Source organism: Lygodium microphyllum, chromosome 3 (genome assembly GCF_053477565.2).
Source record: "Lygodium microphyllum isolate KBCC chromosome 3, Lygodium_microphyllum_v1.1.10, whole genome shotgun sequence".
Lineage (NCBI taxonomy): Eukaryota > Viridiplantae > Streptophyta > Polypodiopsida > Schizaeales > Lygodiaceae > Lygodium > Lygodium microphyllum.
Genome location: NC_141137.1, coordinates 174,082,805 through 174,226,983, shown reverse-complemented (window position 1 = coordinate 174,226,983; position 144,179 = coordinate 174,082,805). Strand labels below are relative to the sequence as shown.

Sequence of the window (144,179 nt, the reverse complement as noted above, 5' to 3'; positions counted from 1 at the left end):
CCCTGGCGTATCACGAGTGGAGCTCGATATCTCAACATTCATGGCCTATTTATAAATATCCTAATCTATGAATTTTTCTTGAACAAAACATAACCCTTTTCTATTCAATTTGTAAATAACCCCTTTATATTATAGCCTTCTAAATATAAAAAATGTATAAAAATGTTATTTTAAAAATACCTTATTTTGAACCCATGTGATGCACACATATATTCACGAGTAACTTACTCGAGGGATAAATAAGCCCATGACTATATTTAGATATGGCCTTGTGACTAAAACTAAAGAGGCTTGCATGTGTGTGTATCTATCATGTGCACATGTAAGCATGTACACTTGTGTTTCTGTGTGTATGTGTGCACATGTAAATGTAGGCACGTGTGTATGCAACATGTTCATATGTGTCTAGGGGGGTTAGAAAATCTAGGATCACCTTCATATGGCTACTTCCGATTTCATTAATTTTGATTTGTGTTTACGAGCTAGATCAAAGCTTGAATTTCTTATAATCTCCCATATAGAGATTTTTGAGAGAAGGTAGGAAATTTTCTATGTACTTATAGTTTCCTACTATTACAATTAGAAAATGGCACTCTTTCAAAATTCTGTTATATAGGGAATTTAGAGATAACATAGGAAATCTTCATAGTGACCTATGATTCCCTACAAGGAGAAGTAGGGAATAACATTCATGTGTACTCTTACATAGGGAATTTTAAAAGAATGTAGGAAATAGTCTATATTGACCTTTAATTCCCTACTATTAGATGTGGGAAATGTGATTTCCTAGTTGTACATAGGGAATACATGCGTACACACATAGGAAATATTGCAACATTTCCTACATTTCACAAGATTTCCTATATAGGGATTGATTAAAAGTCCCTTGTGACAGATGTTGGCCATGAGGCCGGAGTTGAGCCGCAACAACATCATAGTTCGATTGACCAGGTAGCAGATAATGGCCAGTTATATACAACAGCAGCATGCATTATGGAGGACGATGAACTTTTTGAGCTTGGGAGCTGCAACAGAGTCACCATCAAGCAAGGTGAACTCATCAAGCACCAGGTTTTAATGGTGGGCCTTTAGAGTTAACAACGCATGATCCAGCAGCAGATGATCAAGGTCTTATCACTAATTTGATCCAGGCAATATGTATTCCTATTCATTCATAAGGCTTTTCTGATGATGAGTTCATGATAAACGGCACTAAACTTCATTGATGTGCATATGAAAAATATGTAAATAATTATGAAAGCGTCATGCTACGGGACCTCGTTGGAAAGGTATCTGCTCACACCCGCTGCAGCCGCCCCCCGCCCTTCCGCCCGCCCAAAATAGGGATCATGCTATATATTAGTACTCCAGTAGAAAGTGTTGCTTACCTTCGTCAGCTATATTTGAATATTATTAACACATACTTAGAGCCTCGTCGCGTTTGTCTAAAGCTCCTCCTCTCCAGCTTTATGCAGCCGATAACTGCCGGCTACAGCTACTCTCTCTTTACATCAAATCAATGTATTGATTATCCTTAATTGCTCTCAAAAACAACACTTTTTTGTTTGTTTCTCCAAAATTCAGGATTGGATCCTGCTCCACTAAAGTCAACGAAAGGGTGTCTTTTAATTAGGGCAAAAAATTGCTCTAATTCTATCTAATCAAAGCCATCAAATCATCTTTTTTCAAGCTCAAAGTACCAACAATCACCGATTGAATAAAGTTGGAAAGCTGAAAAATGTCTTAAACGCGACTAGGCTCTTAGTTTTTGGCTTGTCAAGGTAGGCCTTAGCGTGTCTGCAAAAAAATTTGGCAAAAAACAAATGATGGCAAATATTGCTTTGGGATACGTTGATGCTCACTCATTTTTAAAACTTTTATTGATTTGAGCAAAAGTTGATAAGTGAAAAGAGTGGCTTTTAAATGCTGGTTACATCACCTTCATCCCTTATACATTAAGTTACACTTAATATTCTTCCTCTCCTTGGTAGGCCTTCGTGGACCTTGTCCACTACTTACCTTGTTCAAATATTATTGACACATACTTAGTTTTCTCTTCTTGATAAAAGTCAAGAAGAGAAACTCTTAACGTATACAATTGATTCAAGTGGAACTGCAAGTGCATTGAGCTAGGAAATGTGTTCAATAGTTGTTATGATTTCATTCTGTGCCTCCAAGCCTTGCCTTTCAACTCTTAATGAATTACGACTGTGTTAGTGGCTAGATATGGATATGGATATGGATATGTATGCCAATTACATAGTCACCAGCCAACCCCTCATATGTGCATATGAAGAGGCACCAGCAGACCCTGTTGAGACACCAGCATAATCATTAGGTGTAAAGATGCACCTGCAGACCGTACAATGCACCAACAAACACTCAACTATAGTCTGAATATTATGTTCTACAATTTGTAAGATATTTTAATGCAGAGGTCTCTCCATAATTTTAAGTACAATTGTGTTAATCACTGGATGTATTGGGTATATTTTATGTTGCATTGAAATTCTAATTTCATTTTTGTTTTCCAAGATGTATTTAGGAGGCCTCTACGTAATGGTGTTTTTTTGCTAGTATGTGAGCAGACTCTTCCAGACCAGTTGATAGCTATGACCTTCCTACATACCGCCGATGTCTACCCAATACAGAATGAGAGACAATTTTTCCAATAAGAGATCTTTTACACAATCTAGTATGCAAACTAAATAGGGGTCTAAGAGGACAAGGGACCGGGATCCTCCGTCCTACCACCCTTATATAGGAGCCTAGCCCGCTATATTTAGGATCCCCTGTCCACACTAAATAGTTTAAGTCCGCGACTCAGATCCTTGACCCCCTAGCCTTATGCCCGGATACCGTCTGTCCCTAGGACCCTTGTCCTGACATTACTCCCTCCTTGACAAGAGTTTTTGTCCTTGAAAACTGTCAGAGTATGCAGCGGAAGATGGATTTTTGACAAAACTTGCTAGTGGGTAAATGGTGGGTAGATGAGAGTAGAAGTGGGTAAACACAGACAGTAGAGAAAGAGAGTCGAGATACCAAAAGTAAAAACTAGTCACTTGGACCTCTTTGCTTATGTCTGCACTTGACCTTTACAAGCTTGAACTGCTGAGGACTGCTGGATGGATATTACATGGGGGGGTGCCAGTCTTTAATTAGATGCAACTGATGCAGGCCGATTTGCATCATGTATTTTTTACTGAGAAAATATGCCAAACTCACCCATACACACCTCTTGGCCATAATCTGGTCCAGGCAACCCATGTACAAATATAGAGCAAAGATGTACTACACCAAGTGATCTCATACAGGGCTTCTACAGGTTCCAAGAAGAGTAGTACGTCCCGAACAAGCCTCCAGGACTCCGGAATCACCAACCTCCACAATTGGTCTGGAACCTTCACACGCCCCAAACATACTCCCTGACCCCTGGGAGATACCGAAGATGAACTATCGGAGACATATACTGCTAACACCCCCTCTCAACTCCAGGATCGGAACGGAGACCAAGGGAGTTGGCATGGGCGCTGAGAGGCTTCTGATGTAGAGGCTTCGTGAAGATATCCGCTGGGTTGTGTGCCATAGGACAGTACTGAAGATCAACTATGCCATCCACCACCTTCTACCGGGTGAAGTGATACTGTATCTCAATATGCTTGGTCCTTGCATGGAACACTAGATTTCGAGCTATTGCAATACAACTTTGATTGTCGGTTAACAAGGGAGTCGTCTGCTGTAGATTTGCCTAACAAGCGCCGTAACCAAATGATCTCACATGTCACCAAACATGCAGTCATGTACTCTTCCTCTGTGGATGAGAGGGCAACTGTAGGCTGCTTCTTGCTGATCCAAGAGATTATGCCTGATCCAAGAGAGAAGGCATATCCTGTGGTAGATGTTCGTGTGTCTGGTTCACCGCCCCAATCTGAATCAGACCACCCAATCAGCACCAAGGTGGAACCGGGGACTCTTACCATAAACCACAAGCCGAAGTTAGCGGTATGTCGCAAATATCGTAGTACACGCAGAGCATGCCTGAAGTGCGACTGTAGAGGCTTCTACATGAATCCACTGAGAATGCCCATTGCATAGCTCACATAGGGTCGAGTAATCAACACCCAGCTCAATGAGCCCATCAAGTGTCTGTGAAAACTAGCATCTGCATATCCAAAATTGTCATATGCCAAAAATCATGACATTGGGATCCATTGGTGTGGATATTGGCTTGCAGTCCATCATCCAAAATTTCTCCAGCAACTCTTGTATGTACCTCTATTGGGAAACAAACATTCCTTCATGTGATTGTTGTACTTCGAGACCAAGGAAGAAGTGCAGCAAACCAAGGTCTGTCATTCTGAAGCGCTCCCGCAAAGCAGCTTTTGTCTTCTCAACCAACTGCGGGGAACTGCCGGTGATGATGAGATTGTCGACGTAGAGGATAAGTAATACGATGTCATTCCCTTCTTTGTAGTAGTACAGGTTGTAATCTGCAAGCGATCCGAAAAACTTGATCTCCTTGAGGAAGGCGTCGGTCTTGTCATTCCATGCTCTTGGTGCTTGCTTAAGCCCGTACAAAGCTTTCTTCGACCTATATACATGTTCCTCTTTTCCATGTATCTCAAAGCCTGGGTGTTGAGACACATATACCTCTTCCTTCAACTCGTCATTGAGAAATGCTGATTGGACATCCATTTGGTACACTGGCCACTACTCATGAGCCGCAATTGCAAGCAGGGTCCTAATTGCAGCAGCTGGAGTAGGAACTCGGGCTGAAGAGGCTCTTCGATCAAGTGGTACAATTGATGTTAAAGATGTAGTGTGAAAATCCTCCAAAGGAATGCCGTCGTAAGGAACATCACCTGTTGGTACTTATTCTTCTGGTTGATCATCTGCTGAAAGTGGTACATATGCTGAAGCCCCCTCTGAAAGATCAAGAGCCCCCTCTAGCATCGAGGACTCGTCAAAAATTACATCTCTACTGTGCTCCAACTTCTTGTCTCCAAATTGTAGAGTCGATAGGAGGTTGAAACTGAGTTGTATCCCACATGGATCAACTTGTGGGATTTTGGAGAAAACTTGGTTTTGTCCTTCTTTGAAATGTATGCATGGGCATCACATCCAAAGATCCTCAGATGGGCAATTGATGGCTTGCATCCCATGCAGGCCTCGTATGGTGTCTTTTGGGGAGCTGCAGAAGTTGGGGCACCGTTGAGGATGTGCACCGCAGTGGCTATAGCTTCTGCCCAAAGGAACTTTGGCAAGACTCGGTACTCCAACATAGTGTGTGCCATCTCCATCATTGTCCTATTCTTCCGCTCCACTACCCTGTTCTCAGACGGAGTGCCCACATTTACAAGTTCTCTTCGGATGCCTTGCTTCTTGAGGTAGGCCACGAACTCCCGTGCTGTGTAATCAGATCGCTGATCACTCTGCAAAGCACGGAGAGGTACTCCGGACTCCTTGTCCACATGATCCTTCTAGCATATGAATATTGAGAACATATCTGACTTGTGAGTCAAGAAGTAGACCCACATGAATCTGTTGTAGTCATCCACAAACAGAAGAAAATACTTATACTCTCCAAGAGAGTCAACTGACATAGGCCCACATATGTCGGTGTGAACTAGCTCCAAAGGTTGTGAGACTCTCTGGGTAGCCTTCTTTGGAAATGCCTCCCTGTGCTGCTTTCCACATACACATGGAATGCAGGTACCTGTAGGAGATGCAACATCCAAAAAATCGTCCACCATCTGCAGTGTATAGGCTTGCCAAAATGCTTTTGAATGCAAGTGTCCATAGTGGTAGTGCCATAGTTGCTCGCATCGCTTCACGAGGTCATGAAAGCTTGGAACTTGTAGAGTCCACGTGAGGCATAGCCCCCTCTCACCTCAGTACCTGTGGCTTTCTCCCTGATGACCACTGAGTGTTCATCAAATATCACCTCCTTGCCTAGCTTGCAAATCTCCGAGACAGACAAGAGATGATAAGCAAGTTTAGGACAATATACCACTGAAGAAGTATACACACCTCCTTTTCCATCTAGGATAAGCTGCATCATCCCTTCTCCAAATATGGGCAACTCTGCATTATCACCCACACAAATGGTACCTTTCGTGGGAGTGAAGTCCATTACATCGTGAAGCGATGGAGTTATGTTGAATACTACGCCACTGTCAATGATCCATTCCCGTTGTGTAGGAATGGTGTCTCCCAGAAATACTGGTACTAGCATCTCGTCCTTGGGTGCCATGGCATCATCTACAAGAAATGTGACAAAAGCAGGACTAGATGAAGTTACCATATTGGTCGGTGCTCTTTCTTGTTGACGCAGATGAGGGCACTTTCTCCAATAATGTCCCTTTTGCCCACAATTGTTGCATGTCCTCTAAGCCATAATTGCGTCATGCTCTTATCGAGTCCTTTGATGTCTGGCCTGTGGAGCTTTTGCCTGGGCCCTAGGCACCACCGCCTGGCTAGCTGCAAATGTCCTTGGTTGACTTGGACCGCTTCCCTTGCGAGCTTTATTCTTGGAGGTACTTGCCGTGACTGCTAGTGCCTCCTCATTGTGTGTGGCTGCTCGCCCCTGCAGATGGGCGTGGTTTGGTTGATAATCTTCTTGATCATAAACCTGTGGGACTAGCTCATCCCAAGTGATGACTGAAGTTCTCCCTAATGTGATCAAAGAGGTATACAACTGAGAATAGCTTGCCAGTAATTGAGAAAGAAGAATCATTGCCATCTCCTCCTCTAAGAGTGAGCCTCCTGCCGAGTGGATGTGGTCACGTAGCATCTCCATTTGGGATATGTGCTCCTTCATCCCATTTGACTTGGCTGGATCTAGTAGGCGAAGCTGGATCTCCCAAGACACCCGCTTCATTGGAGTGATTCGGTCAAACTTGGCCGCTAACCGGTCCCACATCATCTTGGCATTCTTTATGTTGAGCACTTGGGAAACAATATCATCCTTTACATTGTGTATGATAAAGGACCGTACCTTTCCATTGACTCGCTTCCATATGTAATGCTTGTTGTGATCCTCCTCTGGTGGCTCATCAATCAGTGACAATATGAATTCTTTGAGGTCGTATGCTTCCAACACCGTGAGTATGCGCTCCTTCCATATGTGTTAGTTGCTTGTTCCCGCAAGGTGCACCTCCTTTGGAATATACGGTAAGGTTGGGAGCTTGCCATCCGTCTTCTCCTTGAAGAGCTTCATAAACTCCTTTGCCTCTTCTAGCTGTACTCGAGGAGCTGCAGCAACTTGGGGATCTTCATCTGGAACCAATCCACCTGTTGATGATGATGACATTGTAGCCGCCACTTGTAACTGCTCTTGAATACTTCATCAAAGCCTCAACTTCAACAGAAATGTGAGCCCAGGTTCTTTCTACCACGTGAGCGCTAATACCATGTCAGAGTATACAGCGGAATATGGATTTCTGACAAAACTTACTGGTGGGTAAATGGTGGGTAGACGAGAGTAGAAGTGGGTAAACATAGACAGTAGAGAAAGAGAGTCAAGACACCAAAAGTGGAAACCGGTCACTTGGACCTCTTTGCTTATGTCTGCACTTGATCTTTACAAGCTTGAACTGCTAAGGACTGCTGGATGGATATTACATGGGGGGGTGCCAGTCTTTAAATAGATGCAATTGATGCACGCTAACTTGCATCATGTATTTTTGACTAAGAAAATATGCCAAACTCACCCATATAACACACCTCTTGGCCATAATCTGGTCCAGGCAACCCATGTACAAATATAGAGCAAAGATGTACTACACCAAGTGACCTCATACAGGGCTTCTATAGGTTCCAGGAAGAGTACTACATCCCGAACAAACCTCCAAGACTTTGGAATCACCAACCTCCGCAACTAGTCTGGAACCTCTACACGGCCCGAACATACTCCCCGACTCCTGGGAGATACTAGAGATGAACTATCGGAGACATATACTGCTAAAAAAAACTAACATCAAGATTACTTATGCAAGGTGAAGACATTCTTGTCCTTGACCATAAGCAATGCACTCATGACTCTTATCTATGCATGAAACGTCGTAAGCTCACCGTCTCTGATCTTAGCTCATAGCTAGAAATCATATAGAGTTCATAACTCTTAGTCTTGACATAAGTGAATAGTCAAAGATATGTATAAGCTCATAGCTTACACACATAAGCTCGTAACTTATTGAAATTAAGCTCATAGCTTACAACTCATTGCTTACTGGAATTATTCACTATCTCATTACTCCCCTCTGGGAGAAGAGGTTTCGTCCATGAAAACTATCATCAAGGCTATTGATGCGCAAGATGAAAGCATGCTTTAAGCATCGTATTTACGACTTGTAGGAGTACTAACCTTCATAAGATCATTGTCTATAAACATTGCTCGTAGCCATGCTATCCTTCATAAGAATATTGCTCGTAGCACATCTATTCTTCATAACAACACTATCTCTTATTGTAGCCCATAGCCTAAATAGTGTGAGACTTTGTCACATAAGTATATAGTCAGTGACACATAAGAGTTCATAACTCATCATACTTAGGACTCATAGATGTGCTAATCAGCATGAAAGCACTATCTCTGATCTAGCTCTTTGCCTTAGATCACTTTTGACTTGAGACTATATCCTAATAAAATTGTAAAGTCAATGATAACTTAAGCTCGTAGCTTACTAGATGTATCAACCATTCATGTGAGCATCGTATACTCTGCCATTCGTATGAGTATCTTATACTCTGGCATTATCGCTTCTCCATAGAGAACATATTTGTGTCCTCAAAAGCAACCAGAAAGATTGCTGATGCACAAGTGAAGACATTCTTCTGAATATCTAACAACTTTGGAAAGATGTTTCTTGATCATAATCTTAGAGGCTCTTATGCTCCGGCTAGCCAAGTCATAAAAGAAAGAACAAAGTCTTTAAGATCAGTGTTCAAGTGGTCAATATGTCATGAATTCTCATGCTACCTCAGATATCTCCTTATTGAACACTAGGGTCCCATTCCACCTAGTGTGCATGCCTCAGCAAGAAGACATCCTAGCCTCGTAGAATTCCTTGTATTAATCTAGATCCTCTAAGAGTGGACGTCTTGATCTAGGATCGATACATATAGCCATCATATATCGAGATATGAAATAGCTAATGCCCATTAGTAGACTTCCTCCGTAAGATGGCCGTTTTCTTCCTCATGTCTGCTGAGTGGACGTATCCTCGTATGCCACGCCTGTGAGTTATCCTCGTACGCCATGCCTGTGAGTTATCCTCATAGGAAACTTCTCGCAGATTTCCTCGTAGGATTCTTCTATACAAGCTTTCAATATCGGAGAGTGAGGAAATCACTCCATTTGTAGGAATCTATAGGCAGATAACAAGGCTAAGCAACATCATATATGTCACTTCCCTAATGACTTAGCAACAAAGTACCATGTACTTCCTGTGCCCATATGAAAACTTATCACTGCAATAAAAGGAGAGATTCATAAAACAATCATAAATCTCATTTAAATGATCATGTGACCATCTTATAGAGATACCATCATATGGCATCAAGAAGCATATCAGTGAAAGTAGACTCCTGACTCATAGTCATGATAAGAAACAGCAGAATCAATGAGATTGATGTCCCAAATACAAGAGGAACTGGTAAAATATAATTATAAAAGTCCTTGGCTCGTAGCCATCAATATAAGAGAGGTACTTGCATATAGTCGTGCCATACAGAAGTTGTTTATAGTTGACTCGTCAAGACTAAGTGGATACATATCGTGCATCAAATCAGAATTATCCACAGCTTGGACATCTTATAGAGACCAAGTGCATGATAATCATAGCTTTCCACAGATAAAATTGATGAGCAGAGCACATAGGAAGTGTTTGATTCAAACCATAGCATTGTACTACTATGAAACAAGATAAAAGATAGGGCTCGTAGCTTGTATCATAATCACCAGCTAAACATAACTGCGATGGTTCATACCCACACGTAAGAAAAATAGAACTTCTCCATATAAGCATAATAAACTAGGAGAACTCCATAATTAGGAAGTGCTCGCTAGAAATTGTCCATAATAACTGAAGAATGCCATCATAATGGAGACATTGCATCATAAATCATTACTCATAACATCATAAGTTCAAGATTCTATCATAATAGAAGACATGGTATGAATGATAGAGTCATAAATCTCCCTCAGATGCCGCGTATCCATATTTCTAATATATGCATATCATATATGTGAGCATCGGATATGTGCTTGTCATATAAAATGGATTTCCATGAGATCTCCTCATAAGCAACAATATGCATGCTTGCATCGTATGCATTCATGCCATGCAAAGACATAACAAGATGGCCTAACTTGTAGCCATAACCATAAACAAACACTGAAAACCATAGAAATATCCATGATTTGTGGCTTGTAGCCATGATAAAGATATGTAACACCATAACTTGAATGCAAAACTCCCGTGGAGATTGCATAGAAGATCCATCAGAATTCCAATATAGGAGATTCATCGAGAACATAAATTCATATTTAATAATGAATGCTGCTTGCAAATCGTATTTGCATTAGCATATTCATGCCATAACTGTGGTGTACATACCATGCATGTCATTTATAATCATTTTGTAACCAAATGCTCATCCAAGAAATCACCCAAATGATATATGGAATCATAACTCTGCTTGCAAGTTGGTATCTTATTGTAAAGTTTTTTCCTCCAACAAGAGGTCTTGCAAATCCGTGAAAAAGTGATCGTATCACTTGCTGGCACCTGCACGTACAAAAATAGCTTCAATATTGATGATGACCACTATAGGACTCATGTGATGAACCGCACTTCCGTGGAGCTTGAAAATTCATCGAACATGAAAAGCTTCATGTATACTACAGAGGAAAGTTTTCTACAGACGGAGGTGAAAATAGCTCGCAAAATCTCCAAGCACGCACGTAGGTGTTGAAGAGCAGTAGACAAGATGTAGATGGAAGCCCCCCCTTTTTTTTTCCTTGGGCTTAGGTTATCTTATAACCTAAGCATGACTTCAAAAAAAATTTCACAAAAAGCTTTGAATTAGGAAATGGCAATGATGAAGATGGAGGAGAGATTGTGATGTGGCTCTGGGGGCTGCATAGGGACAATAGAAGCACATAGTCTACTATTTCATGCCATGGCGACCTCAAAGAACCTTCTCTCTCGTCGTTCCGTGCACCACATAGACCTTTCCATTTTAGGAAACTTTTTCCCAAAGAGGAAAGCGTCCGTTCAAAATAGGCAATTTTGCTTTTTAGTGCCAAAAATAGCCTGTTTGGAGGATGCCAAGACATGTCTAGCTCTGATACCAATGAGAGGACAAGGCAACTGTCATGTGGGATCCTTCGCCCTGCCACCCTTATATAGGAGCCTAGCCCGCTATATTTAGAATCCCCTGTCCACATTGGACAGTTTAAGTCCGTGACTTAGGTCCGTGATCCCCTAGCCTTATGCCCGAACACCGTGTGTCCCTAGGACCCTTGTCCTAATAAGGTCTTGTATCTTGAACCTAGACGTTTCAAATAACACAACTCAAACTTCAAACGCAAAGCCATGCCCAAGTTGTAGATCAACTGATCACCATATTGGAACTTGTTTTGCAAAATGTTTTTGAATGAGCCATTTTGTGTCTACGGAAGTGTCTCCACAATCATTCAAGAACACAACAGGCCTCCTACTTCAATGAAGACACTGCAATTGCCACCAATTTCAGTGCCAATATCCTAGAAAAGGAACTGTCCACTAAGAGCAATTTGATGGTTGCCAATATAATTTTTATTCAATTCATTCGTGGTCGTGACACAAAATTTTAGCACCTTGACCATGGCATGGAGCACAATATTGCATAAATGTTCAAAAGATTTCTTTACAGAAAGCTATTTTCCTTTGAAGTTGTTTTTTTCAAAGGTCATACCATAAATTTTTTTAGTTGACCAGCTTTCCAAATGACATCCCCAAACACCAATACTTCTACTACGCATGTGTACAAGATGCAATGGATCCAATTTATCAGAGCTCTTCAAAGACCAAACTTTGTCATGCATTAATGTCCAACTCCCAATGTACACAAGGAACCTAGGTGCAAAAAACAGGCATGGGGGTCTCCGTGATATTGGAGTACACTTAGTGGAAGGTGAGGTTATCATGTCACATATATCATAGGTATTACGAGTGAGGTTGTGTGTAGTCAAGGGCACACATGGTGTGTCATAGATTTTGAAATTGTGTCACACTACAAAACTAAAAATTAACAAAATGGACTTCTTGTCCACACTATTATTTGTTCTTTTGCTCCTTGAGAGTTGTATCAAAAGTAGTACAAAGTTGTTTGGCACACATCTTATGTTATAATTTTGTGTTACATATTAATGTTTACCCCACACACTACAATATGAAATGGTAGTGTCAGATTGGTGTATGTATGAACATATGATTAATGTATGGTTATTGTTTCTTCTTCTATGTTTCAATTGCTTCTCTTAAATGTGCGATTAAGAGAGGGGCCAATCTTTGAAAATCAATTACATAAGAAAATTACTTTTCTGTACAGATTTTGTACTTTTTGTGGAGTTATATCCAAGGCTTACATTTCAAGTTTGTGCTCGACTTAAATATATATATAGTTGTGTCCAGTTTGAGTCTTGAGATAGTGTTGGTTCTCTCTCTCTCTCTCTCTCTCTCTCTCTCTCTCTCTCTCTCTCTCTCTCTCTCTCTCTCTCTCTCTCTCTCTCTCTCTCTCTCTCTCTCTCTCTATAAGGCAATGCCATGTGTCTACCCATGCACTCTTCCTTTTTACCTTGATTGTTTTACACCCAAAAAACCAATGCTACAAGAAGACACAATCACTTGGCAGCTCCACATTGGTCCCAAAACAACTCCAAAAAAGAAAATTAAGAATATTAAGAATATTACTTTTCTGTATAGATTTTGTAATTTTTTGTGGACATCTATTCAAGGCTTACATTTCAAGTTTGTGCTCGACTTATATATATATATAGTTTTGTTCAATTTGAGTCTCGAGATAGTGTTGATTCTCTCTCTCTCTCTCTCTCTCTCTCTCTCTCTCTCTCTCTCTCTCTCTCTCTCTCTCTCTCTCTCTCTCTCTCTCTCTCTCTCTCTCTCTCTCTCTCTCTCTCTCTAAGATAGTGCCATGCATCTACCCATACGCTCTTCTTTTTACCTTGATTGTTTTATGCCAAAAAAACCAATGCTACAAGGAGAGACGGCCACTTGACAGCTTCTCATTGGTCCCAAAACAACTCCAAAAAGGTCAGAAAAGAAAGACATCGAGAGTGCTGCATCAGAGGGAGGGACAAACCATGAGATCATGGCAAAAAAGAGTAGGTCAAAATTGCAAAACTAGGCTGGCAAAAAAAACTAGGATTGTCTAAAAGTGATGGGACCCCTCCACGTTCCGACTGTTTGCCAGCCGACATCTATGGGGTGCGAGAATTTGAACTGTGCCCTTCCTCCTCTTCCCCTCCTTCCAATGCGTGCGTCTTTGAGCAAGATGCAGAAATACGCTCTTTTTTTCTCAACCCACAAATCATTGCTCCAAGTGCTTCCTAGAGCTCACCCTGCAAAGGCAGGTAGGTCATGTACCCTCTGATAAAGTCAGCTGAGAAGACCTTGATCTCAGCCGGGAAACATGAAGCTTCTGGCATGCACGAGTCTTCATCTACAGGTCCAATAATAGCAACCTCCTCCCCTGTCGAGGAAGGTGGTGTCTTTCAAGCATTAAACACTTTATCACCTCATCCAATGTCTTCTTCACCTGCCACACTGCAAAGCCCAGTCTTGTCATTATCGGATTTGCAAGCCAGTTTCTGCTCTTTTTGCCACTGATGTGAAAGAGCAAGATCAACCTGTGTCCCACAGGCAAGGTGTAAACCGATGGTTCAACTACCAGAAGAGGACGGGGCTGCTGGGGTTCAAGTGCCGCTGTGGCTATTTGTTTTTGTGCACAGCACCGGTACTCTGACAGGCATGGCTGCCCCTTTGACTACAAGTCTATAGGGAGAGAGGCCATAGCGAAGGCCAATCCTATTGTAAAAGCACAGAAAGCAAAGAAGATCTGAGTTTTCATGTCATGATTTATTGCAAATCTGTAGTCGGATGGAGAGGTCAAGCTATGGCGCATCTGCTCTCTTGCGTGGGGGAGTGTGATATGTGTATAAAGTCAACCATGCCCAACAACACGTGGATTACTTATCATAAAGTTTATACATATATGTGTATAAAGTAAACCATGCCCAACAACACGTGGATTACTTATCATAAAGTTTATACATATATGTGGTAGGGGAGCCACATACACACTAAAACTAATGTATGAGTTTATCTCGGCTATTCGTTTTTTTTGCACACGTCTCGCTTGTTGTTTTTTTTTTGTGTTTTTTTGCTGCACACCATATTCCATTGCTCTGCATGTGCACACACACATAGCTTCCACACAAGCACTCTGATAACTGGTATCAGAGCTCAAGGCTTGGTGGTGATCTTTGGCGTGTGAGGAGGACGTTGGCCTGGCTGCATTCTTGCGTCAAGAGCAAGAGGAGCATATCAAGATCAACTTGTGAAGGGGGCAGTACAACCCTGAGATAGCGCCCAAGCAAGGGTAGGATCAGCACTGGTGCTGAAAGGACATTGGAGCTGTAGCTGACACACCCATCTCGCCATCATCGCGCTCAGCTGTAAGCCGGTCAACAGCTCCAGGGCCGTAGTTGCCATCGCTCAATTATCGCTGACCAGTGACAGCAAATTTGGGCCGTATATGGGCACCAATTGAGAAAATTGTGGTGTGGCACAAATTGATAGTTGATGTGGCAGGCAGGGGCAGCAGGTCACGCAGCACTAGAAGGGGCCAGTGAACACCAGCCGGCTAGGAGCTAGCATGTATACATGCCGTAGAGAGTCGCACAATAGTGGCAATGGATTGGTGAGTATCACGTCCAGGTTGGGACCGTGATCAGTCGGCTTGTTTAGAGTAGACATAGTTGCTGACGTGGACACGTCATGTGAAGGCAGCAAGTCGCGCAATATTGCCTTTTGTTGTCTGCTGACGACCAATACTAGCTGAAGCTGCTGCTGGTATCTTGGCCTCTATAGCAAGATCAGCTTCACCTAACAGTATCAACGGTGCAAGGACTCTAAGAGGGTGATGAGGGCGGAGATGTTTGGCTGAGAGAGTAAGACCTTCCAAAGGACTGGCAAAAGAGAGAAGCTGACCCGGCTTGTTGAAGTTTCTCATCTTGAAAATCAAGAGGATTGTGGTATAGTGTATGGTTGATTTTGAGCACAGTGACTTATTCATTTCATACAAGTTTCGAGCATGGACAATCACATCGTAGGTTGAGATTGATGCTTGTGTCGAGAGTAGGTTTACTCTCGGATTCAACCACAGGCATTGTGTTTCGTTCTCTTTGTGCTTCTCAGATTTCGGACACATAGGTGACATATGTATTTACATGTGGAGCTCTATTTGAACACTTGACAACAGCTTTGTAGCTTGTGTTTGGGGAATTAAAGAGCATGTGCAAGTACATTGTGAGCAGGTGCAGGTGCAATTTGAGCTCCTTTTTTGAGCTATTGGTAGGTGCATGTCTCACATTGTATATTGGTTTGTCTGGATTGAGCGCTAATTTGCTATCTCTTACTTGAGATCTAGCTCTCTATCTCTTTCTCTACGTTGGGATATCTATGGATTGAGCGCTAGTTTACTATCTCTTCATTGAGCTCTAGCTCTCTATCTCTTTCTCTCTCTTAGGTCATCTACACAGGTTACATCGAGACAACAAGTCACCTAGTCCATGGTATTCACAGAAAGATTGAACGCTAGTTGACTATCTCTTAATTGAGCTCTAGTTCACTATCTCTTTTCCACACAATTTGATTGAGCGCTAGTTTACTATCTCTTAATTGAGCTCTAGTACTCTTTCGCACAGTTTTCTCTTTAAATTTGATTTCAGAATCAATTTCCTACTGAAACTCTGGTGAAATTTTCATAGATTTGCAAAGTCTTACTATCAAAACTCTAGCAAAAATTTTTTACGTTAGTTTTATATGATCTAGGTAGAGATTGCAATTACACTCACAAGTTGTGTGTGGTGTTCTTTGTAAGTGGGAGATCGGTGTTGAGACAGCTAGTTCTCTTATAGTTTTAGAACTTGGATTGCAACTTTGCATCTAGCAGTTTCTTCGTGAAACAGTTGTATCCAACTATCTATCATAGCATCTAGCAGTGACAGCACTTTGTTGTTTCACATCAAGAAGCTTGAAGGGGCAGCAAACTATGACATTTGGAAGATTTTGAAGACCTAGTGCTACAGTGTGTTGCCTCCAGAAAAAGCAGCACAAGCCATCAAAGACAAGGGCGTCAAGCCCACTTCTCTTGATGCTAAGGAATGGAAAGAAGTGGATGAGCTTGTAAGATTCACTATCATGTTGTCTTTGATAGACTCGTTACTTTTCAGCATACAAGAAGAGAGGACATCTTGGGGAATGTGGTAGAGGTTAGCAGACTTGTATGCCCAAAAGAGTGCGTCAAGAAAGGTGTATTGGCTAAAAAAGCTTATCGTCCTTTACATGAAGGAAGGGACTCCTATGACAACTCATCTCAATGATTTTAATGGAGTGATCAACTAGGTCATCAATCAAGGACTGCAAATGGATGAAAAATTCAAAAAAAATTTCTTGCTTTGTACATTGCCAGATAGTTGGAATACATTTAGAACTACTACAAGTAACTCCAATGTCATATTGACATATACAAATATAGAGGGAGCTCTTCTTCAAGAGAAGATGAATAAAAAAAATAATGCAATTGGAAGGTCTAATGCCTTGAATTTCTGTGGAGGATCCCAGCAATGGGACAAAAGTCAAGAATCGGGAAGGAGCAAGTCCCACTCCAAAAAGGACTTGGAGTGCCATTATTGTGGCATGAAGGGACACTTCAAGAGGCAATGTCATAAGTGGAAGAAGGATCAGAAAGAGAAAGGCAAGGACAAAACCAAAGAGGATGCCAATGACGCAAAGTTGAAAAGAAAAAGTGGTGTCACAATTAAGGAGGTCAATGTGTTACATGCAGTTGACAATGCGGATGAGGTCCTCTTTATGTCTCCTCATGATGGATAGTCACTACATGCAGAAACCAGTCAAGAGCATTCATGTGTTATTGATTCAGGTGCTTCTTTTCATGTCACATGATGCAGAGACTTGTTTGTCATGTATTATGAGAGCAGTGAAGGAGATGTTTATCATGGTGATAATCATGCATGTTAGATTCTTGGTAGAGGTGATATAATGCTTATGCTTGCAAATGGCTCACAATTTATGCGCTATGATGTTAGGTATGTGTTTGAGATCAAGAAGGATCTACTTTCTACTGGTTGTTGCTAGAGGCTCTAAGGTGGATACTCTTTACTTCTTGTATGCTAGTGTTGGGGTCACTATGCTGATATCAATGCAACTAAGCTATCGAAAATCTCTAAGTGGCATAGCTAGTTGGGATGTATGAGTATTAAAGGAGTGGAGCTGTTATCTCTTTATAGTTACTTGCCGTCTCTCAAGTTTTCATATTTCAAGTTTTGTGAACGTTGTGTCTATGGTAGGCAACTACAATGTCCTCACAAGAAAGCTCTTGGTCTAAAAGATGCTCATTTAGAGCTTGTGCATTCGAATGTATGTGAGATGCCTCAGCTTTCATTAGGTGGGGCAAAATATTTTGTATCATTCATTGATGATGCAACATGTAAGGTGTGGGTTTATTCTATTCGTCAAAAGAGTAGCACATTCTCAGTGTTTCAAAAGTTTGTTGCTCTTATTGAGAATCAAATTGGCAAAACATTGAAGGCTTTACATTTCGATAATTATGGAGAGTACATGTCCAAATACATCCAAGACTTTTGTGATGCTAAAGGCATGAAGAGGGAGCTATCTACTCCTTTTGATCCTCCACAAGACGGGACAGCAAGAAGGATGAACAGGACCATTCAAGAAAAGATCCAAGACATTTGTGATACTAAAGGAATAAAGAGGGAGCTCTCTACTCCTTTTGATCCTCCATAGAATGGGACAACAAAAAGGATGAATAGGACCATTCAAGAAAAGATCTATTCTATGTTGTCATATGCTCCGTTACCCCATGGTTTTTGCATTGAAGCTGTTATGATAGTTGTTCACCTAATAAATAGGTCACCTAATAAGAGGCTTGGTGGAAAAGTGTTTGAAGAAGTATGGACAAGGAAGCCTCTATCCTACAAGCACTTGAGAGTGTTTGGTTGTGTTGCGTATGTGCACATATGCAAGGAACTCCACACCAAATTGGATCCTAAGTCTCATAAATGTGTATTCCTAGGATATGGTGACAATGGTGAAATGGGATACAGACTTGGGGATCCCGTGCATCAAAAGATAATATGCAACAATGATGTCATTTTTTATGAAACATACATGTATAAGGAACTTGCAAGGCCACAGGAGCCTTGTAGAGTCATTTTTGAAGATGATAGACATCATAGAGACAACAAGAAGCCAGGGCTATAAATCGACTAGTTTAGTAGCAAAATCAGTCCTTAAATGATGCTGCTGATGGTCCAAATGGCCAACCTAATGTAGTTGAAGATTTGCCAATTGATGTACCATAGTTGGATGAAGACACGAATGTTGTACCGCAACCACATGATGTGGAACAAGAGCCAAATCATGGTGATAAGCAAGTAGAACAACCAGCTAAAAATTATGGTTTGCGGAGATCAACACAAATCAGGAGACCTCCTATCAGATTCAATGATTATGTCATGCTTACTGACTCTAGTGAACCCTCATGTTACAAAGAGACTTCACAGAGGGATGACAAGGTCAAGTGGGAGCTTGCAATGGAATTCAAGATGGATTCACTTTACAAAGTGACAAAAATATTTTATTATGCAAATGGGTTTATAAACTCAAACAGACACATGGTACTGCAAAACCCAAATACAAGGCCAGATTGATAGCAAAGGGTTTTAAGTAGGAACATGGTGTTGATTTTGATGAAATCTTATCTCCAGTGGTCAAAATGACTACAGTGACGACTGTACTAGCTTTAGTTACTCATGAAGATACGGATTTGGATGTGAAGATAGCTTTTCTTCATGATGATCTTCAGGAGGAGATTTACATGCAACAACCAAAGGGATATATAGTAAAAGGAAAAGAGAATCATGTCTATAAACTCAAGAGTCTATATGGCTTGAAGCAGGCACCAAGGGCATGGTATCATAAATTTGATGCTTCCATGAAATCCCAAGGCTTCAAAAGAAGTAATATGGATCATTGCCTATACATTCAAAAGGCTAAGGATGGCATTTTTCTCATTTTTATCCTATATGTGGATGATATGCTACTTGCCAGAAAATCTCATAAAGAGATGGATGCCTTGAAAAAGGATTTGAATCAAAACTTTGACATGAAGGATTTGGGTGATGCAAATCACATTTTGGGAATGCATATTAACAAGGACAAATCCAAGCATTTGTTGTATTTGTCTCAAGAAGGATACATTGGCAAAGTGTTGCAGTATTTCAATATGCAAGGGGAAAAGAGTAGTAATACTCCGTTGCCTAGATATGTGAAACTCAAAAACAAAGATAGTCCAAAGACTGATGAAGAAAAGGGTGCCATGGCCAAAATTTCATATTTCTCTACTTGTGGTTGTCTCATGTATACTATGGTTGCTACACGTTTTGATATTGCGTTTGCAATGGGAATGGTTAGTAGATACATGGCAAATCTAGGAAAAAGGCATTGGGAAGCATTGAAGGGTATTATGAGATACTTGAAGGGCACAAAATTTGTGCATATATTTTGGCAAACATGATGCTTTAGTGCATGGGTATACAGGCTTTGACTATGCAAGTCATGCAGATAATCAAAAAACCACTATTGGTTATGTGTTTACTTTCATCGGAGGTGTAGTGTCATGGATGTCTCGCTTGCAAAAATGCACTACTCAATCAAATACAAAAGCAGAGTATGTTGTAGTGCCAATAAGGCATGCAAGGAATCTTTATGGCTTGCTCAGCTAGTGGAAGACTTGAGTGTTTCAGGAGATGTTCCATTGTTGCATTGTGACAATCAGAGTGCTATTCAATTGGCATGCAAATCTTGTTTTTCATGCAAAGACAAAGCACATTGATGTGAAGTATCATTTCATTCCGGATGTGATTGAGAACAAGTTGATTCACCTAGTCAAGGTTCACACCAATGACAATGACAAGGTTCACGCCTAGTCAAGGTTCACACCAATGACAATGTTGCAGATTTGCTAACAAAGAGTTTGTCTGTTGCTCGATTTGCCCATTGCAAACACTTGATGGGCGTCGAATGATCTAGTTCATCCTGTACATATCTCTCTTAACGGTATGCTGCCTTTAAGTACATTAGGAACTCATTGAGGTCTTCATGGTCCCTTTTATTTGGACGTTTAGCAAAATGCTTAAAATTCTAATCTTGCTTTGACCAAACTAAGAAAATAGGCTTGAAATTTTTTTTCTCTTTTTGCAAAAAATAGAATAGCTGAAAAAGTTAGTAATGATTAGATATAGAAAGGAACCCATTCCACTTTTTCCCATGCAGATCTATTCAAATTTTTGTCACTTTCCTCCCCCTCTTTTAGTGTGTCCTGCATATCTCTTTGTCTCACTACACTTTCTCTCTAAAATGCCCTAGGGTTGTTTCACTTGGTTAAGGACTTCGTTTCTCTCACTACACTTGCTGCACCTCCCTCATCTCTTGCTTTTCACTCTCTCTCTCCCAAGCATGATTTTCCCTCCCACTATATCTCTCCATGGCACCTTTGCTGCAGATCTGCACACCTGTTGTAGTTCCCCCATCTCTCCTATAGCTTTCTCCCTACCAAGGATGCTTTTCTCTACCACCAAAGCTCTCCATAGCACCTCTACTACAGATCTGCACCTTCTATAGCTTCCCCATCTCTCTCCCTTCGCTCTCTCTTTTTCAAGGATGCATCTTCCTCCTACTAAGCTCTCCATAGATCTCGTTGTCTCTACTATGTAGTAGTGCAGGTGTCCAATCTACTTTTTGCAAGTTCACTATTTGCATATTCAACCCTAACACCGACATCTCCAGTGCCTTCTACATCATGGCATTGCGAGAGATAACCAATCAACCGCCTAAGTTTTGCCTTCATGTAGATCTTGAAGCAAAGTATGCGACTCTCCACAAGTCCCATTATAAAGGGGCTGTTGATCATCATCTACTTCGTTTACAGGGCATCAAAGCCATTGATCTATGGACAGATGGTACTTTGTATCCACTTGATTCATTGATCCATGCTGTACCACCATTCACCAAATCACACAACTTGTATGTTTTATTGGTGATGGAATGAATGGCTTACTAGGGTACTGTGGGCGACTTCATGGAGCTTTGATGCATGAGGTTGTAAGGAGAGGTTGTAAGGAAGAGGTTCAATGCATGAGGAGCTTTGATGCATGAGGTTGTAAGGAAAGAAGAGGTTCAATGCACCCATAGAAAGCTACAAGCATCATGGAATCTCATGGTCTTGTCAGCTCAATTCCTTTTTTTTTCTCTGTATGTAGGGAATCTGTCGTAGAACTTTTGGGTTGCAATGCATCAAAGGAGTCGATGCAAGCCTCCATTCTTCAAAACATAATGCATGAGAGGGATATCATTAAATTGGTATCTGATAGTATAAATGAAGGTTGCGCCAAGCCCTTTGACGACATCTATTACATGATTTACACAATATTGTCACTTCCACACAAGTGCTTGAAGTATGTGACTCATCAGGGATCAGTGTGACAGGGGATACAAGGCAGTATATCAGTGTGTGATAAGTGCATTTCATGCAAAGGGATTCATTCATTCATTGCTTCTAACACCCTACAACATGGTAATGGCTCGCTAATCTGTTAACAAAGATGTTAGCACTATGCTGGGTGGGTACAAGTGGGTGGACGACGTGATGCCTATCTCACAATGAAAAAGTTCTACCTACAATACATTCAACAATGTCTATGTTGATGTGGATGCCCTACAAAGGGCAATGATTAGATATTACGACCTCACTCTTGAGAAATGTAGTAGAAAGGTCATTTTTGTTCTCAAGCTTGATGAATGTCAAGTAGTGAAGGGCCAAAAGGTGGAGTTAACAAGTCTTACATTAATGAGTAGAGCACTTGTAGGGAAGGGACTTGATTACAATGAAGAAGAAGGGGATGTGAAAGGATTTAAACATATCAAAAAGCAAAAGAAAGACTATTTTGGAGTGCAAACTGAGAAGAACATATGGTAGTAGGCTACATGGATACTCCCACATAAAGATTATGATACCTTAAGGTGGTATTTTAGTTATATAGGCGTTCAGGAAATAGTTCATCGCCAAGCCAATGGTCAAAAGCCTCATATACCTAGTGTGGGTGATTTTCACATTGAGTGGCACCTTGGTGGTGATTTAAAGACACTAAAATGCATGTTGGACACTAAGATGGGTGCAAACACATTGTTCCCATGCATATATTGTTGCCATCCTAAAATGCCAAAGGAAATATTAGCCATGGAGAAAAAACAACCAAGGCAAAGGGGTCGTAAGAAGCAAATTGTTAAAGGCTCGGCACAAATTGAAAGAGGAAAAGGAACACATGTTGGTACAATAGAATTCTAAGTGCAACCAGAGAGTTCTGCCCTCCCGCGATATTGAAGACAAAAATTGGAATCCCATCCTTGTCATACCACTGACTCGTGTGTATGTGTGTACCTTACATGCAAGGCTAAGACTACTGGGTAAGTTGTTGATGCTCCACATGAACTATGTGTGGAACATAGAGCCTGAGACACAAAGGGAGGAGTGTATCAAAGCACTTGAAGAGGCATTGTCTTCAGTGGGACTCCATGCCGGGGCTATGACCCTTAGAAAAGATCATAAAAAATCCTAAAACAACACAAGAAAATCCCAACAAGATTTGTATGGGTGGAGCAAAATCTAGACACCTTCTTTCAAATCACACTGAGGCTATGAGCTATACAAGGTTTGAAATTTGGAAGCTTGTGTATGACATAACCACTTATTGGGGGAATGAAGCCTCACTTGGTCTAAAACGGGCATGTGTGTGGGAAGCTTGCAATAAGATGATCATACTTTTGGAGAGGCCCCATCTAAATGAGGACGACATAATAGCATTCAAGGCTTCTCTTTGTAAATTTATTGAACACATGGTCGATGCTTGGGGTGAAACCCATATCACACACTATATGGTGCGCTTCGTAGACCCTAATGCACCTTCTTAAATATTGGTTTTGAGGTCTAACTTTGTTCTATTGCTTGTAGCATATTTTGTACACACATGCACCATATTTTTTGGATGAGTATGGATCCCTTGCTCTATGGAGCAATCAAGGCATGGAAAGGTCACACTACCAAGCAAAGTTTGCATACTTTAAAAATACAGAACATGGTGGCGGGAAAAATCGTAGCAATGCATTTCATGAGATGTTTAATTGGTTGTATTGAACCTTAACTGGCAGGAAAGAGAAAAGGGCCACCGGCAATTTATCATTATAGCAGCATATTATGAAGGTTGTTAGCGATCGTCACAAACAAGGCTACAACTCCTCCTATGCATCTGAGAGATCCCGTCAATGGAGGAACAGTCATCGTAGATGTGGCCGTGCATGGTTGTCGGCACTATAATTTTGTATTCCACACTTTTGGTCCTAACCTGTAAAAATGAAAGTTTTTATATTCTAATATCAATCGTGGTAGATTTGTTTTTTCAAGCCTCCCAGTACTATAAATGTTGTAATTGTCACTTATTGCCTTCAACTATTGATTATGGTAATTAGGTTTTTTTGGCCTTGATATAAGTCATTTTCAACTTCATTTTGTCATTCTTACATGTGAGTCTAGGAGAGCAATTTTCATCATTTTTTTCAATCGCTATGTTCGGATCCTAACTTTACCACAATATCAAATGGAGCCCATAGATAAACCTGTCAGTTTAGCGAAATAATAAATAACCTTCAACTTGGAGAATTTCATGGATATAGGTAGGCCCCTCCCAATTGTGGAGATAGAGGCACCCATGGAAGCCGATCTACAAGGCCAACATGTTTTTGAGAATCAAGAGACAGAGGCACCCATGGAAAACCCTGCAACCCAAGGAGACTAGGAAGCAGAGGATGAAGAAGCCCAACAAAGGCTGCAAGAAGAACTATAAAAGAAACAAGCAGATTTTGACCACCAACTCTGCATAGCTCGAGAAGCAAAGATGAGGTTGGCCATGGAAATACATGCCAAGCAAAGAGCACGCATTCAAACCAGGTCGAAATCACAACCTAAGAAGGCGCAATACAGAGCCATGGCTGGGTAGAGTAGCGGGGTTGCTCAGGCAAAAATGCCAACTCCACGCCTATCTGAGTAATAGAGATTTGAGGCTGAGCAGACTGGTCATGCTCCTTCCACAAGTGCTAGCAAACCCAAGGCAGGGCAGAGTAGTCGTGCGCCTCAAAAGAGAGCACCATCACAATGAAAGGGCAAGACAATCAAGAGAAGAAGACACCCTCCCGCCCGCATAGAGGAGGAGACACGTCAGCATGAAGAGAGACGAAAGAAATTCAAGAGCGATGGACCAAGGTGGACTTGGACAAAAAGCCTCGCACCACCACCCCCACCAGTCCAAAAGAAGTGTCAATGGAGGCCCGGCACCTGTGCTTTGCGAGAGGTTTGCAAATATCAACAAAGCACAAAGTTAATAATACCAAAGGCCCCATTCACACGCCTGGTGAAGGAAATTTTGTTTCAGTATACAGACAGAATCGAACAGGTCCAGGCAGTTGCCATGGAGGCACTATAGCAGGGTGTGGAGAACCTCCTTATGGAATTATTTCAAGACACTTTCTTGACTATGGTACATGCAAAATGTGTAACCAATCAAGGCAAGGACATGCGCCTGGCCCTTCGTCTCCGTGGGAACAGATCTCTAAATCCCTAATAGATAGGAAAGCCATTGTACGCCCCATAGCCATAACCCAACTTTGTATTTGTAAACACTTATTTTTCAATGAAAACATTTTATGGTATTTCTCTTTCTTTGCTTCCAATGTTTGTAATATATTGACACGTGTGGTGTACTATTTTTGATGAGTTTGAACACTTTTTGTAACATATGCTTCGCTCACAAGCCATGCAGGGGCTTCGGAATTGGAATTTGAATTTGAAAACACATCTGAGCTGAAAACAAAGTTTTGACATTTGGAATTGAAATTTTGCAAAGCGAAAGCCGTGCAAGGCCTCGAAAAGGCCATACCGGGCATTGTGTGGACGTAGGGGTAACAACCTGACAAAAAAAATGTGATCGAGGGGTGTGTGCCACGAAGCAACTTGGGGGGGTCCCCACGGAGTACGCCACAAAGTGACCTGGGTGTGTGCGCCACGAAGCGACCCACATGGGGACCCCCCAAGTCGGTTTCTGGCACACACCCCCCCGATCGCTTTTTTTTTTTGGTCAGGTTGCGACACGTATAGCCTTGCAATGCCCGTTATGGCATTTTCAAGGCCTTGCATGGCTTTCGCTTCATCAAATTTGAATTTGAAATTAGATCTAAGAAAAAAATAGAATTTTGACCTTCGAAGTTGAAATTTTGCAAAGTGAAAGCCGTGCAAAGCCTCGAAAAGGCCATACCGGGCATTGTGGGGGCAATCAAGTCCCAACTTGACAAAAAATAAGGGGGTGCACTATGAATCGACTTGGGGTATCCCCGCATACAAAAAAAAAAAGTGATCGGGGGGGTGTGCGCCACGAAGCAACCTGGGGGGGTCCCTGTGCGGGGACCCCTCCCAAGTCGCTTGGGGGGTGTGCGCCACGAAGCAACCTGGGGGGGTCCCCGTGCGGGGACCCCTCCCAAGTCGCTTCGTGGCGCACACCGCGCGGGGACCCCCCAGGTCGCTCCGTGTGCACACCCCCCGATCGCATTTTTTTTTGTCAAGTTGGCACCCGATTAGCCCTGCAATGCCCGATATGGCTTTTTCGAGACTTTGCATCGCTTTGGCTTCCCAAAATTCCAATTTCAAAGACAAAATACACTTTGGGACACTCAATTTCACGCCATCTTGCTTAGAGTGACCCACATATTATAATGTGGCATCTTACAGTTTTCGTAGCTATATATGGACAAAATAAATAGTTATAATGAAGAAAAACTAAAAAAAATTCAAAAATAAAATTGTTTTATTTATTGAATGCTAATTACAAGTGCCTAGCCAAGCCGTTTTACAAAATCATCTATCACATTGCTACTAAGGGCTCTCAGAGACGGTTTATCACCTAGGCGAGTGACAATTTCAGCGTGGTTTGAAATTCCCTACCCTAGGCTTAGACCACAATATCCTAAAAATGCACCAGCTCCCTTGGAGCAGAAACTATGCACCACACCTTCTTTATTTACAAGGATACATTTATGCGCATTGGAAGCTATTGGGTTCTCAGCTAAGACCGTACTAAGTGTCCTACACTTGTATAACTCGACTTGAGAATTGTCGCTATAGTCATTGTGGCAAAATGTTGTCATTGAAGTGTTGGAGGTAATACCACAAGGATACATCTTTCCATTTGCCTTCCTTTCGCGATCTGCCTTTGCGTGAAGCAAAACTGTCCATCTCTAGGGCAATCTACAAATAAAAAAATTGCAATTTAAATGATTGAATAATCATTAAAAAAGAGAGCACACCTCTAGAAAAAGCACTACCTCCATTGCGTTGTCCACTTCACACAAAGTTGGGTTGGATATGTGTATTGAATCGACACCCACACGATCAAAAACCACGAGGGGTTGTTGAGGTGCAAAGCTACTTTCTGGCACGCTCTTGTAAAAACTTTTGTTTTCACTGATGGATGCAAGCGTTGTAGAAACCACCGAGGCAATTGAGCTGTGCTCCTCCAAGTAGGCAAGCAACACTGTTAGGGTTGCGGAAGAATAATCAAGTTGCACACCCTCCTCTTTACCTGGATTAGTAGTGTCACCAATTTTGGCATGTCTGGAAAGAACAGAGAGTGCTTCATCTTGATGCAATCCTAGAAAATGCATAATGTCATCAAGAAAAATGAACTCGATTCCATCAACGACAATAGCATGAATACTTCTGATGAGCAAGTCTGGGAGTTCTATCATAACCTCCTCTCCTTCAATATCTTCATTAGTCTCCTCAATAGGAGGCTGGTCCCCAAGAAGGAGAAGAGCCATAGAGGCCTCTTCTTGTTCAGACATCTTCTCCTCCTTGGGCTCTACTTCTCTTATGAGTAAGGGGGCGGAAGGCTTTGTGCTAGCACCTTCCTTGGACTTTCCCTTGTTTGCAGTTGCTGCTTCAAATACCATAATAGCAAGGGCCATGTCCCATCTTAGAAACGAAGTGTCGATGTTCCCCATGTCCAGATCCATGAGGTCATCTTCATTCTCCTCTTTGTAATAATCCACATCAAGCCTTTGGTTAGCCTACCAAGTCTGTACTTGAAGTTTTTGTCTTCTATGAATGTGTGCCTAAGTAGATCTATATGCATCCATAGTGCTGTTTTGCCTTCAAAATCCACATAGTACTCTGCTATATACATTTCCATGTACCTATTTAGTGGACCGAACATGTTCTCATAGCGTAACATTGTAGCCTCAATGTCAATTGAACCTCTAAAAATCGCACTGAGCTTTTTGGCCTTGTCACCAAGTCCACTGGCAAGAAGTTGATTTGAGAGGGTTGCAGCAGCAAAAGCCATTAAAAGTGATGTAGATGTCATAGAGGGTGTCAAGAACTTGGTGAATGTATTTGTGAAAAAAGATAAATTTGTCAAAAGATCTCCTATTGCACAAGTGAGAAATGAACCTGAAATCGACTCCACTGGCTTATATATACCCAAAAGAGAAAATCCAAAAATTACTCTATTTCTATTCTCAATTTGATTGTACCAGTCTACCAAATACAATACAAGTTCCAACACATTGTAGGAAAAAAATTGAGATAATATTCAAGTACTCAGCATGCACACGAGTCTAGGAACAAATATAGAAAACCATCGAACACCGTACAAACAAATTCAAAGACCCAGAGATGAAGATAACATCTTTCCTCATTGATGATTTTGTATTACATAGAGGTCACCAGTTTGATGTGGATGCACCGAGGGAATGGGATATTCTTACATAGATAAGTTTTCTCCTTCCTCTTGCATACAAGACTATCAGATACAACAAATTGATAGTCTGTATTGAACAAAAACTTGAGGGCCAAATATTCCTTCAAATTATCCAAGTGCCAGTCGTTTCTTTCTAATATATCCCAAACATCAACCCGAACGCAAACATGGACATTAACCTGCTCCACATCTATTAACTCTGAGTCCAAAGGTTCCCATTCACCCTTGGTTCCCTTGAATCTCCTATAAGAAAAGATGATTGACAGTTGTTGTTTCACAATGTGATAGCAAATAACTACTTTCTCTACTGAGACTATGCACTTGATGAGGTCACCATTGTGGAGGACAACCTTAGACTCCCATGATGGCAGAAGAAATCGATGTAGAACTGTTCCTCCCTTCAGAATCCACATGATTGGTGTCCAGTGCACTTCATCTACTTTGAACCAAAAAGCAAACAGATGTATAGGCATAAAGAATGTCAGAGTTGCACAATGTGACCCATAGGTGCACTTCATTGCATTGAGGATGTCATTCTCAATGCATCGTGTGGTTAGTGCTACCAAGGTATTGTCTAGAACTGGCCAGTTCTGATCAAAAAGTGTTAGTGAATGAATTGGTTACATCCATCCATAAGCATTAGAAGAGGTTGGCACAACATAAGTTGCCTCGTAAAAGAAGATGTTGCGCTGAAACAATAGCTTTCCCATATCGCCATGGTATGCGTCAAATGTCCCTGTGAGCACCTCCAGGGGTTCCCATTCCTCAAATGTTGAAGGAAAAATATCTGCACCAACAACATAACAAGCACATATGAAAATATACAGTTGTTGGCATATACAAAAATGAGAGTTACAATGAAGATATACAGCTTTGGGTATAGTGCTTTGAATACTCCTCCTTGACTTTAAGTTGAGAGGCTTTGTACACATGTTAAACCTTCACCATATTTCGTCCCTTCTTGCAGAGTGCTTGAGATCTATTATGCGATCCTTCCAATGATAACAACGATCGCCAATGTGTCTATGAGAGTCTTTGCGGGCTGCTCGCATGCTAGGACGCATGGTAACCCACATCCCCTTGGTGTAGATTGTCATCTCCCACATTCCTTCATCATCTTGACCATTGCCTGAGGAGAATGAGTGTATGGTTGAGCATGGTCTACGAGCCATTGACTACCAAAGGGGGCACAAGAAAAAGACCTGCAGCAAAAATCATCGCTATTCTAATCTAAGTACTAAGTTTAGGAGTTGTGCTCAGGAGAGTAAGAGAAGATAGATGAGAGAGAGAGAGAGAGAGAGAGAGAGAGAGAGAGAAAGGGAAAGCTTTTCATTGCCATAAGTTCTGCAAGTACACATGCTGCAGATAGATGGACTGGGTAGAGGAAGAGAAGATGAATGAGAGAGAATAAGCTTTCCAAAAATACTGTAGGTATTTTCAGAGATAGGCTTGGAAGATGAAGAGAAGATGGATAAGAGAAAAGGAAAGCTTTCCATAGCTATATACGTTGCAGAGAAAGCTTTCCATGGCTAGAATGCTGCAAATGGTTAGATCTAGGCTTGGGAGAGGGGGGAAAGATGAGAGAGAGGAAAAATGAAGAAGAAAATACATTTTTCATGTAGAGAGAGTGTGAATTATGAAATTTTTTAGATCTGGAGAGAGAATGGGCTAGATGTGATGTGTGGAGAGAGAGGGCGTTTTTAGGCCAAGCCCACTTTTTGAGAGTGGGTCATTTATAGCTGCACCTAGATCTGACATTAAAAAAGTGGAGGGAATTTCATATTATTAACTTTTTTTATTTTTTTGAGAAAAAAACTCATTTTAAGCCTAAATAAATAAGTTTGACCACTACTTTTTAAGGGCCGATAAACCCAACATTTTTTTACACTTGGCACAACCCTATTTGCCTATCCCTTAATCCCTTGATTAGGCCATGGGCAAATAAAAGGGCCTAAGAAAACCTCGATAAGTTCCTAATGGGAGGTTGTTGGTGTATATGTGTGTAAAATTATCCATGCCCAACAACACGTGTATTACTTTTCATAAAGTTTATACATACATGTGGTAGGGAAGCCATATACATGCTAATGTGTGAGCTTATCCCTACTACTCGTTTCTTTGCACACGTCTTGCTTGCTATTTTCTCTATGTTTTTATGCTGCAGAGCACATTCAATTGCTCTTTGCTCTCTTGTGGTCTACCTGCTTACATCTGTAAACGGTGGGGCACATGAATGAATAGCGATCCTTGATGTCTGATTATGTAATCTAAGTTTTTGTGAAGCCATGAGATGCACATGTTCTCTCTTTGAAAATGCCCATATCGTTGTAGTGCAATCGTAGGCTTTGATTTGTATGCTTAATCTATTACAAGCAAAATATTTTTGACTTATCCACTCTACCCTTGGCTAGTAGCTTTTAGGAATATAGCCTGGTTTAAGCATAATTGTTGTGGAAGTACATCAGTATTGACTTAATTATGATTTCTCGTGAAGTTCTGGCCATACAGGGAAAGGGGATCGAGTTTCCTTTTTTGGGCCGAGTCTTTTTTGTCTGGACTGAATTCCTTTTTTGGGCCGAGTTTTTTTCTTGGACCAAATTCCCTTTCTCAAGAGTCGTGGTCTTTCTTTGTGGATTATGTACACTAGCATATAGAATCAGTCATGATGTGTTGTATTCTTTTGTAAGCAAGATTAGGGCAATTCTAATATCCTTTTATCAGTGCAATCACAAGCACTTGGATTAGTATTATCGATTTCATTTCACTGAGATGCATTAGGACTTAAGAGTAAAGCTACAAGGTGAAAAAGCTTTGGGCTATTTCAAAAGCGTGCAAACTGAGGGCCTTTCTCACAATGTACTTATGCTTGCATCTTGAAGGCTTGTGGTATAACACAAGAGGTGGATAACACTGGCCAAAAATACATGACAAGGTTGTTAGTCAAGGCAATGTTGTGCTTGGCAATACTTTGGTGGACATGTATGCCAAATGTGGTATACTAGATGAAGTGCAAAGGTGTTTGACAAGATCCCTATTTGGGACGCAATATCATGGAAGGCACTTATTTTAGGGTATGTCCAACAAGGGCAAGGTGAGGAAGTTCTAGTGTGCTTTTGACGGATGCAAACACTAGAAACACATCAAAATGAAAACCCTCTCTCCTTGCATTTGCATGCAATTCCCGACCAGTCTCCAAGCATATTCTTGACACCCGCTCCCCCAAATACTAACAAGGGTGCTCCCTACTGCAAGTCTTGAAAAAATCTTTGGGAGGATACCAGGGGGCTTAATAGGAGGAAATGCATGACAAATACAAATAACGCTTACAGGCCGTAGCTAATTTGGCACTCAATAGGTTTCTTTAAAGAGCATTCTTTACAAAGCTTTCTATTGGAGAGGAGAGGACCTGCCTCCCTTCTAACTATGCCTAAACTCCCATCTAAAAGCACCAAAATTGTAGCAAAGCTTAACCATAATCATTAAATACTCATTCCTTCTCTTGATTCACCCACTCGAACACTCAATGGCTCCCACACAATCTCACACACTGATAGATACATATAGCACTTATAAAAGAGAAAAGCACTAAACTTTGAAGATATCAGGTCATTCATAGATATCATTCATCCTAATGAACCTCAAAACTTCAAAGAAAAAGGTCAAAGCACATAAAACCTATCCCCCAGATACAAAACCATATGTATACATGTGCACACAAACACCCCAAACATATGTACACATCCAGGAGCCTGCACGTACCTAAGTACACACATACATATGTACCTACATATGTAGGTACATACCATGCATGCCTGCACATACATACATACATACTATATATATATATATATATATATATATATATATATATATATATATATATGTATACACACACACATACATATACATACATACATACATACATACATACTATATATATACACACACATACATATACATACATACATACATACATACATACTATATATATATATATATATATATACATACACACACACACACACACACACACATACACACACACACATATATATATTGGTTCCAACTTCCAATACTGAGATCAATAATTCACGAATCATGGTCCAACATAAAATGCAAGACAACACATAATAAGAAAGACATTTACAACAAAACCTACACTCACATGCCCTAAGAAAATAGAGATTTATGGAACTTTTAGTGAACAAGCAATGTGACAGCCTAAAATAGATGTCCTTTGGCAACCAATAAGCAATAATTTGGGTCCCAAATTCACATGCTAAATACTATGCAAACGATACAATGTCGTTCTCCTACCAACGTATGATACTAAGCAATGAGCTGGCTCCCAAATTTCAAATACTAAACACTATGCTTGATATGAACACTTTTTACACTTGAATAATCCAATTCAAAATAAGATGAGGTATGCACATGCATGAAAGGACATATAAGCGAATACCAAACAACTATAGTTCCCACTATACTGAGAGGATTGCAAAAAATAGCACTAGCATACTAAAGTTCATAGTGTCCTTTCTTATCGAGCTGCATTTTCAGTAATGAGATCATATACAGCTTGTGCGCGGAATCGGTCCCACCAAGCTCCACGATGGTATTCCACAAGAAAGAAACCACACAAATGGTTAGTTTTTGCTAAACCAAACTCTAACAAATGCTAAAGATTGGGATCAAAGCAAACATACACTCAAACCTACATAACTCAATCAAAACACAATATCTTCAAGAGTCATGAGTACTCTACCTTGGATCCAAGTGTTAACACACTCAAGCTCTCCATAAAAGCTCCAAAATAAGTCCACACAAGAATGATTCACATTTTAGGATTTTCTTGTTTATATAGCTCCACCCCCACCCACACTTGGGCGGTCAAAACAGTCTAAATTTGGTCCTAAACCTATATATAATCCTAAAATATCATTTTTTGACATCTAAATTACCATAAAGATACTACAAAGATCCTAAAATCGCTGCCATATCTCCTTTGCATCCCCATAGCTTCAAGCATCCTTGTATCACTAGCACATCCCATACGTATGTCCACCTTGCACATTGGTCCTAAACCTGTATGTAACCTAATCATTTTCTGACATCTAAACTACCCTAAAGACACTACAAAGCTCCTGAAATCACTGCCATATCTTCTCTGCATCCCCACAGCTTTAAACATTCTCGTATCACTGGCACATCCCCTACATGTGTCCACTTTGCACACCGCACAATTCCCCCCTATCGAACCGGTTCTCCATCCATGGAAACCATCTAGTAGTTCTTGGAAAATAAGATATAAAAGATCAAATGTGCCATGGAAAAGTTTTAACAGGCAGGCATGCAAACAATTGCAAATAGTGCAACAAACATATGGTTGAAAAGTTTCTCAAGTGGTGAAATGTTCCTTAGTTCACAAGGTACTTGGTACCAAATCATGTTAGTACCAGAATACAGTAAACTAATACACTAAAGATCCTAGATCTTGAACTTAATATAAGCTATTATCTCATTAGTCCACTAAGCCTAGAATGTCTTAGGTTATAAATAGTTTAGACACCTAGCAACCTAGCCTAAAAACCTTTATGGTGTCACTATGATAAATCATGCTTTAAAGCTCTTATTATGGAATTAGTGACTTTCCAATGCCACTATCCTTTCCCTTTACAGGATCAACTGTGTTTTCTTCATTTATCTTTTCTTTTTTTTTACTTTTTCTTTTGTTTTGTTTCTTTTTTTTTCTTCCTAAAAATTGAGATTGTCAAGTCAGAATTCCCTTTTTATGCCTTGCAATTTCACCCTATACAAGACTAAGCTACGGCTCATGGCTCTAACAACAAGGGATAGAGTAACTCCACCTGCCTACTCATCTTGCATAGTAATGAATGCTGCTAGCCCCCAACCTATCCTAGTAATCCCATAACAAGAGAATGGATTCATAGACGCATGCTGTGGATGCATAAATTGTTTTTTGTATTTATTTGTGTATTTATTCATGTGTTTAAACTCATGTATATATATGTGTCTATACATGCATTTATTTTACTTAAATGAAAAAATAGATGCATACAAAGATGCGTAAATAGATGCAAAAGTGAAATTAAAAATGGACGCTCAGAATTTTCTGAGACTCATTTTACTGTGCGCGTTGACGAAATTCAGCAAGGTATGCTCTTGCACTTGCACTCCCTGATTTCTCCTCTTGCTCTTGGACTCCCTTGCCCACCACCTCTTCGCCCTTCACTTCTTTGCTTCTGATTTAGGATTTTTTGTGCATGAATGCATATTATAGGGATGAATGTATCAATGTAGGTACTCTTTTCTACTTCAAGGCATCTTCTACATCTAAGGTAAGCTCTCTAATTCTTTTCCCTTTGTAATGTAAACCTAATCATGCTAATTGCTTTGATGTAATATATTTTTTGTTCATATATAGGTTTCAATGGTTCAAGCATTTCAAATAAGCTCTCCAAGTAAGCTCTAGCTCTTCGCTTGCGCTGCATCTCCTTTCAAGTCCATGATTGTGTGTAATTTTTTAACTTATGGATGTCTAATTTAAATTTTAATTCATGTTTAATATTATTATTTTAATTGAACATGAATATAGTACATATGTATATATTCAATGTATAAGTTTATATACCTAGTTTATATATCTAGTATATATATATATATATATATATGTATGTATGTATGTATGTATGTATGTATGTATGTATGTATGTATGTATGTATGTATGTATGTATGTATGTATGTATGTATGTATGTATCTAGTATATATATATGAAATGTATAAGTATATATGTACATATCTAGTATATATAGTATGTGTGTGTGTGTGTGTGTATATGTGTGTGTGTGTGTGTGTGTGTGTGTGTGTGTGTGTAAGTTTATATGTATATATCTAGTATATATATGTATGAAATGTATAAGTATATATGTACATATCTAGTATATATAGTATATATATATATATATATATATATATATATATATATATATATATATATATATATATGTATCTAAGTATATATATAGTTTATATGTATATATCTAGTATATATATGTATGAAATGTATAAGTATATATGCATATATCTAGTATATATATAGTATAAGTATACATATATTAGATATATACATATACATATAGTAGTATATAGATATAGCTATCTAGTATATAGTATGTATAAGTATATTTGTATATATCTATAGATATAGACATAGGTATATATCTCTAGATACTTATATAGTATAGTTACATAGTAGTACATATATATTTGTATAGTATAGATATATATATATATATATATATATATATATATATATATATATTTATTTATTTATTTATTTATTTATTTATTTATTTATACATATATTTGTATATATATGTATATAGATATAGATACATATATAGCATAGATATATATATTTATATTTATACATATATTTGTATATATGTATATAGATATAGACACAGGTATATATCTCTAGTACGTAGGTATATAGTATGTAGTACATTGGTATGTACTATATAGTTATAGGTATCTAGTATATAGTATGTATATATATATATATATATGTATGTATATATATGTATGTACGTGTGTGTGTGTGTGTGTGTGTGTGTGTGTGTGTGTGTGTGTAAATGCGTGTGTATACACACACACACATACATACATACATACATACATACATACATACATACATACATACATACATACATATATATATATATATATATATATATATATATATATATATATATATATAATACATACATACATACACACACACACACACACACACACACACACACACACACACACATTGGTTCCAACTTCCAAGACTGAGATCAATAATTCATGAATCATGTTCTAGCATAAAATGCAAGACAACACATAATAAGAAAGACATTTACAACAAAACCTACACTCACATGCCCTAAGAAAAGAGAGATTTATGGAACCTTTAGTGAACAAGCCATGTGACAGCCTAAAATAGATGTCCTTTGGCAACCAATAAGCAATAATTTGGGTCCCAAATTCACATGCTAAATACTATGCAAATGATACAATGCCGTTCCCCTACCAACGTATGATACTAAGCAATGAGCTGGCTCCCAAATTTCAAATACTAAACACTATGCTTGATATGAACACTTTTTACACTTGAATAATCCAATTCAAAATAAGATGAGGTTTGCACATGCATGAAAGGTCATATAAGCGAATACCAAACAACTATAGTTCCCACTATACTGAGAGGATTGCAAAAAATAGCACTAGCATACTAAAGTTCATAGTTTCCTTTCTTACCGGGCTGCATTTTCAGTAATGGATTCATATACAGCTTGTGCGCGGAATCGGTCCGACCAAGCTCCACAATCGTATTCCACAAGAAAGAAACCACACAAATGGTTAGTTGTTGCTAAACCAAACTCTAACAAATGCTAAATATTGGGATCAAAGCAAACATACACTCAAACCTACATAACTCAATCAAAACACAATAGCTTCAAGAGTCATGAGTACTCTACCTTGGATCCAAGTGTTAACACACTCAAGCTCTCCATAAAAGCTCCAAAATGAGTCCACACAAGAATGATTCACGTTTTAGGGTTTTTTGGTTTATATAGCTCCATCCCCACCCACACTTGGGCACTCAAAACAGTCTAAAATTAGTCCTAAACCTATATATAATCCTAAAATATCATTTTCTGACATCTAAATTGCCATAAAGATACTACAAAGCTCTTGAAATCACTACCATATCTTCTGTGCATCCCCACAGCTTCAAGCATCCTTGTATCAGTGGCACATCCCATATGTATATCCACTTTGCACATCGGTCCTAAACCTGTATGTAACCTAATCATTTTTTGACATCTAAACTACCCTAAAGACACTACAAAGCTCCTGAAATCACTGCCATATCTTCTCTACATCCCCACAGCTTTAAACATTCTTGTATCATTGGCATATCCCCTACATGTGTCCACTTTGCACACCGCACAATTCCCCCCTACGGAACAGGCTCTCCGTCCATGGAAAGCATCTAGTGGTTCTTGGAAAATAAGACATAAAAGATCAAATGTGCCATGGAAAAGTTTTAACAGGCAGGCATGCAAACAATTGCAAATAGTGCAACTAACATATGGTTGAAAAGTTTCTCGAGTGGTGAAATGTTCCTTAGTTCACAAGATACTTGGGACCAAATCATGTTAGTACCAGAATACAATAAACTAATACACTAAAGATCCTAGATCCTGAACTTAATATAAGGTATTATCTCGTTAGTCCACTAAGCCTAGAATGTCTTAGGTTTAAATAGTTCAGACAGCTAGCAATCTAGCCTATAAACCTTTAGGGTGTCATTATGATAAATCATGCTTTAAAGCCCTTACTATGGAATTAGTGACTTTCCAATGCCACTATCCTTTCCCTTTACAGGATCAAGTGTGCTTTCTTTATTTATCTTTTCTTTATTTTCTTTTTCTTTTGTTTTTTTTTTCTTTTTTTTTTCTAAAAATTGAGATTGTCAAGTCAAAATTCCCTTTTTATGCCTTGCAATTTCACCCTATACAAGACTAAGCTATGGCTCATGGCTCTAACAACAAGGGACAGAGTAACTCCACCTGCCTACTCATCTTGCATAGTAATGAATGCTGCTAGCCCCCAACCTATCCTAGTAATCCCACAACAAGAGAATGGCTTCATAGATGCGTGCTGTGGACGCATAAATTGTTTTTTGCGTTTATTTGTGCATTTATTCATGCGTTTAAAATTGCGTTTAAACTCACGTCTATATATGTGTCTATACATGCATTTATTTTACTTAAACGCAAAAATAGATGCATACATAGACGCGTAAATAGATGCAAAAGTGAAATTAAAAACGGGCGCTCAAAATTTTCTGAGACTCATTTTACTGCGCGCGTCGACGAAATTCAGCAAGGTATGCTCTTGCACTTGCACTCCCTGATTTCTCCTCTTGCTCTTGCACTCCCTTGCTTTCCCCTTGCCCACCACCTCTTCGTCCTTTACTTCTTTGCTTCTGATTTAGGGTTTTTTGTGCATGAATGCATGTTATAGGGATGAATGCATCAACGTAGGTACTCTTTTCTACTTCAAGGCATCTTCTACATCTAAGGTAAGCTCTCTACTTCTTTCCCCTTTGTAATGTAAACCTAATCATGCTAATTTCTTTGATGTAATATATTTTTTGTTCATATATAGGTTTCATTGGTTCAAGCATTTCAAATAAGCTCTCCAAGTAAGCTCTAGCTCTCCGCTTGCGCTGCATCTCCTTTCAAGTTCATGATTGTGTGTAATTTTTTAACTTGTGGATGTCTAATTTAAATTTTAATTCATGTTTAATATTATTATTTTAATTGAATATGAATATAGTACATATATATATATTCAATGTATAAGTTTATATGTATATATAAGTATATATACATATATTCAATGTATAAGTATATATGTATATACCTAGTACATATAGTATAAGTTTATATACCTAGTTTATATATCTAGTATATGTAGTTATGTTTTTTTATGTTTTTTATTTCTTTGAAATATACGTATTCTATTTTTTTAATTTATATATATACATAACCTTTGTTATGTATAAAAAAACATATTCACATACTTATATATATATATATATATATATATGTATGTCTTGGTTAATAGAAAAACGCAAGGCGTATGCATGAAAAGTACATTTTTTTATGTTTTTTATTTTTTTTAAGATGTGTATTGTATTTTTTCTATATGTACATATACATTACCTTTGTTATATATATTAAAATATATTCATGTACTTTTATGTAGATATATGTATTGTTTGATTAAAAAATGCAAGGCGTATGTATAAAAATTTTATTTTTTTATGTTTTTTATGTCTAAATGATATATACATAGTATTTTTTCAATATACTCATATACATAACCTTTGTTATATAAAAAAACGTACTCATATACTTATGTAGTTATATATGTCTTGTTTATTATAAAAACGCAAGGCGTATGTACATAAAAAGTAGATTTTTTAAAGTTTTTTTATGTTTTTTCAATATATGTACTATATTTTTCGATATGTACGTTGACATGACCTTTGTTATATATATTAAAATATATTTATATACTTTTATGTAGATATATGTATTGTTTGATAAAAAACGCAAGACGTATGCATTAAAATTTTATTTTTTTTACATTTTTATGTCTAAATGATATATATATAGTATTTTTTCAATATACTCATATACATAATCTTTATTGTATATAAAAAAACATACTCATATACTTTATAGCTATATATGTCTTGTCTAATATAAAAACGCAAGGCATATGCATGAAAACTATGTTTTTTTATATTTTTTTAATATTTTTTTATTATATGTATTGTATTTTTCTATATGTATATATACATAACCTTTGGTATATACATTAAGATGTATTCATATACTTTTATGTAGATATATATATTATTTGATAAAAAACGCAAGGCGTATGCATAAAAATTTCACTTTTTTTACGTTTTTTATATCTGAATAATATATATATTGTATTTTTTCAATATAGTCATTTATATAACCTTTATTATATATAAAAAATGTACTCGAATACTTATGTAGCTAAATATGTCTTGTTTAATATAAAAACGCAAAGTGTATGCATGAAAAGTATGTTTTTTAGTTATATGTACTGTATTTGTCTATATGTACATGTACATAACCTTTGTTATATATATTAAAATATATTCATTTACTTTTATATAGATATATGTATTGTTTGATTAAAAAACGCAAGGCATATGTAAATTTTTTTTAAAACATTTTTTATGTCTAAATTATATATATATATATATAGTATTTTTTTAATATATTCATATACATAACCTTTATTGTATATAACCTTTATTGTATATAAAAAATGTACTCATATACCTATGTAGCTATATATGTCTAAATGATATATATATATAGTATTTTTGTAATATACTCATATACATAACCTTTATTGTATATAAAAAAACGTACTCATATACTTATGTAGTTATATATGTCTTGTTTAATATAAAAACACAAGGCGTATGCATGAAAATTACTTTTTTTAATGTTTTTTTATGTTTTTTAGCAATATGTATTGTATTTTTCTATATGTACATATACATAACCTTTGTTATATATATTAAAATATATTCATTTACTCTTATGTAGATATATGTATTGTTTGATAAAAAAACACAAGGTGTATGCAAAAAATTTTCATTTTTTTTACGTTTTTTATGTCTAAATGATATATATATAGTATTTTTTAATATACTCATATACATAACCTTTGTTGTAGATAAAAAAACGTACTCATTTACTTATGTAGCTATATATATCTTGTTTAATATAAAAATGCAAGGCATATACATGAAAAGTATGTATTTTTACGTTTTTTAATGTTTTTTTGTTATATGTACTGTATTTTTCTATATGTATATATACATAACCATTGTTATATATATTAAAATATATTCATTTACTTTTATGTAGATATATGTATTGTTTGATAAAAAAACGCAAGGCGTATGCAAAAAAATTTCGTTTTTTTATGTCTAAATGATATATATATAGTAATTTTTCAATATACTCATATACTAGCCATTGCCATTGGTCAATGTGCATCAAGGAATGTACGTGAGACTATTGCAGTTTATACTACCCATTGACATTGGTCAATGTGCATCAAGGAATGTACGTGAGACTATTTACAAGCTAGGCAAGCTTGCAAGATTTGTGAGCTCAAAGGAAATAGATCCCAGTATGATTGATGAGGCAAGAGTTATGGCGGTGGAGGCAGTCTGCTATAGATCCCAGGTAGACTCGTCTCTCCCACGGCTATGGAATAATGACGAGGACTTAAGAATGACATCCATTGTGCCTCAAGGAAAAGGGCGACCCAAAGTGATGGACAAAGATAGATAGAGCAAGTTGAACACATTTTGTATTCTAAATAGTGAGTCATGATTAAATGGGTAGAAATTTATGAGAAAGCAAAGGCAAGAAGAAATAGTGAAAGGGTAGCCTTTCGATCAAGCCATGCACATGCCGTACCATACCCTCGCGATCTACGATCACTCCCAAAGGATATTCACACAAATTGGTTGTATGAGAAGATGGAGAGATTGGAAAGAGATGAGGGAATGCATATCAGTCCAGAGGAATGGGAGTATGCTCGTGGATGTTTGCCAAAGGTACCCTTAACCCTAAATCTTAATGCAATTCTCAGAGTGTTGTGCTTGATACCTCTCTTGGTATTTTCTGTGATAAACTCTTGTACCAAGACTTCAAAGTCAGTAAGCATTGAGTTTTGTAGGTTTTGGAACTAGGATAAAGCTTTCCCCTCAAGATCAAACCAAAACCTTGGACCATTATGGTATGCACATCGTCAACTTCTTTAGCATAGATTACTTGCTTGAACAATGCTATATGATCATATGGATCACTTGATCCTTCAAAAGCTTTGCAAAGCTTTCTAAGTTGAGAGGGTCTAACTCTCTTTCTATCAATTCTTTCGATCCTAGGAGATCTATCTAAAATAAGATCTTGTCCATAGCCTAGGAACTCATCATCTTGTGAGCTCTCTACCTATCTAGGCATTAAAAATCTCACATTAGGCTCGCCTAGAGGTTATGGCAACCTGTGGCTTGGATGTCTCTCTTTAGTCCTTGGTTCTGGAAGTATATGCGCTCTCATGCGAGCGTGGATATCTGTGGCTTCCTCTAGGGGTTGTTGGGATATTTCACCTGAATTTCTATGGCTCAAATGGCCATCTTTCTGATCCCTCTAGCTCTTATGCATGTGGGCATAACGGGGTTCAGCTTGTAGCCCATGCATCCTAGCTACCGTACGGTCCGTAAGATGAACTAATCCCTGTCTGGGTGTCAGCTATCAGATGTGATCCTGACTGCTCATGCTCCAGCTTAGATGTTGAAACCATAGGATTGTTACATTTCTGGTTGATTCCTAGTGTTGAAGGAGGTGGATAAGGCCTATGCCCTCCATCCCAAGGTCGCGTTGGAAATCCCAGTGGAGGTCCTAAAGTTGATACGCTATTTGATCTGGGTCCCCACCACCCATTGTCATGTCCGTTCATTGCATTTAGCCCGTTGATTGTGAAATGTCTGGGCCCCTCCTCATTTGTGTAATGGACTTGGTTTTGTATGTCTAGCAAGCCCATGGTCATTTTATCTTTCCAATGGGTTGAGAGCAAAGTGGACTTGGTTGTGAAATGTCTGGATAAGGCCTATGCCTTCCATCCCAAGGTCGGGCTGGGAATCCCAGTGGAGGTCCTAAAGTTGATACGCTATTTGATCTGGGTCCCCACCACCCATTGTCCTGTCCGTTCATTGCATTTAGCCCGTTGATTCTGAAATGTCTGGGCCCCTCCTCATTTGTGTAATGGACTTGGTTTTGCATGTCTAGCAAGCCCATGGTCATTTTATCTTTCCAATGGGTTGAGAGCAAAGTGGTTTGAACCCTTTTCTCCCTCGGTTTGCTTCGGAGGGTTCAGAAGAAGAGGCTCGTCTATAGTCTGGAACACTTTCTAGTCGGGTCCCATTTAACTCAATGGGAGTGCGTTTAAGACAAGGTGGCACGGTTGTTGAGTTGGCTCGCAAAATTATGTTGTCTAGTTTTTCCTTTTCTGCTTTTTAAATCTCCGAGGGCTATGAGAAGCTAGGTGACCACACACACACAAACTAGTGTTTGCGGAAAACTTTTTCTTTGGTCAATGCGAAGGACAGCAAAGCCCCAAATCAACGCGATTTTTCTTCTACGAACAAATAAATATTTTCCGATTTTTACCCCCACTGGAGATTTGATTTTGAAAAATGCAATTTTGCACCAGTTGAGGATACACTATAGCCGATCTCTGCGAGCATTGACACTTCACACAATTGCCTCTTTTTTTCTTGGCTTTTCCCTTCTGCTTTACACTTTTACATTCCCATATGTGTGCGCACTAAAGCGTGTGTGAGTGCGTGTACACATGTGTCTGGGTGCATGTGCGGATGAATGTAGGTGAGTGTGAGTGTGTGTATGTACGTGTGTGTGTTAATGTGCCTGTGGGTGTAGGCCAGTTGTGTTTGTTTGTTTTGTTTTGTGTTTTGTTTTAATAATTGTTTTTTTGTTTTAAATCAAATTTTTAATTAATTAATTAAGTAATTAATTAGTTTAATTAATTAATAATTTTTTTTGTTTTTAAACCTTAGGTTTAAGTTTTCGTTTTTCTTTATAAAAGGTTTCTCGTTGGCCGACGGCGGCGTGTGTGCGGGTTTATGTGTGTGCGTGCTTGTGTTCAAGTGAGTGTGTGCGCGCGCGCTCCCGCTGCTGATATGGGGTAGTGTGTCGTGTATGCAGAGTTTTTACCACCTCGGCTTCGCATTTCTAGCTCTCACCTGCACCTTACCTGGCGATCGTCACTCCTTCCTGCGCTGGTGCTTCCGCGCTCTCTCACCGACACTCCCTAGCTAGGTCCTAGACCATGGCCCTGACAATAGCCTTGCTTGCTGGCTAAAGCCCTAGGGTAGCTTCTAAGAACTGTCTTTACTCTCTCGGCTTCTCTACACCTAAGCCGTCAAGCTGCGTTTCCCTCTTCATCTCTGGCACCCTGTCCTGCACCTCCTTTCTCGACCAGTGGGCCAGTCCTGGCCCTTGCTCCTGCACCACCCGAGTTGGCTTTTCTTGATCCTAAGCCGCTTACCTCGTGCCCGAACTACTCTCTCTTTTTCTCAGCAACCTCGGCTATTCCTCCTCCTGGCCTTGCTCTCGGCGGCGTTGTGCTCCTAGCATCGGCTCGGCTCACTAAGCTCTCTTCATTGCTTCTACTATAGCTCCTACTGACCGTGCTTGTGTGCTCTAGAGCAACCCTTTTGCTTAAGCCACAACATTCCCAAGGCCACCTGCAACTGGCATGCAGCTCAAATCCGCCCTCTCTTGGCCTCAACGAGCGCTCTCCGGTCGCTACTCCAAACACTAAATGGCTGACACAAAGTGCCACCAAGTGACTTCTCTCCACCACTCTAGCATTTTACCTTCTCTCTATAACGGCCTCCTTGGCTAAGCTCTCCTTCCCTCCCTCCTTGCTCTTGTGGTGGCTTTGGCCGCTCTCCGATGGCAGTTTCTTCCCACAAAATGCCCTAAGGCCGGCTACAACACCCAAGCTCCTCAACAATTCTCACAATGGCAGAGACCGCTCTTCTCTATCCGGTGTTTGTGTCACTCAAGTGCGACCTTGTGCTCATGGTTCTTTTGCAACTCTAATAAGACCTAAAAATACAAACCCTAATGCCCAAGAAAAACCCTAATGAATCCCTAAATCCTTCACTGAAAATGACCCCTAAGCTAATCTTAAAAACACTAAAAAATGCTAACCCTAAAATAACTCAAAGAACACTAATCCTATTACTAATCCTCAAAACACAACTTAAAAAAACGCAACTTAAAAAAATACAACTTGAAAAAATGTTATCGAGAGCTTCGCTCAACCGGCATGGGGAGTTTTCCTACTCTACTTTTTCTTAATCTTTGCAAAAACACAAAAAATGCAAGATAAACAAAGGAATACCGACAAATGCGTGTAAGTCTGGTTCCACTACAAGGGAAATAGGTATCAGGCGCATAGGTAGACGCATAAGTTGAATGTCGTCAAAATTTGTGTTGATGCGTCTATACTGGCGTTTATTCATGCATCTTTGGACATGCGTCTATATATGTGTTTATATTTGCGTCTATAAACGCATTTATTTCTGTGTCTATTTGCCTAGACATAAATATAGACGCAAAGATAAACGCAAATATAGACGCAAACAGCCGAAAAACACAGAAAAAAACCAAAGAGTTGCAAGATGGAAATTGTAGCTCCTATTTTAAAGCTACAATTCCCATCCTGCAGCTCTCTGGTTTTTTCTGTTATCCATGCCCACCCGCATAATGCAAGTACTCCATATATAATCCATGCTCACCCACATTAACATACATCCTGAAGTTTCAGATTAATATAAGTACTCCACATATAATCCATGCCCACCCGCATTAACATTCATCCTGAAGTTTCAGATTAATACAAGTACTCCACATAAAGACAACTTAGTTCCAAACTTAAGGACAACCATACATTTGCAAGATTAATTGCGTAGCTTACAAAAAAGAGTGGACAATATAGGCCAATGTACAATAAATTTTCCAAAAAGAGAGGCGTTACTGGCGTAGCTTATATCAAAAGAGAGGACTACGCCTCAAAAGAAGGTAGTCTAAGACAAACATGCTAATCATACCATACAAAAAGAGAGAACTACGTTCTAAAGAGCCATGTCTGAGATGAACATGCTAATCATCAAGGTCATCGTCTTCTTCGTGCTCTTCTTCATCTTCTTCGCCTTCTTCGCCTTCTTCATCATCCTATACAAGGCCACACACCACGTATTAGTATTATCAAAAAAATATCCATGTGATACAAGATGTATGATTCTTACCTGCTGCTTGGGCCTCTCTGTCACTCGGAGGAACTGCTCGTACGTAATAATATCCTGATCGTAGAAGAACTGCCATGTCTACTGTCTGTTGTGTCCATGGTGATATGCTATCTCCGCAACAGTGGGTTCTCTACCCACGACCTCTAATTGCACAAGACCAATTATCATACATTCCATAGGTTAGAACTGCTATGTCCACAGCAGTGGGTTCTCTACCCATGATCTCTAACTGCACAAGACTAATTATCATACATTCCATAGAGAACCCACTGCTATCTCCGCAACAGTGGGTTCTCTACCCACGACCTCTAACTGCACAAGACCAATTATCATACATTCCATAGGTTAGAACTGATTTACATGCATTTATCGAGTCTCATTAACAAACATGGTTTAGAGTACTTACAAACTCAGCCTGCCAAGATGCGACACCTCTAGAGCCATAGTGAGACGATCTATATCTCTCCATCTGGATCCGTCGCGCCCATTGGTGTCGTACACTCCCGCCCGCATGAGCTCTCTACATCGCCTCCTCCCACTCACGAGCATGTGCACTGCCTGGAATGCCATGTCCTAGCTCTCCTCGATCCAACTGATCTTTCTAAGCCCTAGATTACCTCATAAGGAGAGCCTTTTTGTTAGCCAGGATCTCGCCTACTTTTCTCTTCGCCCAGACTTCATCAAAATGGCTATTTTTGGGATTTGAGTAGGCCGCATGCATCGCTCTAAGGACTTCATTGAAGTGGGATTTCTTTTGCTTGGGCTAAGACTTGAAATAATTTTTGTAGTTTGAAGCAACTACTTGCCGCAAGTACTGTAAAACCTCACGTCCCCTCCTATCATCTAAAATCCCTCCCGCAGCAATAGTTAAAGAGTAATATGTCTCATGCCCATCTCCCTCACCATCCGAACTAGAGGAACCCCCAAAGCACGCCCCCATGCATCCCCTCCCTCTATTCCCTCTCCTTCCCCTACTCCCTCCAATCTCCCTACTCTCCCTACGGCCACTCTCCGTGCTCTCCCTATGTCCACTCTCCCTACTCCCCCTATAGCTACCCTCCCTACTCTCCCTACTCTCCCTCTCTCCACTCTCCCTGCTCTTCCTATATCGACTCTCTCTACTCTCCCTCCCTTCACTCTCCCTACTCTCCCTATGTCCACTCTCTCTACTCTCCCTCCCTCTACTCACCCTCCCTCCACTCTCCCTACTCTCCCTATGTCCACTCTCCCTACTACTATGATGTGAACCATGAGGAAGAGTCGCAGGAGGTGTGGGGTCTATACCGGCTCAGGGACATGCGAATGGACTGAATGGAGGAGTAGTAATAGGGGAAGGCATGACTGAAGAGCCCCCCGCTGGAGTGACTGCAATTGAAGGAGAAAGAGTAGTGAATGAGAAAGAAGGAGAGGGGAGGGGAGTGGGTCTAGTTGTGGGCAAAGCAGAGCCTTTAGTGTATGTCCACAACTCCTCTGGGATGGGCGGATGACCAAAGAAAGCTTCCACCGCCTGTATAAACTGCTCTTGATTCCTGGCGAGGGCATCCTTCTCAGGATCAAGAACTGGATGATAATATCCCCCAGACTCTGATCCCCTTGCTCCTGATCCCCACATACTGCACCAAGCCAACATTCACTTCACAAATTAGAATACACAAGAAAAACCCAAACGTGGAACTTGAAGCATACTTAATACTGAATAATTAATACATAACAACAATGTCCACAAACTTGAAACATACTTAATGCTTAATGCTTAATACATAACATCATCCACAACAAAACAAGAAATGACAACAAAACAAGACATGAGAAATGAGAGAGACATTGCATAAAGATTATCATGAACAAACTTGAGGAATCTAGGATTCAGCCTCATCTTCAATAAGGTCAAGCCTTGCTAAACTGTCTATTTCAACGTCTACACTAATATCTAAGCCTATAAAAAAATCGATTCCACTACTTGAGGAGCTACTATCCTCAATATACTCATCATCACCAATGGCAGTATCTCCAACATGCTCATCCTCCACTCTCATCTTAGAGTCACAATATTCATTTTTGTTGTCGACCACATCATCCTCCACCGTTGCCATGAAAGTACTGTATACTACTTTAGAATGTGGCAAGATGGGGATGGCATGCCACCATCTATTATTTTCCACGCTAGGTGCATAAATGACCTACACAAGCAAGAATGAAAGAATGCAAAAACGACGGTTTTCAATCAAGTACTAAGCAATGTTTACGTGAGCAACGCATTCAAACTTGCATTGCTCCATCCATACATTGTTTGTAGGTTGAGCAACTCCAATGAAACTCATAGAACAAAGAAGGTGCATCCCTCAAACAATGGGATCGATGTTGCTAAAAAAAGCTCGTCATTCTCTGCGCATTGATCTCCCTCAATCCGATGATGCGTAAAGAAATCGCGAACCATATCATCCAACACTTCCTCCTCCACTACCTCATGAGGCAATGGTGAAGGGCTGCTATTTATGAATATATATCTATATAAAAGTATATGAATATATTTTAATATATATAACAAAGGTAATGTATATGTACATATAAAAAAAATACAACACACATATTAAAAAAATATAAAAAACGTAAAAAAACGTACTTTTAATGCATACATCTTGCGTTTTTCTATTAACCAAGACATACATATATATATATATATATATATAAGTATATGAATATGTTTTTTATACATGACAAAGGTTATATATATGTATAAATTTGAAAAACAGAATATATATATCCCAAATAAATAAAAAACGTAAAAAAAAAATTTTTTTTGGCATATGCCTTGCATTTTCATATAAAACAGGAGACACACACACACACACACACACACACACACACACACACACACACACACACACACACACACACACACATATAAGTATATGCGTACGTTTCTTTGTATATAAAAAAGATTATGTATATGAGTATATTGAAAAAACACAATATATATATCAAAACAATTTTAAAAATGTAAAAAAAATGTAATATTTATGAATATGCCTTGCGTTTTTAAATCAAATAAGATATATATCTACATAAAAATATATGAACACATTGTATTGTATATAATAAAGGTTATGTATATGTACATATATAAAAAAAACAATACATATATCCAAAAACATAAAAAACATACAAAAACGGAATTTTCATGCATACGTCTTGCGGTTTTTTGTTATACATATATACGTCTCTTCCAAAATCTACAAGATTTGGTGGGCACAAAGAAGGCAACGTATGCTCTAGAAAAGGAATGCTGACTACATAGTCTGACTAGTGTTATATAGTCTATTTCACCTGTTTTTTGTAATCAGAAATGTGAGCAATTTTCTACATTTTTAGTCTTCTACTTGTGGGCACATAAGCACCTAGGTCTTAGCTGGATAAATAAATATGACACTATCTAACGGTAAATAGACTGTAGGTTATAAATTACAATATATAATTATATGTTATCAGGTCTTTATATGCTTTGTATGGTGAGTGCATGGTAATATTATTATGTGTGAACATACTACATACTATATACTATAAATGTATCTAGATACAAATATATATATATACCTATATATATATCTATACTATATATGTACTACTATATATATACATATACTATATATGTATGTAGAGATATATATATACCTATACTATATATGTATGTAAAGATATATATATCTATGTCTATATCTATATATTATATAGATATATACTTCTACATACTATATACTAGATACCTATAACTATATAGTACATACCAATGTACTACGTACTATATACCTATACTATATACCTACGTACTACAGATATATACCTATGTCTATATCTATATATATGTATATATCTAGTATATATAGAATATATATATATATATATATATATATATATGTACATACATACATACATACATACATACATACATACATACATACATACATATATATATATATATATATATATATATATATATATATATATATATATATATATATATATATATATATTCTATATATACTAGATATATACATATATATAAACTAGATATACTACATATACTAGATATATAAACTTATACATATGTATATATACTATATATACTAGGTATATACATATATACTTATACATTGAATATATGTATAAATACTTATATATACATATAAACTTATACATTGAACATATATATATGTACTATATTCATGTTTAATTAAAATAATAACATTAAACATGAATTAAAATTTAAATTAGACATCCACAAGTTAAAAAATTACATACAATCATGAACTTGAAAGGAGATGTAGTACAAGCGGAGAGCTAAAGCTTTCTTGGAGAGCTTATTTGAAATGCTTGAACCATTGAAACCTATATATGAACAAAAAATATATTACATCAAAGCAATTAGCATGATTAGGTTTACATTACAAAGGGGAAAGAAATAGAGAGCTTACCTTAGATGTAGAAGATGCCTTGAAGTAGAAAAGAGTACCTACATTGATGCATTCATCCCCATAACATACATTCATGCACAAAAAACCCTAGATCAGAAGCAAAGAAGTGAAGGGCAGAGGTGGTGGGCAAGGGGAGGGCAAGGGAGTGCAAGAGTAAGAGGAGAAATCAAGGAGATGGAAGCATACCTTGCTGAATTTCATCGACGCGCACAGTAAAACGAGTCTCGAAAAATTCTGAGCGCCCATTTTTAATTTTTAGTTTTGCGTCTATTTACGCCGTCTATTTTTGCGTCTAAGTGAAATAAACGCATGTATAAACACATGTATAGACGCAATTTTAAATGTATTAATAAACATAAAAATAAACGCAAAAAATAATTTATGTGTCTACAGCACGCGTCTATGAATCCGTTCTCTTGTTGTGTTCCTCATTTGCGAAGGTCATCCTTCCCGGTAACAGTGCCAAAATGTATGTGGAATCGGTCCCACTAAGCTCCACGGTCGTATTCCACAAGAAAGAAACCACACAAACGGTTAGTTGTTGCTAAACCAAACTCTAACAAATGCTAAAGATTGGGATCAAAGAAAATATACACTTAAACCTACATAACTTAATCAAAACACAATAACTTCAAGAGTTATGAGTACTCTACCTTGGATCCAAGTGTTAACACGCTCAAGCTCTCCATGAGAGCTCCAAAATGAGTCCACATAAAAATGATTCACGTTTTAGGATTTTTAAGCTTATATAGCCCCACCTCCACCCACACTTGGGCGATCAAAATAGTATTAAATTGGTCCTAAACCTATATATAATCCTAAAATATCATTTTCTGACATCTAAACTATCCTAAAGACATTACAAAGCTCTTGAAATCATTGCTATATCTTCTCTGCATCCCCACAGCTTCAAACATCCTTGTATCACTGGCACATCCCATACGTATGTCCACTTTGTACACTGCACATAGCTTTATATACACGAGTCTTATCATAGCTATTAACAATGCTCCATTAAATCCCAAATGTGTGTTTATTTATTACTCTTTGTGGCTATTACTAAGGGCAAGGTTTCCACAAGCTAGCTGCTAGTCACTACTTTGTTTTGTCTCCTTTGTAGTTATTCCCACGTTGCCCAATGTAAATGAAAGTGTGTTCATATTCATTGTCATCTTCATAGAAGCATGATAAAGTCAATGCCACCTTGAGTTTGTCTATGCACTAATAATCAGCATCTCTATCCAAAAACGGAACTGATTTCTTACTTCTATACCAGGGATGTCCCCAACATTTTCAAATCCTTGCAATTTCTCCACCCATCGTTGCTTTTTAAAATAGAGGCTGCATCCAGATCCAATCTTGAATGCCAACTATGCTTGCTTATCAAGCTCCTGCAGATGCAATTAAACTCCTGAAGAGTCCTCTTTACCAAAGCCCAGGCACTTTGTTTACTGTTCCCCTAAGAAATGGGAAGTGTCCATGAAGTATTTGGCATTTTCCCTGGACAATTCGAAGTGATCGTCCAATTGCCTCCCTATCTTGCCTATATCAGTGCCCTAGCATATACTCCACGGCCATATGTGGTGAGGCCTCTCTTAGCTATATTGTCTTTCAAGAAAGCAGAATAGTTTCATTCTCTCTAGCTTTTCACTTCCCATCTTGCAAGAAATTTGCCAAAGCTCATCATTAAGAAGCCACTAGTTTTTGCCAATAGTGGGGTGCTAATCTTTGTAGAAGTATAGCTGATTGTTTCTTCAAACCATACCTCTTTGCAGTCGACACTTGTCCTTGCGAGCATTCATGATCACCATCCATCCTTGCCTCCACCAGTTTCACCAACATTGTGATGCCATCAATGGAAGGAATCCTAGCATCTTGTCTCCAGTCACCATTTCTTTTGACATTCTTACCACAACCTTCCGAGTAGTCCCGCACTGTAGAAGGCCTTGGCCTCTTACTGCCAGCACCCAAAATTGCGACTATTGAACTATGAAAGGTGAAGCAACTAGAGAATACATAGATGGAGGCTTTATGGAGAGCCTGAGAATGAGTCGATGTATCTCTATCCAGCCCAGCACTTCTCTTGGACATAAATGCCCTAGGCAGGAGCAATGTTGGTTTCTACTTATAAGTGATGTGCAAGTGTTGATCCCCTGCACCTGCCAGGTTCCATTGAGGGGAAACAAAGGGTAGCGATGTAGGTGGTGTGGGAGCTTCATATGCCATGTCCAAGTCATGCTATTCCTGGCCAATTTCCTATTGCAATCTTGAAGTAGGGCAGGACAATGGGCAAATGATAGATTTGAGTGTACTTACCAGATTGGAATGCATGGTAGGTGTGTTGAGCTGGGTTTCTTGCAGAATATTGAGTTGCTCAAGCACACTTTCTCCACCGCCATCATCGTGTCCCCCATATACACTTGCATGCCTAGCAGGCGACATGGTGGCTAGCATGTCCAATGGACTAAGATTGAGTGCAGTGGGCGACCTGTGGGTTGAGATTAGAAGAAGGTATCTCTGCATCTTGCTCAAAGATGTGTGCATTGGAAGCAGGGGAAAAAGAGGAAGGGGGAAGTTTAAATTCTCGTGCGCCAGAGATGTCGACCGACACCAGCAATCAAAGCTTGGAGGGGTCCCATCACTTTTAGATGGTCCAAGTTTTTTTCGTCGGCCTAGTTTCACAAATTTGACCCTAGTTTTTTTTGCCATGATCAGACGGTTCAAATCGCATTAAAAATCGTGCATGGAGTCCTTACCCGTGGATCCCACCTCTTTAGCGTCGACCAAAATCCGTCGAGAGTGGTATGTGTTTCTTCCTTACACTTAGGCCGTATTCAGACTGCGAATGGCACAATGAAGGGCATAAGACTAAATGCTTCACACTGGCTAACCCTCGGCGTCAAATCTGCACCTCACCTAGATTAACGAAGGACTGTGAGCCATGTGATCTAGATTCAAGTTCCCGATCCGCATGTGCAGGGAGTATTTTTCCCGTGCTTGCCGGAAAAGGTCGGTACTCATTCTCCTCCTTCGTCCATGGAGTCCACCAATTAGATTTCGCCAACTCCAAGTTCCACCATTCACTTTTGGTAGTGACAATGACGGGTAGGAGAGTTAATGATTCACACTGGCTAACCCCCGTCATCAAGATTAACGGATGGTTGTGAGCCATGTGATGTGGGTTCAACTTTCCGACCCGCATGTGTAGGGAGTATTTTTCCGTGCTTGCTGGACAGGCAGCCTTTAGAGGCCGATACTCATTCTCCTCCTATGGGGTCCACCAATTAGATTTTGCCAATTCGGAAAGCCACCATTTAGTTCCGGTAGTGTGAACCCAGCCTTAGTGTGTAATTCCGTATCAGTGCATAATTAACGAGTAGAGAGAGAGAGAGAGAGAGAGAGAGAGAGGGGCAAAAACCTGCTGGAGACGCGTCTCGCGGACGTGGAGAAAGCAAATCTAGCTTCACATCATCAGCGATGTGAAATCCTAGCTCAAAATCCTTAACTTTGAGAAAATCTCCCCAGTTCACGGCGCCAAGTTTGTACACGTCAGTCATGACAACTCCTACGGACAACCCATCATCACAGTTGTTGGGCTCGTCCGATTCCGCAGTTTTGGCAGCAACAGCAGCAGCTATGGAGGTCTTCCCGAACGCCCTCTACGGCGGTGCCCATATCCACAAGAGCCTCCAAGCTTACCGTCTCCGTCTCCAAGAATACTCCCATCTTGAAGAAGAGGTGCTTGCCTGCCTCAATTACTGTGGATTTGGTCTGCAGAGGAAGAGGGCTTTTCCTTGTCCTTCTCTCTTTTGGCGTCTCTGTCCCATAACCCCTTCACCATGGAATGTGCCATCTGCAACTGCATCATGGAGTTTCCTGGTCCTTCTCTCTTTTGGCGTCTCTGTCCCATAACCTCTTCACCATGGAATGTGCCATCTGCAACTGCATCATGGAGTTTCTCAACATCTCTAGTGCTAAGTATAACATTGTCTTCACTGCCAGTCGTGGAGCTACCTTCAAGCTGTTTGCGTATGCATATCCATGGGATACTAGTCCCGACTTGTCACTATATATGACTATGAGAGAAATCTGTGGGTTGGATGGAGCAAAGAGCTTTGGATTGTGGAGCTAGGGTATACAGGGACAAGTTTAGGTGGCCTTCCTTGAGGGTTTACTCAACTGAGCTGAAAAGAAGCTCACTAGTGGCACTGGTAGGAAGACAAAAAACAAGCTCAAGAGGCTGCTGGGTGCGAATCCAGGTCTCCTCACCAGCTCTTCTCGCCTCACTGTTGCATCATGGCTGGATCGTATCTGGATAAAGTAACAGCACATCTAGAAAGGGCAGAAGAAAGGACTTTTTGTTTTCCCAGTTCAGTCTCGTGTTTCATATCAATGGATGTCCCTTGCGCAGCAAAATCAGTTGCATGTTCTGGTCGATGCCTCTTGTCTGGGCCCAAAAGGCATGGACTCGTTGGGTCTCTCTCCCTTTTTCGCCCATCAAGCTTTTTATAAGAGGCATCGCCCATCAAGTCTCTTTTTATAAGCTTTTCGGTAGTGACCCTTCAAGCTTTGGCTGTCTGCTAATAAGATGCTCTGTGGCCCAAAGCATTCAGGATGGATTGGGAGGACTTGTATCATGCATGGTTCGCATCACTCCTACGCCATCTAACTGGTTATAAGCTCCTTTTCGACATTAGAAGATAGTGAAGGTTTTGAAGCAAAGAATATGTTCCATGTGTTTTCTGGGCCAATGCCAGCTATTGATGAGATAGACATCCCAGCCCATTGCATCTGCATCTCCTAGTCTATATGTGATGATAATTATAGCTCTGCCTGTGAAGATGCAGAGCTTGAATCTCTAAGCCATAGTCCTGTTTTTAGTGAAGATGGCCATGGCATTTCCTTTCCAGTTGATGTCAGTTCGAGTCCTATTAGCATTGGCAATTGTGCCTCTTTCTCTCTTAGTGATCCCCTCCGTGATGAACCCATCCCATCCCTAAGAACCCTTTTGCAGCTAGCTGGTAAGGTGATCAATGTCACGAGACAAATCAAGGGTCTATGTTCCGGGCTGCTGCACCTTCACACTGGATGTGTTGGAAATAGTGAAGACAGCAATGGAGAAGATTTCTTTGTCTTCAAAGATGCACTCGAGGAGTTTCTTGAGGATGAAAATAATGATCTTAAGGTAAGTTGATCGTAAATGCCGCTTATGTCTCTAAAGTGCAAGCCAGGAACAGCTAGCTTTGGGCAATGGGGAAGAACTGTCTTTGGGCCCAAAATCTAGTGAGAAAAACTTTGACACTTGTTGCAAGCATCGTGGCAGTCCTCAGTACGCATATTATAAGCGGTGATGGCATGACATGTGAAGCATGGATACATGCACAACATAAAGACCAAGACCTCTTCCTCTTAACTGAAGTATGTGATCATTTCCAGGCAACTCTCAGCTCTTCAGAACTTCCAAAATGGAATGAAGAGAAGTGTGAGCTGTTCTTAGAGGAAGGTGTGAATAAGCTGGAGCATGTGTGAGTCACTGCTTCTTTTGTGTGTAGACGAGGTAGGAGAGCTAGGTGAGAGGTTTTCGAAGTTCAGGAGGTCGCTAAGAAGTATCCCAAGCTGCAGAAACTTTTTCAGTCTTGTATTCGGCACTGATTGGAAAGTGGTGGACCTAGCAACACAGCTGCAGAGGAAGATCCCAGTCCGTGTGAGATTGGCTCTCACCCTTTCACTTTTTACCGTCCCATTTATTTGATTGGAAATAGTGATATTCTTACCCAGGTGTGAGATTGGCTCACACTTTCATTTTTTACCGCCCCATTTTTTTGATTGGAAATAGTGATATTCTTACCCAGGCTAGCAGCACTGAGACCAGCAGCAGTGAGTGATGTAAACACAAATCCAAAACATGTAATACGATATTGGAGGCCACTCGGGGCAGCATACTACGATTTCATCGACACAAAAGACAAGCTAGCTGCAACCATTCTATTGGCACAGATGAAGTTTGTTGATCCCACAGAACTGAGCTGGGTGACTCGGGATTTAGCTAGCTGTTTTTGCTTGTATTGCGGGATTTGATGTGGCTGCATGGGGGTCTCTTCCACAGCAACTTGTGGCAAAGCACATGAGGACCATTGTCAAGATAGGAAAGGCCAGGGAGCCACTGTGGAGCGGCTCTTGCTGCTGGTGTTGCTATGTTGTTGCATGTTGAGGACAACAAATTGCTGGGTGATTTTCTAGACAAGCTGATGGAGGTTTGCGTCGATGGTGGTGCATAAAGGTATTAGGGGGAAGATGGTGACCCCGGATTGTTATCATGCTAGCTATGCATGAGTGTACGAAGAGTAGACACTACTACATCGAACCTGTGACGATGGCCACCTTCTTGAGTACTATGTTTGGGAGCGATATCGTGGAGAAGTTGAAAGCTAATCTTGTGAACATGGAAGCAACTCTTTTCTTCAATTCTTTCACCCCAACATCTCTGGAATTTTCTCACCAACTATTGGGAAGGGCCTACGCTACAATGGTTGCAAGGAGGAACGAGTGCATTCTTTTACTTCTCTTCCTGCTTGTCATGGACCTTCATCAGTTGGCCCTCGTGAGTGTTATGTGCTGCCAAGAGCTGCAAAGGTTCTGAAGGTCCACAGCTAGGTAGTAGGACAAGTCAAAGCTAGTGGAATAAGCAATCCTTTGGGAAAGCCATAGAAGATCTTCAGAACGAGAGTAGGGTGGATTCCTCTGCAAAACGTTTTTTTCCAATTGGCCACACAAGGGAGTGTGATCCTGAAGTTCGTTATAACACTGTAGTGGGGTGTGGCCTTTCTTGCTTCAAGCACCTTTGAGCAGCATATATTCTTCCTAAGTTGCTGCAGCTGTCTAGGACTTGTGGACATCTTTAAGGATGCTGATGTTTGATGACTGTGAAAAGGTTTTGTTACATGACATGATCCCTATGGTTTACCTCGCACACCTTGTGGGCCACTTTGTGGTCTATACTGATGACGGCTTTGCCTATATGCAGAACGATTATCCCAATTAGAATTGGTTCCCACGAGTTCTTCATTCACATGCGACCTCACATGCAACTGCCTTTCTATCAAACATCTCCCTAGAATTTGCATGGATACTGATCCTGGTGGCGGCGTGGAGAATCCAGGCAGCTGCTCAGCTGACCATTGATGATGGGCTAACTCGGTCAAATCTTGGTTGGACGAGTGTGGTGAAATAGGGGGATGTCTACAGTTCACGGTTCCATCCGCCCTCTCACAGGTCAAATTTGATGATTTTTATTTTGCAAGTAGTATAGCTATCTTCTATTTGCATATATGCACATACATTGTCATAAACACAATATGCATGCACATGTCAAATAAGCCATATACAAACGTATAGATATGTATACCATGATGCATCTGTGCATGCATCCATGTGTATCTGGTGCCCTTACCTGCTGTTTGTTGGATGACTTCCACCTCTAATCGAACATGTTGAGCCACTTGAAGCACCACTATTCTCTGGCCTGCTGACCAAACTTGTTGAGCCAACACTATTTTCTTACCAGACGCCAAGTTCTGATGCCTGCACAGGAAACAAATCTTACAAAACAGCACAATGTGCATGAGTTATGTAGTTCACAAGGTGTTGATTATAGCAAACCAAGGAAAAGACGAAAACACACCCCCTTCTTCTCCTCACAATTGTAAGAGTTTAGCAAGGATCATTGTTTGGGTGTGCCTTAGCTATCGATATGGAGATTGTGTATTCACTTGAGACATGTAGGGTTAGAATTCGATGTCTTTGTGTTGACTAATTTGTTGAGTATGAATGGGAAATGCATTATGGTGAATATATCAAATGTTATCCGTTACCTAGGTGTGAACACACTAGGTGCATATAGAACAAGGTGAGGGCTAGTGGAGGAGCTTCACTACGGCCTGCCAAGTAGTTGGAGAGTGTAAACGTGGAACCCAAAGAATCTTGCAGTAAGTATATATATATAGTTATCATAACCTTAATCTGTGCGCCATTGTGTGGCTCCCTTTGACATGCAGTATATTTTTAATAGCTTAAAATTACAAAACTAAAGCAAGTGGGCCGTGGCCTTTGATGGTAGTTTGCAAAGGCGTAGAATAAACGGTGCAGGCGGCAGTGTTGAATTGAATAAATATAATACTATATATATAGATAGAGAGAGAGAGAATAGTGTACAGACGGCGCAGACTACTATATATATATATATATGGCGATGGGCGGCAGTTTTTTAAAGGAGATATATATATCGCCAATTGACTCGTAATATTTGGGAATGGCAGAGCCTGCAGAGGTTCAATTTGGTGATCGCGTGTGTGTGAGCGTGTAAATATTTGGGAATGGCAGAGCCAGCGGAGGTTCAATTCGGTGATCGCGTGTGTGTGTGTGTATATATATATAGAGAGAGAATATTGTAAAGGCGGCGCAGAATAGTATATAGTGTAATATATATAACAAGTTAATGGCCTGAGCCAAAGCACTCATTGTTTTTCCTTATTCACAAAAGCTAGAGCAACGCTAAGGCCTTCCAAAAGGCATGAACTTAAATTAGAGAGCTCTTTAATTGTAAATAGCCTATTTAAAGGCTATCCCTAAAAGGGAAGTAAGAGTTGCATTCTTATCGCTCACGTCCTCCTCTCTCTCTCTCGCGCCGTGCAACAGTGGTATCAGAGCGAGGTTGCTCAACCTTCTTCATTGGGAGTAGCCGAGTTTCAAGCAAGTGAGCAGTCTTTAGTAGCTATGTGATGCTTGGGTCAGGCAACATGAAATTGCACAGAGCTGATTCTACATGAGGTCACCTTGACACGATGCTGAAAACTTCATTTTCTATGCGGGTGCTAAAATCTCTCTCTCTCACACACACACACACATATATATATAATTTTATTTATTTATTTATAAACAAAAGATAAAAAGGTATTTTTTTAAAAGAAAGAAGATCAAATAATAATAATAATAACAAAATAAAAATTAAAATTAAAAAACAAAAAACAAAAAACAAATGCATGTGTGTAGAGTGTGTCAATGTGTGTGTGTGAGAGAGTGTGTGTAAGCGTGTGTTGGGATTGTGTGTGCGCACATGAGTGTGCACCAAGGAGAGAGAGAGTGTGTGGTGTGTGAGAAAGACGAGAGAGAGAGGGTGTGTGTGTGTGTGAGCGTGTGTTGGGGTTGTGTGTGTGCACCAAGGAGAGAGTGAGTGTGTCTGTGTGGTGTGTGTGAGAGAGAGAGTGTGTGTATGTTGGGGGGTGGGGTGTGTGTGTACACATGAGGGTGCACCAAGGAGAGAGTGTGTGTGTGGTGTGCGAGAGACACGAGAGAGAGAGAGAGAGAGAGAGAGAGAGAGAGAGAGAGAGAGTGTGTGTGTGTGTGTGTACACACATGCACACATAGTAATGTGGTGCGAGAGGAGTATAAGGCAAACAACGCGGTGCAGTGGGTGATGCGGGATGACTTATAAGCCAAGCACACAGCCCACTACTACGAGGGTGAGAGTGGGTAGGGTGTGAAGGGGGAGAGAGCATGGGAGGGAAGGTGTGAGGGGTGTGCAAGGAGGTTGGGGGGGTGCAAGGTGGAGATGAGAGCAAGGGGGATGTGAGGAGGAGGGAGGTGTGAGGAGTGCGAGGAGGGGTGTATGGCGTAGGGGGGTGCAAGGGAAGTGTGTGTGGTTATATATATATATATATATATATATATATATATGGAGGGAAGGTGTGAGGGTGCGCGGGGAAGGGGTGTGCAAGGAGGCTGGGGGGTGCAAGGTGGAGATGAGAGCAGGGGGGATGTGAGGAGGAGGGAGGTGTGAGGAGTGCGAGGAGGGGTGTATGGCGTAGGGGGGTGCAAGGGAAGTGTGTGTGGTTATACATACATACATACATACATACATGCATGCATGCATGCATGCATACATACATGAGAGAATAAGAAGGAATAAAGGAAGGGGAGAGAGAGAGAAGGAAAAGAAGAGTAAAAAATAAAATAAAGAAATTAAAGAAAGATAAAAAATAAATTATTTAGTTAAAAAAGATATAATAAAAACGAGGGTGTGCGTATCGGCATCTTGTTGAGTTGGTATGAGACATGGGCATGGCACACACTCCGAGAAGAGAGAGGGGAGAGCGTGAAGAGATCGCACAGGAGACGGGAGAAAGTGCCCACTTTAATTATATTATTCTCCTTTCTTATATAGGTTTTCATATACAACACTTTCTCTATTTTTACCATGTAACTTTTTTACTTTACCTTTAGTGTGGATAAAGCTTGATGTATCCAACAATTGTCCCTATCAAGTGTTATCCACTCTTCTAAGTAACTTTCAGGGTCTAGACTTCGGCAAGTATTCGCACTTTCGGGGTCCCTTCTATGTAATATGGTTCCCATAGAAATTGTCAAATAGAATCAAATCCATGAATATTATGTAGAAGGACTAACTTATCAGATGTGATGAAGTCTATGAATAGAGTCTTCAAGCAAGAGTGGAAGACGTAAGGTAAAAAGAAACTTATCTTCTAAACTTTGTTGATTTAAACTCAAGACTTCATGGATGACATCTTGAAAGGATTATGTTAGCCACACAACCAAAGGCTTGATGTTGTCTTAGATTTGCAAATATATGCTATAGAAACAACGAGTATCCCTTATCATAAGTTTCAAAATATTCTTTCTCCAAGGAACAAGATTTGAACTCAGGTATGCAAGTCTATAAACAACTTAAGCAAGGTAGGCTAGCCAAGCAGCACAATAGGTTCTTGTGTTATGTTCCTCAATACTGCCAATTAAGCTGTGTGCTTGATAACAGCAGCACCCTTTGATGGTGGTGCAAAACCTGCACTGATGCTTGATGGCTGGCATGTAGAAGTGTGCTGAGTATACGATCGTGGCTAAGACACCCTTCGCAATTGCCACCAGTGCTTGCGCCAGCCTAAATGTTTCATTGAAGTGGCCTTTTGCTCGATGCATAGCACTAGCAGCATGTGTACTATCTTTTTCAGCAATTGCAAAATTGCTATAGTAGATCTTGTTGGTTTGGCACAACCTAGCATCTATGTTTGGTTGGAGGAACTCCCAATCTCTAGATGTAAACTTTTGCACAAGCTTTGTTTGCAGAGCAGCCTCCTCGTGGGCAACCTTGCTCTTGCCATGTAGACTTCTGCTTCTCCTCCTCCTCCTTGGTGGTGATAATTCGGAGCAAGGGCATATAGGAGTCCAATGATCTTTTGCTACAGGGTTTCAGCAAGGGACTCATGCTTTGGACAGATGCGGCATTCTAGCTTAATAAACTATTGTAGCACAATGACCTCTTCTTCGTTGGATGAAAAAGGACCAAGCTCTAATACTAATGTTGAGTTGGTGCGAGACATGCACGTGGCACACAGTCTGAGAAGAGAGAGAGAGAGGAGAGCGTGAAGAGATCACACAGGATATAGGAGAAAGCACCCACTTGAATTAGATTAGCCTTCTTTCTTAAATAGGCTTTCATATAGAACACTTTCTCTATTTTTACTATGTAACTTTTTGGCCTGCCATAGTAGGCCTTAGCATTGGGTAACATGTTTTTGGCAAAAAAAAAAAATGATGGATAAGATTACAAAGATTGTGTGAGATGACTTATACAAAAGTGAAATATATTAAATGTTTAGATTTTTTGTTTATTAGTGGGACAGCCTAACCTTAGGTTCTAATTAAATTTGAAGGTCACAGTTACCTTTTGCCTTTATATTTTTTCTTACTTACCTTTATATTTTCTCTTACCTTATCTTTGCCTTTATTCTTTCTCTAACCTTAGTTTCTAATTAATTAAGTTTGGTTTTTTCATTTTTTACTCTTTCTTTCTCTAGGCAGGCCATCGTGGAAAGCTTCCACTATTTTACACTTGTTTGCTTTATCTTTACTGTGGATAAAGCTTCATATATCCAACACATCTAGGGACAGAAAGAGAGAACATATGTGCAAAGTTAGCATATATGTGTGGGTGCATGAAAGTGGAAGAGAGAGTAGAAAAAAATAAAGATAAAATAATAAAATTAATAAATAAATAAGATTAGGTATAGGAAATAAGGCCCTGGGTGTGTAGCACATGCCATCATAATTAGAGGTCTAGGCTTGACTCCCACTCCCAGCAGGGCCACTGCGGAAGTAAAATTAAATAATGAATAAAAATAATCATTAAAAAAGATTTAAAAAATAATAAAAAATAAAAATAAGAGAGGAAATGTATGGAAGAGGGTAAATGTACATTCTTGTGTGGTACAAGGCACACATGGTGACTCTTTGGAGTGACCATGGTGAGCCCTTAAATATATAGGAATGGTGCACTATTGGGCATGTTGGCACACATGAGGGAAGAGGTGCAAGCACGGCAGCAAGAAAGGCGCACATGTGGAAGGTATTCATTGGTGGATGGTGTGCCACATGGAAAGTGAGCTTGGTGAACCAAGGCAAGCTACCATGAACATGCATTTTTTCTAATGGTCATGGAGTGTAACCAGGCTAATTGCATGGTAGCTGTCACATTAGCAAAAAGTGCAAAATGAGGTACCATGATAACTACTACACTCTTCATGTGTGCATGGTATGAGAAGAGAGCATGGGACAAGCATGCGCAATGAAAAATTTATTGTGAGCATGCAATGGAGTATCTGGGTTATATTTCCTAAGTTACGGGTAGGCGCTCGGAGTGGGTTTTTCATCGCTTAATACTAGGTTTGTATTTGAGCCACTTAAGTGGCTTGAGCCACAATAGTGGCTTACTACCTCATTCTATATTATTAGTTTTACAACACATTACTTTTTGACAAACCCACAAAATAATATATCATGGAGACCTTCTGATATAGAAGAAAATTTGGATATACCACTTGCCCTTAGAAAATGCAAAATAAAAAATATGCTTTGCTAAAAATAGTAAACAGTCACAAAAAAGGCTTTTAAATTTGGAAGTATAAACATATTTGAGGCCCAAAATGAGTTAACAGATTTTTTCCTAAAAATAATAAACAGTCACAAAAAAGGTTTTCAAATTTGAAAGTATAAACATATTTGAGGCCCAAAATGAGTTGATAGATTTTTTCCTAAAAGTAGCACATGCATAAAATCATGTTATATACATATCCAAATATTTTTCAAAAAAGTTTCAGGATGCTCTAACGAATTTTAAGGGTATTATATGCAATATCATGAGTAATAAGCACTTTTTGGTTAATTGTGTACAAATGGCGACCCTTGAAAAGTAGCATAAGCATTCAAAATATTCTATTTCTTTTTTTTATTAACTCTCTATATGTATTGGGAACAAATCCCTAAAAGGGTCTCTTGACGTTCTACATGGTTAAAGAGAAAATGAATTTACATAGAGATTGCTTATACCTACAAAAGTGACTCATGTTCACACAAACCTAGTGTTAACGATGCTGAAATTAAAAATACAAAAGAGGGTATTAAGGGGAAATGCTTTAGGTAACTATAAAGAAGTTTTTCTAGATTTTAATACTCGATGGAAAAGGAATGGCCTTAGGGCACACATCTCACTTGAGGGTGTGTATGCATTAGTCCAATTTCATTAAACACTTCTATTGGGAAGTACTATGTGGAGCTTATCTATAATCAATAAAATTTGGATGAAAAAAATAACTAGATGTGTTTCTTCAGTGTGTAGGGTAAGTGAAGAAACTCTTTTTTATCGTTATGGTAATGTTCTAGCCACTATCCAATGTATCAAGGTAGTTTGCAAGTTGTATATGACTATATACAAGTTAAAATATGCAAAAGAAATCTCATTCTAGGGAGTTAAAAAAAATGGAGCCTCTGCACTTAACTTGTCCTCATAAAGATACAACCTTAGTAATCCAATCTAGACTTTCAAAATGAGAGGATCTTTGAAAATTGTCAAAGCATGTTTAAAATTAAAAATGTAATTGCAAAATCTATTTCTTGACTCCAATTGAAAGCAATAGCAATTATTGTTTGCATGATATAAGTCAATGAATCCATCACAAAAAGTCATAAAAAATAAGGCTCAATTAGTCTTATGGACTAATGGGTGGTTGTGCATGCAAAAATTCACACAAGGAATATTTTTTATGTTTTGTAGCAGTGACCCAAGAACTTCTCTCTATGTGGATGAAGATGGTATAATCCATGGACATCTTGGATGACCATTTGCAAGAACTTGATGAAGGCATCACTACATTGGGAAGGGATTTGGCATGGATTATGCACAAGCTTTTGGCTAACCATGGCCTTATTATTTTTATGTAGATTTGCTTGTTGGATATTTCCTATTAACATCAAGATATGAAAGCTCAAGCTTTTTAAAGCAACAAAACAAGGGCCATGCTCCTTTTTTGTCTACCCTAGGTAGGAGCTAGCATTGATTCTCCACGTTGCTTAGCTCCATGGCATGTATGATCTTTCATAGCATGTATGCATGTGAAGTACTATACATGTCATGTTTATTTCATTTTCTGGTCCTACTTTATAGGAAGAACGTTGAGGAGTGGTCATTTTCAGTGCTCTTATGATTGAAGGGTCAATTATATATTCTCATCATTGATTCTCCACTTTGCTTAGCTCCATGGCATGTATGATCTTTCATAGCATGTATGCATGTGAAGTACTATACATGTCATGTTTATTTCATTTTCTGGTCTTGCTTTATAGGAAGAACATTGAGGAGTGGTCATTTTAAGTGCTCTTATGGTTGAAGGGTCAATTTTATATTCTCCATGTGTTCCAACCTCACTAGTTTCAAACCTTCCATGACCCATCCCTTAGTCAAGAACTCTATATTTTGGTGAGAGAGAGAGAGAGAGAGAGAGAGAGAGAGAGAGATTCAAACAGGCCATTGGATTCACAATTCACCAAGTAGGATGAGGTGGAAAGAAGTTTGGATCTCCCTATTGGTACTAGTTGTAATAAGAAGCATTTGACATGGTGGGTGAGTTGGGCTTGTCCAACCTAGTTGCATTTGGTGCATCCTTATCAACATTGGGTGCCAAGACATGGTGAACTAAGAGAATGTGCATGTTATGGTGCACATGAGTGCACATATGCTTGTGTTAGTTGCTTCTAACATATGTTTCTACCATGTATAGTAATAGACACATTAATATTTTATTTTACTCTTCTTTTTCCTCCAAAACATTTAGAATCTTCATTAATTTGCGAGCTAGTTTGTGAGGCATTAGGGGGTAGCATGATGGAAATGGATATGCAAAGGGAAAACACATTGTTTTAGCACATTTCCAAAGCCATTTCCTATGAGAGATTGTGAATGTGCTTGTCTTATTGGTATATCACTTGTACCATTCTAAAGCCATAACAATCTAAATTTACACAAAAGAAAATTCATAATGAAGGAAGAAAAAAGAAAGTAAAAATTGGAATATTGGCTACATAATCATAAAGATTTGAAAAGCACACAAAAAAAAAGCTAAAAGAAATACATGATTTACTAGTGCAGACTAGCTTGCTATACAAGTTGGGGCCAAAATCCTCGTAATGTAGCCAAGTAAAAAATGTGTGCACATCTCTTTAACCCAAGTTTTTAATATGGCATTGTCATCACCTTTCCAACATGGGGAGGATTTGAATGCAAGATGGGAGATAATCTAAAATTAATATAGGTTAACTCAATTCCATCTTGATATGGCACTTTCGCACTATAAGAACTTCAGTGGGTGACCACATAAATGGTGTAGTTGGGTGTTGGAATTCAACATGAGAATCATCAAATTAGGACCCTAATTGTGGATGTACTTGACCAATACAAGATGCTATGTCATCGTAACATCACTATGGGACTCCATCATAGCCATAGGAGGAGGAGGAGGTAGGGAGCTTGTAGTCACCGCCCAACCATAGAGAGAATGAGGATAACACATAATTGCCAAACATATAAAGTAAGTGGCCTACCTATCCACATATGTGTAGTCACCCGCCAAGGTACTCCAACCTAGGTACCCTCACCCTAAACCTTGGATACACTCACTGCTCGTGCTTTGGCATGTGGTCTTGATATCTGATCGAGATCTGCCCCCACTACAAGTAGCTCAAATGGGCCATTAGAGGCTATGTGACATTATCCCCCCCCTTTTAAAGCATTTTTTAATGTGAAAACACAATGGGGATGGTATTGGTAAACATATTTGAATATTCACATTTAGAGGTCTCCTCTTTCATATCCTTCCACTAAGCTGATAACTATCTATACACAATCTACCATGTGTTTCCATTTTCGAACAAAAAAATCCTCGGTTTGTGTGGAAGTCATGAAAATATAAGGACACAATAGAATCTCAAGACACGCTATGTCGTCATGGAAATACATTGTTTTTGGCAAACCACAAGTAAACAAACTTGATGTATCTAAGAGCTCTCCATCATGCTAATCAGTAGACTATGCTTCTTTGCTACACTACCAAAACAAGAAGATATCTCCATACATAGCTCCATGGCCATAGGAGATATAGACTAGAATTACTCATAATCTAGTCTGTGAATCCCATAGTAAAAGAAGAATTCACAAGTGGCCATTAGTTATAGATAGTTGACCACTCATTCTCAAAGAGATGATTAAGTTTGAAGATTTTCCTTCAAAATGACTATCGAACCTCCCATCTATTGAGGATGGAGTCTGATTTATGGTTCTCTAGAATTCTTTGGTGATAGTCGGATCTGGAAGTCAGGGATCCATAAGTCAAGAGATCTAGAAGTTGGATTTGGAAGTCAAATTCGAAAGTTGTATTCAGAAGTCAAATTTGGAAGTAAAGGATCCAAAAGTCACAAATTCCATATGGAATCTATTACATGCCGACCTTTAAAATTAACGTGCACAAAAAAGATATATCTAGGAAAGGTTTTCTTGTGGGAGATTACAGTGTATACAAGAAATTGGATTGCTGTGTGTGTGAGAGAGTGTATGTGAGAAGCCTGGTGGTGTGTAGGAGAAGCTCTCCTTCTACAATTCTTTGTACTTGAGTCTGATTGTGATTGCTTTCCCATGGATGTAGCCAGAAGCTCTAGTGAACCACATATATCCTGTGTATTGTCTCTATCTCTGATTGTATATCTCTTAAGTATCTATTTTTGATTTTGACTAGTAAATCTCCTTAAGCTAACTATTGGACAAGTATCTTGGACTAGGGCAACATTAGGTTTGTCCCTAGTAACTAGTATGAGAGCAAGGTTACCTGCTAAACTCGTGAAGGAGAAGTTCCTTGGTCAAGTGGGAGTTATGGCAAAAGAAATCAAGTTGAAGATTGAGAAGTTTGATGCAAGAATTAGCAACATTGGAAGATACAGATGGAGGACTATCACTACTAAAAGGACCTCTACTTACCATTGGAAGGTGAGGATAAGAAGCCAACCACCATGACTCAAGATGAGTGGAAAGTCCTTGACATAGAAAGGCATTGGGGACTATTGGATTGATCTTGGCCTCTTTGACCATCTTCAATATCTTAGAGCAAAAGACAATCAAGGATTTGATGAAGTCCTTGGATACACTCTATGAGAAGCCATCTACATCCAACAAAGTCTTGTTGATGAAAAGGTGGTTTAACTTGAAGATGGCAGATGGTGACTCAATGATAGAGTACATAGATGGGTTTGATATGCTCTATAGCTAGCTTACAATGAGTGGGAGTTACATTTGATTATGAGATTTGGACTCTCATCATGTTGTCTTCCCTTTCAGACAGCTGGGATAGTCTAGTTATGTGTAGCTAGCCTAGAGCCTGTTGGCTTCATACTAGGGCTTTGACTAGGCTTGACTAGTTTGTCCTCGGCTTGTGGTCACCCAATGGGTGGCGGTCTTTACTATTACGCACCAATGCAGTGGCTTGCCTACTTAATTCTCCCAATTGTCCACCTACTCTTCCTTAGATATTCTTATAGTCTCTAGCTGTATATATAGTAGCTCGACCCTTGGGTTGAGAGAGCTAGATCAGAGAAGTGGATTATTATGATGTTATTGTGTAGTCACATCAATCTCTCATCTTGTATGTACTAGTTGTTATTGTCATTTTAGTCTGTTAGAGTTGTGCCTTAGTTGTTCACTCTTGAGTCTCCACTGCACATAGTAGCCTCTTCACCCCTTTTGTACAGTTGGTAGTCGTGGACCTGACAGTGTTGGCCGTGATTAGCTTGTATGGTACGTTGGTTTGACAGAGTCTTGTTGTGTACTAGCATTCTATTTCTTATTTATGTTCTGTGTTGTGAGTTAGGCTTGTTGCTTTCAATTCTATGTGGTTTTATTTGCTAGTCATTGAGGTGTGCATGCATTAGAGCTAGCTTGATTGGGTGCATATTGCACATATAGAGTAGCCCCTTATCAGAGAGCATAGTACAACATTTCTATCTATAGTTGCTCTCAAAAATTTAGCACACCCAGTGGGACCACTCTATTGGATAGTGCTAGCTAGGTGATGTGTGTAGTGCATGCCTCAAACCCGCTCTTGGGCAAGAAGAGTATGGCTGAGGAGTCCTAAGAGAACTCACCGGAACCTATCTAATCCTTGCAAACTTCCTACCTCCACTCTCTTGACATCAAGTGCAGCAGATATAGCTGCCTTTCCCTGCATCTATTCGGATCCCAAGGTAACTCTTTAAATGCCTATGTGAATGACTTGAATAATGAATCTCTATTGTCTCTTAAGAAGGAGTTAGAAAACTTAAGGCGACAACAGGCGCTTCAAGAAGAGAAGACATCATTGGTAATGAAATCTCAACCAATCGACATGGTGGTCCAACTCAAGAAGGGATTAGAAGAGTTAAAAGCTTAACAAGAAGCCAAGGTATAGGTATGGTGGACTATTTGTCATAAAATGGGCCATTCATCTCAAGAATGCCCCCAGAGGATTCATTGTCAGTTCTGTGGCAAAGGGGGTCACAAGGCCAAGAATTGCTATCATATCAAGGGTGTTCACCATCTACACCCAACCTTTGCCTCGACTATGCAAATAGGGGCCACAACCAATCCTTCATGGCTATCTCTATCAGCCCAAGGTATGTCACCTTCTTTGTTACCTACCCCTCCCTTGGCCCAGAGCTTCTATACCACACCTACACCTTCATTAACGCCGACAGCCCAGGGACCAAATCCTATTATTCCACAAGCACCTCACCCTCCACGCTTCAATAACCCTAGAGTAACCAACCGCCTAGTAATGTGCCATAGGCGTGGGGAGTATGGCCACTTTTAGACTCGTTGTTCGCTCCCTAAAGGCCCCTCTCCTTGTAGGCATTTCCCAGAAGCCAAAGATCATTATATTAGGGATTGACCAAGCAACGACTGTCCTCCTCTCTCAACATGATTTTCATTGCTACCTTACTTGCCATGCCCAAGCCTTTAGTGTTTACTAACCCATCACCTTCCCTGCAAGCTATGGGGATGCAAGAAGCCTCAAAAATACTTACAAGAGCCCAAAGAGCGGCTCAAGGGGCGCCAACTCAACAGCTTCCAACAGCCACTCATCATACTCACCCACCTAGGGGATCTGTGGATAACATGCTTGGCAATCAAGAGCCTATCGCCAAATCCGAGGTGAGCTCAGCTCTAGAGAAAGAATATGCAGAGACCCTACATGACCTTTCAATTCTGCTTGCACCCAAGGAAGCTTCTCATCTGTCAACCAAGGACATCTTGAAGACCTCTTATAAAAGTATCTCTCTGTACGAACTACTTCAAATGGATACTGCATCTTGGGGTGAAAGCCATACAAGATCTCTACCTGACTCATGGTGCGGTAATCCCATTAGAAGAGTCATATACAATCAGCTACCCACCAACCCCTATTACTGATTGCAAAAGTCCATGGTTGGCAGTCTCTATTTATAGGTAGCAATTCTTCAAAGTAATTGTAGATGGTGGATTAGGCATAAACCTCATGCCAGAATTCACTCTGATCAAGCTAGGCTTGCAACTCACAAGAGCCACCACCTTCACCATAACCCTTGTTGACCAACATAAGGTCCAGCCTATGGGCGTGGTGGAGCAAGTGCCCATGGTGGTTGGGGATTTCACTTTTCTTATGGATTTTGTGGTTTTCAAGTTACCACATATGGATGGTGGCTTCCCCTTACTCATTGGAAGGCCTTGGTTGAGGCATAACAAGACCTTACATGATTGGGGCAATGATAAAATGTGGATCACAACCCCTGATACCGATCACCATCAATTCCTCTTAGAAACTGGGACTGATTAGTCCAACAAGGGCACCACTTTCACTATTGGACAGTAGGAAGCCAGTAAGATCAAAGTTGGAGCAGCAACGAAAGACGTTTCAAAAGAGGAGCCAAAGCTTATTTAGTGGTTAGAAGCCTCTCTAGATCCTACATGTTTAATTCTCGAGATGGAGATAGTCGAAGAAGGACTTGACTTTCAGAATGTAAAAGAATCATCATAGGAAGATGTAAGCTCTATGGGTCTCGGTGGACCTATTACAAATCACTACTGAGGTAAGAAATCACCTTTGTATGTGTAATTAGAGAACATGCCATTGGATGTGAATGTACAGCCTAAACAAACCAAGAAGGAAATCACCGCAACGTCCATGAGGCTAGGGTAGGACTAGGTCTACTCCAAAGACATCCAGAATGACTTATCAATTGAGGAACTTCCTCCAGCCTAGTTGCAAGAGAAGATTCAAGAACTTCCTATTGACCAAACCCCTACCCATGATAGGGATACTCTTACTATAGCTAGCCAAGATGCCATAATAGAATGGAATCCATCAAATTAGTAGGTCAAAGAGGTGAACATTGGTATAGAGGCAGTGATAGGGATACTCTTACTATAGCTAGCCAAGATGCCATAATAGAATGGAATCCATCAAATTAGTAGGTCAAAGAGGTGAACATTGGTATAGAGGCAGAGCCTAATCCGATACTCGGACCACCCCATATTATTGGATCAGCTGATCACTTTTATTTTCAGCTGGATAGATGTCTTTGCTTGGTCTTACAAAGGCATTCCTGGTATCAATCTAGCCTTGGGTGTACATACCATTTCCTTAGTGGAGAATAACAAGCCTATCAGAGGCCGGGCATTTAAGCTCAACCCCAAGTATGTAGTGGCTATCAAGAAGGAGCTAGGCAAAATGTTAGACATAGGGATTATTGCACCCATTGAGCATTCAGATTGGCTATCCCCAATGGTGATTACTCCCAATAAACATTCTAATAAAATCCAAGTTTGTGTGTATTTCAAGGCTCTTAACAAAATCTTCCACCACAAGTCTTTCTCTTATTACCCAATGGCTAACGGACAAGCCCGAAGTACCAACAAGGTGCTCATTGCAATGCTTTAGAAGACTTGCTTCCTTCATCCCACCACTTGGCCAATAGCTATTTTGGATGCCACTTGGGCCTACAGGACAACTTTCAAGGCTACCACTTAGTAGTCCCTGTTTCAACTTGCCTTTGGTTTGGAAGCAGTTGTGCCTTTTGAATTCGAGGTCACAGATGGCATATACAAGTCCATCATGTTGAGAAGATCCCCTCGTTGTAGAAGTGTCTGAGCAGGTGGATGCACCCATCCACCACGGAATAGATTGTGGCTATTAGAGAAAGGATGCCCATTAAGTCACTGAGCTCTATCAGGACTTCCTTCTTCCTCCCTCTAAAGCCAGGCATCCGTGTTGTCGTCTTATTATCTTCTTGATGCAAGAACTTCTTCTTATGGCCATGATCAAACAAACATTGCTTTTTCTTCTTGATTGAATCACCAGCTACTATTTCTAGCTTGTGCTAGACAAGGTTGCCTAGTGCATGCCCAAAGATGACCTTGCAGGTGAATAGAGACTCAGAACTTCAATCATCGGCTACTGATTCCTTTGCCTAGCTTCTTCATAGTTTCTAGGCCAAGTTGGATCTTAAGACCTCAACACCAGGGTGGGGCCATATTTCTTTTCAAAAAATTCTTGTTTCTCCATTTTCTCTTTACTTAGCTTGAGGGAGAGCCTTCGTTTTTTGGTTTTTTTCTTTGGTTTTTTGGGTGACCAATGAGAGTGTGCTAAGTGACACTCCTCTCCTTTAAGCAATTGTTTTTTGGGCATAGAGCAATAATCAAGGTTAATATGGTGTCAAGTACAACACTCAAGCTCTATTCAAGAAACTTGAGAATGAGGGACATGTGGTGAATTGGGATGCTTTGACTTGATGTAGGTCCTTCATCATATACCATGTATTCTGGTGGATGGATGGCAATTTATTGCTAGTTTGGGTTTTCATGTCTAAATAGCAACTTGTACACTCATTTTCTATGCTATATATCTTTTGACAATATCAAATGACAATTTTAATTCTTGTGACATATGTCAAATGTGCATGTATACATGTTAATTAATACAATGTTTTTGTCGCTCATTTTGTTTTGTATTTATTTTGTATATGTTGCTCTTATATGTTTGTGCAGTACAATTACATATGGTAATCAATGGTAGAATGGTGTTCCTTGCTATATGATGTATCCTAGTGTTAAAAAATATGCTCCAAATATAGCATGCACGAACATTTTTCCTAAAAACATTTGTTGTTATAGTCATTGATATACACATTGGTATATGAACACACTTTCAATATATACATTGGTACAGAGAATTTATTATCATTATTTGCATTAGAATAAGGATTGATATGAGTGTTGATATGTACATTGGTATGTGTGTTGATATTGGCATTGATACTGGCATCAATTCATATCGATGCATATACCAACTATATGAGATTGATGCCTATATCAATGTGCACATCAACAGATGCGATTTTTTAACCCAATGCAAATTTGTGCGTGTGGGCATCCCTATGACCTTGACATGTTGTAATGTGTGGTTATTTATCATAGAGATAGCAAAAAGGGATCTTAAGAGCAATCATGTGTGTGTGTGTGTGTGTGTAGTGAGAGATGCTTGCTAATCACTGCTGCCCATCTTGAGTTTCAAAGTTAAGAGTAGAGAGAAAAATTAGATAGAGTGTTAGGGCTAGGTTACACTCTTTGTGAGGGACACAAGAGGGGATTTGGAGATAGATGAGAGAGGTAAAGGCCATGATTCTCTCTTAGCTCTCCCTAGAGAGAGAGATCACAAGGACTATTAGGGTACATTTTGATGAGAGACGTGAAGGTAATGATTCTATCTCAAATATCTCTCTAGTGTTCTCTCTTTAAGAGGGGGTAGATTCTCAGCTTTCTCTCTCTATCATGCTCTCAAATCTCTCTCTAGGAGGGGAGAAGCCCTTAGGATAGGAGGGCTTTAATTTTTTAAAACCCAGGATTTTACAAAATAGTATGCCTAAAGATGGTGTATATAGGTAAGATTTAAACACATGAACATATAGAGAGCGAGAAATGTCATTTTATAAATTTGTATATATAAAGAATATATAAATTATATTTATAATCCCATCTTATAAATGTATATATGAATAATAAGTTAGGATTTAATTTTTAAAACCAAGGCTTTTACAAAATAGTAAGCCTAAAGATGGTGTATATAGGAAAGATTTAAACACATGAACAAATAGAGAGTAAAAAATGTCATTTTATAAATTTTTATATATAAAGAATATATAAATTTATATACATAAATAATATATGATGCCATCTTATATATATAATGCATTTGGGTAATTTCACTTGGTCACATAAATAATAAGTCACTTGGTTGCATAAAAGGGAAATTAAGAAAAGCAAGGGGGAGAAGGTGACAAGCACATGTAGAGGTATGACATGCACGTAAGAATATGGCTATAGGAGCAAAGCAAAGCCCTCACTACATGAGCATGCTTAGTGCTCACACATCTGGTTTTTGCTCACTAACTATTAGCATTGATATGGGCTAGAGCCTCACTCTTTATGAATGTAGAGACCATTGAATTGGAAGAGAGTCTATGATGCCTAGAGAAACAAGGAGCTACTTGGGAGTAAGCATAAAGAAAGGGCACGAGCCACAAATATTGAGTCTAGCCCCTATTGGTGGTGTAATGGGTACCTGAGCTCACAAGATCATGGGTGGTTATGAGGTTGAGAGTAAGTCACATGTCTCATCACCAGCTATAATTTTTGATAAACTTCAAGCAAACTAGTGAATAACATCTAAGCAAGACTCTTAGAAAATCACAATTTTTTTGAGCCTGAACAAGAGCCATTGAGTTGATAGGTGCTTGTTTGCAACCCCTTTACCCTAGAGGGCAAGAAATCATAGTGCTCTCATGTTAGGTAGCTTGTAATGGCTCACATGAGCCACCTATGGTGGTGGTAGAGTTCAATCGGATATTGAGACTGCATGTGAGAGTTCAAGTGGTGAGTCTATCCTAGGTTTAGGGGTGAGGGCACATGGCATGCTTGTCAATGAGGTGTTATCCTCATTCTCTCTATGGTTGGGTGGTGACCATGAGCTCCCTACCCCCTCCTCCTATGGCTATGGTAGAGTCCTATAGCAATGTTATGCCAATGTAACATTGGTATTAGAGCTGGCAAAGTCCTCTTCCTCTCCCTTCTTGCATACAAGCACCAAACACTCTTGAAGTGAATAAGAGCTAAGTTCTTGTTCCTTATCTTCCACACATTTTCATTAATGCAAGTTTTAATTATGTGTGTGAAACTTGAAAGGGAGTTTCCTCCATCTCTTGTTTTGATTTAGGTGTTTATGACAAGTGAAAAAAAAATGATTTTATGTGGAGTGAAGCAATTAAGAGAATGCATTTCCCTCTCATTGCTATGGGAAAACAGCAGTGCATATGTTCACCATACAATTGTGACAATTGCTTTGGATATATTGTTGGGGGTTTTTTTTTTTTTTTCAACAAAAGGCTCTTTTTTTATATATTAACGAAACGGGTTACAAGTATTGAAGTTTCATCACAAAGCTGAGATCCATATTTACAAAGGAGACCATTCTTCCAATGGTTTGATCCAGATCATATCTAAGCCTTTGTTTCCTAGGCTTCATATTTCTCTTCTTTAGTAGGCTTTGGATCCGTGTTGATAGATAGTTGCGCTTCCTGGAGTAGTACCTTTCTCCAGCACTTACAAGACATTGTTGTAATGATAGAGAGTTTCTAGTGGCCCCTTGAAAGATGGCCGAGAGTCTTTGGATCCATAGGAACCAGAGGATTTCGGTTCTTATTATCGTCCAAAGTTCACTTGAGCATCCGATTGATTCCCCTAATAAGAGCTGTTTCCAAGATAGGCTTCCTTTGCCTCCACTGGCTATATATCTGTTGATTTTAGAGATCCATGGAGCTGTAGACTTACACTGGAGAAATATGTGAATGTCGTCTTCCTCCATACCACATCTGGCGCACTTCCCATCTCCAAATCCTAGCTGCTTAGCTTTCTTTTGCGTCCAAATTGCTCTGTACATGATCAGCCATGCCAAGCATGCCTTTTTTGGTTCCACATACTTTCCCCAGAGCGCGGAGAGATGAGAGTTCCATTGTCTTCTATCCCAGTATGGGTTCGGTGGAGAGGGGGGATAGGCCATATCTTGCTTTGATTAGTCCATTGTAGAGCTTTAAGCTGAGGCTGGTCTTTGATTCTCATGTTCCACCAATCTCCTGGGTCCCATTGCATCAGCCTTCTCCCAATGACATCCAATTGTCCGTCCGACAAGTTGAATGAGGCAATAAGGTTAGCTCTAGACATCCAGGTGTTGGAGTCATCATCCCATAGATTCTTTCATGTCTTGATACCCATTTTATGCATTTTTAGGGCTTCTTCCAAGTCCTGAACTTCCACTCTGGGTATCTCTAGAGCAGGCCACCAGATGGAGTCGTTCCGATGAAAGCCTGCCAAATCGTTAGCATTTGGGGACAGTGTCAGGCCCTTTTTAATTCTAAACCATGCCTTCCATAGCGAGACGGTAAGCTCCGAGCCTTTGGCTGTAATCTCAAATTTGCTAGCAAAGATGGTGGAGAAGGGGAGAGCCGACCATTTGTGGAGACCTTTGGGATGAAATAGGTGGTTTTTCCTGTTTATCAACCAAGCCCATCCAAGATTGGGATGTAGAGTTCCACGAAGGATCCATTTGGCTGCCAGTCTGTCTGCCAATTCTCTGATATCAATGATTCCTAAGCCTCCCTCTGCTTTGGAAGCACAACAATATTCCCATTTGACTTTAGCCATCTTCCTAGTCCAGGGGTCTCCTCCCCATAGGAAGTTTTTGCATAACGCTATGAAGTGTTTTAAATCTTCTTCTTGGGGCCTCCAGCAACTGAGGAAGTAAATCACCATGGGAATGATGAAGTGATTTATAACCATCTTCCTTCCTGCCATATTTAGCAATCTGGATTGCCATTTTTTTATCTTCTCTTCTATTTTATTCATGATCCATTGCCATCTCTTTTTGATAGAAACCTTAAAGCCCATAGGAATGCCGAGGATGCGAACAATCTCTCCATCTTGGAATGGCTTGCATCCTTCATTTATAAGCCAATTGGGATGCTTTTGGATGCATGTCCTAAAACCAGTTTTGGTATGGTTAATGGCAGATCCAGAAGCAGCACAATAGATTTGCAGGCATTCCCAGAAGCAGGTGATACTCCTATCATCATTTTCCATAACAGCATTAGTATCATCTGCAAACATTTCTATGCAGGTCTGGTTCCCATTGCCCAGCATAATTCCGTTCAGATATCCTTCTTGGATTCTATCCTGAACCAGCCAATTTAGCCCATCAGCAGCAACTGCATATAAGAGAGGAGCTAGTGGACAGCCCTGCCTAATAGATCTTGAAAGTCGGAAGGAGTTGGAAAGGCTGCCATTGACGCTCACTTTAGCTGATGCATTCCCTATTAGAGTTTTGACCATGGAGCAGAATTTTACTCCGCATCCCATGTGCAGCAGAGACTCAATAATGTATTGCCAATTCAATCTGTCGTCGTAGGCTTTATCGAAATCAATTTTGAGAAAGATGTAGTCTTGCCCAGACTCTTCTGCATACTCCATAGCCTCCCATAAGGTAACAATGTTGTCCAAGATGAATCTGCCTTTGATGAAACCCTTTTGTTCTTGTCTGACCCATTCATTCATGTGGTCTCTGATCCTTAGCGCAAGGGCCTTAGCATATATTTTATATGCACAGTTGAGAAGAGTTATAGGTCTCCAATTTGTAATGATATCTTTCTCTGCTTTTTTGTGGATGAGCTTTATTATGCCTTCATTGATGGGGAACGGGAGGGCCTCGTATCTGATTGCTTCTTTCCAGACTTCGAGAAGGAGATTGATGAGGTATTCTTTGAATGTGACAAAGAATTCTACTGGAAGACCATCTTTGCCAGGAGATTTCCTGTTTTTAAGCAGATCGATAGCCTTTGAGAGCTCGTCAGCTGTAATATCTTGATCTAGCCATTTAGACTGATGGGGGGAAACAGTTTTCTTTCTCCATTTCTTCACCAATTTGATCGCCCTTTCCTGTTTTTCCTTATCCAGCCTGTTGTCGTTGAACAAGTTTTGGAAATGGGATGCAATGAATCTTATGTTTTCTTCCTCTGATGAGGCCCTTCCTCCTAAGTCATCCTTCATAAAGGGTATGAAATCTGCTGAGTGTTTGACTTTTAGCATTTCAAACATCTCAGGCGTAGGGCGATCAACCTTTCCAGCCCACCATTCCCTGAAAAAGAGTGCTTTTCCTTCCAACTCTTTATCGAGGATCTGATTCAGTCTTGCCCTGGCTTCTCTTAGAGCTATTTGATCATAGATGTTTCCATTGTTGGACCTTTTTTCCAAGTCTTCAACTTGCACATTCAAAAATGTTTTTCCTCTGATCTCTAATCTTCTGCAAGCCGATTCTGGTGCAAATCAGAAGAGATTGAGTAGATTTAACCGCTAATGACCAGGCCTTGGCTGGGGTGATTCCCAGATTGAAGAAGTAGTGCCAAATCTTAGCTACTTCTTCCTTAACCAGGGGGAGGTTGAAAAGAATGGGGTCTATGTGGAACCATTTGCTACCATATTTCCTATCTACGCAGTCAAGATTTGCACATATAGGATAGTGGTCTGAGATGCACGAGTCGTACATAGTCTGACAATCCACATTGACAAATTTTGTTCTTAGTTCCTGGCTGATGTAACATTTGTCTATTCGGGCTTTTCTTAGCATTTCTCCGACCCCATAGTTTTGCCAGGTGAATTGTCCGGTGATTCCTTTTGCATACATCCCAAGCAAGCTTTTCTGGGCCTGAGATTGTTAGACCCTTTTTCATATATCTATCTTCAGGGACTTCCACCATATTTAGATCTCCTATTAATAATATAGGGTCATCGAACTTTTTGGTGAGCGAATCCCAGATTCTGCCCCTACTGGCTTGGGGAGAATTGGCATACATCCCAATTAGCACGAAAGATGCCAGCTCTATTGCTACCCATTGATTATGAGGGTCAATGTGAGTGGCTCTCATCTGGTTGTACCATTTGCTCTTCAGCCCGCATACAACTCCCCCTGTCCCTTGTCGGTGATCAGAGACAATCCATGTAAGTTGGTTGCTAATGGAATAGAGTTGTTGCATAAGAACTTCGCCTGCACACTTGACTTCTGTTAGCACTACTGCATCAAAATGTCCGTGTTTCCTAAGCCATTCTTTAACCTTCCTGGCTTTAGACGGATCACAGATTCCTTTCACATTGAAAGAGAGGATTTTCATGGATACTAAGAGCTATTGTTGGGGTTTGTAGGCCAATTGGCCGAGCACCTTTGACTAACCCATTAACTAACTTTCACTAACCTTATCCATTTTTAATACAAAATAGAATAAAGGGCAGATAGGTATTATTCTATTGAGTGCTCCACCACACAGGCTCTCCTGCTCCATCTCTTTCCACACAGCTCCATGCTCCTGCACCACGCCTCTTCAATTGGTATCAGAGCACGATAGAAGAGTGGAAAACTTCAGCTCATATGGCAGCACGCTAGAGCAGGGGAAATTCAGCTTATATCCACTCCTCCATCAAGCATGAAAATAGTAGCTTCTGCTCTCTCTCTCTCTCTCTCTCTCTCTCTCTCTCTCTCCCTTGGTCAATGTGTAGCACAAGAGGATAGATCCAATCTCTCCCTCTCCTCCGGCGTGCAGCGAGAGAACGTCAGCATTGTCTCTCTCTTCCCCTTGTTTGGCACACACTTGCAAGCAAGAAAGAGAGCATCAATCTCTCTCTCTCTCTCTCTCTCTCTCTCTCTCTCTCTCTCTCTCCGGCGTACAAGCAAGATAGCTCTCTCTCGCTCTCTTTTCTATGGCATAGACTATAAAGAGAGAAGAGAGTATTCTTTGGTATGCATTAGAGAGCAGGTGAAATTGCAAGCAGGTAAAAGAGGACAGGTAGAGCGCATTACAGGTAGAGAGCAGGTGACAGGTTGAGCGGAGAGCAGGTAAAGAGCATGGAGGTTTGAATAGGTATAGGTTACAGGTGCAGGGCAGTAAAGAGGGTGTGATTATAGGTGTTCTTTTGGCATCATAAGACACACACAAACACGTTCCTCTTGTCAAAAATCTACACTCACATACCGACACTAAAAGTGTCTTATACATTGGCAGGTGAAAGCGATTGTGGCACGGGTTGTTTTATGCTTTGGTATGCTCTTCATGAGCATTGGTCACTGATGCACACACTATGTGGATATTGCCGTTAGTATGGTTTTTTGTGGAGCCATTTTATGGCTGTTGGCAGTTCATGGCCATCTTTGAGATTCGGACCGGAGGCCCTTTCTGAGACTGGGCTAATTGGTGATTGTCTTGATTTTCCCTGAGCCATTGTTTGAGGGTCCTGAGTGAGGTTTCCCTTTGTATCTGGGGTACACTTGGATGTATGAGGTACCGCCGATGAATACAGGTGGCTGGAGTATCCCCGGAGCCTCGCCATAGGCTATGTATAGAGGGGTATTAGGTGCTTATGCTGTGTCGACATCTTGATGCTTTTTTTTGACAGTGTTTTTGACACAGTTCAGAGAGCAGTGATGCATCTAGAGCTGTTTTGACAGCATGCCAGTGTTTTGACATCGTTTTGGCTTTGTTTTGCATTGAGTTTTCGCTCCTCAAACAAAGGCTCCAGAAATTTTTCAAGAGTCATTTGCTACCTGATTAGTCTCTTGTGATCGCCTGTTACTTGAGATTACATCAATTTTTTTGGGGAAACTCTGCCGAAATTTTCCCAAAAGTGTTACTGCGTATCGCCATAAATTTCTAGAGGTCAATTATGGCATCCAGTGGCGAGAAGGATGTGTACAGCATCCGGAAGTTTGATGGGACAAATTTTGCCATACGGAAAGAGCAAAGTCAGGATGTCCTAATTCAGAAAGGCCAATTGGATCCGATCATGGAGTGGAGAGAGGGTGAGTACACAGATGTTGAGTGGGACAAGCTTGATGCAAAAGCAAGGTCTACCATCCATCTGCATTTGGCAGAGTCAATGTACTTCACGATAGTGTGAGAGAGGACTGCTAGAGATGTGTGGGACAAGCTGTGTTCTAGCTATGAGAACAAGAGTGCCACAAACAAGGTTTTCCTCGTGAAAAAGCTGTTTGACCTTCGCATGAAAGAAGGGGGCACTATTTCGACTCACATAAATGAGTTCAACTTAGTTGATAATGCAGGGTTTAGTCTTTGAGTTTGATGTATTTTTCTGCCGCTATGCAGTTTACCCTCGTCATGGGATACGTTCTGTACTGCGATTAGCAACTCAGCACCAAGTATAGGTTTAGTGTACAACAACATTCTTGGACATCTGTTTACAGAGGAGATGCAAAGGAAATCTGCTAATGGCAACAAGGATGGTGATGCATATGTTGCTAGTGATAGATAGAGGGGTTGCACTCGTGGTCGTGCCAAGAGCAAAGAACGTGGAGGCTCACATAGTAAGTCTCGGAGTTCTATGCAGAATGTAGAGTGCTATCATTGCCATAGAAAGGGACATGTGAAAAAGGATTGTAGAGCATGGCAGAAAAGTGTTAAGAAAGAACAATCTAGTGAGGCTCCAAAACCAGAGTCTGACAATGCGCACAAGGGCAAAGGGAAGGTAGAAGAGGTCAACGTCGTTGAGTCTCCAAATGCTCCTGTAGTCGAGGCTTTTTCAGAGGGTGACAAGACACTTACCTCTGATGTGTTGGTTTTTGTTTTTTCAACAAATCTATCTGAGGAAGCTTTTGTGACAGTAGATGCGCAGTATGCACAGAATTGGGTCATAGATTCTGGTGCAAGTCTCCATGTGACACCGCATAGAGAATGGTTCTCTACTTGCTCTCACAACAATGTCAAGGTGAGACTTGGAGATGCTTATGAGTTAGACATTGAGGGTGTCGGAGACATCAAATTGCATCTAGGAGATGGCACGCAATTTATGCTTCATAATGTCAGACATGTACCCAAATTGACGAAAAGCTTGATATCTGTTGGTCAGCTTTATAATTTGGGGTACACCACCACATTTGGCAATGGCTTTTGGACTGCACGCAAAGGCAATTTGAGAGTGCTCAGAGGTCAAAAGCATGGTACCCTGTATTCCATGCGTGTGTCAGATGTTGGTGTTGATTATATATCTATAGCCAAGCTACCGTTCACTGAGTTGTGGCATTGCCAGCTATGTCATATTAGTCAAAAAAGAATGAAAGTACTCAATCATTCTAGCTATACTCCTGTCTTGTCTTATGATGACTTTCCAATTTGTGAACATTGCATTTATGGCAAACAAACTAGGTCAATGCATTTACCATCAGGACAGAAGAGGTTAGAACCTTTAGATTTAGTTCACACCACCACATTTGGCAACGGCTTTTGGACTGCATACAAAGGCAATTTGAGAGTGCTCAGAGGTCAAAAGCATGGTACCTTGTATTCCATGCGTGTGTCAGATGTTGGTGTTGATTATATATCTATAGCCAAGCTACCGTTCGCTGAGTTGTGGCATTGCCAGCTAGGTCATATTAGTCAAAAAAGAATGAAAGTACCCAACCATTCTAGCTATACTCCTGTCTTGTCTTATGATGACTTTCCAATTTGTGAACATTGCATTTATGGCAAACAAACTAGGTCAATGCATTTACCATCAGGACAGAAGAGGTTAGAACCTTTAGATTTAGTTCACAGTGGTGTCTAAGGTCCTATGCCTACTAAATCTGTAGGGGGGGCTAACTATTCTGTGACCTTCATAGACAATTCAACAAGAAAGGTGTGGGCATATCCTTTAAAGCAGAAAGATCAAGTTCTCTCTGTGTTCCAAAATTTTTTGACACTAGTTGAGAATCAATCTGGCAAGAAGCTCAAGTGGTTGTGGACAGACAATGGGGGAGAATACGTCTCAAAAGAGTTTGAATAGTCCTATGAGCGTAGGGGGATAAAGGAGTAATTTATTGAGCCTTACACACCAGCATAGAATGGAGTAGCTGAGCGTATGAATCGAAAAATTCAGGAGAGGGTCACAGCCATGTTATCTATGGCAAATCTCTCACAAGGCTTTTGGGCACAAGCGGTCCTGATAGCAGTGCACATCATTAATCGATCACCTAGAATGACATTGAATTATGAGATTCCATTAGAATTATGGTCTAAACAAAAGCCCCACTATGACCATTTACGTGTTTTTGGCTATGAAGCAAATGCTCCTGTGCCCAAGCAACTTCATCATAAGTTGGAGCCAAAATCATACAAATATATCTTCGTCGGATATGGTGCAAATGGAGAGATGGGATATCATCTCTTGCACCCAAAATTTTGTAAGGTCGTCTATAGTTCAGATGTGATCTTTAGTGAATCAAAGATGCACAAGGAGCCTATCATAGAGATAGAGGTACGGAGAGTCACTTTTGAAAATGTTGCCTCGCAGACAGGGTCAACTCAGAGTGCTAGTGTTGAGCCTTCCACTAGCATAGTTCCAGGGGGAGTGGATAGCAGCAGTCAAGGACTGAGATGGTCTACCAAAGTCTCTCGTCCACTTGAGTATTTTGAGCCAGGTCTTGACTATGTCATGGTGACTGATTGCGGTGAGCCAAGCTACTACCAAGAAGCTATGATGATGTATGACAAGCTTAAGCGGGAGCAGGCTATGCAATCAGAGTATGACTCGATTGTGGCTAATGAAACTTGGGACTTGGTAGAGCTGCTAGCTGATGCCAAGGCATTACCTCAGAGGATCCCAATCCAAAGTTTAAATCTAGACTCATAGCTAAGGAGTTCAAGTAGCCAAAGCGAGTCGATTTTGATGAAATCTTCTCGCCTGTGGTCAAGATGACTATGCTTCGAACTCTCCTTGGTCTAGTTGCAATAGAGGACATGGAGCTTGTCCAAATGGATGTGAAGATCACTTTCCTTCATGAGGATCTGGATGAGGATGTGTATATGCAACAGCTTGAAGGCTTTGTTCATGCATCTCTAGATAGATAGGAGCTCATATGTAAACTCAAGAAAGCACTTTATGGCCTGAAACAAGGATCATTGCAGTGGTATCATAAGTTTGATACATGTTTGAGGTCTCAAGGGTATAAAAGGAGAGAAGAGGATCACTAATTGTATACACAGAAACTAGCTGATGGTGCTCTTATCATCCTAGATTTGTATGTGGATGACATGCTTATAGCTAGGAAATCCACTAATGAGATTGCAAATTTGAAGAAGACACTTAGCAAGAATTTTGCAATGAAAGATTTGGGGGATGCTCAACACTTTCTTGGTATGTAAATCACCAGGGATCACAAGCATTGTTCTCTTGAATGATCTCAAGAAACTTACATCCAAAAAGTCTTGCACCATTTCAACATGCAAGGGGGAAAATCATTGAGTACCCCAATTCAAGAATTTTTGAAACTTAGCAAAGAAGATGCACCCAAATCTGATGCTGAGAAAGCAGAGATGGCTATGGTCCCTTACTCTTTTGTAGTGGGTAGTCTCATGTATGCTATGGTAGCTACAAGGCTAGACATTGCTTTTATAGTGGGAGCTTGGTGAGCTGATACATGGCAAATCATGGTAGAAAGCATTGGGAAGCAGTGAAGCATATCCTTTGGTACCTGAAAGGTACAGCTAGCAGGTGTTTATGCTTCGATAATAGTGATGCATCCATTGTGGGCTATGTAGATGTAGAATATGCGGATTCTGTCGATAATAGATGATTGACATCTAGCTATGTCTTCATATTTGCTGGAGTAGCAGTATCTTGGAGGTCATGTCTTCAAGATTATATGTCCTCTTCCACCACGGAAGCAGAGTATGTTGCACTTTTTGACACAAGCAAGGAAGCAGTATGGTTATCTTGCTTGTCAAAAATTTTGGGATTGAATAGACTCCAGTGATATATTATGATATATTATGATAGTCAAAGTGCTCTTGCATTGGCAAGGAATCCTGTTTTTCATTCGAGGTTGAAACACATTGGTGTCAGGTATCATCTTGTGAAGATTTCTTGGCCACAAAGGTCATTGATCTGGTCAAGGTACACACTGACGACCAACCAACAAATGCTTTGACGAAGGGCTTAGCATTGGAGCGGTTTACACATTGTCATGAGTTAATGGGTGCAGGGTGAACCTCTGGTAGCATTTCACTAGTTGTACATATATATGCCACTTGGGCTGCGTTGGCCTTCAAGTGGGAGTTTGTTGGGGTTTGCAAGCCAACTCGCCGAGCACCCATGACTTATCCATTAATTGAATTTCATTAACCTCATTCATTTTAATTAAAAAAAGAATAAGGGGCAGATAGGTATTATCCTATCGAGTGCTCCACCAAACAAGCTCTCCTACTCCATCTCTTTCCACATAGCTCCACGCTCCTGCACCATGCCTCTTCATATATGTTAACACATAAAGAAGCAAGATAGAATCATTGGTATGCATATGCTTGCAACTATGTCTTATTTTCTAGATTAGTGTCAAATACTAAGTGATTAGTCACTACCACACAAAATTCATTCTCTCTCTAGTTGAAACACACACTATATTTGACAGATTTTTCACATAGCTCTATGTTGGTGTGTGTATGGGAGATTACACACAATTTTGGTGTAAGAAGTGTGTAGTGACAAGAGATCCATAGCCAAAGAGAGGGCACGACATACATGCAAAGAGAGAGTGTAGCTGCATGGCAGCATACATCCTCATGTAGGGTGTGTGTATGTTGAAGTGAACACACACATGATTGAAGATGCCATTCAATTGAGGAGAGAGAAATTTAGGACTACAAGCATGAGTACCTATTGCCATGACAAAGAATGGAGGGCTTTTAGCTAGCGCATAACAATTGAATACACAAGGAAAGGGAATATGTGTGCATGATGTGTGAGTAGGCCTTAGAGAGCAGTAAGCGAGAAGCATGTGGAAGCTTGAAACATACACAAGGGAATTGTGCATAGCCTCCATGTGTGAGCATGTGGAAAGGCCTTAGACCATTGACATCTTTAAGGAGCACCCACATGCATGTGTGTGGCAATGGTCAATTGGTGAGTAGCATCTTTCCAAGATTGATGCCTTATTTCTTTCTTATATTTGTGAGGTTTCAAAAAGGGAAGGTTTCTCCCATGGTTGTATAGCCACTTAGTCTGAAAGGTGACTCTAAATAGTGGTACACATACTTATATACATAGTATGCATGGTTGTAGTGCCATCCAAAATGTGTGTATGTGTGATTTAGCATGCACACATGAATATGCTTCTTGGCTATAGCACTCAAAATAATCAAAGGCTTAGTTCATTGACATGGTGCCTTGATTAGGGTACTACAAATTGTGTGTATAGACACACAACCTATATGAGTGTAAATCAACAAGTTTCATAATGTAGTAAGCATTGCTGACATGCTACATGACTACATGGTGGTGACATAGCTCACCAATGGCATACTTTGGTAGTGATGTATCTTGTTGTTGTATTTGTAGTGAGCCTTCAAGTAGCCATTGGCAGTTCAAAATGTTATTGCTCTTTAAGAATCATGTATGATGTGTACATATACATAGTTTAGAGCACCATGGTATACAATTTGAAGGATTTGTGTGTGAATGTAGCCATTGTCACTTTAAAATATTATTTCTCTTTAAGGATCATGTATGATGTGTATATATATGTACTTTAGAGAGCCATGGTATATAATTTGAAGGATTCGAGTGCATTTTTCACACATATGTCCATGGTTTGGGATCCACTATTGGTCAACGACATAGGTCATCAACATAGGGTATTGATTGTGCCAGTTTGGGATCATGTGCATAGACATGCAAGGCCCTTATTGAAGAGCTTTTAATAGGTGGCATAGTTTGCCACATTAGGAAGTGTTTGAGGTCTATATGGGTCCTTAATTTACCCACTGCCTAATGCAAATGATTAAGGGATATGCAAATAGGGACATACCACAAGTAAAAAAATGTTGGATTTATCAACCCTTAAAAAGTAGGGGTCAAACTTAGTTATTTAGGCCTAAAATGAGTTTCTTTTTCTTATAAATAGGCTGAAAAATAAAAAATTATCAATAATATCATATTCTCTCTAGTTTTTTAATGAGAAATTTGGGTGGAGCTTTACATGACCCACCCTCAAAAAGTAGGCTTGGCCAAAAAATGCCCTATCTCTCTCTACACATCAGATTGTTGATATCATATGGCAGTGACGTGTGTGAACATACTTAGAACCGCCAGGGCATTTTTTCCCTCACTAGGAGGTTCTTTTCCCCCGTGCATTGTATATATGCCCAACTCTCTAGGGAAAGTTAATCTTTGTACTTGCACACTGTGAATACATCTTCTTGTTGTGTGCTCTTTGAGCTTTTTCCTCTTCAAGCTGTGTGTGCTTTCCTACAACTCTAACTCCAACATTTAGTATCAGAGCAGGTCAGGGCTTCCTTGGCAGCTTTGCTGGCACTCCTCGCTTCACCTCCTTCAATTGCGACGAGGTTTCAAAGACGTTTGTAGTGCGTCTAGTACTCGAGGATAGCTCATAGAGCTTGATGATTTCAGATTTTTGATCTGAGGCCATTTCAGGGTCCATTTTTACATCTCAAGATCCGCACAGGCTGTTTCGTCCTTTTTTGCAAAAATTTTGACAGGTTTCATTTGTGTAGTACAGGTATCCGTAGGTCTATTTTGGGCTGTGCCACATAGCACAGGTTGGTTTTTCCTTCAAACAGGTGATATTTAGTTCAGGTTCAGTCACTGGCCATGGCTGATAACAACGAACTTTTCAAAATGTTGTCTGTTGAGGACAAGCTGGATGGAAACAATTACCCAATGTGGGCTTATATGATGCGACATGTACTGGTTTCCAAAGGATTTTGGAACATTGTGCAGGGTTTAGAGATACGACCAGGATGTGCTGTTGCATATTCAAGTACTATTGAGGATGTGGCAGGAGGTACTACATCGACGGGTGTTATTTTTGGTACATTGGCAGGTGTAGGTTCTAGCACACCTTGTGCTGTAGCTAAATTACCTAGTGCTGGGCAGGTTTGTTGGGATGGTTGAGATGTGCAAGCTCATGCCTTGATTGTGCTATCTATTAAACGTTCCATGGTCCCACACATTCGCTCATGTACATCAGCAAAACAGGCTTGGGACATACTTGCTGGTTAGTATGTAGGATGCAATGAGGCAAATGTCGCCTATTTGCACAAGCACCTAGAGTCCAAGCGTATGGACGAAGGGGATAACATGAATACTTTCCTTATAGAGATCAAAGATCTCAGGGAGTAGTTAATTGCTGTTGATGAGATTATTCTAGATAGCTCACTTGTGCAGACTGTTCTTGACAGCTTATCGGATTCGTATCAGTCTTTTGCATCTACATTGAGACTTATTTCAAAGGGTAATCCTGATGCCATTAAGTTTGATGAGCTAGTTGCCATACTTTTGCAGGAAGATAAGTCCAGGCAAAATAGGGCAAAACAACGAGGTGCAGATCAGGCTTTTGTGACTACTCAAAGGGGCAATCATAACGCCTATATGGGTGGTAAGCAGAAAGCTGCATCTTCTTCAAAGTGTAGCAATAAGTCTGAAAAGGCTGAAACAGGTATGAAGAAATTGTTCTGCAAATATTGTAAGCAGAATGATCACATCATTAAGGATTGTCCAAAGGTCAAAGAAAAGGAGGTAAAGAAGCAAGAGGCAAGCATGTCTGTTTTGGAGGCTAACACTTCTGGTGCTAGTGGTAATGAATCTGCAAACATTATGCATGCTGATGTAGATTGGGCTTTTAGCATTCATTGCAATTATAATCCATCATTTCTTGCTACATGTATGTCTATTGTGGATTCAAATGTATGGTACTTTGATAGTGGAACCTCAAAGCATATCACTTCCCAGCGTGATATGTTCACTTCTCTCAAATTTGTTCCTTTAGGGAATACTATTACATATGAAGATAACTCCTCTTATCCTGTGAAGGGAGTTGGAAAAATTGTATTAGCTGCTGTCAATGGTGATGCTTTCACACTTACAGATACTTTGTATGTTCCTGGGATAAAGAAGAATTTTTTGTCAGTTTCTACACTTACTAGGGTTGGCCTAGTTGTCAAGTTTGTGGATGATAGGTGTACAGTTCATGATCTCAGTGATGGTGATAGAATTGTTACATATGGCTCCTTGTGTCATGGGATGTATAGGCTGAATGCCTCTAAAAAAGGTGTGGAAGATATGGCATGTATAGTTTCTGATGTGCAGGCAGTTTTGGATGCAAAATTGTGGCATGCACATTTTGGGCATCTGACCTTTGCTAGTTTGCTGCGATTGCAAAAATCTGATATAGTTTCTGAGTTGCCTTGTCTCCAGGCATCCTCTAAACATGTATGTGAAGGCTGTATTTTGGGAAAAATATAGCGTGCTTCCTTTCCCAAGGATGGTTCTATGAGAGCTGAACATAGGTTGCAACTTATACGTGGTGATGTATGTGGTCTTATGCAAACACTGTCTTTTGGAAATTACCTCTATTTCGTGACTTTCATTGATGATTACTCCAGGCATGCGTGGGTGTATCCTTTGAAGGCTAAGTCCGAAGTATTTTTGTGCTTCAAACAGTTTGTTGTTATGGCTGAAAATGCATCATCATGTAAAGTGGGCACTCTCTGTTCTGATCGAGGGGGAAGTATATGTCTAAAGCGTTTAATGCATTTCTAGCTGAACGTGGGATAAAACACCAATGTACAGTGTCGTATAACCCTCAGTAGAATGGTGTAGCTGAGAGGAAGAACAGGTCACTTATGGAGATGGCGAGATGTATGGTTAAAAGTCTAGCATTACCCCATGCATTTTGGCTTGAGGCTATTATGTGCGCCACATATGTGTTGAACATTTGTCCCACTAAAGCTTTGCAATCTATCACTCCACATGAGTCTTGGCATGGCCGAAAGCCTTCCATTGCTCATTTGTGTGTCTTTGGTTGCTTGGCATACTCTCTTGTGCCCATACAACATCGCAAGAAATTGGATGATAAGACTATGAAATGTATTTTTGTTGGTTACAGTTCTAAAAGTAAGGGTTACAAGTTGTATCATCCGCAAACAAAGCGTATCTTGGTCAATCGAGATGTAGTGTTTGTGGAAGATGCTGTGCAGCCTTTGCTTTCACATATCAGAGAGACTCATGTACGCTCACAGGATGTGTATGATACTCTATTGTCTCTGTTTTCTGGTGCACAGTCAAATGTAGAACCAATTGAGGCACATGTACAGCCTATGCAGGTTTCAAATGAGTCCACAGATCAGCCTATTTCTAATGCTGATGTGCATGATGCACTTAATGAGGAGAGGATAGGAATTGAGGAGTCTAGGTTGATGCCTAAATGGTTGGTGCAGACTTTGCGTGATAGTAAGTTGGATGCACCTTTGCCTAGTCGTACTCGTTATGATTCTCATGATGCCTCTTATGCATCGGATTGTTATGCATTGGCTGTTTCGAATATGTGTAATGAAGAAGAGTCTGTAACATTTGATGAGGCACAAAATTCAAAAAATTGGATGGCTACAATGCACACGGAATATGATGCTATTTTGAAGAATGGTACATGGTCATTGTGTGATTTTTCTTTTGGTAAAAGGGCCATTGGTACCAAGTGGGTGTATAAGCTAAAATGTAAGCCTGATGGTAGCATTGATCACTACAAGGCTAGGCTTGTTGCAAAAGGTTATGCTCAAGAGAAGGGCATTGATTTTGATGAGACTTTTGCACCTACTTGTCGTATGACGACCATTCATAGCATGTGTGCTTTGCTAGCTCATCATGATTGGAATGTACATCAGTTTGACATAAAGACTACGTTTTTGAATGGTGATTTGCATGAGGAAGTGTATGTTATGCAGTCTTGCGGTTTTGTTTAGAAAGGGTAGGAAAACAAGTATGCAGGTTATCTAAAGCATTATTTGGATTAAAGCAAACAGCACGTGCTTGGTATGAAAAGATTGATGCTTATTTGGTTGCACATGGTTTTCAATATAGTCCAACAGAGAGAACCTTGTATGTTAAGCGTGACGGTGATGTACTTCCAATCATTTGTGGCTATGAAAAGCTTCATCTGCAGTCCCTCCCAAACCACCTCATTTTCTTGCATCCTCTACTCACCACTCACAACACCTACACTAAAATGATTCACAAGCATTTCATGGCATCACCATCTTAGTGCTCACATACATTAGATTTAGAATATAGAAGCTTTTTTCTATAGATAATTCTCTCTTTCTTTCTTTGATAGTCAATGGCTTGTAGACCATGCTCAACCATAGACTCATTCTATAGAAATAGTGATTAAGATGACAAAGGTAAGTGGGAGATGACAACCTACACCAAGGGGATGTGGATTACTATGCACCCCGGCATGCAAAGAGTCCATAAGGTCTCTCAGAGACACATTGGCTTGTGTTGCCCATCATAACGGACCTCAAGCACTCTACAAAGGGATGCAATATGGTGAAGGTTCAATATGTCTATGAAGCCTCTCAACTAAAAGTCAATGAGGAGTGTTTAAAGTGGTGTGCCAAAAATTATATATCTTTGTTGTGGACTCTCCATATTTTTCATACATTTGGTTTTAACATTTTCTGTGCTATCACTCATGTATGCTTGTTGTGTTGTTGTTGCAAGTATTTTCCCTTCAACACTTGAGGAATGGGAATCCTTGGAGGTGTTCATCTTAGGGATGTTTGGGGCATACCATTGGGAGATTGGAAAGCTATTGTTCTGTGGATGCCTGGTGTTCAAACTTGTCCAATGCAACATCTTCTTTTACGAGGCACCTTATGTTGCACAACCCTCTTCCAATGCTTATGGAAGGCTGCAACCAATTCCTGTACCAGGCCTTTTATGACTAGCTAGTCCTAGATAGCACCTTTGTGGCACTAACTAGAAGATAGATTGAGAATGACATGCTCAATGCAATGAAGTGCACATATGGGTCACATCATGCAACTCTAACATTCTTTATGTCTCTACATTTGTTTATTTTTTGGTTCAAAGTATGTGAATTGCACCAGACACCAACCATGTGGATTTTGAAGAGAGGAGTAGCTCTACATGGAAGTCTAAGATCATGCTCCACAATGGTGGCATCATCGAGTGCATAGTCACAGTAGATAAAGTAGTTGTTTGCTACCACATTGTGAAACAATAATTGTCAATCATTTTTCTTTATAGGAGATTCAAGGGTAGCACAAGTGAATGAAAACTATTGGACTTGGAATTGACAGATGTGGAGTAGGTTGATGTTCACATATGTATTCGAGATGATGTCTAGACCATACTAGTTAATAACAACTGGCACTTGGGTAATTTGAGGGAATATTTGGCCCTCATGATTTTATTAAATATAGATTATCAATTTGTTGTATCTAATAGAGTCTTGTGCACAAGAGAAAGGAGAACTTTTTTATGTAAGGATATCCCATTTCCTTGGTATATCCATATCAAATAGGAGACCTTTATAGAATACAAAATCATTAATGAGAGAAACATTTTGTCTTTATCTCTGAGTCTTTCAAATTGTTTGTATATGCTAAATTATGGTGTTTGATGGTTTTTGTATAGTGTTTCTAGACTCGTATGAAAATTGAGTAGTTGAAAGTTATTTGATTTTCTTTTCCTACAATATGTCAAAGCTGTATTGTGTTCACTAAACATGCACATTGGAATGGCAAATAGTAATTGAGTAGTTTTTTATTTTTTATTTTTTACTTTTTAGGTCATATATAAGGAAGTAGGGAGTCAATTTCATGTTCATTTTTTACTTTTGCAATTGCTCTGATGCTAATCTCTACTTTTACAAAATCATTTACCTACAAGCATGTGACGCCTCTATCATGTCTAAATAGCTACAAATGGCTTCCCCTACTCAAAAGCTTGGAAATCGACTTCTTGCCACACATGATGCCCTCTACAAGCATGTGACACCCTCTATCATGTCTAAACATCTACAATGGCTTCCCCTATTCGAAAGCTTGTAAACCAACTTCTTACCACTAGACTTGGTCACATGGCCAAAAGCCTAAGTACATTTTTTGGAGCTTCAATTGACATGGAGGAAACAATGCTACTCCATGGTGATGCATTTGGTCCACTAAACAATTACATGAAGACCTACATAGTGGAGTACTGTGTGGAATTTAAGGAAATATAGGAGTGTGGATGCCCATAGATCTGCTCAAGCACATCTTTAGGGAAGACGAAAACCTTAGGTATAGACTTGGTAGGATAACCAAAGGGCTTGAATTGGTACATTACAGAGAATAAGATGAGGATGTCCTCGTGGATCTTGACATGGGAAACATTGGCACTAGGTTTTTGAGATGGGACATGACCCTTGCCATCATGGTGTTAGAAACAATAGAGAAAAGCAAGGAAAAATCCAAGGAAGGGATTGCAAAAAGACATCCCCCCTTACTCATCATAAAAGAAGCGAAGCCTAAAGAGGAGAAGATGTTTGTGGACAAAAGAGGACTCTATGAATTTTCTACTTCTTGGGGATCAATCTCCTATTGAAGAGATAAATCAAGATATTAAAGCAGAGGAGTTTTTGATAGAACTCCTAGAGTTGATCATCATAGGTCTTCATGCTATTTTGGATGATGAGATGGAGTTCATCTTTCTTGACGATGTTGGGCAACAAAAACGCGGGGCACTTCTATAGCTATGTCACCCAATAGCGCTCAAAACAAGAGACAAGAACCACAAACTAGAAGAAAACAATATTTATCAACCACGAGACTAAACATCAATGCTCCAATGGGACTTTACAAGCCGACGCCCACCCAAAGGAACACAACGAGAAGAGGGAAGAACCTATCCATGCACGACTTTACAGCATAAGCTGACCAATGCTAAGGAACCTTCTTCTCTCACCATAAGACACCCAAAACTCCATAGCATCCATCCCACATGTCAACAACAATGTAAACCCCATCAACTGTCCACAACATCAAAACCGTGGCAAGCTGCCATAGAACATGCAATGCTGTAAAACTACAATAACTACCAGATCGTGGCTCCAATCCATACACTCTAAGGCTTGAAAGAAACCTTAAAAGATAAACTAAAACATATTTGAATACTCCAAGAATTGAATCAAATCACCACCATATGCAAAATCACTAGCAACAAATGGCTGTCCAGGCAAGGCTATGCGTAGACGGCAGCATCTCATGACAAACTGCGCAAGAAATGAAAGAGGGGGAGCTCCCAATGACCAAAATTAGAGAAATCTTGTGTTTTGATGATTTTTAACTCATATACACATGACTTATTGTGGTTCAACTTAAAAAACTAAAATGTAATGGTCCATATACATGTGTAGGAGCCCACAATATACATAAACGGGCGAAACAGGACACCTATCACTATGGCATCAAGACCCATGTGCATGTACATGTGCATACCAAAAAACATACCAAAGGTCACTCGGAAGCAAGCAATCACACCCCCTACCTGCTTGCTTGACTCATGTATATACGACATATGTACAATATATACAATATTGGGTTTTACCAAAAAACACGCAACGTAGTTTGCCAAACCCCCCATCCTGCTAGAGCATTCATGCTCACTAGTAGCATACACAAACTTTATGTACACATATACATCATGCATAATATGTCAGCACCATATTCTCTTTCCACGATCAAATGGGAAAGTACAATCCCTTGCATCCATCAAGCATACATAATAGCTGCATCTTTCCATGTCACAAGGCCAATCCATAACCAATGGCATGCTTGAACCATAAGAATTCATGTCAACAATGCCAAAAGACCATGCATCGCCACTTTCACCACCACTATGAGATATGTTTCTCATGTCAAGCTAAGAAATAACATCCACAAGATCTACATCAATGAGGCTGTCCCAACTTTCCATCCAATCATACTCCTCTTCAACATCTGCACATGCATGAGAGGACTCTCTAAGCTTATGAATCCTTGACAAGGCATGGCACACATTGACTATCATGTTCTCATCCATATCAACATGGGGATCATGAAAGCCCCAATCAATATCACCATCATCATCCACATGGACGTCGTAAGCAACACTTTAACCATCTACCATCTCTTGATCGCAATCAAGTGTATCAATAGCACATAACCTACTACCATCAATAACCACATAAGCATCATCGACATGAAACTCCATATCCCAAATGGGCCCACATGCCCACAAGTCATCTGGATACCATGTCACCTCATTTGATAGAGGAGAGAAAACATCATCCAGCATGCCAATATACTTGTCACGCTTAACACAAGAAAGGCCATCCATTTGCACGTAGCTAGAACTCTGTTCCAGGCAGGTCCGACGCAATGGACTGAAGATGAAAAGATGCCGAAGTTGCTCCCGGACGACTGCTGGAAGATAGTGCTTATTTTTAAATTTTTCGGTATTGACCGTCCGTGGGCCCGACCGACCCAGTTTGTAAAAGTCAGTCAATTAGTGTATGAGTCGGGGCCACAGTGCTTCCAGATTGTAAATAAACAATTTTTAAGTTTGTCTAGGCCAAATTAGTTAAGTGTGGGTCCGGCCGCCCGGGCCAACTAGCTTATAAGTGACTTTTAAGTCATTTTAATGTAATTTGGTGTGTAGAGAAGAGACCGACCTTCGAGCGCGCAAACGTATCGGCGCATGCTACGCCTTGTACACTGCTCCGATTTGCAAGCCATTTGAAGCAGGTTATTCGTCTCTGTGAGCTCTTCATTTCCACTGCTTTCATGTTAAGTTTACTTGCATGTGCAATTAGATTTGAATGCCGTTAATTATTTGGTCTTTTGTCTGATTAAGTGTGTTTAATTAGTTTCTTGCGTTCCTGTCTGATAGATAGGGCTTTAGAGACTGATTAGGATCCATTGCAGTTAGATTGAGCCTGTTAGTTAGCTAGAGACCGATGTCCTAGTTGCACGTGTGTAGGATTCTAGTGCGAGCTCCGTCCACCTTCTGACACCTGCGTGGATGCTTCCATGCACTAGTCGGGTCAGCTACGTCCTCTGGTGTGACATTATGTCTCCGGAGTTCTCGCTCGACTGCGACGTCCCGTGAAACATTGGCGCCGTTGCCGGGGACGAGCGCCTAGGCTAGCAGGAGTCCGGAGTCCACACACGATTCTCCTGTTCCCGATTCACACCTTTAGTCCCAGGTTGCACATAGGCAGGTAGTAGGTAGGAGTAGTTGCTTTTGTCTGCGTGCTTGTCTGTGTGTGTGTCCTGAGTGTTTTTAGGAGTCCAGGTTCCGTGTCTGCATGATTTTTTGTGCAATGTGTGTTCTGGATGTATGCCATGTCTGTGCTTTTGATTATGTTTGTAGTTAGGATTTGTTGTTTACGTTTTTTAGTTGTTTCCATTTCTGTACGTTTTTTCTTAGATAGGGTAGAATAGGCACCTACATCCACCTGCACGCACTCACACTGCTTGCATTCGTACACTTCTCCTACACCAGTTGGACCGGCCATATCACTTTTCCCATCACGATCCATCTCTTTACAATCAGAGTTCCCAGGGAATTTTGGTGACATCTGGATTGTGTTCTGCTAGACGGTCCAGTTAGCTCTTACCGGCTCGGGTCCGCTTCTAAACGTATCGGATCACCTCCGAAACGTATCGTATCGGACCACCTTGGAAACGTATTGGTCCACTTCCAAACGTATCGTATCACTTGAAATGTATCGTATCGCCCCTAAACGTATCGGATCGGCCCTAAACGTATCGTATCGGCCCTAAACGTATCGGATCGCCCCTTTTCGGCTCACCCTTATCAGGCTCCGTGAGCTTAGTGCAAACAGACCGACACGAGCCGGATCGCATACAATTGTCCGGTTCTTATTATCCGGCTCGCCTTGCATGTACTCACAACCAGTTCGGCTCCAAGACGTTGCAAGTGTCCGGATCCAAGGCGTTGTTTTTGTCCAGTTAGGGCATTATTATTGTCCGGCACAAGGCTAATTTCAATTTTCCGGCCCACTTAGGCATCTCGGCTCCTATACCTTACTACCTGGCCCGGCTCAATCTTGCAGGGATCACAACTTTAGTCCGGCTCAGGAAGTTGCAGTCTGGATTGTGCCTAAACCTTACCACCCAGCATTTGACCCCTGCCCGTCCGGCTCATGGTCCTCGCTATCTGGCTTGTAGACTCTTCAGTGTTGCCTTTCCGGCACTAGCCATAGGAGTCCGGCTCTCCATATGTTGTCCAGCCGCCCTCATACATTCCGGCCCACCTTGGTCAAGTTCGGTTCACTGCAAACCACCTGGCTCGTCCAGTAAACTGTCCGGCACATGTTCAAGGCTTATGCACTTAGGCACTGAGGGTGGTTGCCAAACGTCCAGCTCGCTACCTTCATCAACTGTCCGACTCTGGTGTCAATTGCCGGCTTTCTAGTGCCCTCCATGAGCCGGCACCCCATTTGTCCGGCTCGGGCACATTAGCCTAATTGTCTGGCATGCGCCGGACAGGTCAATTGTCCGGCTCGTGCGACATCGACCAGGGCTTGATACAAAGCCCGCTGCCACTATTGTCCGGCATGAGCCGGACAAAACAACTATCCGGCTCCGTGCAGCGCAGCTGCCACCCAAGTCGGGCACGAGCCGAACAAACTAGTTGTCCGGCTCTGCTACAGCGCATCGGCCTAAATGATCCGGCACGAGCCGGACAAAACATCTGTCCGGCTCCGTGCACTACTGCTGTGGCCTAAACAATCCGGCACGAGCCGGACAAAACAGTTGTCCGGCTCGCGTCGACGCTGATCCTTGCTGCCACCCCAATTGTCCTGCACGAGTTGAACAAAATAACTGTCCGGCTCGTCACGCTGCAGCTGCCAACCGAGAGTGTGGCACGAGCCGGACAAAACATCTGTCCGGCTCCGTGCAGTGCAAATTACCCGAGACGTGCAGCGCAAATTACCCGAGACGTGTGGCATGAGCCGGACAATACATCTGTCCGGCTCCGTTGCACTACTACAGCTGCCTAACCAGTCTGGCACGAGCCGGACAAAATAGTTCTCCGGCTCCGTGCAGTCCTGCTTGTTAGCCAAACGTCCGGCTCTTCATCGCCCGCGAGAAAAAGCGCTTTTTGGGACCGATATATAGGCTGGCTCTCAATAAAGGCTTAATCAAACCCGCCAGTGCAACGAAGGCGCAATAGACTCGCCAGTGCGAAGAAGTTTTGCTGCTGCGTGCCCCTGTGTCTCGCCATGGCCCTCACTGGCCTTACCCAGTCCAGAAGGCTATCTCGTACCGGTGTGTGGTTGTGTACCGCTCCAATCGATTGCTCTGCAGGTGCTTCCTCATCCTGAAGAACAGCAGTTCCGCCGGCTTGATCCTAAGCTAGTATTCCAACTTGTCCGACCGGCTCAACCCGCAAGGAGCTCGCAACTCTCCCACAGCTATTCCGCAAGCCCGCTGCGACTCGCAAGAGCACGGTTGCCCACAAGCCGTCAACTTGCAAGAGAGCTGCCAGAGTAATCTCACCCTCGAGCTGACAGTTGATGTCCGCAAGTGTGTCCCTCTATAGTCCTGCACCCTTGCCCCAAAGCTAACTCAATAGTCACGCAATCGTCCCGTAGCGAGAAGCCGGAGTAATTGCCCCATAATTTGTTCTGCAGTCGTAAACAACCAATCCTCGAGGAAGCTATACTCTGGATAGCAGTTTGTATCCTCTCAACGACTTCTGGATTCAATAGCCTCAAACCTCACCGCACCACATCTTCCAGCGAGCACGACTTTCTAGAAGAAAGCTACAGGTAAATCATTCTTCTTGTTCCTTCCTCTTTGATATTGCATATATAATTGAGGGAGTTACTGTTTGCAATAAGGGGAATAACATGGATGCATGGGTTTAGGCAAGTCATCTAGGTTATCACGAGGGAGAGTTAAAAGGGATCGGTAGTGCCGGGATAAAAAGAAGGATTCTGAAACGGAATAAGAGTGACATTGCTGAAATAAAAGGAAAATCCACGGTCATAATCCTCAAGACAGTGATGCATGTTAAATCAATTTGTAAAAGTTTGTCTGTGCATGTATTCCATCTTGTGTGACTCTGTAACCCTTGAATTCTTCCATCCTGACCAAAATTTGGAAAAAAAGCTTCCAATTTATCTGTGAAGTACCAAAGATTCTTGGTTACACATAAGGCAACCATTTGGAAGAGAGGAAGCTTCAGGATACTTGAAAGAGACCTAGAGTTGAGGTAGGGGTTGGACTGGGAGATAAAGAGGTTTAGGAGTTGTGATTGGCTCTATAGAAAACCAAAATCCAGGACTCGAAAACTGGATCCGACTCAAAGATAAACTTAAAGTCTACACCGAGGAAGAGCTTCTGTGCACTAGTACGCAGGTCCAAAGAAAGGGGTTTCCTGTTGGGAAGCAATTGGAGAGTTAACTCTAAAGCAAAGGGATTTGGATGAGTGGAGAACTTGTAAACTGCACATTACCTAGGAGCCAAACTGACAATGCACCCACGAGAGTTTGACTAAGGAGAGAACCAGAAAGTGGATTCTAAGACGGGATAGAAATAACATCTCTAGGACAAAACGGAAACTCAGATCCATCACTCATGCAATCTAGGTGCTTGCTAGTGAACTTGGAAAAGTTTGTCTATGTGTGCAACCGGTTGTGTGTGATCCCACATCTTTAGACCACTCAACTCTGGAAAAGATTTCCAAGTCCAAACTCCGGGAGGATTCAAGATCCTAGGATACATCTAGTGTACCCACTCAGAAAAAGGACGTTTCGAGTTGACTGGAAGCGATCTAAAGGAGAGGAAGGGTTTGGACTGGAAGGTAAACTGGTCGAAGGATCGAGTCGACACATGAGAAAGTCAGTAAGTGAGGCTTAAAAAACAAGCTCTAGCTAGTGGGAAACTCCAAAACTTGCCTTAGGTGTTGAGCGAAGAACTAAGGCTTTGATGTTTTAGTACCTGACTCTATACAAGGAGCTGAAATCAAGAGAGCAGTTCGGGAGTTGTGGCCTATGCAGAGAAAACTTTAAGTGAGTGGGGATCTCATAGATAGCTTATCCTCGAGGGATTAACCACACAAGAGGGTCTGACTCTGAGAAAAACTAAAAGGGAAACCTATCCAAAGGAAGGAACGAGTGGAATAGGCTCACTACAAGACACTTTGAGCACTTTCACCTAGGGCTAAGATCCATTGCATACCGGCAGGCTAGACTCAAAAGTTGAATCTGAAAAGCTGGAGTTGAACCTAAAACTGACACAAGGGTTTGGGGTTTGAAATCAGAAGGCTGTATAGCACAAGAAAACATCAGCCAGAGGCTAGTAGACCCACAGTGACTAACACTGAAGTGCAGGGTTCTATTGAAGGTTGAGCTGAGTAGAAGATCTTCCGCAAAGGAAGCACAACAATCCAAGTCAAGTCGGAATATATTCGAGTGGTCTTCAACATCCAGGTAAACACCTAAACTCCGCAATTTGAATACATGTTTTTACGTTCCGGTGTAGTAATCAAGTCTGGTAATCTAGTTGATAGAGAATCACAAAGTAGAGTTTCAATAGAAGAGAGTGTCCACCTCTTTGGTGGACTCGAAACTTTACACGAGACCGTAGAAAATTTAACGGACACAACATCCAAGATGGCATCCCAAGGAACAAACCCATTCGTGGATGACCTCATTGAACTCGGCCCTACAGTCGAATCCTCCAGGCAGGGATCCCAAAATTTTAAAATGGCCCTGACTTATCTTTATGATAATGCTCATGGAGCCAAAGTATATGGGGATCCCCTTGACCGCGTGTGTGTAAAGGTTGAGGATAGTCCTACCGAATTCCTCCTTGAACCTCAAGTGAATTACCAAGGGGACCGGTATATAGGCAGGGACGGAGCTATGTATTTGGTTACCACCCAGCCCGAAGAGATGGACAAGTTGGGTAAGGTGTTGTCTAAACACCCGGAAGTCTTTCAAGAGACATCTAGAACGCGACGGGCAGCGGAACCACCTTCTCCCATCACTCTCAGTGCAAGGCACATAAATACAATCTTTGTACAGCGTGTACTGACTGATGACACATCCATCGGACTATACTACATGGATGACCCTGAGTCTCAAGTTAGAGTCTTTTATAGGGTCAATTATCCAGGAGGAAACACCTTGACCTAGTCTAAAGTTTTGTTTGTCTACTTGGATGAGAAGTAAACTCCAAGTATGACATTCCTCGATAGATTTAAACAAAACTTTGAGGCTATTACAGAACACGAGGCCCGGATGTACACATACAACGGTTCTCCGATAGACAAAACTCTTCCTTCAAAGCTAAAACATCAAGAAAAACTTTAGGATGCACCGGCATCCGGGATAGCTTTAGGAAGTAGACCAGACGAGAGAGTAAGAGCGATGGAGTCCAGTGGATTTAATGCCACTCGACTTCCGGTAAGTGGAGCTGCTTTCCCAGCAGCCTCATCCGCTACTTATGCACCAACGAGACCCATTAGTGGACTACCATCTGGTAGACAGCCACTTCCGACTACATTTGGATTAGATCAGCACTTCACAGTTCCTACAAGTGGAATCCAAATGCCGGTGAATATCCCAGCATACTAGGGAACTCAAGAACAGCATGGTGGTTATCCGGTCAATCAAGGACCGATCCAACCACAAAACTTTGTGCCATATGGAATCCCACAAGTTGCAGGTGGTTTCATGCCACCCTATGGGCAGTATCAGATGCCATACAACCTGAGGGCTTTGAGACCATCCCAAGTGCAAAAATGGGTGGGAAAGAAGTACAGTGGGAACGGAGATGCATATAACCATGTAGCTCTATTCACTCAGGTGATTAGAGCTGAACAGGTTACCGATTTCCGGATTCAATATGAGGGATTTGGACTGACGTTAGAGGGTAAAGCCTTGACATGGTTTAACACGTTAGACCACACTCGCTTCCGCAGAATAGAGGAACTCACAAAGGAGTTCGTCGAGGAGTTTACTAAGAGCAGGATCAAGCACAACACTGTTGGCATGATCCACAGCTTTAAGCAAGCGGAAAGGGAGTCAGTCAAGGATGCTGCCAACAGGTTCAAAGAATACATAACGAGATGTCCAGCACCTAAACTGCCGACATAGGAGAGGCTAGTCTCCCTCTTTCTGGAAGGGCTCTGGAATAAGCATCTCAAAAAAGATGTCTACCTTAAAAGGTTCACAACGATTGAGAGCTGTACGAAAAAGGCAGTTGACCTAGTGGACAATTGTGATCTTTATGAAGATGAAGAATCTGACAAGAAGTCAGAATCCACTAGCGTCACTGGGAAAAGCGAACTGAATCTAAACGCAGAAAAACCTCAAATGGACACTGAGGCATTGGCAGAATACTTGCTGAAAAGGTTAGGCTTGCCTAACGCAAATCAGCAAAACCTGCCACAAAGACAGAATGTTCTCAGGCCATATTGGTGTGGATTGTGTGGAGGAGATCATTCCACTAATCAGTGCCCATCCTACCCCACACAAAATCCACCACCACCACGTGTTAGTCGTTGGTGTGCACATTGCAACCGCTACACTAACCATGAGACAGCTGACTGTTTCTACCGTCCTAGGAATCAAAATCAAAACTTTCAGAGGCAGGGCGTGCAGTACCAGCAGCCAGGACCACAAAGATATCAGGCTGGTCAACCACAAGCATTGCCAGCTCCTGAAAAAGTAGTACCGGTACTAGGTCAACAACCACGAGTGCCGAGTAATCAACAAGCTGTGGTAAGATATGTGCAACAAACGGAAGAGAATGAGTTGGCCATTGCACCTATCCAGCAATAATATGAGGAGGATCCTGACACCGAGGAATACTCCATTGAAACCTGGTCAACAATTCAACAACCAACGCTAAACATGCAGGGATCTGATCCGAAACTTAACGATCACTTTTCCATGGATCAGAAAACCTTTATGTTTATTGCAGGTGGTGGGTTGCAAAATGCTCAGCAAAGGAACAGACAACCACCAAGGGGGTTAGAACCCAGGCAGCCAATTTCTTGCTTCAAGTGTCATGGTGATCACTGGGCAAGAGATTGTCCACTTAAAAACAACCTGCCTCAAGGCTACTGTGTCGACTGTGGCCTTAAGCATCTTTTCATGGACTGTCCAAATCATCCCGACAAGAGAAACAAGGCTCAAATCAATAAAATAGGGGTGATTGGATCTCCGCCCATTTCGGAGAGTGAGCTTGTAGTGCCTATCAATGTTGTTACGAGGGCACAGGCTCAGAAACAAATAGAAAACCTTGAGGAACTAAAAGATAAATTAGGCGAACCTAGCACACATGAAACAAAGAGTAAACGCGGGTCTTGGAAGGCCAGGCGTGCTAGGCGAAAGGCCAGACTGATAAAAGAGAAAGAGGCAATGGAAGCTGAGGAAATACTCACGAAACCTCAAATGAAGACTCAGCCCCTACCGCCTCCCCAAACACAGCCTCCAAAGGAGTCATCTGTAACTTCAGGCGGTTCAGTGTTGGTAGATAAAGTTTTCGAGCCATTGCAAGCAATGCTCGAGGCTTTTGAAGCTAGGCTGAAACCCGGCCAGACTCAGGAGGAGAGATGGAGGGCGTATCTTGAACCTACACTTGAAAAGAAAAGACTGAATATGTACACTCACTTGATTAAGGCTGTACAGTCCTTAATAGAAAAGTCTTCTCCTAATGTCCCTTCCATCATTAAACCCACTATACCACAACCAAGCCACACACAGGACTTGGTGTGTGAACCTGAAAGAACAAACCGACAAGAGGGAAAACAAATTGAACCATCGCCAGTTAGAAACCCTCTTCGCATAGAGAACTCGACTGATGATTTCATCTCCACAGTTCCTGAGGTCCAAGACCAATGTCCTCAAGAGCTATGGGAGGAAGTCAGACAAGCAAGGGACGGAAGCTAGACGTTCGACTCCGCTCCCTTCCACGAGTTCGATGCTGGACCACAAGAGATGGAAAATGAATGTCAAAACAATTATGGGGATGTGGGGTTGGACAGATATGAACCCTTGAAAGAGGATGGATTCAAAGCCCTACCCTCATATTTGGGTGCTTATGAGAACACTTCAGAGATTCGGAAACTTCCTTCTCAATGGCGGAAATTTCCAGCGGTGAAAGGCGCTTCAAGTGTTAAGGAGATGTTGGAGGCTCAATTGCAAAACACTCTGCAAATAGCAGAGCATCTCAACATCCAATTAAGCCTTACACCAGAGAAGGAGTTAGGCCAAACCCAAATGGGACTGGATAAGTCTGACAAGAAGATTGAGCCGTCTATGAAGGCAAATGTCAAGACGGTTCCCATAAACAAAGTCGGAGACTATTGCGAAGGTGAGGATGGGAACACTCATCTACCTGTAGAGTATGCCAATGTTAAAACCATGGCAATACTTGATTGTGGCGTGGGTGTGGCCATCGCCACCAAGCAAATTTGTAGTAAATGGGGTAAACCAGCACTGCGGAAGACACGCATGAAACTGCAACTTGCAGACAGGTACATAGAAGAGCCACTAGGATTGCTCGAGAATGTAGTAGTCACTTTGTGTGGCATAGAATACGAGCATACCTTTGACATAGTAGATTTCGGAAAGAAATCTGCATATGATATTATCCTCGGCAGACCTTTTATGCGATAGCTCAAGCTGATCCAAGACTGGGGATACGATTATATCTACTTACAGCAAGACGGTGTAACTACGCGTATAAACACAAAGGATCTGACATACTGGGATGTTGCTCGAACACCAATTGAAGATTTCGAATCAGGTACCCAAGAGTCAGTGATCTTATCGTCCATGAAGAATGCCAAAGCACCTTTATGGATGTGTGGAGCATCCGACCAGGGTAGCCTGCACCAAGAGGACTGTGTTTTATATAGACCCCTAGAGGATGAGGCATACATGCCTGACCCTTTTCCTGAAGAGGAATTTGAACCTCTAGGGTGGGGACACCTGCTGGCTACATTGGATGTGTGTACTTCAAAAGAAACCCCAACAAAGTTCTGTGATGAGAATGGCTATGACCTCATGCCAGTCATGATGGTCAATTGCATTCGAGAAGCAGAAGATCCAGAGGGAAAGAATGATAAATCGAGAACCCCTGGAAGCTCCATAATAGATCGAATATCCGACAAGAATGGACCTGTTCTGTGGGAGTGTGCAGCTGATGACATGTCCATAAGTCATGCTAGTACCACCATAGACGAGGAAATTCTATGTGATAGCCTCGATCTAGAAAAAAAGTCACTCCAACCGGTCATGAAACGAAACAATAGATACGAAGTGGAAAGAACACACACTCAATCTATCCAAGATAGATTCCAAAATAATGATTTCCCAGTTCTATGGATGCGTGCACAGGACAGTCTCGATCAGAGATAATGAGAGCACAAAGGTAGATGTGGAAATCACTTGTGAATTTCCAGCTATGACAGATCTCAGCTTAGGTGACGACGAGAAGAGTGAAACATCAGATGAAGAAACTGAGATGCCTGTCAAATTCATAGAAAAATGCTTGCTGACAAGGGATGGTCAGAAGAAGATGATCGAAATGCCTAACCCAAAATCTTCTTCAAAACCACGCCACAAGCATCAAAAAGAACGTCACGGAACGAAACGAGTCGAACAGGAGACTGAAGCTCCAATCTTCGACAACCAAAAACACTTCCTGATGCATATCAAAGTGGAGGACTGCATCAAGGACAAAATCTCAAGAAGGTACAAGCTGGCAAAAGATTCCTCCCAAGTGAAGCGCCGTAAACCTCGTTCTATAAAGGCAATCCAAGAGAAACTGAGTGAGGAGGCGGTTTCATAAAAGTCCAAAACTACAAAATTGTCATGTGTGGAGCAGAAACGTCAATTTAATGAAATGAAAAGATCGCTTCAGAAAGAGTGGAGTACTGAGAGTGACACCATGGATGAATAACAACGCGCAGATGGCATCAGTGTGCCTTCTCACTACAAGAGGTACACTGTTGAAGAAAGGAAAATAGTTCTTCAGCAATTGATCCGACAACAAATGGCTCCTAACCAGTCATTTGATGGTCCTGAAAATGCCAAAAAGATTGATCTCGCTTACTCGGGCGAAGAACCAAAACCGGCTTACATAGCTGATGACTTATCCCCGGATGAAGAAGCAGAATTGATCGCAACCCTGCAAGAGTATAGGGACGTGTTTGCATGGTCTTATAAAGATCTAAAGGGAGTTGACCTAGAAATTTGCCAACACACCATCCCTATGTGACCCGATGCAAAACCCCGAAGGCAACGTTCTTACACGTACAATGACAATTTTGGTCAGAGGATTAAGGAGAAGATAGATCGCCTGAAAGAGGCCGAGTTCATCTATGAGATTGAACACACTGACTGGGTGTCACCCATCGTGGTGGTCCCCAAGAAAAATGGAAAGTTGAGAGTGTGTGTCAATCTCAAGGCGGTGAATGCTGAGACCATCTGAGATAATTATCCCCTTCCGATCACTGACCATGTCCTGGAACGCGTTGTAGGAAAAGAAGCTTATAGCTTCTTAGATGGGTTTTTGGGTTATAACCAGGTTGCCATCAAACCAGAGGATCAACATAAGACCGCGTTTGCAACAGAATGGGGCATTTTTGCCTATAGGGTGATGCCATTCGGTCTGACTAATGCACCGGCAACCTTTCAGAGGTTGATGAGTCATGTATTTAATGAGTATCTCCGGAAGTTCCTAGAGATTTTTATGGATGACTTATGTGTGCATTCAATCTTACGGAATGAGCACATCTCACACTTGAAGCTGGTCTTCAACAAATGTCGGTAATATAGGATCTGCCTCAACCCAAAGAAATGTGTTTTTATGGTAAGACAAGGTAAGATCCTAGGTCACATTGTGTCCAAGAATGGTATTTCTACCGACATGGACAAAATAAATGTGATAGTGAAACTTCCGATCCCCAGGAATGTCAAGGAGGTACAATTCTTTATGGGACACAGCGGATACTACCGAAGGCTTATCTATATGTATGCAGTGATAGCCCAGCCTCTTTACGCCTTGATCGTGGAGTTTAAATGGACTGAGGAATGCGATAAGGCCTTCGAAAAGTTGAAAGAGGCATTAAGTTCTGCTCCAATCTTGAAAGCACCAGACTGGAATAAAATGTTCCATGTGCATATAGATGCAAGCAACTTCGCGATTGGATGCATTCTCGCTCAGCCTGGCGACGGATATATGGATTTTCCTATATGTTATGCTAGTCGTCAGCTAAACATTGCTGAGAAGAATTACACAACAACTGAGCGAGAAGGACTGGGAATGATTTATGCTATGAAGAAATTCCGGCATTATCTCTTGGCGAACAAGTTCACATTCTTTGTGGACCACCAAGCACTTCTGTACTTGGTGAACAAGCCATGCAACACAGGTAGGATAGTAAGATGGTTTATCCTCTTACTTGAATTCGACTTCACGGTAGTGGTAAAAAAAGGGAAAACCCACCAACGTGCAGATCATATTTCACGTTTGACGAATGGTGAGGCCCCTATTGGAGTGAATGATGAACTACCGGACGCTGTTCAATATAGAGATGGTTCCCAAATGGTCCGAACCTCTAATCCCTCTTCTAACTCTAGGAAGAGCTGAGCCTGAGCGCAGTCTCTTTGATACAGCGAGACTGATAGAGCAAGCTGCCACCTTTTAGTTGATATCTGGCATGCTCTACAAGAGAGGAAGTGACAATGTTTTGCGGTTATGCATAGAGCCATATGAGCAAAGCTCATATTGAACGAAAGCCCATATTGGGTTATGTGGCTGGTATTTCCCAAAACAACAGACTGAGCAACGTATTAAACGCATGGGTGTCTATTGGCCCACTATCTCCAGGGATATACATCAGTACATTTCTGAATGTACACAATGTACGGCAAGAAAACCTGTTGCTCATGCTACCTTGTATAGAACGGCCATTGTGCCCATGTGGGGCAAATATATGGTAGAATATCTAGTCACTAAGGAACTTCCAAAAAATGCTCCTAAGGCGCGTAAGAAAGCCATAGAGGTTGAGGTTGATTCTTATGCCCTTATTGGAGTACAACTATACAAACGTGGACCAGATCAGCATCTTCGAATATGTGCTGCTGAAAATGAATATGTAGCTATTCTGGAGCAAGCACATAAGGGCATCTTGGGAGGCCACTTCTCATCTGAAACTACTGCTAAATCTATTTTAGCAGCTGGGATTTGGTGGCCCACACTTCATATGGATGCCGAGGCTTACGTGAAATCGTGTGATGAATGTCAGTGGACAAAGCCTCCAGTTAATCGAGATAATATGCCACTTAGACCTATGATGGGAGCACGTGCGTTTGCCAAGTGGGGCATTGATTTTGTTGGACCTATAAACCCACTTGCGCATCTTACACATGCCCAATATATCATTGTGGCTACTGATTATCTCACAAAGTGGGCTGAAGCACAGGCCACTACAAAAGCTGATGCTCGAACCACTGCCAAGTTTTTGTACGAGCATGTCTTCACAAGGTTTGGCTTACCCATCGAAATTGTGAGTGACAGAGGGACTCATTTCCTGAATGAAGTTATAGAAAATCTGATGGATGAGTTTATGGTCATCCACAGGAAGTCTACCCCTTACCACCCGCAAGCTAACGGTCAAGCTGAGAGTACCAACAAGATATTATGCATGGTACTCACAAAGATCGTTAGTTCATCAAGAACTGATTGGGATCAGAAGTTGCATTCAGCATTATGGGCTTATTGAGTAGCCTATAAGACTGCCATCGGAACTACACCGTTTAACATGGTATATGGCCTAGATGCAATTCTTCCCCTTGAATTCTTGATACCCACCTTAAGGGTTGCCAAAGAGCTTGACTGGAACGAACATGTCTTGTCAGACAGGCTTGCGCAGTTGGAACGACTTGGAGATATGAGAGTAAAGGCAATAGCTGGGATTTATGCCCAGAAGAAATGTCAAAAGAGATTTCACGATGCGAACATGGCTACACGAAAATTTAAAATCGAAGATCTTGTACTCGCTTACACTCTCAAGCAAAAACTGAGAAAGCTACATAAACGGGGCATGGGCCCGTTTGCCATTAAATCCATCTCCCCAAGTGGGGCACTCAAGTTAGAAAATCTAGATGGCTCCGAAATGCCTAATTGGATCAGTGGTTGTCATATTAAACATTATGTTAAACCGCTAACCATTGACATGTTAAAAAGAATGCATGCCACGAAGCTCAAAACACATAAGCATCAACAGCTCCTAGAAGAAGCACAACGGGAATCGAAAGCCAAACGGCGACATCCCCGAGCCAGAGTGCAGAAAGTTGATGTTGACTCCTTGATGTTAACATCCATGGAGCAAGCAGAAGATCAAGTGACATATTTAAGTGAACCAGACGGTCGTAGTGTGGACGGTGACAGCTCCACTTTAGAGGGTCTCGACCCTTATATCCAGGTCCAACTAGGAACCAACCATTTGTCACATGATGCTTTAGTTGACTCAGGGGCAACTACCAACTCCATGGCAGAAGACTTGTTCGACTGTCTCACAGGAGTTCAATTAGTCCCATCTCATGTCACTATAGTCGGGTTCAATGGATCCCGTGCACCGATAAGAGGGTACGCCGACATCTCAGTGTCTATTCACGGCATTGTGGAATGGCATTGATTTCACATCTTACCTTCAGCATCATTGGTTGAGGCATTAATCCTTGGAAAACAGTGGCAGAGAAGAAACAAGATCATCCTTGATTGGACAAAATGACCGGGTATATTTCAATTTAAATGGACAAAGGTCCTACTTACCCCTTACACCCAATCTCGGCTATTCAATGATGGGACAGAATGAAGAAGAATAGGCTGAAGCGAGTACAATCTTGCTTCACCAACTTAATGCTATTAAAGAGAATGTAACTCTCCCTGAAGTGCACCCTGCAGGTCAATCTTCCAAACGTGTGTTCCCCAGAACACAAGTGGTGCCATTACAGGAAGTTACACAACAGGTATGGAGACCAAAGCAATCTAAGTTGGTTGCGCAAAAACAAGTGTGGGTCAGAAAACCCACGAATACTTCCCTACCTTCCTCATCAACTCAGCCTCTACGTCAGGTGTGGAAACAATTATTCCCGACACACCAAAACCTGAACAAGCCCATCAAGCAAAAGTGGATTCCCAAATCCACTTCACAGGTTAAGCAGAGTCAACATTCTAAGGTATCACAATCTTCATCACCAGCCCGACTGCCACAACGCGCACATGCCAGGCAATCATCGGCTGTCAGACCCATTACAACTCAAATCTGGGTACCACAATCTTTTCTTCATGCACAAAAAGGCCGGAGTGTAATCTGGGTTCCAAAAAGAACTCCGGATTCTCCGAAACAAGACTTCCCCACTCCAGTGCAATCACGCAGTAAATCAGCTACTGCCAAGTTGCCAAAGCTAAGCCCACACATCAAATTTGGGTTCCCAAATCCAAACCCACACTGCCTACATTTAAACACGTTTGGGTCCCCAAGTTGACCAAAACTTGTCAACCTCTTGAGGCTCCTCAATGCCACATTCAGCCTTCAAATACCCTGACCACTCTCAAGAATAAACAGGTTTGGGTACAAAAGAATCCACTTGAGGCGCCCATCCAACAAATGCCAACCTTTTTTGATGCTACCTCAGATCCGATTAATCAGATCGATATGGATAACTTTGATATGCATCAATTTATTTTTGTGTTGGATTCATGCCTCGTCATCAAATGCCCATGAGCCACTCAGGCTCATGACCCCCATCTTGCACAGCATGTTGTTTAAAATGCATTTCCTCAATTCATGCTAGAGGGCCACATTAAATGGCCGTGCATTAGACACAATGTTTTTATCCTATGCACATGCACGCAACCACCAGTCGCCAAGGGACGGCTCAGACTAGGTGGGGGGGAGGCATTCTAAATGCGGACCCACACAAAAGAGACATATCTATTATGGGCATTGTTTTGAACTATTCTTGACGTTTGATTTTGAATTTTATTTTAATGCCCATAGGTATCCGCATCAGAAAGGGGACTATGCCATATGTGATCCCCATAAGTGTGTGTACAAAGGTTGAACGGGAAATGACCCTAGCTGTAACGGGCATTTTTTCCCTCATTAGGAGGTTTTTTCCCCGTTGCGTATGTATTTAAATAAATTGGATCCCGCGTATTTTCTTTCGATTTTCTTTTACTTTTAGTGAATAAAACAGACAGGTTACATTGTGCTTGAATGACATATGCTTAGTATGACGAAAAAAACCACTTAGACTCAGTAGTTAGCTTGTCCTCAAGATTGAAAAATAGAATTGGTGATCAAGAGCATGATGGAATGAAAGGGTGGTTGATTACACATTGGATACAGGTGAACAGGATAGAACAATTAAGAAACTAGAATGCTCTGAAAAAAAAAAAGAAAGTTCAAAGAGATTGTAATACTCATGTAGGGAAAACCGGTAAACGGCTCTACATGAGAGAGACAATCAAAAGCAGCAAATATGCAGAGAAAATCGGTAAACGGCTATGCATATTAGGAAGACAAGAGCAGGAGTTATACTCACCGAATCCTAATTTATTCTAACCCCTAACTCACAGGTCAAAAACAACTATAGGGTGATTATGAAAATAGGGTGCTAATTTATTTCAATTGCTGTTGCTTGTGAGCAGTATGGCGACCTCCACAAATCCAAGAAGAGAAGAACAGGCAAGAGACCAGTCCCAGTTTGAGATGGACCTACATCAAGTTCATATAGCAGGATCAAAGTTTGTGAGTTCAGAAATGCTGAGGGTATGTGGCTCTAACATCTATGAATCCAGTTTCCAGGACGACGAGAACCGTCAGCAGAAGGTGGTGTTTATGCCGGCTGAAGTTCAATCCATTGGTAAGCAATCAAGTTATATGAATATTTTTCACAGGGTAGGCTTGGATGGATACTTCTCATTACCACCTTGTGGAATAGATATTAAGCGAGCTTATCAACTCATCTCTACTTGGGATGAGCATGATAGGGTTATGTTATCAGGAGAAGATGGAACTTTGGTCCAGGTATCATTGCATGTGTCCACTATCTCTGAAGCACTACATGTTCCAATGATGGGTGACAAGGTCCCGCACAGACTATCTAAAGAAATAGCTGACAAAATGTTCAAGAATAGGCAAACGGAGCACAGAACATTTGATCAGTTGTGGGACACGAAGATGGGAAATGCCACATGGTTATGTATGCAGCATTTTACAGTGACAAAACCTTTTAGATAAAACCGTATAGCAACAAGAATTCTCTTCACACTGCGGAGAGGAAAAGCAGGGAAAAGAAGACCGCATGATTGGTCCTCATACTTCATGGAGGATCTCCAAAAGTTTGCTCAAAAGAATCAGCAGCGAAGTCAACTCATTCTACTTGCAGGTGAGATGCTAACACGCATAGCTTACCATGCCTTGAAGATAGAGCAGTTGCCCAAGGCACCTCTTCAAATGGAAGTGAACCGTATAAGTAAGCCCATGCATGAGGAATCGCCCAAGAGGAAGAAGAAAAGACTAGCACCAGCTCCACCTCCTATTTCCATCCGGTCAGAATCTGATGGAGAAGATGAAGAAGAAATTGAGAGAGAGGCTGCTGAGGAAGCTCAACTACAACACGAGAGCGCGCAAGCTCAACGTAGAGAGGATGAAGCATCTGGGTATATCTCTACTGGCAGGTATGTTCATCCAGTGCAAGAGATACAATGGAAGTAGGATCCTCACCTGAGCGCTCTCCAGAACTGAGGACCAAGAAGCGGCTCGACAAACAACCAATACGAAGGGAAGCCACGTCATGTAGACTTGTGACCCCATTGTCCCCAACACAAGATGAAATACCAGTTCCAGGGGTACGGGTCATAAGTGAGAAACACCAGGAGATGGGTGGGGAAGAAGTTTTAGTAGAAGAACCCCTCATGGATATCCCCATCTCTTCACCCCAACAAGAGCCTCAGCCACAACAAGAAGCAGAACTTGGAGTGCTTGATGCAAGTGCCCCAATCAGTGGGAAAGATGAAGAGCTGCTGCAATCACTGATCTTCATGGACGACATCAATGAGCTCGAAAATACTTTTGCTACTACCTTCAACTCCATGCGACAAAGATGAAGGAAGGACGTGGAGGAGAGTCAAAAGGCTCTTCAAGAGAAGACTACAGAGAATGAACAGCTACAGCAAGAGATACACTCTCTCAGGCAACAACTTGAGGAGAGAGTACGAGTATTGGAGGAGGAGAATGCTGAGTTAAGGAAAGATAAGGGAGATCAAGAGGCAACCCAAGATCTCCTAGAGTGGTACAAACTTCAGTTTGAAACCTCCCAGAAGTATGTTCAAGATCTGATAGCCCGACGTACTTCTACGTCTCCTGCAGTATCCACATCCTCAGTAGTGGAGTCAGGGCAAGAACTAGCAAGACTGCAAGCAAGGTGTGCACAGTATGAGCAGTCTCAAAAGGATATGGAGAAGGCCCATGCAGAGGAGGTGGCAAAACTCAAGGAACAACTGCTTCAACTTCAACAAGGTCCCCCTCCTCTTGCACCAATTGAGTACACTGAACCATCGGAAGAAGGAACATCCTTATTTGACCACCCTCCTTCACACCACCTGTGGAGCCTCACTTGGAAGAACCGTCAAGGGAACGAGAGGTATTGACTATGTCCCCTCTACAGATGTATGAATTTGGTTCTCGAAGTATCTATGCCAGAAGAAATGCAGAGTGGGAAGAAAAGGTCTATCAGTCAGTATGTCACACATACCTGACAACTAAAGACCTCAAAGATTACATCATGCCCACACTTCCCTATTCATTGCTAAGAAGGGATCATGAGCTCTACGTGCAACAAAATTTGATCTCGGATGATCCAACAAAGGTGGGAGGCTTTTAGGATGTGCCAGATGAGGCATTCAACACGAGTGCCTTCAACAAGACACAGCCTCTATGGAGAAAAAAGTGGTTCAAGGAGAATCCAACACAGTTGGCATGGTACAAAAGAGTGCCCAGAGCACCGAGGACTGATCCTTCTTTTTGCCCAATCAAGCGCAGAAGGACTTGGGAGGACTATGAGCCTTTCCACACCAGAAATCCCCAGTGGCTCAATTATCCAGATATGCCAGCACCAAGAGGTGAGCCTACAGAGGACTATGTCATCACAACTATGGAGAAATATGTTGTGACACTATAGGACATACCTGATCTCACATGCAAGATGTTTGTGAAGATTTTGAGAATGTTGCTAGCATGCCTCAAAACCTTTGAGCATGCAAGTGACATCGGAGACAGGTGGAACAGGTGTCCTGAAGGACGTGATGGCATGGCATTCAACTTGGAGTTCATAAGTGCTCCACCCAAAGAAATCCTCTATGGATTCTATGCAAGAGTTTCCTTCTTGCCAGCGCACTACATCGGCACTTGGGAAGAGGCATTCTATACAGGCTTCTTTGAGATAAAAACTAATATCTTTACGCCTTTTTCCAAGTTAACAAGCAGATTTCTGGCGTATAGTGCAGCAGAGGCCAACAATCCTGTCCACGAGATTATCAGGACTGAATAACAAAGAAAACGTGCACAAAAGCATAAGCGAGCTGCCAGCGAGCTAGCAGTTTTCTTCAGGACCAAGCGTCCAAGGCTCTCAAGACCACCAGCGCGTCCGAGGACGTACGCGGATTAGGTGGGGGGAGTGTTCCAGGCAGGTCCGAAGCAATGGACTGAAGATGAAAAGATGCCAAAGTTGCTCCCGGACGACTGCTGGAAGATAGTGCTTCCAGATTGTAAATAAACAATTTTTAAGTTTGTCTAGGCCAAATTAGTTAAGTGTGGGTCCGGCCGCCCGGGCCAACTAGCTTATAAGTGACTTTTAAGTCATTTTAATGTAATCTGGTGTGTAGAGAAGAGAGCGACCTTCGAGCGCGCAAACGTATCGGTGCATGCTACGCCTTGTACACTGCTCCGATTTGCGAGCCGTTTGAAGCGGGTTATTTGTCTCTGTGAGCTCTTCATTTCCACTGCTTTCGTGTTAAGTTTACTTGCATGTGCAGTTAGATTTGAATGCCGTTAATTATTTGGTCTTTTGTCTGATTAAGTGTGTTTAATTAGTTTCTTGTGTTCCTATCTGATAGATAGGGCTTTAGAGACTGATTAGGATCCACTGCAGTTAGACTGAGCCTGTTAGTTAGCTAGAGACCGATGTCCTAGTTGCACGTGTGTAGGATTCTAGTGCGAGCTCCGTCCACCTTCTGACACCTGCGTGGATGCTTCCATGCACTAGCCGGGTCAGCTACGTCCTCTGGTGTGACATTATGTCTCCGGAGTTCTCGCTCGACTGCGACGTCCTGTGAAACAAACTCATAGAAGAGATGTCATCCATGCAACCATCTATAAAGGAAACCATACTAGCCATGTCATTGCCCACTTTTTCATACATGCTATGATCTTTGACAACATTGTATGCACTTTTCTCATCCTGGATCTCTACATCATCAAGTGACCAAAACTCACTATATGCACCATCATCCTTATCACTGCCATTAGTAAAAGAGGAGCTCTCATATGAAATGCATGAAGAAGCACAAGACAAGTCTTGCTTCAAGTAATAAACAATGCTTTGCATACCAAACAAGTCACTGCAAGTAACCTCAATGCCCAAGCCAACTGGAAGAGTACCAATGAACAAAAACCTCTCTTGCCTGGCATCCAAAACTACATTCTCAAGGACCTCCAACTCTTGCTTCAAAGTGCAAAACCTCATGTAATGCATGTCCAAGTCATCCAAGTTGCTTAGCTTCAACTTCTTCATGGAATTATTCATCCTAAGCAAGGCATCTGTGAGCTTCACCATGGCTGCACTTCTATATAAACTACCAAGACTGAAGGTAGCTCAAGCCAACACTCCTCGGTGGGGGGCACCAAAACACTGTTGAGCAACAAAAACACAGGGCACCTCTATAGCTAGGTCACCCAATAGTGCTCAAAGCAAGAGACAAGAACCACATACTAGAAGAAAACAATCTTTATCCACCATGAGACCAAACACCAATGCTCCAATGGGACTTTACAAGCCGACGCCCATCCAAAGGAACACAATGAGAAGAGGGAAGAACCTATCCATGCATGGCTTTATAGCATAAGACAACCAATGCTAAGGAACCTTCCTCTCTCACCATAAGACACCCAAAACTCCATAACATCCATCCCACATGTCAACAACAACGGAAACCCCATCAACTGTCCACAACATCAAAACCCTGGCAAGCTGCCATAGAACATGCACTGCTATAAAACTACAATAACTACCAGATCGTGGCTCCAATCCATACACTCTAAGGCTTGAAAGAAACCTTAAAAGATAAACTAAAACATCTTTGAATACTCCAAGAACTTAATCAAATCACCACCATATGCAAAATCACTAGCAACAAATGGCTGTCCAAGCAACGCTACGTGTAGATAGCAGTATCTCACGACGAACTGCGCAAGAAATGAAAGAGGGAGGGCTCCCAACGACCAAAATCAGAGAAATATTGTGTTTTGATGTCATTTAACTCATATATACATGACTTATTGTGGGTCAACTTAAAAAACTAAAATGGAATGGTCCATATACATGTGTAGAAGCCCACAATATACATAAACGGGAGAAATAAGACACTTGTCACTATGGCATCAAGACCTATGTGCATGTACATGTGCATACCAAAAAATGCAACAAAGGTCACTCTAAAGCAAGAAATCACACCTCCTACCTGCTTGCTTGACTCATGTATATACGACATGTAGAATATATACAATGTTGGGTTTTACCAAAAAACACGCAACAACGACATTATGCATTTCCTAGGCTTTCATAAAGATGAAGTGCTGGTGCGCAGATCGGTCGCAGATAGCTCATGTGGTGAATCCCGGAAGGTCCCCAAGAACAAAGTACTCTACTTTTTAGCACAAAAACCCATGTAAAAGCAAGCACGACAAGAGGAAGAGACAAATTGGGTTCAATCTCCCCCATGCCTTGTGTGAGCGCTTCACAAAGCATGTATTTTATGTATATTTCTAATCTTCATGCTCAATAATAGCCCAATTACAAAAATATGACAAGCTTTTAGCTTTTGAGTTTGCTTTCTACCAAAAATAGGAAAATAAAGCTAATGGACGGTGCCCATAGTGTCTGGCACGCCCAATCTCAATGTCCAAATAGAAATAACATATCCAGGCGCATAAGCGCATACAAAATAATAATAAATAATCGATGTCTCAATAGACATAACAAAATATAGGCGTGGCGCCTATCAAAATCTAGTCCAAGAGTCGAAAACCCGCTAGACTCTAATGCTTTCCTCTGCCACTGCTGCTATCTCTACACATCAACTGAAGCATTCACAATCGTTAGTAAAATAACACAATTAAACCGACAAAAGTGAATACCTAGCAGTCTTCAGCTACATAAATAAATCAACTGGTTAGAAATAAATCCCAACCTTAATTTATTACGAGTGCGCACTCTAAACTCATAAACGTTTATTAATTTAATATGCATTTTGCGGAATCACCCGCTATGGAATCACCCATGTACACACTAAATTAATGAAACGTCCGAAAAGGACAGGCGTCCCCATCAACTTCTCGCACAAAGAATCCTCTTTGCGTATGAGCCCCGGTCATCTAAGTTTACGGAATCCACCGTAAAACCTCACGGAATCCACCGTGGAATACGTCTCCTGGCATCATACCCCCGGGGTGGGATAGCAATTGACCTCAATTGCTATTAGCTCAATGTGGAGCTAACAGAGTGGGGAAAGCATTTAGGTGTCTAGCGTGCATCCATTGTGCTTCCTCTACAGGATGGTTCTTAAATTTCACTAGATATCTAGAATACCTTCGGCCAGTTCTAGTGGTCATGTAGTCAGTGTCTATAATGGCTTCTGGTTCAAGTATTTCAGTCTCTTCTTCTAGTAAAGGTGGGTTTTCATAGACAGGGTAGATAGGTAATTGGCGTCTAAATGGTCTCAATAAACTAATATGAAATGTATTATGAATTTTCCAATGAGATGGCAGTTCTAACTTGAATGCATTGTCATTAATCTTATGAATGATTCTAAATGGTCCGTAGAATCTAGGAGCTAATTTGACAACTGGATGTCTATCTACACTTTGCAGTCTACGCTTTTCTATTCTAAGTCAAACATAATCATCAACTTTGAAATTCATGGCTTGTCTTTTCTTGTTGGCTTGTTTGGTATATGATTGTTGGGCTTTAGCAATCATATCCTTTACCTCATCAAAAATAGTGTTATGCATAACAGCAATATCATCGGCACTTTGTATTCTATTAGACAAAGATGCAACAGGTGTAGATAATCTATATCCATAAATAACTTCAAAAGGTGCTTTCTTTGTAGATGTGTGCGGTGTATTGTTATATGCAAACTGTAATAAATGTAAATGAGTATCCCAAGTCTGAGGTTTAGAGATAGTGTATGCACGTAAAAGATCTAGAATGGTGCTATTTGTGGCTTCTGTTTGTCCATTTGTTTCTGGATGAAATGCAGATGAGAAATCAATCTTTGTGCTTAGATTTGCAAACAGTGTAATTCAAAAATTATTACAAAATCTAGAATCTCTATCTGAAATAATCACTTTTGGCAACCCATGGTTAGTAAAAACAGTTTTCAAAAATAGCTGTGCTGCTTGTGATGCTGTTAAAGTTTTCTTACATGCAATGAAATATGCTTGCTTACTAAATCTATCTACAATTGTCCAAATCATGTCATGGTTAGATTTAGTATTTGGTAAACCAGTAATGAAATCCATAGATATATGTTCCCAAGGTTTAGATGGAATAGATAAAGGCATTAATAGTCCATACTGTTTACCATGATGTCTCTTTATTCTTTGACAAATCAAACATTCAGAAACAAAATTAGATACATCTGCATCCATATGCGGCCAATAAAAATCTTCAGTTAACATGCGTAATGTAGAGATGATACCTCTATGACCTTGATATGGGAGACAATGAATTTCATTTAAAACAAAAGATCGGAATGGAATATAACACACAGTCTCTTTTCAAAGAACATGAATCCATCATTATATGACAATGAATCAACATGAATGAAATTATTTTGAACTGATTTTTGCCAATCAGAATGAAAAGTAATATCCTGGTGATATGTGTCTTTCATGGCAATCAAAGAATCAAAAGATATGATAGAAATATTATGAATTGCAGGTCTTCTACTCAATGCATCAGCAACTACATTTTCTTTTCCAGGTTGGTATTGAATGATAGGATGGAAACTTTGAATGAATGAAGCCCATTTGATATGACGGTCAGAAATTTGGGGTTGTCTAAGTAGATGTCTAATGCTTTGCTGGTCAGTCTTTATCATAAATTCTGAACCCATTAAATAATGCTTCCATTGTTTTAATGCTTGGACAACTGCTAAGAGTTCCTTGTCATAAGTGGAATATTTGAGCTCAGAGGGTTTCAGTTTAGAACTAGAATATGCTATTGGATGGTTGTCTTGCATTAGCACGGCTCCTATTCCTGATCCGCTAGCATCGGTCACAACTAAAAAGAATGGTCTGTTAAAGTCAGGCAATTGTAGAATAGGGGCATTGGTTAATGCACGTTTGAGTAAGTCAAAGGATTTCTGCTGATTTTCAGTGCATTGGTAAACAATTCCTTTCTTAAGAAGTTTGGTCAATGGTAAAGGAAGTAATGAGAAATTACGTACAAACTTCCTATAGAAACTAGCAAGACCAAGGAATGAGCGTATTTCATGTACATTTTTAGGAATAGGCCAATGCAATATTGCATCAATTTTCTTAGGATCAACTTTTATTCCTTCTTTTGATACAATATGACCTAGATATTCTATTTCTGTCTTAAAGAATTCACTCTTGTCAGGATTTGCAAACAATTGATTTTCTTTCAGTAATTGAAAAACTAATGATAAATGCTCATAATGCTCTTTTTCACTTTGGCTGAATACTAAAATATCATCAAAGAAAACAATCACACAATATTGATATTTTAGAAAAATACGGTTCATCATTCTACTGAAAGTAGCAGGTGCATTAGTTAATCCAAATGGCATGACTAAGAATTCGTAATGGCCAAACTGTGTCCTGAATGCAGTCTTAAATATGTCGGATCTATCTAGCCTCACCTGATGATATCCAGACTTAAGGTCAATTTTACTAAATATAGAAGATCCTTGCAGTTTGTCCATAAGGTCATCAAATCTAGGTATAGGATACCTATTCTTTACAGTGATCTTGTTTAATGCTCGGTAGTCAATACACATCCGATAAGTATTATTCTTTTTCTTGACTAAGAGCACAGGTGCACCGAATGGAGAACTGCTAGGTCGAATTAAGCCTCTATTTAGTAATTCTTCAACTTGACTCTGGATTTCTTTTTGTTCTATTTGATTGTGCATATATGGGGCTTTGCAAGGTGGTTGTGTGCCAGGTATTAGGTCAATCTTATGGTCTTCTGGACGTGATGGAGGTAAACCTGGTGGTAGGTCTTCTGCAAAATAATCCTTAAAATATGCGAGAAATTCCTTATGCCTAGGGTGCATATGATTTTCCTTTGCGTGCAATTCATTTACCCAAATGAGATATGATTTAGTATTCTTGCGTAGTGCACGTTTTGCTTGAGTATGCGAAAGTAGTGGAAAAATATGAGATGCATGCATACCAAACAATGTAATAGATTTTCCTTGAAAATTTATATTCATTGTGTGTGTGGAATAATCTATATTGGGAGTATGTTGGTGTCTCCATGGCATTCCTAGAATAATGTCGCTTGACTGTAATGGGACAACTAAGAAATTTCTTCTTTCAATATATGGACCAATTTGAATTTCTAAATCTTGAACTTCTTGTGTGCCATTGTACCTAGTGCCTAAAAATGCAGCTTTTATGCGATAGTGCGAAGGTACAGTATGCAATTTCAATTCCTTTACCAATTTTGCTGAAATAAAGTCATGGGTACTACCGTCATCATGCAATATAGTTCTTTCTTTTCCATGCACCATACATTTCATAGTCAACAATGAATGTGAAGTAGGCATACCTGGTAGAGTGTCAGAAGTAGTAATAGGATCATCTTCTTCTTCAGTGAAATCCGACATATCCTCATGCTCGTCTTCGTCCATAGCTCCAAGGTAGTTGATATGTGCTGATGGCTTCTTTGAATGACAATTTGCTGCGAGATGCCCTGGTTGGTGACACTTGTAGCATACGATGGGCTTGGCTTTGGTCACATTATTTGCAATGGCTGGGAGTCTGGGTATATTTGGATTTGCTTGTGGAATAGGCTTAGGATTTGGATTGACAGTGGATGGTAATGCAGGTGGTTTAGGCCAATTCTTGCGGAAAGATGGTGATGAAAAATGACCTGGATTAAACCTTCTGAAATTGGAATTGAATTGTTTAGATCCATAATTACCGTTTGCTTGGAATGGCTGTGGTCGTCGATCTCTTCCGCGTAACTTATCTTCAGTGTCGTGAGCTAAGGAGATGGCGTCTTCAAGGGTAGCAGGCTTGAACATGTTCACTTCAGCGTAGTAATGTCCAAGAAGTCCAGACATATACTTCCGCTTATGTGTCGTCTCTGGTACGTCTTCAAGCATGCGTAGCTGTAAGAGTGCATTCCAAAAACGCTCTGTATACTGTGGAATAGGCTCACGATCTCGCTGTTGAAGTAAATCCCATTGCTTGATAGCCTTCTCATGAAATTGCAGTGGAAGGAAATTTTGCATGAACTTCTTCTTGAAATCTTCCCATGTAGCAGGACATTCTATGCTCTTGCGGACTACAGTCCACCAAAGTGATGCTCTGTCTATCAGATGATTAGTAACACACTTGATTTTATCTTTCTCGGGATAAGTTTCCTCATGGAAATAGTCATCAAACTGACTAATGAATGATAAAACAGTCTTTCCTTCTCTTATGCCATTGAAAGTGCGAAACTTGAAACTTCGTTTACTTATCTTGGATTCCTTGCGAATGGTTTGTGCTTCAAGAGTGGCGTCGATGGTACGGCGAATCAAATCTTCAGCTTGGGGTTCTTCTTTATCAGTGGACGCTCCTTGTAGCTTTGTCAATTGCGCTTGCAAGGCTTGCCTAGCTCTTCGCTCTTCTTCCAATTGCAGCATGATAAGATCCAGCTTTTGTTCCATGGTAGGCTCGGGTAGATCGTCTTCAGCCATAGGATCATCCATATGTGGGGTAGTCATCCTGTAAAACTCAACAAACCTTTCTCACTTAAAATCAGTTAGCGGGATGAGCGTAGCTCAAATTTAGGGTTACAGGGCTATGTATTTTTGGGTATTTTCTTCTTCAATTTTCAGAAATTCTGCAATATTTCTGTCTCCGTTTGCTGAAAGTACTTCAACAAACTTGTAGATAGGTAGAACAGCTTGCTGCGAACAACTTTCCAGTTCAGAGTTTTTGCATACGAACAAGTCTTCTATGAGTTTTAAGCACTAGTCAGTTCTGATTTAGTCTGACTTGCAGAGTTGCAGACTTAGCAGACTTGCAGAGTTGTTGACTTGCTGGACTTAGGCCGACTTGCAGAACTTGCAGAACTTGATTACCGTCGACTTACGGAACTTGACTTCAGGAGTGCGAGACCCGGAGTATATCGACTTCTTTGCCCTGTGTAACTTGCAAGAAGCCTTAAGCTTAAATGATTAAGCTTAAGCTTAAGTGATTAAAAGCTTAAGGAGGACTAGCAGAGGCCGCCGTTTTTTTTCATGAGGGGGGGGGCCGTTTTTTTGGCCGCGCGTGATTTTCGGGGCGTCCTCTTGCAGATCGTCGTTGAATTTTCAAGCTTGATAAGCTTGTTAAGCTTTGTCTTAAGCTTAATTGAAAGAAATAATGATAAAAACAATGGAGCTTATCTCTGGTTTTCAACGACTTGATGAAGGAGGTGTTTGAGTGGTCCTCCGCCTGCAGAGCTTGATCCTTCGCGATCTGACAGTGGAAACAGGGGTTCTTGATCGCCAGAAGTCTGCCTGTATCGACGATTCGCGACGAGATTGACTGTAGAGGCCGTTTGTTCCTGGAGCTCCGCCTTCGCCCGAGATTGGTAGCGATTGGAAGCTCTTGATCTCTGCTTCGCTCTGATACCACTGTGCGCAGATCGGTCGCAGATAGCTCACGTGGTGAATCCCGGAAGGTCCCCAAGAACAAAGTACTCTACTTTTTAGCACAAAAACCCATGTAAAAGCAAGCACGACAAGAGGCAAGAGACAAATTGGGTTCAATCTCCCCCATGCCTTGTGTGAGCGCTTCACAAAGCATGTATTTTATGTATATTTCCAATCTTCATGCTCAATAATAGCCCAATTACAAAAATATGACAAGCTTTTAGCTTTTGAGTTTGCTTTCTACCAAAAATAGGAAAATAAAGCTAATGGACGGTGCCCATAGTGTCTGGCACGCCCAATCTCAATGTCCAAATAGAAATAACATATCCAGGCGCATAAGCGCATACAAAATAATAATAAATAATCGATGTCTCAATAGACATAACAAAATATAGGCGTGGCGCCTATCAAAATCTAGTCCAAGAGTCGAAAACCCGCTAGACTCCAATGCTTTCCTCCGCCACTGCTGCTATCTCTACACATCAACTGAAGCATTCACAATCGTTAGTAAAATAACACAATTAAACCGACAAAAGTGAATACCTAGCAGTCTTCAGCTACATAAATAAATCAACTGGTTAGAAATAAATCCCAACCTTAATTTATTACGAGTGCGCACTCTAAACTCATAAACGTTTATTAATTTAATATGCATTTTGCGGAATCACCCGCTATGGAATCACCCATGTACACACTAAATTAATGAAACGCCCGAAAAGGACAGGCGTCCCCATCAACTTCTCGCACAAAGAATCCTCTTTGCGTATGAGCCCCGGTCATCTAAGTTTACGGAATCCACCGTAAAACCTCACGGAATCCACCGTGGAATATGCCTCCTGGCATCAAGTGCTCTCTATTCTTTCCAAGTATGCTAGAGTTAATAACATTGATAAACCTATTAAGGAAAAGAATTTCTAATTGAATTACGCCTCCACACCCCTAACAAACTCACTCGCCTACCCAGAGGTGCACAACATGATAGACTCGGTAGTTTCTACAATCCTTGCATCTATCAGCACAAGCAAGGAGTTTTACAAGAGCATGCTAGAGAGTAGCTTTGTCCCTTGTAAGCCCCTTATGGTCTCTGATCATGTAGATATCAACACAATTGACATAAGCGACCCGAGTTTGTGTGAAGTAGATGATGCAACGAAGGTATCACTTTTCTTGGAGCTCTATCCTTTTTCTTTCTAGTAGACTGCCCTAGAGATAGACCTTTTTGTTTTGTCACAAAAAGGTGGATTACAAAAGGAAAGTGAGGGGAAGGATGCATCCTTGTGGCATTACCTCCCAAACTTCAAGAACAACATGATGAGGGTGAACCACAACAATTACATCGACAATTCTCAAGCTATGATATACAAGTATAGGGCACTTAGTGCTATCTTAGCTGAGAACACAATAGCTCCTAATGCACACAAATGCATGCTTGTAAATAAAGAAGAGATGCTATTTATAGTTTTTTCTCCAAGGGAGCTAGAGTCTTTTTAGGTTATTACGGTCTAAGCCTCGGGCAAGGAATCTCTGACAAGGATGAAATTGTTTCTCGCATCAATGACAAACCATTTGTGAAAGATATAAGTACCCATGTAATGGATGATTTTATCAAATGGCTTTCTTAGCCACTTCTAATGCACTTGCACCTGTAATCCATATAAAATAAATGAAAATATTTTTATTAGTATAATTTTTAAAATTTTGGTTTGGATGCGTTGTGTTTTTTTAATTCATAAATGGCTTTGGAAATATCTTTTGACATCAACCTAACTTAAAGTATTGATTTATGTCAAGCCACCCATCAAAGCATATGTTTATTGCATTGGGGCCGACATATTCATTGCTTGGGACACCAAGCAATTAGTATAGGTGGTAAGGGCCCTTGTTGGGTACTCAATTTGCAAATTAGAACGGGTGGAATGTACGCGATCGGTGAGCATAGAAAGAAAAACCACTATGTGGAGGTGTATAGCATGGAGTAGCTTGAAGCACTTTTTGGACATTTCAAAAGCCATGTAATGGCTTTACAGGACCACTTTGTAGCATGTGGGCCGATTGAGGGCAACATGGCATGAAACCAATCGCACCATGTCAAGGTCCACATGGTGTAAAACCAATCACATCTATGGACATGTGCACTACGGAGGGAGTTTTGGCATTTGGAGTTGGTTTTGCATGATTCAATAGCCATGCAAAGCTTGATGATGCCATTTGGGCCAAAATCGAGCAAAATGGGATAGCTCTATGGCCATGTGCATCACAGAGCAAGCTCAAAGTTGCTCTGTGATGCACATGGCCATAGAGTGGCCCCATTTCATTTTATTTTAGCCCAAATAGTGTCACAAGCTCCAATATGGCCTCTCCAAGCCTTTGCATAGCTTTTGAATTGCACAAAATGAGCTTTGAGCTGTTCATGGCTATGTAAGTCAAGCATTTGGTTGGAAAAGTGTCCGAACTAGTTGATGTATTACTGGAATCCCCCATAAGGTTAGTGCAAAGCTTTCAAATTATGCAGACAACACTCCGAGCTGCTCTGTGATGCATATCACCATGGAGCGGCCTTTTTTTGTTGTACTCACCCACAAACACATTCAAATAGTAGAAATAGGTAACATATATACACAGATTGATTATAATGGAATATTCAATAAACAAAGAAAGGAAAAGATGCTATTTGACCAAATATTGCTTTCATTGTAGAAAAAGTGATTACAATATTTAGAGATATGGACTGAGGGCTTCAGGTGCATACAATGGATTTCCTATCTACTAGGGATGGAGGAAACTATTTATAGATGAAGGGAACGTCTTATATTTTTGGCTTGGATTGTTACATATTTTTCATATACCATAGCCAACATAGAGTTTTGAAACAATGCAATTAAAAGGTTCTCTACACCGTGTTGTAGTGCCTTCATGGTAAGTGTCTGGTGTTTGATCATATCTGTATGCTGAAATATTATTTTCTTCACTAAATATGCAAATATGGCCCTTGAAATGATGATCTTTGTACTTTGTTGATATTTCCAAATTGCCCACAATGCACATGTGCCTAGTCTCTATTTGTGCTTCTTTTGTACTGGTGGGGGTGGTAGAGTGGGCTTTTTAGTGCATGTCCACCTTGCCCCATTATCGCTATACTTTTTTTGCCTCTCTTCTTACTAGTGTGTCTCCTCCTCTCTGCAGATAGGAGGTTCCTTACTCTTCTTGATGGTCTTTCCCTTGCGTGGAGCCAGGCTCTCCCTTTGAGGAGCAGGACTACTTTGACCTACCTTGATTCTCTATTTAGCTGGGCCCCTGCTTTGAGGAGCATGGCTACTTTGTGTAGCCTTAGTTTTATGTTGAGCTGACATCCCCCTCTTAGGCTCATGGCTTCTCTGCACAACCTCAGATGTTCATTGTGCTAGGATCGCCTTCTATGTAGCCTCACTACTTTACCTAGCCTTAGCTCTCTGCAGCACTACATTTTGTGAGAGTTCTTTTTTGGGCACCTATTAGCTCTTCTCTTGTCATGGATTTTTTTTGCCAACTCAATTCTTTCTTATCAAGCTATTTCAAATTGTCGCACTATATCAAATTGCCTTTTTCTTGTTTCTTCTTTCAACCTTTGTTGGATTGATACATCCTCACCTTCCTAGTTTCCCTTTTCTATTGGATTCTAAGCCATTGGGTCTTCCACAGGTACCCTTAGCTCTTACCTTTCAAACTCACCTTGGCCTTGTAGATCTTATTCTACAGAGACATTCTCTAGCTTTGCATCCACCTGTACATTGTCCCTGTGACATTTAGGAGGGGCCCTAGTGTATCTATGAATAGCTTGTATGTGATGGAGCTATCCATGGGTGCTCCTCTCTAGGGTTGGCAAGTTGATCTATTGACTCTCCATGTGATGTTGTGGTCAAATTTGGTGTGAAATAGAGCAAATGACAAAAATGGCAAAAAGGTGCTCTCAAAGACTCATAAGTAAGAATGACTAAATAAAGCTAAAGTTACTTATATATGGTTGGAAAGTTGATGTACTAGCTCCATGTGATGTTGTGGTCAAATTTGGTATGAAACGGACCAAGTGGCAGAAACGGCAAAAAAGTACTCCCAAAGACTCATAAGTAAGAATGATTAAATGAAGTTGAAATTACTTATATAGGGGACCCAAAAACCCAACATACCATTTTCATTAGTTGTGGCCAATAAGTGAAGATTACAACATTTGTAGTGTTGGAAATATTGCACAACCAAATCTACTACAATTGATGCAAAAATATGAAAAGAATGATTTTCACAAGTTAGGGCAAAAAGTGGTGATTACAAAAGTATAGTTCCAAAAACCATGCATGATTATATATATGACAACCGATCCTCCATTGATAGGCTTTCTCATGCACACTAGAGGACTTGTAACCTTATTTGTGATGATCGCTAATGACCTTCATAATGTACTACATAATAATAAATTTTTGGCGACTCTCTTCTCTTTCTTGCCAATTAGGGTATGATAAAACCAATAAAACGTCTCATAAAATTAATTGTTATGATTTTTTCCTCACATAATGTCCCATAGTATGCAAACTTTGCTTAGTAGTGTGAGCTTTCCATGCCTTGATTGCTCCATAGAGCAAGGGATCCATACTCATCTAGAAAATATAAAGCATATGCTCACAAAGTATGTTGCAATTTATAAAAAAAAAGTTAGATAAGAAAACCAATGTTTACCAAGATAGATTAGGGCCTAAGAAGCACACCATGTAATATGTAATGTGGATTTCACCCTAAGCATCAACCATGTGCTCAATGAATTTGCTAATAGAAGCCTTGAATGTATTTAGGTTGTCCTCATTTAGATGTAGCCTCTCTAAAAGCATGATCATATCATCGCAAGCATCCCACACATACACCCATTCTAGACCAAGTAAGGTCTTATGTTCCTTTAAGTAGTGATGTCACACACAAGCTTCCAAATTTCAAACTTCATATGGCTTATAGCCTTTGTGTGATTTGAAAGAAGAAGTCTAACTTTTGCTCCATCCATAAAAACCTTGTTGCGATTAACTTGGATTGTTTTAGGATTTTTGTGGTCCTTTTTAAGGGTTACATCCCTAGCATGGAGCCCCACTGGCAACAAGGTTGCTCCAAGTGCTTTGATACACTCCTCCCTTTGTGTCTTGTGCTCCATGTTCCATGCATAGTTCATGTGGAGCATCAACAATTTATCCAATAGTCTTAGCCTTGCATGCAAGATACATACATACACACAAGTGAGTGGTATGGAAAGGGTAGGATTCAAATTTTTTTCTTCAATATTGTGGGAGCGTGGCATACTCTAGTTGCAACTCATAATTCCATTGAACCAAACATGTGTTTCATTTCCTCTTTCATTTTGTGATAAGCCTTTAATAATCTGTTGCTTATGACCCTTTTGCCTTGTTTATTTCTTCTTTCTTGCCAACATCTCCTTTGGCATTTTGGGGTGGCAACGATATATGTACAAGAATAACATATTTGCACCCATCTTAGCACCCAACATTCATTTTAGTGTCTTCAAATTACCAACAAGGTGCCACTTGATGTGAAAATCACCAACTCCAAGTACATGAAGCTTTTGACCATTGGTTTGGTGATAACAATATCTTGAATACCTATACAATTGAAATACCACCTTAAGGTATCATGATCTTCATATGGAAGTACCCATGTGGCCTGCCACCATATGTTCTTCTCAGTTTGCACTCCAAAGTAGTCTTGCTTATGCCTTCCACTATGTTCCAATCCTTCCACATCCCCCTCTTCTTTGCCGTTATCAAGTCCCTTCCCTATAAGTGCTCTACTCATTAGCATAAAGCTTGTTTCCTCCACCCTCCAGCCCTCCACTACCTGACACTCATCAAGCTCGAGAAGAATAATAGTCTTTACACCACTATTCTCAAGTGTGAGGTTGTAATATCTAATCATTGCCTATCTATGTTGAATGTATTATAAATATAGTTTTTTTTTTGTGACACAAGCATCACGTCCTCCATCCAATTGTAATATCTAATCATTGTCTACTATCTATGTTGAATGTATTGTAAGTATAGCTTTTTGTTTGTGACACAAGCATCATTCCCTCTACCTAATTGTAATATCTAATCATTGCCTGCTACTTATGTTGAATATATTGTAAGTGTACCTTTTTGTTTGTGACACAAGCATCATGACCTCCACCCAATTGTATCCACTTAACATAGTGCTGACATCTTTGTTAGCATATTGTCAAGCCATTACCATGCTATAGGGTGTTGGAAGCCATGACCAAGTGAATCCGTTTGCATGCAATGCACTTGTTAAACACCGATACATTGCCACGTATCTCCTATCATGCTCAACCCTGACAATTCACATACTTCAAAGACCTATGTGGGAGTGACAATATCCCGTAAATTAAGTAATAGATGCCATCAAAGGGCTTGATGCACCCTATCATTCATAGGGTCAGTGACATCCTTCTCATGGGATAAGCTCTAAAGAATGGAGGCTTCCACTGACTCCTCTGATGTGTTGCGACAAAAAAGTGTGGTACATTCCATACTTACAGAGAAGAAAATTAATCTTTGATTTGTTTAGACCATGAGATAAATGCGTAGAAATGCCTTAAAAAATCCATTACCTTGTTGCTTTTGCCCACCATTTTTAAGCACCTCTATGCTTGGCTAAAAGCCCCACTATTAATGAGCATTGTATCCAATGGGAAGGTAGATAAAGTGATCAACACAATGCCTAAGTTTTTTAGTGGACTTTTGTAGACCAATGTAATTTTTAGCAAGCTAATAAATTTGTTGAGCATCCTCCTTTAGCTTACATAGTGTTCTTTGGTCAAGCCATTCACCCTATATCTCAAGTATTCCTTCTCCTCATTCCATGATGCTTATAGCTTACTGTTGGTACACTGAAGCTCTTCTTTCTTTGCAACCTCTTGTATCAAAGCTCCATGAAGTCACCCATAGAAACATAGCAAGCCACTAATGCCATCACCAACAAAACATACAAGTTGTGTGATATTGGTGAATGGTGGTGTAGCTTGGATCAATGGATCAACCAGATACATAGTATTATTTGTCCATAGATCAATGGCTTTGATGTTCTATAACCAAAGTTGATGATGATTAAAAACCCCTTTGTAATGGGAACTATAGAGCATCACATACTTTGTTTCAAGGTCTATATGTAGGTGAAACTTAGGCAACTTATTGGTAATCCCTCATAATGCCATGATGTAAAAGATATTGAAGATGTAAATGTTGGGGTTGCAAATGTAGAGGGTGAATATATGGAGAGTACCTCAATTGTGTGAATATGAACCTCTTTGAGTAAGAAATGGAGATGGATAGAGGTGGGCTAACATGAAAGCTTAGAAGGGTGGAATGAAGGGAATGGATTGTGTAGATCTGTACTCTTATATAGTAGAGACAAGAGGATCCATGGAGCGCTCAATGGGAGGGAGATGCATCCTTGGAAGAGAAGAGCAAAGGGAGAGAGAGATGGGGGAGATACAACAGGTGCAAATCTCTGAGCCATGGCTACTAGTGAGAGGAAAGAAGCCTCTAACGGAGATGGATAGAGGTGGGCTAACATAAAAGCTTGAGAAGGGTGGAATGAAGGGAATGGATTGTGTAGATATGTACTCTTACATAGTAGAGACAAGAGGATCCATGGAGAGCTCAACCGGAGAGAGATGCATGCTTTGAGGAGAGAGAGCAAAGGGAGAGAGATGGGGGAGCTACAACAGGTGCAAATGTCCAAGACATGGCTAGTAGTGAGAGAAAAGAAGCCTCTAACCAAGTAAAACACACCTAAGTCATTTTAGAGAGAGAGTGTGTGTAGGGAGAGAATGAGTTTAGGAATACACACAAAAAGAGGGAAGAGAAAGTGACAAAATTTTGAATAGACCTTTGTGGGAATAGGTGTAGGATCTATATAGGGAAAAGTGGGATGGATCCCTTTCCCATGTGAGTACATCTAATCATTTTTTAACTAATTTCTTTTTTGAAAAAAAAAACCTATTTAAGCCTATTTTCTTAGCTTTGTCAAAGCAAGATTACCATTTTAACCATTTCACTAAATGTCCAAATAAAAGGGCCTATAAAGATCCTAATCACTTCCTAATGATTTGGTTGATTTCTTGTGTTAGTTTGTGATCGTGTGTATAGACACATGAGAATCTAAGCAAAGATCTTCTTTTGGAATTATAAGGCTACAAGGTAAATCTTTATTTATATTTATTACCATGTAGTTAGTAATGGAGTCCACACAATTATTAATGCTTATATTAGAATTAGTAAGAACTTTTCTTTTATGGGATAAATTACATGCATTCAAAGTAATGGCTATTGAGAACACACTATGAGACCAATAGATGGCAATGTAGTTTGCTTATGGCATGATTTGCTGGTAACGTAGCTTGTCCACAATATCCAAGACCAAATTTATACATTTGACAATGTGGATGGATATCGTGGCACCATATACTTAGGGAAATTAATCATGTGTGGCAACTCACAGTAGTGTGACAAAATTAAACTAGGCCCTCTATTCTTATCCCTAGACTATAAGAAAGTATCTTATGTCATTGTGTAAATGTAGTGTTGTGCTATATGGCAATTAGAGCGTTGTTTATTTGGTAAGTAGAGATGCAAATAGTTGTCATCAATAATCATATCTATCTACAAATGCATTGACATAAAATTTATGGTCAAAATTTCCATCTTTTCTTCAAGGAGCAGATCCTTGTCACATTTCACAATTGAGAACTACTTGCAAGAATAGTGGTGTGCTAATTACAACTTGTGAATAAACAACTTGAATATTGTTCATAGTGACAAGATGGCTATGGTTTGTAGAAATGAGTCAAATTTTATTTGCGTGGAGATAAAAAATTTGGTTCATGGTAAAAAAAATGGTGTCACTACATGGGACTAGTCCGAAGTGACTAGATATTTGTTTGTAGTGATTAAGCATGAATACTTGTTTCTTAATGTTCAAATTATTTGGACAAGAATGAACTTTGATAGACATTTCTTGGGAGGACATCCAACAACAAAGTTTGTGGAAACTCTAGGTAGCATAGCCATGATCATAACTAGTGTTACATCATGGTAAACAAGCAAATAACTAGTAATGTTGGATGGTATAGTTGTGTGGGGGATGCCTTACATATTTATAGGAAGAATAGAGTCACCTATAAGCTACAAGGAGCATAGACTCACCTATATCTCCACATCTTTGTACATTTTGAGAGTGCATGTTTGGCTACTGCCATGTGCAAGTCATGGAAGTATTGAATAACTTTCATGCATAAAAAGTAAATTCTTATTTACTTAGACTATTTTGATTTTATAGTTCTTGTCTTTATAGAACCTCAACTATAAAGCACTGACAAATCAATGAAGATTTACTAGCATAAAAAAGGGGTTTACTATTTGTTATTGTGAGAAGTACTTCACTCTAGACAAAAACATGATTTTTTATCATTATTGGATCTAAGAAATGTTTTATAAACCACGTGTATTATTAGAAATTTTAAGCTGGAGAGCTTCACAGAGTATCCTAGTACGTTTGATAAGGTCTTAAGCTGATTTTGAAGAGATCAAAAGTAAACCAAAATAGGTTTGGTTTTAATCTAGAGTGACTAGATGTAGATCTTGATGTTGATACTTAGGCATGATATTACTAGCCTACAAGCACTTTCCAGCAATTCTCACCTTCCTCGTTAGAAAGAGTGCTAATCTAGAGAGATTAGTCAAGGTCTCTATGAGAAGAGAGTGAGTGCTTATATGGAGTGATCAATAGAATAACTTGGGATATGCACTCAGATGAAGTGCTTAGGATATGCACTCGGATGAAGTGCTCATTAGAAAGAGTGCTAATCTAGAGAGATTAGTCAAGGTTTTTATGAGAAGAGAGTGCAAACATTTTGTATCTCCTACTCATCATAGACACAATGTTGCTCATCGATGACCTCCAAGGTGATGCATTTGACACTGAGATTGAATCGGCCATCTTGAGGAATGAATTTGTGCCTAGATGAGTATGAACACTTGAGCCCCTCAACTTGCAACCTGATGAAAGGCATGTTGTGCAAAGAGCCCAATAGAAGTATAGCCTTGCAATAGGTCTTGCATCATCCATCCAACACTAGACCATCATCCATCTGCACAAGTAGGGTGTGCATAAATTATCCAATTCTAGCCTTGATCGAGCTATGCCCAAATAGGCCAACTATGGCAACAATGTTGGATGGGTAGTCAAGGTTCCAATAGGTGGAGTTAGAGGAGAAAGATGTGTTAGCAATATATGTCTCCAATAGTTCATCTCCAATATCTCCCAGGAGTCAGGGAGTAAGTTTGGGCCGTGTTGAGGTTCCAGATCAGTTTCAAAGGTTGGTGATTTTGGATGCTGGAGCAATCCTGGAGGCTTGTTTTGGACGTAGTACCCTTCCTAGAACCTTTAGAAGCCTAGTATGAGGTCACTTGGTGCAGTACATCTTTGCTGTATTTTTTCACATGGGTTGTCTGGACCAAATTGTGGCTAGGAGGTGTGTATGTGTGAGTTTGTCTATTTTCCCTAGCATATTTCCATCATGCAAGTTGCCTATGCAATGGTATAAAGACCACATACCCCATGTAAATTCTCATCCTATAGTCCTTAGCAGTACAGCCTTGTAAAGGTCAAGTACAATCATCAAGCAAAGAGGTCTAAGTTTCCTTGTCATCACAGCTTTTGTATCCATTGCAGAAGTGGCAAAGCATAATCCTTTGCAATGGGATGACAAGTGTGAGGAGGTCTTTCAAAATGTGAAAGAAGTTTTAGGGGCAATGCCAGCCATGCAAGCTCTTGATTGGGAATACGTTTTTTATGTGAATCCATCAGTGGGAGAGGATGCTATTGGGGCCATGTTATTATAAAAGGGGAAGGGAAGTCAATACATGAGGCCAGTGTATTGTGCAAGTAGAGTAAAAACAGTGGCCGGACGAGCCTTGTCAGAAGTAGAGTTGGTGATGGTCAGTGTTGTTTTTGCATGTTGCCGTTTTCGCCATTATTTGTTACCATGACCATTTGTTTTCTTGACAAGCTACACCTTCTTACCTCAGCTCATAAATGGGGTAAACATGTCCAATGCAGTAAAGAAGTGGGTGATAGAGTTGCAAGAGTTTGAGTTTTCATTTTTGGTGGAAGAAAGTACAAGGGCAACGCTTGCTGATTTGTTGACATATAAGGAGAATCCTCTTTTGCTCAAAGAAGATGTTATCAAGAGGGTGGAAGAAAATGTGAAAGAGATCAGCAATGCACATGTTTTGTTCTTTGATGTATCATATAGAAAAAGTCATGATGCGGCCTCTGGTGGCATAGTGTTGTATAACCCGCAGGGACAACTAGTTTGCAAGAAGGGATTCAAAGTAGATGCTCATAGTAATAATGAAGCTGAGTATTCTACATTGGAATCAGGGTTACATTATTTTCATTATGCATGGTGTAAAGAGGTTATGTATCAGAGATGATGCTCTACTAGTTGTGAAACAAGTATTGGGAGTATGGAAGAGCAAAAACATGGCATTGAAGGACACGTGTTTTAAGATCAAGGGGTTGTTGAAGAAGTTTGAAGCATGGAGCATCCGTCATGTGGAGCGTTCTCTTAATGTAGAGGCACATGAAGCAACACAAGGGATGATTAGTTAGCTTTATGTGTTGAAGGCTGATTTGCCACTTTATCCAGGACGTGAAAGTTTGATGCAAGGGGAGGAGTTTTTGTTGACAGGTGTTATTCCCAAGGTTATTGAGAAGGCAAAGAGATATGGTTTTGTGCTTAGAGCCTCCAAATACAAGCTCATTGGTGATATACTATACATGTGAGGGGATGATTTGGTTTTAAGGCGTGTGCCATGGAAAGAAGAGATATATAGAGTTCTTAAGGAGAATGATGAGGGAGCATCTGGTGGTCACTTTTCATTCAAGATCACATTGCATAAATCTCTCCAAGAAGGTTACGTATGGCCGAGCATACAAAAAGATATACATCATTGGTGTATCTCATGCAAGAGGTGTCAGGCATATGGGAAAAGAGTCCTAAAGCCAGAGTTGCATAAAACCATTTTGGCCTTTGATATTTTTGAGAAGTGGGGCATTGATGCAGTGGGATCGCTACCCATTACTGGCAGGGGGAAGTTATATTTTGACAGTAGTGGACTATCTTTCTAGATGGGCAGAGGCTAAAGCAGTAAAGCGCATCACTGCAAAAGATGTCGCTAAATTTGTTTATGAAGATATTTGATGTAAATTTGGAGTGCCTTTAGAGCTTCTTTCTGACAAGGGGCCTGTTTTTCGTGCTGACTTATTGGACTACTTTTGTGACAAAGTGCGGATTAAGCACAACTATACCACTCCTTACTATCCGCAGTGCAATGGTTTGAATGAAAGATTCAATGGTGAGCTTATATAAATTCTTGCAAAGGTGACAGAGCAGGTAGGCAAGAATTGGGATTTGGAGTTGCCAAGTGCTTTATGGGCTTATCGCACATCTGTGAAAACAAGCACAGGTTTTACGCCTTTCCATTTGGTGTATGGCAAAGAAGCATTGTTTCCCCTGGAGGTAGAGTTTCCTGCAGTAAAAATGTTAGAGAAGTGGATGGGACACTCTAGTGATGTGTTTGAGAAGAGGCTTATCCATCTGCAAGAAGTTCAGCTAGACAGGATGCGTGCTTTGGAACATTATGAGATGATGCAAGATAAGGCATTGACAAATATCAATAAGAAGATAAAGGAGAAGGGTATTAAGGAGGGTGATCTTGTGCTACATTATAATAGCAAGTTGGAAAAAACCTTCCAAAAGAAGTTTCAAGTGAAATGGGAAGGTCCTTTCAAAGTGGTGGCTTGTTTTGCAAATGGCACATATCAGTTGGCTGATCTTGATGGCACCCCACATGTATCCAGAGTGAATGGGTTGCGCCTCAAGCTTTATCATGCACGGTTGATGTTGGTGGTGAAAGATAAGGAGATGAAAGATGGGAAAACCGTACCTTGGAAGAATGTTGTAGTCTTGGATGCGGCGAGTCTCACAACCTTGTTTGCTGCTGCTGCTGATCATGAATGATCTAGCAGGCTAGGGGGTGGGCAAACTATGTTAGGAATTTTTTTGTGATACATTTTGTGGCATGTGTACATATAAATGCATGGGTATGTTCAATAATGGATGTCCATCTCCTTGGTGCTCAGTAGTTGGTGGGGCCCACATTGTACAAGGTGTGCGGTTTTTATCGTATGGGTTCCAAATGCTAGGATGCAGTGTTTTTTCAATAAATCTTGATATTACGTGGTGAGTAGTTTCACGAAGAAGCTATATACACCACCGACATGTGATGATGCATGGCATGAGGTTAGCAAAAGGGGATTTTACTGGCGTGCATTCTACATATGGGGTCAGCTACAATTATAAGTGGCTTGTCTAGCAAGGAATTATGTGGAAAGGTTATCAGGAAGGCAAGCGTGGATTCCTTCACGCGGTTTCAGCACATGGGCATGATGCAAGATGTCAAGGAAATTCAAAACGCTAAAGGATAGGTGTGCACGGAGAAGAAGATAACGCCAGTGATGCAGCAAGTTGTCTAGGGGGCTGTTTGGAGTATAAAATGACCACCCCGATTCAAAAGTAAGTGAGAGGAAAGGTGCCCAAGTGTCTAATCAAGTGTGTACTATGTTTTTGCTGCAAAAAAACCAGAAAAAGTCATGAGTAAGTGTGTGTGTATGAGAGAAAAGACGAACAGCCCAAAACAAGTTTTTGGAAGCTGTTTTTGCTCATAACTTGCCCTCCGGGTGTCAGATCAAGGCAAGTGAACAGTCAATCTTTATGTTTTTGAGCCTTTTGGACACAATGGTGGCATTAATTTTATCAAGAAATGAGTCATTTTGCTGCTGTGAGCTCTGTGTTTTTGTCGACTTACTCATTTGAGAGCCTATGTTCTGCGTAAGTCAATTCTAGCGCATCTTTGAAGGCTTGCAGCGGGCTGATTCGAGTGTTGCAATAAGCATTTTGTGTGTGTGAGGCTTTTCCTATTGAGTGCTTGCAGAGATTGGAGTATGTGTGTGTGAGTTTAAGCCCTGTAATTCCACTACTCGAGCCGTGGTGCTCTAGAGTCTCCTCATCTCTCGCTGTTTATAGGTTGGGTTCTTCCCTTTCTGTGGTGTGTCAGATCAAAGAATGATGCCCCTATTTGTGTGTTCTTTCCTAGAGTGTGTGAGCTTCAAGCTATAGAGGATCTCTTTGTGTTCTTTCTCGAAGTCTCACAGCATTAGGAGCTCACAACTTCTTATATGAATGTCTATTTCTTGAGCGGTTTGAACTAGGTTGTTTGTCTCACTGAGCTCTTCCTTTCCATTGCTTTCGTGTCAAGTTTGCTTGTATGTGTAGTGAGATAAAAAAGAGATTAATTAATGTGTTTTTATCTGATTAAGTGGTGATTAATTAGTTTCTTGTGCTCTTGTCTGCTAGATAGAGCTCTAGATGCTAGTTAGAATATACTTCTATTAGGTAGAGTCCATTGGTTAGCGTAGAGACCAACATCCTTAGCTCTAGTATGTGTAGGATTCTAGTACGACCTCCGTCTACTTTTGACACCTTCATGGATGCTTCCATACACTAGCCACGTTAGCTACATCCCTTGGATGACATTTATATTGTCAGAGTTCTGACTTATCTACGACGTCTTGTGAAACAGTCTCTCTCTCTCCCAAACCCAACAAGAATTACTCATCTATGTGTGCAAGAGTTTTGAATTGTGTGTGCCCTCCCTCTCTCTCCCTCTTTTCCTCTCTCTCTCTCTAGGCATATCAAAGGCAGCAAACACACACACAGATGAGTAGTGAGGGTTCTCCGGGAGATAAAGAAAGAAAGAAAGACTTATATTATTGTCCTCAAGGGACCTTTTTGACTCATGGGATCGGTTCATTTACAAAATTGGCTTATGTGTTCTATTGGTTGTGGAGTTGAGTGTCCCTATACTGGAGGATTTGCTTGATATATGTGTTCAGCATCGTGGGGTGTGATTCAGATAGCAACATTTGGATGTTTTCAAATTGCTCTAATAGAGCATGGAAAGCTATGCGGATTTGGACTACCTTCTTGCACCTTAGCATGTAGAGAGCTTCTTTTGGCATATGGATTGATGTTTAACCCCATAGAGTGCCATGGTAGCTCCTAAGTAACTAAGTGAAAAGTGGCTCTCTATTGTCACAAATGGTCATGCCTTGCCATTAGTGGCTCTACTAGCTAAGCCGGCTAATCAATGAGGTTGAGTAGAGCCCACAAGAAAATCTTCTCTCTACTAGGTTGTCCACAAAACTCTTACCTCATTTTTGACTCAACAGACAACTTTATAGTTCTTAAATTATTTAAGTACGTATAGAAAATATAAAGCTTGAGAATCACAAAAAAATTATAGTTCTTGTAAAAGTGCTATGTATTACAATAACCCAAAATTTCAACTATGTAAAATATTTTGTTCACAATCTAAGTCTTCTGACAAGAAATTCACGATGATAAATATACTATAAATTTTAATATGAAATATGTTAAAAAATAAAGATTGAGAAATAAATAATAAGTTATTATTTGAAACTTCAGCGTATTGAAAGTTAATATTATTTATTTAAAGAAATACTTAAATAAATGAACCAGGATCCCTCCAACACTAGAGGAGGAAAAAGGTAACTGACGAACGACACGTTGTTTATAAAATTTGGATAATGATAGTGCTACCTCCCTAGCATACTTTCATATGGTTGTTTCTTCTTTTTTTTTTGCCACATTATATTGTACACATCATGCCATTAGGGAAAGTTTGGACTTTGGATGGCCCACTTATCTTGGCAGCATACTTAAGGGGTGATTAAAGAAAAGGCCAATATTGAAGGGCTAAGTGTGCAAGAATGTTTGGTTTTTAAGAGAGGTTCAAAGATTCTTTTAAAAGATGCTTTATGTATATGTACTTTTTGCCTCAAAAAGTGGAGAGAATGTTTTTACAACTTTTAGAGCTCCATAACTTCGAGGCACATACTCCAAATTTTGCGGAGATTGTAGATCCAAACTCTATTACATGATATATTTTTTCTTGCTAGATTTCAAATTCACTTTCGATGGAAAATTTGAATTTAAATTATATAGCCGGTTCTCCTTCAAAAAAGAATCTTTGATTAACTTTTAATTAAAAAAGTCAAATCTCTTTGACTTCCAAGATAAGTGGCCCTTCCAAAGCCCAAAATTTCCCTAATGCATTCTTGCATAAAAAGTACATATCTCTAAAATCTTAAAATTGGAAAGTTGTAACTAAATTGTACCTACAACTTTATAGCTACTAAGCCTTTAATTATAGAAAACTAAATTATAAAGCTTAAGAATTGTAGAAAAAATGTAGTTCTTGTAAAAGTGCTGTGTATTATACTAACAAAAATTTCAACTATATGTAATATTTCATTCACAATTTTACTCTTCTAACAAGAAATTCAAGATGATAAGTATACCATGAAATTCAATATAAAATATGTCACAAAAATAAAGGTGAGGAAAGTGGCACCCTCCCATTGGTCCCCCTCTCTAAAAAAAAGCAAAGGCGAAAAGAAAGTGAAAAAGCTCATGGCATAGCACGATCTTATGTATGAAATGAAGCACACAAGAAACAAGCACAAAGCACAAGTGATGATCTTCTCCTTCCTCCCTTCATGTGTGAGGATCGGTGGAAGAAGGGATCCTCTCAAAGCACTAACCCTATCCTTCTTCCCTATCTAGTTAACTAGCATCTCAAGTTCATACGAGGATTGGTGTGATAAGAACTCCTCTTAAAAGATAGATCTTCTCCTTCCTCCCTTTCTTGGAAGTGACCTGCGTACTTAGCTAGTGTGGGACAAGAGACAACAAGCCCTCTTCCTTGTCCCCAACCACACATACATAGGTGTGGAAGTCCCTCGTTTTAGTATCACATGATGTTGTCATAATCAACAATGTAGGAATGCTAACAAGGATCTTATTGTGATGTAGTGACAATATGCCAAAAACTTGTTGTGTATAGAGAAAACCAATGAAAAAGTGCTATTTTTTCACAATAAAAAAATCTAATATAGAAAAATATACCACGACTAGTGTTTTGTGCTTACTTTTAGATCATCTTGTGTGTAGTTGAGACTAGAAGAGATGGATCCAAAAGAAGTTTCTGTCCAACCAATCAAGGCATACTCATTCTCTTCTTGACATGTTTGATGATGACCCAATGCAACCTCCTACATAGAACATAAACATTTACAAAACATGTAAGACAACATTCAAACAAAATTTATATAAAACACATTAAAAAGTATACTTACAAACTCAACACAAAAATTGCTCCAATCTACCACTCCCAAACATGATGATCTTATAGACTTGAGATGAATCCTTGTAACCTCCCTTTGTTGTTGAACTCGATAGGTGTCTCTGCAAAATCTCAAGCTATAGCCTCCCACTCCTCTACATCTAGAAATACCATCTTTGGTTTCCCATTCCTGTAGGCATTCTTGAAATTGGACCTATGGTGTGTCATGCAAACCCTGCACTGATGCTGTATCCAATTGTTAGACACAAGATCTTGTGGGTTAGTAAGCCAAAACTACCTATAAATAACCTCATTTATATAATTTCTCTTTTATTGGTCTTATTTTTCATAGGGTGCCATGACAAAGTGAGCAAACTATAAGGAGCACAATTGTCATATCCACAACCTCAATTTCTTCCCCGTGCAATCATCAAAAGGTACCCCATCATCCAAGTGATATATAGTAGGATCATCAATTTTCCTTGCACAATCATTGAAAGGTATCCCATTGTCCAAGTGATACATATTAGGATTTTCAATTGTATGTGTATGACCCCATGGATTACAAGGTGAACCCATAGGTGTGCTATCAATAAAGGAGATAGAAGGGCACTCATGTGGTGGCGTAGAGGCATTTGTCCCACCACTACCATAATAATCCCCCCTAAAGAGCTACCATGTGAGGAATGATGTCTAGAAGTATGAGGAGTACCAAAAATACAAGAAAGAAGAACAAAGCACAAGTGATGATCTTCTCCTTCCTCCCTTCATGGGTTTATGGGAAGAAGGGCTCCTCTCAAAGCACTAACCCTATCCTTCTTTCCTTTCTAGTTAACTAGCATCTCAAGTTCATACAAGGATTGGCGTGATAAGAACTCCTCTTAAAAGATAGATCTTCTCCTTCCTCCCTTTCTTGGAAGTGACCTGCATACTTAGCTAGTGTGGGACAAGAGACATCGAGCCCTCTTCCTTGTCCCCAACCACACATACATAGGTGTGGAAGTCCCTCCTTTTAGTATCACATGATGTTGTCATAATCAACAATGTAGGAATGCTAACAAGGATCTTATTGTGATGTAGTGACAATATGCCAAAAACTTGTTGTGTATAGAGAAAACCAATGAAAAAGTGCTACTTTTTCACAATCAAAAAATCTAATATGAAAAAATATACCACGTCTAGTGTTTTGTGCTTACTTTTAGATCATCTTGTGTGTAGTTGAGACTAGAAGAGATGAATCCAAAAGAAGTTTCTCTCTAGCCAATCAAGGCATACTAATTCTCTTCTTGACATGTTCGATGATGACCCAATGCAACCTCCTACATAGAACATAAACATTTACAAAACATGTAAAACAACATTCAAACAAAATTTATATAAACCACATTAAAAATTATACTTACAAACTCAACACAAAAATTGCTCCAATTTATCACTCCCAAACGTGATGATCTTATAGACTTGAGATGAATCCTTGTAACCTCCCTTTGTTGTTGAAATCGATCAGGTGTCTTTGCAAAATCTCAAGCTATAGCCTCCCACTCCTCTACATCTAGGCATACCATCTGTGGTTTCCCATCCCTATAGACATTCTTGAAATTGGACCTACAATGTGTCATGCAAACCCTACACTGATGATAAAATCCAATCATTAGACAAAGATCTTGTGGGTTAGTAAGCCAAAACTACCTATAAATAACCTCATTTATATAATTTCCCTTTTATTGGTCTTATTTTTCATAGGGTGCCATGACAAAGTGACAAAACTACAAGGAGTTGTTCCACAAGACATTGAAGACAAGCAAGAACTCCAGTAACATAAATCTCACACCAGAGGACATAGCTGGACCGGCTAGTGCATGGAAGCAACCATGCAAGTATCAAAAGATGTCCAGAGGTCACATTGGGATCCTACACATGCTAGAGCTAGGACGTTGGTCGTTACACTAACTAATGGACTCTATCTTATAGAAGTGCATCCTAACTAGTCTCTAGAGCTCTATCTAGCAGACAAGAGCACAAGAAACTAATTAATTACAACTTAATCAGACAAAAACACATTAATTAGTTGCACTCAAATCTCATTGCACATACAAGAAAACTTTACATGCAAACAATGAAAATAAAGAGCTCAATGAGACAAACAACATGGTTTTTACAGCACACAAAATGAACGCACGTACATTGCGTAGCAAGCTTGGGGCCGCTAGCGCGCTCGTAGCTCTGCTTCTTCTCCTAAACTCTGACCCTGAAGTGAAATTTGAGTACCATTATTGTTCATTAAGTGTAAAGTACAGTCGGTCATTTTCCCAATCGAAATAAGAATTAGTTTTACGCTGCCACTGCTTTCCAAGGATTACTTATTCTACTGAGGAATGCGATGGTAGAATGTGGAACCTGTGAATAACCTCAATACCATTGATTGACATTGGGACATCAACATACCCCATTATCTGGACTTTTTCTCTGGAAAATCCAACAAGCATGATAGTTCATGGAATCAATTGAACTCCTTCTAAGGTTTGAAACGTATCTTCCACCATGGAGTTGTATTGTGCACCAGAATCGATTAAGGCATTTTGTGACCTGTGGTTGGTTCCTAACTAGACACAAATATAGGGATCTAGTCCCCCTGTACTCTATACTTCATCCATCTAACTAGGGCCAACCTGTTCATGTATGCTGGTTACCTATTTCTCTTGGAAATCCTTTCATGGTTTCCTGTAGGATTTTACTTCATCTTGAAGCATTCGTGCTCGTGGGTGTTTCTTCTTGGCTTTTGACTCCCTTTGAGCATCTTCAATCAGCTGTTGATACTTGTGTACCCTGTTTCTTGTTGCATGCATCTTCTTCAGCATCTTAATGGTTAGTGGTTTAGTAAAATGCTTGACACGACATCCACTAATCCAATTGGGCATTTTAGTGCCATCAAGATTTTCCAATTTGATTGCCCCACCTAGGGGAGATGGCCTTTATGGTAAATGGGCCCATGCCACATTTACATAGTTTCCCAATCTTTTGTTTTAGTGTGTAGGCAAGTACAAGATCACCCACTTTAAAATTCTTCATGGTGATGTGGGCATCATGAAATTGCTTTTGCCTTTTCTTCTGGGCATTAGCTTTCACTCTTGCATCTCCCAATTTTTCTAACTGCATTAATCTCTCTGAGAAAATGTGTCCGTTCCATTCAAGCTCTTGAGCTAGCCTTAGAGTGAGAATCAAGAATTCTAATGGAAGAATTGCATCTTAGCCATACACCATATGAAAGGAAGTTGTTCCAATGGCAATTTTATAGGCAACACAATATGCCCATAAAGCGGAATGCAATTTTTGGTCCCAGTCAAATCTTGATGAGCTAACGATCTTTGTGAGCATTGTACATAAGATCTTGTTTGTGCTCTCAACTTAACCATTAGCCTGTGGGTGGTAGGGTGCAAACTTTCTATGGATGACCATGAATTCAGCCATAATATTTTCAATAATCTTATTCAAGAAGTGCATTCCCCTATCGCTCACTATCTCTATTGGCAAGCCAAATCGAGTGAACACATTTTCATAGAGAAGTTTAGCAGTTGTTCTTACATAAACCTTAGTGGTGGCTTGTGCTTCTGCCCATTTTGTGAGATAATCAATGGGCACTATGATATACTGAGCATATGTGTGATGCACAGGGGGATTAATAGGACCAACAAAGTCTATACCCCACTTAGCAAATGCACATGCTCCCATCATCGATCGGAGTGGCACGTTATCTTTGGTGATTGGAGGCTTTGTCCATTGACATTCATCACATGCTTTGGCGTAAGCCTCAACATCAAGATTCAAGGTGGCCCACCATATCCTAGCTGTGAGTGTGCATTTAGTAGTTGTGTCTACTGAGAAATGACCTCCTGTGATGCCTTTGTGTGCTTGCTCTAGCATTGGGGGAAGTTTGGGCTTTGG

At 40.5% G+C, this 144,179-nt stretch overlaps 3 protein-coding genes and 6 pseudogenes across 4 annotated transcripts; 7 read left to right on the top strand and 2 right to left on the bottom strand.

Moving 5' to 3' along the window:
• The first annotated feature begins 22,759 nt into the window (after window positions 1-22,759).
• Window positions 22,760-23,760, top strand: LOC148039220 (uncharacterized; annotated as a pseudogene).
• A 23,011-nt stretch (window positions 23,761-46,771) lies between these two features.
• LOC148039219 (uncharacterized) lies at window positions 46,772-53,827 on the bottom strand. The gene is made up of 4 exons (XM_087675103.1): window positions 53,687-53,827; window positions 50,455-50,756; window positions 50,269-50,306; window positions 46,772-47,409 (listed from the first exon to the last, which is right to left on the bottom strand). Exons 2-4 carry the CDS (start codon window positions 50,512-50,514, stop codon window positions 47,085-47,087), a joined length of 423 nt encoding a protein of 140 aa, XP_087531229.1. The 5' UTR covers window positions 50,515-50,756; window positions 53,687-53,827; the 3' UTR covers window positions 46,772-47,084.
• On the top strand, window positions 53,824-89,092 carry LOC148039216 (uncharacterized; annotated as a pseudogene). Its single transcript, XR_015690375.1, has 2 exons — window positions 53,824-55,453; window positions 88,109-89,092. The product of XR_015690375.1 is annotated as an uncharacterized LOC148039216 (transcript).
• Window positions 55,469-57,286, top strand: LOC148039218 (uncharacterized; annotated as a pseudogene).
• LOC148039217 (uncharacterized) lies at window positions 69,635-70,502 on the top strand (annotated as a pseudogene).
• A 920-nt stretch (window positions 89,093-90,012) lies between the features above and the next one.
• LOC148039215 (uncharacterized) lies at window positions 90,013-91,902 on the top strand (annotated as a pseudogene).
• Window positions 91,903-98,301: 6,399 nt separating this feature from the next.
• On the top strand, window positions 98,302-111,958 carry LOC148039213 (uncharacterized). The gene is made up of 3 exons (XM_087675102.1): window positions 98,302-98,450; window positions 100,017-100,115; window positions 111,367-111,958. The coding sequence occupies exon 3, from the start codon at window positions 111,368-111,370 to the stop codon at window positions 111,956-111,958; it is 591 nt and encodes a 196-aa protein (XP_087531228.1). The 5' UTR covers window positions 98,302-98,450; window positions 100,017-100,115; window position 111,367.
• Window positions 103,104-105,059, top strand: LOC148039214 (uncharacterized; annotated as a pseudogene).
• A 3,034-nt stretch (window positions 111,959-114,992) lies between the features above and the next one.
• LOC148039212 (uncharacterized) lies at window positions 114,993-115,553 on the bottom strand. Its single transcript, XM_087675329.1, has one exon. It carries the CDS (start codon window positions 115,551-115,553, stop codon window positions 114,993-114,995), a length of 561 nt encoding a protein of 186 aa, XP_087531455.1.
• Between the last annotated feature and the right edge of the window lie 28,626 nt (window positions 115,554-144,179).

Bases quoted from the DNA above. Each gene is read 5' to 3' on its own strand.
- LOC148039219 (XM_087675103.1), bottom strand. From the start codon at position 50,514: ATGGGCGCTCAGAATTTTTCGAGACTCGTTTTACTGTGCGCGTCGATG. The intron at 50,307-50,454 runs GTATGCTTCCAT...GCATCAATGTAG, and splicing joins CGTCGATGAAATTCAGCAAG to GTACTCTTTTCTACTTCAAG. The intron at 47,410-50,268 runs GTAAGCTCTCTA...GGCTTGGTGCAG, and splicing joins AGGCATCTTCTACATCTAAG to TATGTGGGGATCAGGAGCAA.
- LOC148039213 (XM_087675102.1), top strand. From the start codon at position 111,368: ATGGCGACCTCCACAAATCCAAGAAGAGAAGAACAGGCAAGAGACCAG.
- LOC148039212 (XM_087675329.1), bottom strand. From the start codon at position 115,553: ATGGTGAAGCTCACAGATGCCTTGCTTAGGATGAATAATTCCATGAAG.